Here is a 144,179-nt window from a genome sequence, read left to right on the forward strand (position 1 = left end):
GTCACCACCCTCTGGGTGAAAAGGTTTTTCCTCAAATCGCCCTGCCCTTCACCTGTGTACCCTGAAGATCCGAAGACCAATCCGAAGAAGAGCCATATCAGACTCGAAACATTAACTCTGTTTCTCTCTCCACAGCCGCTGCCTGACCTTCAGGGGGTTTCCGGCGCTTTCTGTTTCTCTTAAACCACTAATTGGAGCGGCTGCAGCTTTGACTGGACAGCAGCCCCTTCAGCAGAAGTGGGTACTGCAATTGCTGGATGGACTGCAAGCTGGGCGCCTCAAACTTCAGGGGTCCTCTAAAGAGGTGTTGACCTTAATAAAATAATCCCCGGTCTCTAGCTGTGGCCCATTGATGGCTGCAAGATCACTGAGATGGCGGGATGTGAGGGGACAGCTCTGGCTTGAGTGTCGGAGGGCTTCCAGGCTGATCCTCGGGCCAGCCATTAGCAAGTCACCTGGGCTTGGCCCTCAGTGGCATCCCCAATCTGCTCACAAAAGGTCAGTAAATGATTCAAATTAGCTCTCCGCTGCTGCGGATGGGTAGGTTACCATTTCTGGTGAAGATGTGTGTCAGACAAAATTCCCTGGCGCAGGATGGCATCGGACCACTGACCCAACATCAGGCTTGATGAATTTCCTCCCAGTCCCTTCTTCAAGCCAACCCCTGCTGGAACATTCTGCCTGAGAAGTGCTCATGTCCGCAGGTTGACAATTAGGTACGGCAGCCAGCTCCAGTACACTTGAGAAGGCCCGATGTTGCTAGGCTGCGTCAATTATTCTCCAGCCTGTTTTTAATGAACACCACTGATTAAGATTGTAAACCCTGATCACACTTTGTAGTTAAACCATTGGAATCCTGAGTAGAATTGCCAGCAAAAAGACAAGATAGGATGTTTTAGATATTCCATCAATAAAATTGACAGAAAGGAGTGGACCAAATGCCAGACCCCAGAGGACATGAGCAGGAATATCTCCTCACGATATACTGATAGCTTGCTTTAAGTGACAGATTACAGCCCCAGACTACAAAACCAACCTTAACTTTGACATTGGCAGTCCCCAAATGGTTTCATTATAAATGTTCACCTCTTCATGTCAGAAGAACAGACTTAATAATTTACCTGATGACTTATGCTTCTAAATATCGCTTACTCCAGTTGCAGGGATAGGGGCCACCAGTGCTAAATGTCATCCTGTTGCTAAGCAGTCTTCTGCGTATTTAATGTGTTGAATGGATTTAAATGAAGGCTAACAGGATTGTAAGCCCACTGAGGACAAGATTGGGCTTCGCAATCTTTGCTATTCTGGACTGGGCCTGAAGGACAATCTGTAGAAGGTGGAACATCATAATAGTCTGAGGCTTTTAAAGTTGTGTTTGTTTTTCTGCTTTTCAGCAAGCTTTCAGTTATTGATTTCTGTGGCACTTTTACAAAATACCTTTTCCATCCACGTATTTTAGAAAAATCATTTTGTGGAGAGTCTTGTTTTTGCATGCGATGCTCATGTGGAATCTTAAGTAGCTGCATATTGTTGTTTACTCACTGAAACCCCGGTGACTAGCAAGATAGGTGAGAGGTGGAAAAGGAATCAACTGGGCAAATGATGTTTGATGGGTCAGTGCTGCTGCCAGTAGTGAGTATAAAGGAATTTCCTGTATGAGGCACTTTAAGGTGGCCACCCCAGAGGACAGCAGTACATTAAGCCTGGTAGGAGCTGAAAGAATCATAGAATCATTGAGAATAAGTGAAAAGGTTGATGGGAGAGGTAACATCGATTCGGTCCATCAAGTCTGCATCGATCCACCAAAAGTGCTGTACTGTTCTATGTTCTATGTAAAAGATCAGCTCACCTGGGCCCATTGTCCCGCTTCATTCATGCAACCCCACCCAACCCTTCGACACCAAGGGTCAATTCAACTTGGCCAATCCACCTAACCTGCACCCACGCAGGCACAGAGAGAACACGCAAACTCCACACAGTCACCCAAGGCCAGAACCCAACCTGGGTCCTTGGCACTGTGAGGCAGCAGTGCTAACCACTGAGTTGATAATGAAGACGGAGAGGATGTGGAGGTTTAAGCTCATAGATGGGTTGATGGGTGAAGACTTTGCTCTGCGATCCTCCCCTTTGATCTAATCTTAGTTGCATTTTCGCTCCTGTGTTCAGATATCTTAAACCTTGTGTTGCTGGAGGTGCAGGGGGAGCACGTTCGGGCATTACTTTATGTAGAAAGATGCCACATTAATGCAGGTTGTTATTGTTATTTGGTGTGGAGTCCGGTATAGAAGTTGTACAGTCAAACCTCCAGCCATTATGTAAATTATTTAGATGCAAGTACAGACATAGAGAAGACGAAGAGCTCACATTTATATGCAATCTATTTCACTCTATTTACGTACAATTAATCTAGTCTAAACAGCATGTTATAAAAGACAAGGATAATAATTTTCCTGAATAAATGTGTAACCCTCAATAAGAATTGGTTTTATATTAAAGCCATATTCCCAGATGACCGCAGGTTGCTTCTCCCTTTGAGGGGGAGCGCTGACTGGTGGTGATTTAACCTGAGGATCACCACACCTCAGGCAAGGGGCAAGTTTGAGAAGGCGGGGCCTTCATGAATAACCTCAGCTAGTACGGGAATTGAACCTGCCTGTTGGCCTGACTCTGTATCACAAACCATCTGTCTACCACAGTTAGATATACCACTTGGGGCGAAGCAGAGCATAGGATATGGGAGAAAGCAGGATTAGGTTATTGAGTTAGATGAGAAGCCATGTTCATAATTAATGGCAGAGCAGGCCTGACGGGCTGAATGGCCTCCTCGTGATCTTATTTTCTCACGTCTGTGTTTCGGTGTCTAGCCAACTGACCTAAAGCACTTGCAAAAGTGCCAAACTGAATTAAAATTTAATGTAGTAGGAATCATCCAGTTCTATTTTGATTTGGAAACTGATGAAATTGGTATAGATTGGATCATTTTGGATTCAGAAGCAGCTGTCGCTTCGCTTGAACTGTCAAGGGAGACCAATTATCACCACGAAGATAAAAGTTGGAGTTCTGGGTTTATCACATTTTAGTGGATGGGGGAGAGCATCTGTGTCACTCCTGTGGTTCATGATGGGTGTGCAGGCCCTGGAAATCTTGGGAGAGTCATACCTCTATTCTAAATTTGTCTGTTAAGTAATATGTCTTTTAGTTTTTAGATTTGAAAGCTGACATTGACAGAAGCTGTGCAGTACCCTCGTTGTTAGCTACAGTCCAAAACAAAACCTGCTTAAAACTACCTGATTTCAGTGTCTGAAAAGAGGCACGTATTTTTTGTGGGTCAGAAGAGTTGCCTTGAGATTGATCATCTTAAATTTCACTTGAAGCTTGCCAGAAATTTAAAAAAAAAGGAAAAATAGCAAGGTAAGGCCGTTGGAGATTTTATACAACATGGGCCATAACACCTGAATTTCGTGGAGCAACAATTTGGCTGATTTGAACTCAGGAAAATTGGGGTTACAGATGAGACAACAGACTCAAAATGGCATCATTAGATTAGTCAGCCTGTTAATACTGACTCTCCAGACCCCACCATTTTTACCTTGCGTGTGTCCTCACCTCCCTGTGAGGGGCATCTACAATATCCTGGCCCTCTATCATGGCTGAAGTCCACCCATGCCCAGTGCCTAAACGCATGCCCCTTGATTCCCCCTTGTATGCTATCCTTTGAGTCACACACTACATATCTGAGGTGGTGGTTGTGAACTCAATTGATGGCATGTCTTTGTCATCACTATCTTTCCGGCCTTCCACCATTGCCAGACCAGGTCTCACTTCTTGGGCATCTTTTTTTTAATAAATGTTCTTATTGAGTTTTTGAATCTTCTTGGGCATCTTAATGACAAAGAAAACAGGGAAGGATTGTGGTGATCGAAGAGAAGAAAGTAACGTGTGTATACTTACACCACCGATAGCTTAGAGGTCAGAAGAGACTGTGGGGTGGGGGGATGTGGGATGTGAGAAGGACGTTGGATTTATGGCTGCAAGAGTTGAAAGATTTCAGTGATGACCCCACACGAATTTCCAACGTTAGCCATCACTGTAAATCAGGCAGGAGAACTGCACCATGAACACCCTGGAATGACGTGGCCTCCCGATGAAAGCCTTTCTCCCTGTCCAACACCCCCCATCTCTCCCCCACCCTTTCATAGTTTGCCTTGTTGTATTCCAGGGGAAAGTATACACCTGTCTGGGAGCAACTAGTTTGTGCAGATAAGCCTTGAAATCAGCAGGAAATACCTCAGCACCTGCCGCACCATTTGTTGTAGATGTTCAAACCTTCAGGCAACTATGCAAAGCACCAAAAATAGCTCCACTTGTAACAACAGCAAGAAGAAGTAAACTGGCAATTTAGCTGTAGTAGATGATAATCCTTTTAAATAACACTGATGAAGATTCCAATCTGCTGTTTAACATATATTAATCTGTGCAAGTTTAAGCTTGCATTCAACCATTAAGCTGAATGGGCAGCACAGTGGCGCAGTGGGTTAGCACAGTGGCCTCACGGTGCCGAAGTCCCAGGTTTGATCCCGGCTCTGGGTCACTGTCCGTGTGGAGTTTGCACATTCTCCCTGTGTTTGCGTGGATTTCACCCCCACAACCCAAAAATGTGCTGGGTAGGTGGATTGGCCACACTAAATTGCCCCTTAATTTGAAAAAATGAATTGGGTACTCTAAATTTAAAAAAAAAAATCATTAAGCTGAATGGTTGAATTGTGCTGCTCCAAAGTGGCTGCCTCTGTGCCAAATTAGCTTTGCACACTAATTGACAGCACGGCCTTGCATTATTTTGGACTTCGTCATCACGGCCATCTTAAGATTCTTCAAATGGACCCACAGAATTTATATCTTTGAGAAAAAAAACCCTTAAAGAGTATGACCTTCCAATTGACCTCATAAAAATCAAGGATCATAAAATCTAAATAATAGCTTTCTGAATATAAATATCCACTACCAATATATAATTAATAGCAATTCAGACTAACCTTCAATTACTGTCATTTACTTGGCCGATTTCTAGCATTTCTTTATTTTTTTCGGTTCCTAGGAGTATTCTTTCAGAATCTGGATTGGCATAATAAACTCTTCATATAATCTTGGATGATTTAAGGACACTTGACTGAAATAGCAGCTAAATGATCATTCAGATAAAGCTACTAAATTAACTGAGAGACCAATTATTAATAAATTATTCAAGTAATCTTGGCTCACAATTTGAGTGCAACCCAAGTTTCTGTATTGTGAATTGGTTTGCTTGGTACAATATCCGCGAAGAATGTGTTTGCAATCATATTGTGCAGCACTAACTTTTTTCAAAGTAATTTTATTGGAATTTCAACACTAAATATCGAAATTTACACAACACATAAAGAAATAGGAAAAAACAGAACATGAACACAACCACATCAACAATATATGTATCCCAGGTTGTTATCACATCTGTGACCCATAGTCTTCATAAACACATTTCCTTATTTACAATGGTGTACATAGTTACAAGGAGAGCATTTTATTTGCATTTATCATGACAGGGAGAGTCATGTCAAACCGTTGATTTTAGAGGATAAGTAGGATGTTTAGTTTCATGGCATTAAATCTTCCCCTGGGTGTTATGAAAGTGTGAATGTTGCCATAGTCATCAAGGAAAAATAGGCTGCTCTCCCTTTTTAAGAAAGAGCTGGCTGATGGTGATTTAACCCTGGCATTGTCAAACTCAGGGGCGCGACCTGCGGGTGGGTCGCAGGCGGGTGTCGGAGCCGTCAGTCACGGCGCTCCCGATCGCGCAAATCCACGCGCAACAGCCGCAGCCGGCTTTTAATAATGCCGGCTGCGATTGGTCTTCAAAATGGCCAAGAACAGATAAAAAAATTTGGCCGCCCTGCGCACGAGTGCCCGATCATCGCGTCACACCGATGATCAGGCATGCATGAGCAGTGCGGCCGCATTTTTCTTTATTTGGTCGCAGCCTTTATTTTTCAAGTTCGGGGGGCCAAAGGGACCAATGGGACAAAGGGGCCATTGGGCCCAAAACCATTTCCTCCAATTTTGTCAGCAACAATCAAGTTATGAGAAAATGGGAGGTCGTGCAGGTCGGCTGGCGTGGGCCACAAATGTCGGCCGGCGTGGGTCGCGAAGGTCGGCCGGCGTGGGTTGCGAAGGTCGGCCGGGTTGGGTCCCGAAGGTTGGCCGGTTGGTAAAAATGGGTCCCCAAAAAAAAAGTTTGAAAAACACTGATTTAACCTGAGGATCACCACACTTCAGGCAAGGGGCAAGATTGAGAAAGCAGGACCTTCATGGCCTCCGCCTCAGCAGCTGGTACAAGAATTGAACCCACGCAGTTAGCATCACTCTACAATACAAACCAACTGAACTAACAAACCCACCGAAGAAAATAGTAATTAGGAACAGAAGGAAGTGGAACCAGACTATGGATTACACAGACTACACAGCACGCAAGTGTGGATATCAAGTAAGCATAGCCTAAAGCTGGGCTCTGAGGCCACTGAATTGCCAACTTGGATTTATTGTCTCAGTTCACACTTCAAAAATGTTCAACTAGGCAATTTAGTGCATAGTTTGTCAAAGCCATTCGGAGAGGAGGTAGTGCAGGCAGAAGATTAAGCGACTAAAAGAAAAGAAAGAGAGCAAGAATTAAGGATAGAAAAAATATACTGTATTGCTACGTCATTTTGCATTTTGAACAGGATGGTTCCTGATTCACCCAGTAGTGAGTAATAGGTTTTTGAATTTATTCAGCTACGATTTATGAAGGACTGGAATTAGTTCTGTAGCAAAAAATTGAGCAGGATTCTCTGTTTCTGTGACTAAAGTGTTGACACCAAGGAGAGTCCGTGGACTTTTACGACAGGAAAAACAGCGTTGCATCTGGACTGATTCCATTTCCATTGAGGGGCTAACACCAATGCCACGTGGAACACACTTGATTCCACTGAGAAATAGTGTGGGATATGCCGGGACGCTGTTTGATACTCGGGAGGCTGACAAGCTGCAGCCGCACATGCATATTACACTCCCTACACACACTTATCGCAGCCAATAAGATGGCACTGCTTATCCTGGAGTGCACTTATACAGCTGATGGGTCGTCTGGAGCCAGAGGGCGCCCAGGGGATGCCCTGCAGGCACATCTATATGACCTGTGGCACCAGTTTCAAAGTGGGCTGTTAGCGGTGTGCGCAGCTGCATGACTGCCTTGCTGGCACTCTGAGCAGCACAGTAGCATTGTGGATAGCACAATTGCTTCACAGCTCCAGGGTCCCAGGTTCGATTCCCGGCTTGGGTCACTGCCTGTGCGGAGTCTGCACATCCTCCCCGTGTCTGCGTGGGTTTCCTCCGGGTGCTCCGGTTTCCTCCCACAGTCCAAAGATGTGCAGGTTAGGTGGTTTGGACATGATAAATTGCCCTTTGTGTCCAAAATTGCCCTTAGTGTTGGGTGGGCTTACTGGGTTATGGGGATAGGGTGGAGGTGTTGACCTTGGGTAGGGTGCTCTTTCCAAGAGCCGGTGCAGACTCGATGGGTCAAATGGCCTCCTTCTGCACTGTAAATCCTATGACCCTACAGCCCAACTTCTGGCCAACTCCCTCTACTACCTCCAGCCCTGACAGAAGACCCCCATCCAGCGGCACAACTGTCAGCACACTATGGCCATGTTGGACAGTTTCTGTACCTCCTCAATCTCCCTCAGCAGCCACCATGCCGGTTTCACTATTTTTAAAAGCACAAGTGAACCACGCCATCGGGTACCCGCCCATCAGAGGTGGAGAATAGCGGAGGCCGTGGAGAATACCGGAGGCCCTGGAGAATAACGGATCGGGCCCGCTAATGATATGCAAATGATGCCTATTGTACATGCGGAGTGAAATGCAGTGACACTGTTTTCAAGGAGATGGAGTCTTACGATTTGGTGTCAAATCAGCGCCTGCGGCGATTTTGGCGTCGGAAGCTATTCTCCACCAAATCGCATTTCCCAATTTCGGCGTCGGCTAATGGAGAATCGCGCCCAGAATTCTCAAATTAAAAGCTGTAATTTTGTTCTTCAACGAGCAAAAACCAATAGCTGAGCTTGTACATATAAATCAGATTACTATAAAGATGAATTTGTCATCCCTAATAGTATTAATGAAAAGAAAATCACTTATTGTCACGAGTAGGCTGCAATGAAGTTACTGTGAAAAGCCCCTAGTCGCCACATTCCGGCGCCTGTCCGGGGAGGCTGGTACGGGAATCGAACCATGCTGGCTAACCAATATGGCGGTCTGCTTTAAAAGCCAGCGATTTAGCCTGGTGATTTAGCCTGGTGAGCTAAACCAGCCCCTGAAACAGAAAGGATGATATCCATCAACTGTAACTGGACATAGATAGGCTAACAGAATGGGCAGACAAGTAACAGATGAAATTTGATACAGAGAAGTTTTGTAGTGATGCATTTTGCCAGAGGGGATATGGAGAGGCAATGTAAACTTAATGGCACAGTCCTAAAGACTGTGCTGGGTTACAGGGACTAGGGGGTCCATTTGCACAGATTGTAGAATCATAGAAGTGCAGAAGGATGCCATTTGATCCATCAAGTCTGCACCGACCCTCTGAAAGACCACCCTAACCAGAATCCTACCCTATCCCTGCAACCCGATAACCACACTTAGTTTATGTACCCTCAACACTAAGCGGCAATTTAGTACATTTAACCCACCTAACTGCACATCTTTGGACTGTCGGAAGAAACCGGAGCACCCAGAGGAAACCCTTGCAGACACGGGGAGAAAATGCAAGCTTAACACAGACAGTTGCCCAAGGTCGGAATTGAACCCAGGTCCCAGGGCTGTGAGGCAGCAGTGCTAACCACTATGTCACCATGCTCCAAGATGCCGCCCCAATCTTTGGTGGCAGGACGTAGTGAGGGTGTAATTAGCAAAGCATATGAGATCTTGGGCTTCATGAATGGAGATATTGAATACAAAAGCAGAGAGTTGGTGAATATCTACAGAACTCTGGTTAGGCAACAATTAGTGTATTGCATCTAGTTCTGGGCACCACAGTTTTAAAAAGGATGTGAAGTTCCTTGACATCGTCCAAAGGAGGTTTTCCAGAATGTTTCCAAGGATGAAGAATTTTAGATACAGGGTTCGAATGGAAAAGCTGGGGATTCGTTTTCTGGAGAAACGGAGATTGAGGGGAGATTTATTAAAAGTGAACAAGATTATTAAAGTGTCACATTCCAACATATTATGAACTTCTGATCGGTACTTTAAATGGTTGAACACACCATCTATTAAAATGGCTACTGCAAATCATGTGAGCTTTTGGCTTATGAGCTCCAGACGTTCTGAATGTCAAACAAATATCTAATTAAAATAGACTTTCATAACCTGGCAGAGAATTCACACATCCCTTTGTTTCAGGATGGACCAAAATCTATGGATTTGCAGACAAGTCATTCCATGTTTTAAAAGAGACATCAAAACTCAGTGTGTGTTAGACACATGTGAAATGGATCTTGTTGATGTTCCTTGCATTGTGGTGACTACTTGTCCAAATGCAAAGACTACCAGGTCTTGTTGCACATTTCTGTCTCCTAATTTATTGCCATTCACACAAACATCTGCCTTCCAGCTTTTGCTCCCTCACATTTATCCAAATTATCCTGCACCTGCCATGTATTTGCCCACTCACTCAACTTATCCAAATCACACTGAAGGATCCCTGCATCCTCCTCACAGCTCACCCGCCCACCTAATATTATGTCTTATGCTGCCTTCACTCAGTCTAATTTGCCAATGTACAAATGTGTTGGGCCTAATACCAGTAGCAGGCATGCTCTCTAATGTCCTAACCAATATTGCGGTCTGCACATTTCCAATAACACATGAGCATATCCCTGTAATCCAGTAACCCCACCCAACCGTTTTAGACACTAAGGGTAATTTAGCATGGCCAATCTAACTAACCTGCACATCTTTGGACTGTGGGAGGAAACCCAAGCAGATACGGGGCGAACATGCAGACTCGCACCGACAGTGACGCAAGCCGGGAATCGAACCTATGACGCTGGAGTTGTGAAGCAATGGTGCTAACCACTGTGCTATCGTGCCGCCCCTTTTATAATAATGTTTATTGTCACAAGTAAGCTTACATTAACACTGCGATGAGGTTACTGTGAAAAGCTCCTAGTCGCCACACTCTGGCGCCTGTTCGGGTACACAGAGGAACATTCAAAATGTCCAAATTACCTTCCAGCACGTCTTTCGGCTGAAGCGCTTTGGCCACCGCCATATTGCAAGGGGACTTCCACTAGTTGTCCTGGATGAATGCCCATTTCAGGCATTTTAATTTGCAAATCTTGTAACGTACGTCGGTCCTGACCATGATTCTGACAGTTCGCTGGATGGGCCAAGCACTATTTACGATATGCTCACTTATACCACGTGGCAGAATACAGACAGCAAAAGGTAAAAAAGGTAAATTTTAAATTGTTTTGGTGGGACCTAGAGGAGCTGGAGGTCTTTTCCACATTCCCCTGGAGGAACACAGACCAGAGCAGTTCTGGGTTCCCACTCACTCCTGAACCTATCTTCCTGCCAATGGAATTGATCTTTGGACTACTTGAGATTCCATTGGTACAAGGCGGCAAAATGAAATATGGTGTCCGGTGCCCATCGCGACTGGTAGCTTATGATAGCTTACTGGCATCCTGGCCCTCACGATAAATGAGGCTTCATGCCAAAAAGATTGGGCAGCCAGCCACACATTCCATCAATCAGCCAGCTGACAGTTAAAACCTACCCCAAGAGCATTAAAGGCTAAGTAACAGGTTTCAGAACATTTAACATTTAACATTTATCTGTCACCAGCCAATAGCAATGCAGTATAATATTTAATCGCCATGATTCCTCAGCAACATCCATCACTTGCTTATTGAAAAAAACAAAGTCATTCATATATTCTGACGGCGTCTGGACAGGCTAAAGTGGAAGTTGAAGGAGATCCAGAAAGTTATTGAATTTGCAATTTAACTTGAACAATTACTGCATAACAGCAATAGGGCAATAGGATGCTAGCCAGCTTGTCAGACTGGAGAAGGAGATGTTGTACATATTGAGGAATATTTTGGTCACCAAAGACAGAAAAGAAACAGTAATGTCTGAGGGGCACTGTAGAAGAGAGCAGCAACACCAAAATCCCCCAGCATCAGGTAATGAAAAATACAATAGAAACTTTCTTCAACCTCGCAAAGTGGGAAACCCACAGGTAGGCGTTCACTGCTGGTGGGAACAGAGGATCCCACCAGCCAGAGAATCCCAGCGGCCTGGCGGCATGGTGGCACAGTGGTTAGCCCCGAGTTCAATTCCTGTCTCGTGTGACTGCCTGTATGGAGTTTGCACTTTTCCCCCGTGTCTGCGCAGGTTTCCTCCGGGTGCTCTGGTTACCTCCCAAAGTTATGCAGGTTAGGTGGATTGGCCACGATTAATTGCCCCTTAGTGTCCGGGGATGTGCAGGTTCAGGGGTTCTTGAGAGAGGGCAGGGAAGTGGGCTTGGGCGGAGTGTTCATTCAGAGGGTTGGTGCAGACGCGATGGGCTGAATGGCTTCATTCTGCACTGTAGGGATTCTATGATTACAAATTCCAGCCATTATTTTATGTTGAATCATGATTACTGGAAAGGGTCAAATTTAAGACAAATACCAGGAAGCTTGCGTGATTACTAAATGAAGCGGAAACCTCAGACAGTTGCTGAAGCGCAAACTTGAGTACAATGAAACCATTTTGTGGTAGCATGCCCCTTTCAGGAAGCAAGTTCTCAGAGGTCATGTGACACATAGGGCCAATTGGGCTGGAGCACAAGAGACCTGGGGCTGAGCGCAGGTTTTACTGTTAGTTAGGAGTTTGGAGTCATGGAGTATGGTAGCCTTAATCTCACTCTCTGTAAATTATTATTTGCCTTAATAAACATACATATTCATTAATCTTCTTGGTGATCTTTCAAGACACTACATTTGGTGATGAGGATCAATCAGATTGCCTTCCTCCTGCTGGAGAAATTGGAAGAGCAGACCTCATGTGGAAGCCTTTCCTTTGAAACAAACTTTTTCAGTCGTCCGTGAGTGTCAAAAAGGAAACTTGAGCCATTCGATCCTAACACGGAGAAGTGGGTGTTGTATTTTGAATGCCTGCACTATTTCTTGAAGACCAATTGTCAAGTTTAAAGGGGTTTTGTTTTACTTCACAGTAGAAGGTAAACGATAACCAGATTGCTACACTGTCGGTTACTTAACCATTTGACAGAGTTTATTGAGAGGTGGTGCTTGCTCATAGCCCCAGGAGTAAAAAAGGGGAATCTCCCAAGTGACACTTGTGATGTCACTATGTATCACATGATATACTGTAAGAGAAGTATGAACATTTGCCCCCCTTTACTCCTGTAGTGTGACAACAATTTTAAAATATATCAATTTAAACTTTTACTCATGGTTAACAGTGATTATTTAATCAGGTATTATTATTATATAGAACACATATAGAACATACAGTGCGGATGGAGGCCAGTCGGCCTATTGAATACATCAGTATAATACATCAGTATGAGAGACTTTTCACCTTGATCCCAGCTTCTTGGTTTTGATGTCTGTTCATGGCGAGCAACTTGGTTTTGTTGTTGTAATGTTCTTGTCAGGTGGCCTGATTTATATTACAAAAACTCCTTGTAGCTATCGCTACAAAATGATTTATTAAGATTAACTGTGGGTAAACTGTATACAAAACAACAGGTGAATAACAGTAAGATCAAGCACAAGCAACCTCTCTCTTCAGCTTCCTCCAGCCAGTCATTCACTTATATACTAATGCAACTCCCAGTGGTCAGTCGGTGAATTGCAACTCAACCATGCTATTACTGCATCCTCTTTCCTTTGAAGGAATAAATTAATATATTATCATCAGTATATTTACATGTGATATCATGAGCCTGTGAGTCTAACAGTATTATTTTTATGTTTAAACTTGTTTAACAAATATACATATATATATATATATCCTACACAAGAACAGCAAGCACAGTGTGCACAAAAAGTCCAAATCCACAAATTGAGTCGATCAGGTTTTCTTCCGACTCTGGTTGATCTTCTCAAAGTTTGACCTTGCTGCTCAGAACTTGTAGATTTAATGTTCTCCATGACATCCTCAAGCTCAGGAACTGCTGATCTATCTGACACTGCAGCTTGCATTGATTCTGACGTAGCTCCATCATCCATCACGCTGTTGTGAAAGTCTTCTCTGGTTTGCAAGAGAGCACAACGATTTCTTCTTAAAACCAACCCATCCTTTGTCTGTACATTGTAGGAGCGAAGTGCTACTTCTTCAAGTACAATAGCTTTTCTCGACTAATTGTCTGAATCTTCTACTCTCAATATGTCATCACGACTCAGAGGTGGTAAAGTTCTGTGCACTCTATCATAGAAATGCTTTTGTCTTCCTTTAATTTTTTTGTATTTCCTGCAGTACCATTGCATTCTCCTCCTTCTTTGCCAAATATGGAAGTACACAACCATCTATTCATGAGTAACTCTGCTGGTGATCTATGCTGTGACAATGGTGACACTCTGTAACTCAGTAGTGCAAGATATGGATCACATTGGCTGTCCATTGCTTTCTTCAACTATTGCTTAACAGTATGTACACCTTTTCGGCTTTTCCATTGGCTTGAGGGTACAACAGACTTGTCGTGATGTGATTGAAATCATATGTGACTGCAAAGTGATGCCACTCTTTACACCTAAAATAGGGGCGGTTGTCATTCACAATGACTTGAGGAATTCTGTGTCTCGCAAAAACTGACTTGGTCTGCTTGCCTTTATGCTTGCCAGTAGAGCCATTTTGGGACAGTTTGAAAAATAGTCTATGATCATTAAATAATCCTTCCCTTGTAGGTGAAAGAGATCAATAGTTGCTTTCTGCCATGGCGACGTAGGTAAATCAGATAATAATAATAATAATCCTTATTATTGTCACAAGTAGGCTTATATTAACACTGCAATGATATTATTGTGAAAATCCCCTAGTCGCCACACTCCGGCGCTTGTTCGGGTACGCAAGGGAGAATTCAGAATGTCCAATTCGCATAACAAGCACGTCTTTCGGGATTTGTGGGAGGAAACCGGAGCACCCGGTGGAAACCCATGCAGCCATGGGAGAATGCACAGACTCTGCACAGTTACCGAAGCAGGAATCGAACGTGGGACCCTGCCGCTGTGAAGTAACAGTGCTAACCACTGTGCTACCATGCCGCCTTGCATAGGTTCTCTTATTTGCTTATAATGATGCGTCTTGCAAATGTCACAACAACTGACCATCCTGTCAATATCCTGGTTGATACCTTGCCAGTGAACAGAGTCACGGGCTCTTTGTTTACACTTTTCATTCCCTAGATGTCCTATGAGTATCCGCTTTCGTATGTCCTTGCGAAAAGATTCAGGTATGACTATAGTACTCAAATGAAGTACCACTTTATTAATGATATTGAGTTCAGATCTTATATTGTAGAGTTTCGTTCGAGTATTGCGGCCGGTCTGGGATGGACAGATGGGCTTGCTCTGGTCGCGTTGCTAAGTGTTGTGAAATGGAGTATCTGGATCTTAGACATGTGTTTTGAGCACCAGGGAGTGATGTCTGTCTGGTGAAATGGCAGCGTGAGGAATTGGTGGTGCGCTGAGCAGAAGATGTCTTGTCAAGGAGAATTCCCTAATGTTGCTGATACTGCATAAGGTCATGGGACTTCTTGTGGCACTGCCTCGTGGCAAGACTCTGACCTTCCTGGCTATCTGCTCCCATGGAGACTGCCCCTTGAGGGCTCCTTTGCCCCGTAGAATAATGGTATCTCTTCTCCTGCCCATCTGCATTACTAAGGCCTCCCGTGCAGCGTCTGTCATCTAGATGTAATGTGAGAATTATGATCGTGGACTACACGAAGGTTAACAAAACAATGCACCTTTATTTCACCAGCATCAAAATGACTTGAACTCTCAAAGAAAAGCCTAATTTCAGGAAGCAAAGGATATTCCCCTCTGATGCTCCAGATCACGGCCCTACTTCAATTTGTGGCTTGGGTCACTGTCTGTGCGGAGTCTGCACATTCTTCCCATGTCTGCGTTGGTTTCCTCTGGGTTCCTCCCACAGTCCAAAGATGTGCGGGTTAGGTGGATTGGCCATGCTAAATTGTCCTTAGTGTCCAAAAAGGTTAAGTTAAGTAAGTTTAGTGCGGTTACTGGGTTACGGGGATATGGTGCAGACGTGGGCTTGAGTAAGGTGCTCTTTCTTGATGGAGGTGCCCACAGAGGCTGACCAGTGTTCAGTGGTCAGTGAACACTGCTTGGTGTTCTCTCCAACTTTCCCACCTGCTGTTTTTGGCCCAGCTACACTGCAATTGTCTTGTCTGTTGATCTGTGAAAATAAATGTGTGCAGTGGTTCTGCTCGTAAACTGTTGAACTTAAATTTGAGTCCAATAGGATGTAATGTGCTCAGTCGAAAAATGAACTGTTGTTTCGTGAGCTTTCATTGATTTTCAATGGAGAACTGCCAAAGACTAAGGACAGAGAGACAAGATCGGGAGGAGGGTGGTAAATTAACCTGATGGGTGAAAACTAGAAGAACAACACCTCATCTTCCGATTCGGCATGTGTACAGCCTTCTGGACTCAACATTGAGTTCAGCAACTTTAGACTGAGAACTTTCCCTTCTATTTTGATCCTTCTTTTTGTAGTTTGTTGTTTTTCAGTTCCCTTCGCCTGCCACAACACAACCCCACCCTGCCCCCACATGGCCACCTGCCCCTTGTTGCTCCCATTAACACATTCTGCCATCTTACCTTTCGCCACTGTGAACACTCTTCACCCCTTAACACTATTAACACTCCGCTTTGTCTTATGTCTATGACACCTTTGTAAATCTCTCCTTTGCCCCAACCTTTCCCTGTTATTCTATTCTGCCCCACCTCCTCCATCCACCTTTCCTCCTACACAATTCACTACATAGATTACATAGATTACATAGAATTTACAGTGCAGAAGGAGGCCATTCGGCCCATCGAGTCTGCACCGGCTCCTGGAAAGAGTAAACGATAAGGTGGCAGCATTAGCAACAATCTTCAGCCACAAGTGCCGAGTGGATGATCCATCTTGGCCTCCTCCAGAGATCCCCAGAATCACAGATGCCAGTCTTCAGCCAATTTGATTTAGTAATACCAATAAATGGCTGAAGGCACTGGATACTCGGATGCTATTGGCCCTGACAATATTCTGACAATAAACTTGTGCTCCAGCACTTGCCACACCTTTAGCCAAGCTGTTCCTGTACATCTACTACACTGGCATCTACCTGGCCATTTGGAAAGTTGCCCATGTAGGTCATGGACACAAAGAAACAGGGCAAATCCAACCAAGGTAATTACTCCCCAGCAGTCTTCTCTCAGTAAACTGATGGAAGGGATCATCCTCAGTGGTATCAAGCAGTGCTTGCTTAGCAGTAACCTGCTCACTGATGCTCCGCCTGGGTATCTCAGCTCCTGACCTCATTGCAGCCTTCGTTCAAGTGTGGGCAAAAGAGCTGAATTGCAGAGGTGAGGTGAGAGCGACTGCCCGAAATATTGTGGCTGTATTTGAATGAGTATGGGATCAAGGTGCCCTAGCAAAACTGGAGTCAACAGAAATCAGAGGGGAAACCCTCTACTGGTTGGAGTTATTACTGGCACAAAGGAAGATGGTTCTGGTGGTTGGAAGTCAATCGTCTCAGTCTCAGGACACCACTGCAGGAGTTCCTCAAGGTAGTGTCCGAGGCCCAAACATCTTCAGCTGTTTTATCAATGACCTTCCTTCCCTCATAAGGTCAGAAGTGGGGATGCTCGCTGATGACTGCACAATGTTCAGCATTATTTGCAACTCATCAGATACTTAACAGATACTTAAGCAGTCCATGTCCAAATGCAGCAATACCTGGACAATAACACGCTTGGGCTGACAATTGGCAAGTAACATTCACGCCACACAAGTGCCAAGCAATCACCATTTCCAACAAGACAGGACCATTGCCGTGACATTCAGTGACATTATCATAACTGATTCCCCAATTTGAACATCCTGGGCATTATCATTGACCAGAAATTGAACTGGACCAGCCTTATACATACTGTGGCTACAAGAACAGCTCAAAGGCTGGGAATCCTTCAGCGAGTAACTCACCTTGCCTGGATGAGTGCAGCTCCAACAACTCTCAAGAAACTCAATACCATCCATGACAAAGCTTCCCACTTGATTGTTACCCCTTCGAAAAACATTCAGTCCTTTCACCATCAATGAACAGTGGCGGCCATATGTACCATCTACAGGATGCACTGCAGGATCTCACCTGAGGTCGCACCTTCCAAACCCACGACCAGGAAGAGGAGCACCGAGAGATCAACGATGAAGCCAATCAACTAGACCGGACTCCAGAAGAGGAGCACCAAGGAATCAAAGAGGGATCAACGTAACCAGAAATGACTGATGTCACCAAGATCACTGCAACATCAGATCATTCACTCATATCTCAAGTCGAAACGTGCAATGAACCATCAGATACCTCAAAGGACACTGACAACAATACCTTTGAGAATGACTCAAATTATCCACAGGGAACAGTCATTGAACACAACAAGAACAACAACAAAAACAACAACAACAAGAAGCGCAACAAAAACAACAAGAAGCACATGAGCAGAAACAAGAAGCATGACAAAAACAAGAACAACAACGAAAACAACAAAAACAAGAAGCGCAACAAAGACAACAACAATAAGAACAACAAGAAAACAACGAAAACAACAAAGATAGAAACAACAGAAACAACCAAACAACAACAATGAAACAATTACCTGTACAACATGGTACAACTCTGGCTCTATGACCAGCGCAAACAGCAGCGGCAACAGCGGGCACCCTTGCCTCGTACCCCTGTGTAAGTCAAAGCTTCGTGAGCTCATATCATTTATCCTCACCCTCGCTCTTGGCGCCACATACAGCAACCGCACACATGCCACAAATCTCGGCCCAAACCGAAACCTTCCCGAAACGTCAAACCAGTACCGCCACTCCACCCGGTCAAATGCTTTCTCCACGTCCATGGACATCACCGCCTCCGGTATCAGAGCTCTCGACGGATTCATCACCACATTCAACAGCCGTCTCATATTACTCGTGAGCTGCCTGCCCTTCACGAGGCCTGTTTGGTCTTCTGTAACCACCCCTGGGATACAATCCTCCATCCTCCCCGCCAACAACTTAGCCAATACTTTCACATCTATGTTCAATAGTGATATAGGTCTATACGAACCACATTCCACCGGATCCTTCCCTATTTTTGAGATTAGTGTGATTACCATCTGCTTCATTGTCTCCGACACCTCCACCTTCTCTAGTGCTACAATAAACGCCCCCAACAGATGTAGTGCCAGGTCCGCTGCAAATTCCTTATAAAATTCTGCCAGGTACCCATCTGGCCCTTCATACCCCTGATACTTTCCAGCAGCTCCCTCAGCCCCAGGGGCTCCTCCAACACCTGCCTCCTCTCAGGGGGTCAGCAGTGTGGCATGGGATAATGAGGGGACAGAGGGAGCATCGGGTGTCGGTCTATGCCGATGACCTCTTGCTGTATGTTTCGGATCCGTTGGAGAGTCTGGGAAGGACTTTGGGCCTGTTGGGGAGGCAGAGGCAGCAGGGGAAGCAGTTGAACCTGCTTCATTATTATTGGGCAGAGAATGTGGACAAGATGCGGCAGTAGTGGGAAGGAGAAGGGGTAGAGTGGGTTAGGATGGAGGAGGAATCTTGTGAGGGGTCTAGTTTGAGGGCTATGGTGACAGCAGCATTGCCAATGGCTCCGAGTAGGTATTCAGGGAGCCCAGTGGTGCAGTCCACGGTGAAGATATGGAATCAGCTGAGGAGGCATTTTAGGGTGGAAGGGATGTCGGTGCTAACGCCGCTGTCCGAGAATCATGGGTTTGAACCGGGGGATGGATAGTGTATACAGGAGGTGGAGGGAAGTGGGGCTGATCAATGTGAGGGATTTGTATTTGGAGGAAGGGTTCGCCAGTCTTGAGGAGCTAAGGGAGAGGGTAGAGCTACCGACAGGAGTTCAGGTACCTACAGGTTTGGGACTTTGCACAAAAGGTCTGGAAGACCTAGATTGCTGGGATAGACCCTGCTGGAGCAACTGCTGCTTCCGGATGTGGAAGGGGAGGGAAGAATTGGGGATATATACAAGTGGCTGGGGGAGCAGGGGGGAGAGTGGGTGGTGAAGATCAAGGAGAAATGGGAAGCGGAGTTGGGAATGGAGATCAATTGGGGAGTATGGAGTGAGGCACTGCGAAGGGTAAACGGGACCTCCTCTTGTGCAAGGATGAGCCTGATACAGTTTAAGGTGGTGCACAGGGTGCATATGACTCGGGCGAGAATGAGTGGGTTCTTTCAGGAGGTAACAGATGAGTGTGAGAAGTGTGGGCGGGGGCCAGCGAATCATGCGCACATGTTTTGGAGTTGTAAAAAATTGGGAAGATTCTGGGCGGGAGTGTTCGCGGTCTTAGCCATGATAGTGGAGGAGAAGGTGGACCCGGACCCTTTGGTGGCGATATTTGGGGTTTCAGAGAAGCTGGAGTTCATGGAGAGGAGGAAGGCCGATGTCTTGGCCTTCGTCTCCCTGATTGCATGGTGACGTATTTTGCTGGCGTGGCGGTCAGCATCGCCACCAGGGGTAGCAGCATGGTTGGGTAACCTGTACAGCTTCCTGCAGTTAGAGAAGATAAAGTATGAGTTAAGGGGCTCAGCAGGGGAGTTTGAGAAAAGGTGGGGGATGTTTGTGACCATGTTTGAGGAGCTGTTCGTCGCAGGGGAGTGTGGGGGGGGGGGGGGGGAGTTTGTGATGGGGAGAGGGGGGTGAAAAAGGAGGAAAATCTATACAAACTGATTAGTTGATTGTTGGGAAGAATGTTTCCCGGAGCGTCTATTTGCTGTAACTACTTTGATACAAGTTTGAATAAAATGCGTTAAATAAAAACATGGTACAACTGTGCACACGAAGGACAATGTAACAGCACAGTCCAAAACAATCGCAAGAGTACAAACATACCATTGCATGACAACAAGTCTCACAAATTCACATTTGCTCCACAACAATCAAGCAAACCAGTTTTCAAGGCAGCTGACATACAGAATCAATACCGCAAGTACAGAAAAAAGTCCAGGTCATCCAACAAAAGTGATTCGACCATTCAAACACCTCATGATGAATTGTTGGTTACTTAAACACAAGAACACTGATGAAGTTCACACAGACATTTAAATATCAACATCACTATTTCAAAAGAGCCGAATTGCAGAGGTGAGGTGAGAGTGACTGCCCGAGATATCAAGGCTGCATTTGAATGAGTATGGGATCAAGGTGCCCCAGCAAAACTGGAGTCAATAGAAATCAGAGGGGAAACCCTCTGCTGGTTGGAGTCATACCGGCACAAAGGAAGATGATTGTGGTGGTTAGAGGTCAACCATCCCAATCCCAGGGCATCAGAGCAGGAGTTCCTCAAGGTAGTGTCCTAGGCCCAAACATCTTCAGCTGTTTCATCAATGACATTCCTTCCCTCATAAGGTCAGAAGTAGGGATGCTCGTTGATGACTACATAATGTTCAGCGCCATTCGTGACTCCTCAGACATTGAAGCAGTCCATGTCCAAAAGCAGCAAAACCTGGACAATATCCAGACTTGAGCTAACAAGTCAGGAGTAACATTCACACCACACAAGTACCAGACCATCTACAACAAGAGAGGACCAACCACCACCCATTGACATTCAATCACATTACCATCGCTGAAGCCCGCATTTTAACATCCTGGAGGTTGCTGTTGACCAGAAGTTGAACTGTACACAGCCATACAAATACTATAGCTACCAGAGCAGGTAAAAGGCTAGAAATCCTACGGTGAGTAACTCATCTCCTGACTCCGTAAAACCTGTCCACCATCTACAAGGCACAAGTCAGGAGTATGATGGAATACACACCCCTTGCCTGGATGAGTGAAGCTCCAACACATTCTAGGAAAAAACAGCCCGCTTAATTGGTACCCTTTCCACAAATATTCAATCCCTCCACCACTGATGAGCAGTGGCAGCCATGTCTACCATACAGAAGATGCACTGCAAAACTTCACCAAGGCTCCTTAGGCAGAACCTGCCAAACCCATGAGCGCTACCATCTAGAAGGACAAGAGCAGCAGATACCTGAAGCACCACCACTTGGAGGCTTCCCTCCAAGTCACTCACTAACCTGATTTGGAAATATATTGTCATTCCTGCACTATCGCTGGGTCAAAATCCTGGAATTCCCTCCCTCACAGCACTGTAGATATACCTACACCTCAGGAACTGCAATGGTTCAAGAAGGCAGCTCACCATCACCTTCGCACGGACAACTCGGGATGGGCAATAAATGTTGGCCTCGCCAGTGATGCCCACATCTCATAAACGAAAATACCCTTACTCTGCAGAATCTGTCCCTTTGTTTCCAAGATGAAAAGCAGCAGCTCTAAAATTAGGGGTAGCTGATTACTATTTCAATTTGGATGCTCAACTAATGGGTTTCCTACCTTGGAGAAGGTGACAAGGAGAGCTATTTTAGTGTCATGTTACAAACTCCTCTAAACATCTAGGAATATCACAGAGGGAAGGTAAGATTTGGTTTGAGTTTGGATGATTTGCAGATAACCAAGAAGAGAGAAAAACAGAGATAAAAGTGTCGCTGTGAGCCACGCTGAACCTTACGTAGAGAAAATGCTGACGCCATCTTTCACAATGTGGGGTGTTGGTCAGAGCTCGCACCCAGTTTGAAAATCAAGTTCATGAGGGATAATGAATGTTTGCCTCGCTGAAGCTCGATGAAGGAGACAAGGAAAACTGTCACTGTTGAAGATTGCATTGGGAAAGTAAAAGAACAGAAGTAAAACTCATGCGTGCTGCAAAAACTGGTTCCAGGAGAAGTGAATGTCTACTTAAGAGATGGAACAACCTAATAAAATTGGAGTTTCTGGTTGTCAGTAAAAGTAGAAAGGTGCAAGCTCTGTTTGGATATTTTATTCCATAAGGTGCCTATGAAAGAAGAAGTAACGTTTTATCAATTGTATTTTGTCTTTAGCTGTTGGTAAAGTAAAAAGTCCTTTTAAAACTTGAAATCTTGACGCGTCATCCTATCAGCTAACAACTGGAAGCTCAAATTACTCTTTGAACTATTATTGGTCCCGACGGAGATTGTTGCAATGTATACTTACCTCAACTGATGGCGAAGTAAAAGATGACACTTGGATAATGGAGAAAAAATGTCCTTTCAAAGAGTGTTACTGTGATGTTCAATACGGTGTGTGTAAATATCTGATCCGAATGAAGTCTTCCTTATATTACTTCTTGTTTTTGGTTGTGTTTTGTGACTTGCAGTAAGACTACCGAGATACATTCATAAACAAAGAGGACGAACATTCTTATAAAATAATGACTCCAGAATGGTAGGCAATAAAATCATTTGTGCCTTGCTCAACCACAAATAAATCTCTTCTGTTTCACCACATTGATTCATTTCCAAAAAAATATCAGATGGAAAATGAAAGCTCATTTTTTTCCCCCCCACAAAATAGTTCATATAACTTCTTCATCACAGAAAGAATTATTGATTTCTGGCGCCTATTTATCCAGTGGCCTGTTGGACAAATTGTGTCCACAAAAGGGACTGTGACAAGGTTTGGATGACATGACTCATCAATCTGATTGATTATGCCTACAATTCAGCCAGGAACAGATTATAGCTGTCTGTGGATTGATTGATAAGGCTTGTTACAGAGCTTGGAAACAGATTAAAGTTACCCAATTGCTGCACAATGAGACAATAGTTTGGGCTGGCAATGCATTCTGTTGTGCAGTCATTGCGGAGAAGATCTCTTCTAAATAATATTGAAAAATCTTCACTCGCCTGAAACTTTTAATTGTTAGCAATTCCTAAGATTCCTAAAAAAAAACCACACTGTGATACATTAAAGCTTTGGTTAACAAAAATAATTAGCATTCAGTTCAAAAATTGTCAATAGCGCTATCATAGACTATTAATCACCATCTGACTGACTGTCTCGTCACAATTATTAATTAGCTTTAATTACTCCCTCACTTCAGATAATGAAAGATTTACCACAATTTTAAAGGACGGATTTTAATCAATTCCCTGTCAGTGCTGATTCGCTTTTCTTAATAGTCTTATCTGAAGCTCATCCAGAGATAGCTTACAATATATAACAAGAGCCTTTACTGTGAACATTCATTAAAACTTGGAATGAAACTATTGTGCTCAGTTCTGGAGTAATTCCTTTTAGAAAACTGCTACTCCCATTTATTTCCTTTACCATCGATTTCAGCGACTTTCTTGCTTCAGATTAAAAGAATCATTTAAGCATGTAGGTGAATTTATGTAATTGGAGATTCACATCTGTACAGTTACAAGTTGTCAAGTTGCAAACCATGTTATGTTGAGTGTGAGCAATTTAAGTTCAGGAAATCTCCAATGATGCAGATTATCAGTATTCATTTGGTGAAGATTAGTTTTACTGCATATACCCCAAATACTTTCAGCCATTCAAGGATTAAAGTGAGAATAAATGCAACAGCTGAGTTTATTGTCAAACCCAGACTCACAAGATATATGGGGCGGGATTCTCCCAGCCCTGGGCCAGTCCGGAGAATCGCTGTGACCGGGCCACGCCGCCCCGACGCCGGTACGCGATTCTCGTCGGCGTGGTGCTGGTCACAGGCCACTCTATGCGGGCCCCCCCGCGATTCTCCGGCCCGGATGGGCCTAGCGGCCGTAAAGGTTTTGCTTTTATTATCGTACATTCTCAATCCTCCTTCTAATGAGTGCATAAAGGTGCCCCAAACAGAATTGTCATATTCAATCAGAAAATACCACATGAACGTCAGCTCGAGAAGTTATTGGCTCCCTGCCACCTACTGGAGGGAAGTTAGTGATTGTGAAAAAAAAATGTTGGCTTTGCGAGCGCTTCCACCTCTCATATCAAATTTTAAAATGTCAAAAATCTAAAATAAACAGGGTGTGCAACAGCGACAGCATGAAATGTAAGCTGTTGGAGAACGGATTTATTATCTGAGGTCAGAGGTCAAGATAAATTACTTAAGCAGAATACATGGAGCTTAATTCTGCATTTATTAATGCAAACTTCCTCTAGCTAGAGTTTTGTGACCTGTGAAGAAGATATGTTAAATTTTCTGAAGCCAGAATCTCACAACACAATAAGCATGAGAATCTTAAGTTCTGACATTTTTAAACAGATATGTTTTCCAGGCTGTGATTGACATCAGATTTAACCCTGGATTGTAGCCAACTGCATGACATTCAACTCTTGGGAGCTGGTGTCACTAGCATGAGTTACGCACATCGTAATCGCAGCTGTAAAGTTCAAGTCAATGCCAGATATAAACATTAAATCCACATACATGCTTGTAAAGCAGGCTGAGGTTACCAAAGATCCTAATGTTCCTTTTTTAGGATTTAAGCATTGCTGCTGAATAAAAGTTGAAAGGAATAAAAGTTGAAAGGACAACCTTGATGGAAACAAGCGGAAGACCCAACAAATCTCAACCCTTTATACGAACCTTTGAAATGGTATCAAGTGGTTTATCTTCCAATTTCCAGTATGTACCTGGCTTGAGGTTTTGGAAGTGTCTGTCAAATGGGTATAAAAGAAAAGTTGAGTTAAGAACTTTAGTTTTAAATATCTATGTTCATTATATTTTTAGTACATTTAACATAACTGACTTTAAGACAGAAGCATATGCTTTGAATTTTGAGCAGTAAAATTACTGAGTTAAACCGTGAACCTTGGAGCTACATTCTCTTTTGAAGCATATGAAAACAATAAACACTTCATTTGTCTCTACGCAGTCTGTAACAAGAGGGCCTAGAAAGAATCTGCTTTCATCCTCCTGTCCCACGTATAAATCCTAATATTCATTGACTGGATCCCACCCAGAGCTATTTATCCATGAGTGCTATTTTATAGAACTGGGTAATATAGCAGACACCATAGCTATGCCTACTGTTTCAAAGTAGCTCAGGAATCGAACTGGATACTTGTATATTGCTTTACGCAAAATGTTTATTAGAGTGCTGGTCCCAGTGAAGTACATGGATTTTCCAATCTGATAGCAGCAAGTTTCTTGTTGACATTCGGAATCCCTCTGCGAGTTCACCCTGCATCTGTAATGACACCAAATAGGTTGTAGTCTGTACAGACTTGGGAGGTCAGGTGGAACTCCCTGTGACTTGAGGGAAAAAGTGAAGCCCTTGAATTTCTGCCATGGAAATTGGAAGGTAGATTGAATCATGAGGAATTGCTCCCAGCAACAGGACTTGAAAGCTTGGGCTGGAGTTGAGAAGAGCCTTGAGATCCACAAGACTTTCTACATTTACTGCTACAGGAGCTGAGTATATCTTCAAAGGGAAGAGAATTTAACTATCCCGTGTGTTCTTGTTAAAAGCAACTTGACTATACACAGCACGTCAACTCAATTTGGGATCTCAAATGAACTGTGGAGTGATGTCTGGGTATTCACATCTCCTGGAGTAACTTAGAATGAAAGAGCATAACAAATCAGAATGCTGATGATATGACAGTATGACTGTAGATTTTGCAGGACACAGCTTCATGTTTACAGGGACTTTATCAAAATGATTGAAAGAGAGGAAGTAGCTCAGTTAAATACCCTACATTCTCATCATGTCTTTAACTTCTTTATCAAGTGAGTGATGAGAATGTAGAACTCACTAGCACAAGGACGGTTGGGGGAATAGGGACATGGGAAATTGGAGCAGGCGAAGGCCATTCTGGCACTCAAGCCTGCTCTGCCATTCAACAAAATTATGGCTGCTCTCCTATCTCAATCCTGTTATATCAGGCTATCTCTATGCACCTTGATATGTTTCATAATTAGAAATCAATTGATCCATGTCCTGAGCCTTTAAAAAAAATTCATTCACAGGATCTGGCCTTCACTGGCTTGGCCGAAATGTATTGCCCATTAGTATTGAGAAGGTGGTGATGAGCTGCCTTCTTGAACCTCTGCAGTCGCTGAGGTCTAGGTGCACCCACAGTGCTGTTAGGGATGGAGTTCCAGGATTTTGGCCCAGTTTCAGTGTAAGATCAGTGATATATTTCCAAGCCAGGATGGTGACTGACTTGGAGGATAACCTCCAGGTGGTGGTGTTCCCAACTATCTGTTGGCCTTGTTCTTCTAGATGGCAGTGGTCGTGGGTTTGGAAGGTGCTGCCTCAGGTGAGTTCCTGCAGTGCATCCTTAGATGGTACACATGGCCGCCACTGTTCATTGATGGTGGAAGGACTGAATGTTTTTCGAAGGGGTAACAATCAAGTGGGAAGCTTTGTCATGGATGGTATTGAGCTTCTTGAGTGTTGTTGGAGCTGCACTCATCCAGGCAAGATGAGTTACTCGCTGAAGGATTCCCAGCCTTTGAGCTGTTCTTGTTGCCACAGTATTTATAAGGCTGGTCCAATTCAATTTCTGGTCAATGGTAATGCCCAGGATGTTCAAATTGGGGAATCAGTGATGATAATGTAATTGAATGTCATGGACAATGGTTAGATTCTCTCTTGTTGAAAATGGTGATTGCTTGGCACTTGTGTGGCATGCCTGTTACTTGTCAACTGTCAGCCCAAGCGTGTTATTGTCCAGGTCTTGCTGAATTTGGACATGGACTGCTTAAGTATCTGATGAGTCGCAAATAATGCCGAACATTGTGTAGTCATCAACGAGCATCCCCACTTCTGACTTTATGATGGAAGGGAGGTCATTGATGAAGCAGCTGAAGATGGTTGGGCCTGGGACACTATCCTGAGGAACTCCTGCAGTGGTGTCCTGTAGTTGAGATGATTGACCACCAACCATCACAACCATCTTCCTTTGTGCCAGGTATGACTCCAAGCTTTGGCGCTCTTTCCTCCTGATTGATTCAGTTTTGCTAGCGCTCCTTGATGCCACACTTGGTCAAATGTCTTGATGTCCAGGGCCGTCACTCTTACCTCAGCTCTGGAGTTCAGCTGTTCTGTGCATAACTATGCCTCCATAGCCTTCTTGGTAAGAAAGTTCTGAAGATTCACCACCTTATAATTGAGGAAATTTCTCCTCATGTGTACACATTTCCAACAGTATGTCCTGATCCACCCACGTTGAAGCTAGAACCATGAAAGCGCAACAGCGCCTATACCTCCTCAGGAAATTTGGCATGTCCACAGTTTCTACAAATACAACATAGAACGCATCCTATCTGGCTGCAGCACAGTCTGGTATGGCAATTGCTTGACCCAAGACCATAAGAAAATACAGAAAGTTGTGAATACAGCCCAGTCTATCACGCAAAACCGCCTCCCATCTATTAACCCTATCTACACCTTCTGTTGCCTTGGGAAAGTGAGCAGCATAATCACAGACTCCTCCTACCTGTGTTATTCTCGGATACGGGATACAAAAGTCTGGGAACACGCACTAACAAATTCAAAAACAGCTTCTTCCCCACTGTTACCAGACTCCTGAATGACCCTTTTATGGACTGAACTGATGTCCCTACGCATCTTCTCTACTGTGCAGCACTACTCTCCGTATGCTTAACCTGATTTCTATGTCGATGTATTTACATTGTGTATTTATCGTATGTCCTATGTTCGTCATGTATGGAATGATCTGCCTGGACTGTATGCAAAACAAAACTTTTCACTGTACCTCAGTACATGTGACAATAAATCTAAATTGAAATTTTTAATGGCCTTCCTCTTATTCTGAAACTAGGTGCCCTGATTCTTGACACCCCAATAAGGGAAACAAAATTCTTGTATCTACCCTTGTGAGCCATGTAAGAATTGTGAATGGTTCAATTAGATCGCTTCTCATTCTTAACTCCAGGAGATATAGGCACAGTCTTCTCAATCTCTTCTCATAGGACAATCCTTTTATCCCAGGAATCAGTCTGGTGAATCTTTGCTGCACCCTCTCTTTGGCAAGTATATCCTTCCTTAGCTAAGGAGACCAAGACTGTACAGAATACTCCAAGTATTTATTTTTTCTTAAATTTAGAGTACCCAATTCATTTTTTCCAATTAAAGGGCAAATATGCATGGTCAATCCACATAGCCTGCACATCTTTGGGTTGTGGGAGCAAAACCCACGCAAACACGGGGAGAATGTGCAAACTCCACACGGACAGTGACCAAGAGCCGGGTTCGAACCTGGGACCTCGGCGCCGTGAGGCAGCAGGGCTAACCCACTGCGCCACCATGCTGCCCTTCAATACTCCAAGTATGACCTTACTGAAGCTCTATAGAATTGCCGCAAGACATATTTTACTCCTGTATTCAAACCCTCTTTCAATAAAGCTCAACATGCCAGGAATATGAGAGAATCAAGGGGCTGGTGAGAATGGGGATTTAAAGAATTTAGTAAGTACTCGAGAAATGAGTGGAACAAAATGTTGTTAAACATAGAACATAGAACAGTACAGCACAGAACAGGCCCTTCGGCCCTCAATGTTGTGCCGAGCCATGATCACCCTACTCAAACCCACGTATCCACCCTATACCCGTAAACCAACAACCCCCCCTTAACCTTACTTTTATTAGGACACTACGGGCAATTTAGCATGGCCAATCCACCTAACCCGCACATCTTTGGACTGTGGGAGGAAACCGGAGCACCCGGAGGAAACCCACGCACACAGGGGGAGGACGTGCAGACTCCACACAGACAGTGACCCAGCCGGGAATCGAACCTGGGACCCTGGAGCTGTGAAGCATTTATGCTAACCACCATGCTACCCTGCTGCCCACAAATCCCACAGTGAACCATTGCTGTACTCCCCTATGGATGTAGCCATTGTGTTTAATGTCATAACTTTTCATGTAGTCCCAATCTACCAGACAATTTTCTCTTCATACCTTCATAGTTTCCTTTGTTTAGATTTAAGACACTAGTTCTGGATTGAACTATGTCACTTTCAAAGTTAATGCAAAAATTCCAACATATTATGGTCACTCTTCCCTAAAGGTTCCTTTCCAATAAGATATTAATTTGGACATTATTGGATCTAAACTGGATCGCTATATGTTCTCTGTTCTCAGCATGCTACTCAAGAAACCATTCCATATACTTTCCAGGAATTTGTCCTCCACAGCATTCATGTTAATTAGGTTTGTCCAGTCTATATGTAGATTGAATCCCCCATGATTGCTGCATGACACTTGTTGCATGCACCTCTAATTTCCTCATTTATGCTGTTCCCTATATTACCACTACTGTTCAGTAGCCTATTAATAACACCACCCAATATCTGTTGCCTTTGCTGATTCTTAGCTCCAACCAAACTGACTTTACATCTTGATTTTCTGATCTAAGATCCTCTCTCACAGATATAATCATCTTATCATATGTTAACAGCGCCACCCCACTTGCTTTCTCCTTTTGATTATCCTTCCTAAATATCAAATACCTTTGAATATTCAATCTCTATTCTTGGTCATCCTATAGCCTTGTCTTTGTAATGGAAATTAGACCACGCTCACTTAATTCTATTTGTGCTGTCAGTTAATCCACCTTGTTGTGAATGCTGTGTGTGTTTAGATAAAGTGGTTTAACTCTGGCTGGTTATTATTTTCACAATCTATAGCCTTATCTACTGCCACTCTTTTTTCAGTTTATATGCTCTGCCCCTTCCTGACACACTCAAATCATCAATTCCCTTATTGCTACCTTGCTGTCTTGCCTTATCCTCTTTCTTTAATTTATCACATCTTATCTCACTTGACCTCGCATCTCTACCATTTAGTTGAAAGCTCTCTCTACTGTAGCTATACAATTCACTAGAACACCAGTCCCAGATGAAGACTGTCCCAAAAGTACAGCTCCCACTTTCCCCAAAACTGGCGCCAAAAAAAAAATGAATCACTGCATTTAAGGGGAATTGAACAAGTACCCAAGGGCGAAAGAGATAGAAAGATAAACTGATAGGCATCGATGAAATAAGGATGGGAGGAGGCTTGTGTGGGGCATAAACACTGGTATAGACCAACTGGACTGAAAGGTTGGTTTCTTTGCTGTAAAGAGTATTTTTGTGGAGGGGGTGTCAATCAAGCCGGCTTATTTGTCTTGGATGGTGTCGGGTTTTTTCAATGTTATTGGGACTGCACCCATCCAGACAAGTGGGGAGTATTCCATCACACTCCAAGAGCAGTCACTCTCACTTCACTCAGCTCTGGAGTTCAAGTTTGAACCAAGGCTGTAATGAGGTCAGGAGCTGAGTGACCCTGGTGGAACACAGACTGAGTGACAGTGGGCAGGTTACTGCTAAGTAAGTGCCATTTGATAGCACTGTTGATGACCCCTTCCATCATTTTACTGATGATTGAGAGTAGACTGATAGGGCGGTAATTGACCGGGTTGGATTGTTCGTTTTTGTGTACAGGGCATATGTGGGCAATTTTCCACATTGCCCGGTAGATGCCAGTGTTGTATGTACTGGAACAGCTTGGCTACACCAATACAGCTATCGCATCAACCTGACAATGTGGAAAATTACCTAGGTCTGTCCAGGTATTGTCTAAGAAATGAAACAGCTCAAATGCTTATTGGTCCCACTGCTCTCTGATTCTTAGCTCCTGGAGACGATTGAATATATGAAGCGTTGGATTTACAGATCCACTTCAGTATTCAGAATCAGAAATGCTAATTGTCTATTTTTCATCTCAAATGAAGTTCCCTGTTATTGAGCAAGGTTTACTTAGAAACCTGGTCACCTGGACAAAATATTTGGTTTTGCACAAAAGATTGCACTCCACTGCCAGTTTAAGAGTCGCTGGAGGATGAAGTTGCCTTAATTGGACGTCTCATTTATATATCAGTAACATGAATTTTCATGTTAGTGAATGTTCCTTTCATCAAAAATAATTTTTTTACTCGTATGCCAAACAACAGCAAAATCAAATTCTGTGGATGTGGGGGAAGTTTGCTTCATGCTGCTTTGGCTTTGCGAAGCAGAACTGGCCTGTTCCAAGAGGACTGAAACTTGAGAGGTTATTCATGCTGAGAGACACAGTTCATTAATAAAAGAGAGAATTCATGTTGATACAGCATCTTTCATAACCTCAGGATGTCCCAAAGCACCTCGCAGCCAGTGGAGCTGTATCCACTGCTGTAAAGTAAGAAACACAGCAACTAATTTGCACACAGCAAGATCCCACAAATAACAATGTGTTTGTGACCAGATTACCTGTTGAGGAATAAATATTGACCAGGTAGCAGGAGAAAACTCCACTGCCCTTCTTTCAAATTATGTCTTGGGATCTTCTACACTTACTTGAGAATGTTACATGGGGTCTCAGTTTAATGTCACATCACTGAGAGACACAGTTGGATGTGGAAGAATGAGAGGAAATGCAAGAAATCAAGAGTTGTGTGTTTGTCCTGTGTGCAAGTGTGTATGTATGGCCTGTGTGTGTGGCCTGTGTATTTGTTTATGCGTCTGTGGTTTGTTTTTTGTGCACTTTGTATATGAGCGTGAGACAGTGTGTGTGTGTGTGTGTGTGTGTGTGTGCGCGTGGCCTGTATGTGTATATGTGTGTGTGCATGTGTGAGTGTGAGAGACTATGTGTGTATGAGTGTAAGAGATGTTTCTGTTGTGCACGTGTATGAGTGCAAGACTGTGTGCGTGCATGCATATATGTTTTGTAATTGGACATTATCAGTGGTTCTTTGCCTGTTGTACATGAGTAACAAATCTGTCCACTAATGTCGTTCTGTATTCCAGCAATGATTCATTTCCTGGCTTCGGGCTATATTTGCCGTGCTATCTAACCAGGTCCAGTCATTCCTTCTTTTATTAGGCATCTTGTTTTGTTGCAATTCTATACAAAAATGTTCCGCTGCCTCCAACCATGAATTCAATAGACACATTACAATCAACAGACTTTCATTTAAAGAGTGATGGAGGGGATTGGTTTAAGGTGCTGCCACTAAGTAACTCATCAAAAAAACCCTGCTCTTCATTTAATTTTTCATTAAAGGAAAGAACCACACACTCTGTTCAAATGACAGTCATCAATTCAGAGCGGATCTGAATTAGTGGTAAATTCAACATTGTTTTTGTAATGGCATTCTTAATGTGGCCCAAATCAGCTAGTGTGGACAGAATTGTGCAGCTCTTTTGACTGTATTAATTGGCCAAATTCCCTCTGGAAATAAATTTATCGTTAGTGAGGAGTCAGACACATGGCAGGACAAAGCAAAAGTGCTTGTGACTTAATTTATCCATTCCATAATTGAATCCGTTCTCGGCTGCCTGTTACCACTGGGCCTTTTTAATTGTTGTCTATTCTGTTCATTCCCAAAAATCAGTTGGTCAGGTCAAACCTTTGGTCCACACACGGTTGACATTTCCACGTCAGTGTTCTTAAATCTCTTCATCTTTAATCTTCTGCTGGTTAAATTGCTCAGATTAAATTGCGAAGATGTTTATTTATTTAAAAAAATAAATTTAGAGTATCCACTTCATTTTTCCCAATTAAGGGGCAATTTAGCGTGGCCAATCCACCTACCCTACACATCTTTTGGGTTGTGGGGGTGAAACCCACGCAAGCACGGGAAGAATGTGCAAACTCCACACGGACAGTGACCCAGGGCCAGGATCGAACCCGGGACCTCGGCGCTGTGAGGCAGCAGTGCTAATCGCTGCACCATCGTGCTGCCCCGCGGAGATGTTTATTAAAATAATGTTCTCCAGACCCAACTAACTGATTTTGCAGCAACACAGCATCAGTGAGCAATGTTAGTGTTTAACAGACAATAGCAATTTCAAAACACTTAATTGCAACCTGAAACATCCATATCCCTATTGTCTGATTTATGTATGTGTGTGGAGGTGTATACGTCTAGGTTTACCATGCTGAAATTATAGTGCCCTGATCAGCCCGTTCCTTTGTATTTGGCTCTGATCACCAAGGTCAGGGAACAGTGTACAGAGATGCTGCAACATTGATGGGAGGCCAAAGGGCTAAGTTAGTAGAAAAGGCCATGAAACCACAGGGCCTTCAGTATTGAAGAGAGAAGAATGAAAAATAGGTAAGGTAGAGAAAATAATTTTGGGCTTTTAATTAATCGCTGTAGAAGAAGCGACCGAAGACTGAAACTGGTAAAAGCTAGCTAAGGTATTTAGCACACTCAAAAGCCATCCACATAGTAATATTTTTTTAAAAAATAAATTTCGAGCACCCAATTATTTTTTTTTCCCAATTAAGGGGCGATTTAGCGTGGCCAATCCACCTAATCTGCACATCTTTGGGTTGTGGGGGTGAAACCCACGCAGACACGGGGAAATGTGCAAACTTCATACGGACAGTGACGCGGGGCCGGGATTCGAACCCCGGTCCTCAGCGCCGTAGTCCCAGTGCTAACCACTGCGTCACCGTGCTGCCCTCACATAAGAATAATAATCTTTATCAGTGTCACAAGTAGGCTTACATTGACACTGCAATGAAGTCACTGTGAAAAGCCCCTTGTCGCCACATTCCGGCGGCTGTTCAGGTACACAAAGGGAGAATTCAGAATGCCCAAATTACCTAACAGCACGTCTTTCGGGACTTGTGGGAGGAAACCGGAGCACCCAGAGGAAACCATGCAGACACAGGTAGAACATGCAGGCTCCACACAGACAGTGACCCAAGCCGGGAATCGAACCTGGGACCCTGGCGCTGTGAAGCAACAGTGTTAATCACTGTGCTACCTTGCCATACGTGCGTGAAGTTAAAATTAGATCCAGATTCAGGAAATGATTTCAAAGACACACACACACACAGTGATTAACACTTAAGGGGCTTCTGACATGGGAAAATATAGACCAGGTAACAACTTGGGAGTTATTAAGGAGACAGTTGAATGCTGTGGAGTGGTGGAGTGGATTTTTGTGATGGGGCTATTATATTGTAACTAGTGATGGGGAGATGGCAACTCTTATTTTTGTAATTGAAGGGTATGTGTGTGTACGTGGGGGTTAATGCAGGAGGATTTGGCACCAACTGGAATTGGTGCACGGTAATAACTTGAGGGAGGAGCAGGTTTGGTGCAGATAAACGTAACTTTCCTTAAGAACATGCATTGTGCTATTCACACCCTCATCGCCATCTTTCTACTGGAAGCCATGCCGCTGACACTGCCCTTGGTTGATTGACAGGAGGGAGAGATAACCAATCTAATTACTACATTTCCTCCTACTAAGTTCCTTGTACATTTCTTACAACATTGATGTGCAGTAAGTCAAAAAGAATCTTGAAAGTCAAGATTTGTAAATGCCTCCAGATAACTTCTTCATACCAGTTTTAAACTTCTGGATGGCTCCTTCAGTGAGGCCATTTGATGAAGGATGCCATCTTCATCAATGCCTGTGTTTGTGTGTCTGATGTCATTCAAGTCCGTGTACCTCTGAAATGCTGAGCTGATGAAAGCTGTTCCGTTGTCAGAGACAATGTTCTCAGGAAAACCATGTATACTAAAGGAGTGACAGAGCTTCTCAATAGTTGCAGTTGAAGTTGGTGTCTCTATCAAGCCATTTGGAATATGCATTGATGAGTAACAGGAATCTGTGCCTCGAAACGATTCCACATAGCCAATATGCCATCTGACCCAAGGACAGCCAAGTCATTCTCATGGGTGGAGAGGAGCTGAAGCAAGTAGTTGCTGGCGTTGTTGGCAAAGGGAACAGTGTTTAACTATGTTCTTGACATTACTGTCTAACCATGACCACCAGATATAACTACGTGCCAACATCCTCAACCTTGATGTGCCTGAGTGAGCACTTTGGAGCTCTGCCCTGTTCCACTACTCTGGAACAGCAAGATTCTGCCCTCGCAACAATGCTTCTGGAAAGAAAGGGCCAAAGGTCATCAGAAACAACTTTACCTGACCAGCCTCTTAAAATTTAATCTTTAACTGTTCACAGTACTGGGTCTCTGCTTGTCGAATTCTCTATCTGTTTAGTGCATATAGATGATCATAGAATAGTTTAGAATCCCTAGTGCAGAAGGAGGCCATTCAGCCTATCTAGTGTACACCTGCTGAAAGAGCATCCTACTCAGGCCCAGTCTCCTGCCCAATGCCTTCACCCAACCGTTGGACATGGATGGGCAAGTGATCATGGCCAATCCACCTAATGTGAACATCTTTGGACTGTGGGAGGAAACCCACGCAGACACGAGGAGAATGTGCAAACTCCACACAGTCACACAGTCACCCAAGGCCGGAATTTAACCCAGGACCCTAGCATTGTGAGGCAGCAGTGCTAACCATTTGCCACCATGCCGCCCATAAATCCAATAAACTATTTTAAAAATAAATTTAGAGTACCCAATTCTTTTTTTCCAATTAAGGGGCAATGTAAGTGGTCAATTAACCTACCCTGCACATCTTTGGGTTGTGGGGGTGAAACCCATGCAAACATGGGGAGAATGTGCAACCTCCACACAGACAGTGACCCAGAGCCGGGATCGAACCTGGGACCTCGGCGCCGTGAGGCTGCAGGGCTAACCCACTGCGCCCCAGTGCTGCCCTGAGCCAGAATTTCTCACAGGAATCAGGGGCGCAATTCTCCGCACTCACGACGGTGCGGAGAATAGCGGGGGTCGTAAATTTTTACGGCCACGCTAGTCCGACGCCCTCCCGCTATTCTCCCCCCCCCCCCCCCCCCACGCCCGACACAAATCGCTGCCCGCCGTTTTTTTACGGCCAGCAGCGATTCTCAGCTGGCCGATGGACTGAATTCCAAGCCCTTTACGGCCGTTTTTACGAACGGCAAACACACCTGGTCTGGCCGTTCGTAAAAACGGCCGTAAAGTCCTGATCTTGGCAACCATGGCACCGATTGGCACGGCAGTACCACGGCCGTGCCAAGGGTGCCATGGGCCCGCGATCGGTGCCCACCGATCGCGGGCAGCGGGTCCGATTCCCGCGCACTCTTTGTCCTTCCGCCGCCCCGCGAAGTGATACAGCGGGGCATCCCGGCCCGCGCATGCCCGGGTTTCGTGCAAATGCGCGATGACGTCATCCGCGCATGCGCGGGTTGGAGTCTTCCAATCCGCGCATGCGCGGCTGATGTCATGTGACGCGTCAGCCGGCGCAAACTCTGGCAAGCGGGTTTAACGAAATTCGTTAAGCCCGTGATGCCGGAGTTCACGGCCGCGGCATACTAGCCCCGACCGGGGACCAGATTTGACGCCAGCCTTACGATTTCTCCCTGTCTGGGAGAATCGCGCCCCAGATCTTTTCTGTAAAGCAGCGTCAAGAGATCTTGTTCTCAAGTAAAGCCAGTATTCCTCTGTACCATTCGTAGTTAAAGGCAGCAATGCTATCCACAGAGCCACTGTGATGCCCTCAGTCCAAGAAACTTGATGACAACACTAACTCTTGTGGAATGGTTCTGTTCCTAGGACTGCTGTATAACGGAAGACGACTAAGTGCATCTGCATTGGCTATATGCGAGCCAGGGTGCGACATGAATGTGCGCTTATATGTTGATAGCATCAGGGCCCAGCACTAGATTCTCGTTAACGATATAGGTAGAATTGCTTTGTCTTCACTGAACAAACCTATTCATGGCTTATGGTTGGACACAATTGCAAAACGTCGCAGTGCAGACAATGGTGAAATTTCTTGGCATGGTGGCACAGTGGTTAGCACAGCTGCCTCACAGCGCCAGGGACCCGGGTTCAATTCCAGCCTCAGATGACTGTGTGGAGTTTGCACTTTCTCCCTGTGTCAACATGGGTTTCCTCTGGGTGCTCCAGTTAAAAACATGTGCAGCCTAGGTGGATTGGCCATGCTAAATTGCCCCATTAGTGTCCAAAAGGTTAGGTGGGGTTACTGTGTTACAGGAATAAGGTTGGGGCATGGGCCTAGGTAGGGTACTCGTTCCCAGGATTGATGCAGACTCGATGGGCTGAATGTCCTTCTTTTGCACCGTGGAGAGCCTATGATTCAAACACAACTGACAGCCCTTCTTTCTCCAGTTGGCAGTAGCCCTTTTCAACCTGGGAGATTGTTCTCGAAACGTAACTGATGGTCTTTTCTGACTCATCCTCCATTCGATGTGACAATGAGGCTCCTATGGCCGAGGGACAAGCATTACATGCCAGCGCTAGCTCTTTAGCTGGGTCATAATGTGCCCTCAAGCATGATGACTGAAGACATTTCTTAGCTGCTGCAAAGGCTTTTCTTGCTGTGAACCCTGTGACCTGTGGTGGTTCTTCCTCAGCAACAGGTGGAGTCGTGCAAGCACGGTGGACAGATTAGGCAAGAAATGATTGTAGTAATTTATCATCCCCATCAGCGATTTAAGTTCTGTCAAATTACAGGATGATGGTGCATCTTGAATGGCTTGAACATTGTCTTCAGCAGGATGCAACCCCATAGCGTCCGCTTTGTAGCCCAGGTAGGTTACCTCACATGCCTGAAACTTTGAAGAGTGCATTTGTCTCTCTTCAAACACAAATCTGTTTCGTTAAATCTTTTCTTGAGGTAGGTAAAATGTTCAGTTTCAGTCAGTCCAATGACAAGGATGTCATCTAAGAACATGTTCACACATCAAAATCCCTGCAGGAGACTCTCCGTAATTCGCTGAGAAATGCCACATGTGGATGAAATGCCAAAAACATATGGCAACATAGTAGCATGGTGGTTAGCATAAATGCTTCACAGCTCCAGGGTCCCAGGTTTGATTCCCGGCTGGGTCACTGTCTGTGTGGAGTCTGCACGTCCTCCCCGTGTGTGCGTGGGTTTCCTCCGGGTGCTCTGGTTTCCTCCCACAATCCAAAGATGTGCGGGTTAGGTGGATTGGCCATGCTAAATTGCCCGTAGTGTCCTAAAAAGTAAGGTTAAGGGGGGGGGGTTATTGGGTTACGGGTATAGGGTGGATACGTGGGTTTGAGTAGGGTGATCATGGCTCGGCACAACATCGAGGGCCGAAGGGCCTGTTCTGTGCTGTACTGTTCTATGTTCTATGTAACTGGGTCTATTCATTGGGGCCTCTGAGCTCTGATTGTCGCGACACTCTTGATGTGCTATCCAATTCCCACTGCTGGTAGGCATGACTCATCCATCTTGCTGAATGACTTGCCTCCAACTAACTTGGCATACAAGTTATCAATTTTGGGAATGGGGTAGTTGTCTAAGTTTGCTGCTCTGTTGATTGTCAGTTTGCAGTCACCACACAGACATTTGGTCCAGTGTTGCTTGACAACTGGGATGATGGCCGCAGCCCACTCAGATTACTGAACAGACTGAGCGATTCCCAGGTTTTCCAACCTACACTACTCTGCTTCCACTTTTTCTCTTTCTGAGTAAGGCACTGGCCTGGTCTTAAAGGAGTGTGGTGTTGTTTGGGGATCGACGTGTATTTTAGTTAGCATGCCCTTCAGTTTTCCTGATTCATTTTGAAAAATAGTTCAAGAGCTGTGGAATTTCACTGGAATTCAATGGAATAGTTCTGAGCAGTTTGGTTCTATTTTTTGTAGTCAATCTTGGACCAGGAAGTTGGGCCCCGCCCCTTTTATGACAGACGCACAAGCTGGCGCTATCTGCTGTTAGCAGACTGGGACAGCAGCAATGCTTTTGGCATGAATATGCTCTCCAGTGCAGGCTCTCAGTTTGGTGCACGTGTACTCCAAAGTCAATGGCTTATTCCCCTCACTGAGGTACTTGACCGTGTGCAACCCCATCATCATAAGAGATTCTGTGGTCGCGAGCGAGACTCCCGGAAGGTATGTTGCCTCCCGGGTGCCAGGGCCAGGGATGTCTCGGATCGTGTCTTCAGGATCCTGAAGGGGGAGGGTGAGCAGCCAGAAGTCGTGGTGCACATTGGTACCAATGATGCAGGTAGGAAAAAAGGTGCGGAGGTAATAAACAAGTTTAGGGAGTTAGGCTGGAAGTTAAAGGCCAGGACAGACAGAGTTGTCATCTCTGGTTTGTTGTCGGTGCCACGTGATAGCGAGGCTAGGAATAGGGAGAGAGTGCAGTTGAACACGTGGCTGCAGGAATTGTGTAGGAGGGAGGGCTTCAGGTATTTGGATAATTGGAGCGCATTCTGGGGAAGGTGGGACCTGTACAAGCAGGACGGGTTGCATCTGAACCAGAGGGGCACCAATATCCTGGGAGGGAGGTTTTCTAGTACTCTTTGGGAAGGTTTAAACTAATTTGGCAGGGGAATGGGAACCTGATTTGTAGTCCAGCAACTAAGAAAGCTGATATTTAGGACGCCAAAGAGTGTAGTGACGCAGCGGGGAAGGTAGCACTGACAAAGGAGAGTACTTGCAGGCACAGAGATGGGTTGAAGTGTGTATACTTCAATGCAAGAAGCATCAGGATTAAGGTGGGTGAACTTAAGGCATGGTCGGTACTTGGGACTACGATGTGGTGGCCATCACGGAAACTTGGATAGAAGAGGGGCAGAAATGATTGTTGGAGGTCCCTGGTTATAGATGTTTCAACAAGATTAGGGAGGATGGTAAAAGAGGTGGGGGGGGGGGGGGGGGGTGGCATTATTAATTAGATAGTATAACAGCTGCAGAAAGGCAGTTCGAGGAGGATCTGCCTACTCAGGTAGTATGGGTTCAAGTCAGAAATAGGAAAGGAGCAGTCACCTTGTTGGGAGTTTTCTATAGGCCCCCAATAGCAGCAGAGATGTGGAGGAACAGATTGGGAAACAGATTTTGGAAAAGTGCAGCAGTCACAGGGTAGTAGTCATGGGTGACTTCAACTTCCCAAACATTGAGTGGAAACTCTTTAGATCAAATAGTTTGGATAGGTGGTGTTTGTGCAGTGTGTCCAGGAAGCTTTTCTAACACAGTATGTAGATTGTCCGACCAGAGGGGAGGCCATATTGGATTTGGCACTTGGTAATGAACCAGGGAAAGTGATAGATTTGTTAGTGGGGGAGCATTTTGGATGTAGTGACCACAATTCTGTGACTTTCACTTTAGTAATGGAGAGGGATAGGTGCATGCAACAGGGCAAGGTTTACAATTGGGGGAAGGGTAAATACAATGCTGTCAGACAAGAATTGAAGTGCATAAGTTGGAACATAGGCTGTCAGGGAAGGACACAAGTGAAATGTGGAACTTGTTCAAGGAATAGGTTCTCTGTGTCTTTGATATGTATGTCCCTGTCAGGCAGGGAAGAGATGGTCGAGTGAGGGAACCATGGTTGACAAGAGAGGTTGAATGTCTTGTTAAGAGGAAGAAGGAGACTTATGTAAGGCTGAGGAAACAAGGTTCAGACAGGGTGCTGGAGGGATACAAGATAGCCAGGAGGGAACTGAAGAAAGGGATTAGGAGAGTTAAGAGAGGGCATGAAAAATCTTTGGCGGGTAGGATAAAGGAAAACCCCAAGGCCTTTTACACATATGTGAGAAATATGAGAATGACTAGAGTGTGGGTAGGTCTGATCAAGGACAGTAGTGGGAGATTGTGTATTGAGTCAGAAGAGATAGGAGAGGTCTTGAACAAGTACTTTTCTTCAGTATTTACAAACGAGAGGGGCCATATTGTTGGAGAGGACAGTGTGAAACAGACTGGTAAGTTCGAGGAGATACTTGTTAGGAAGAAAGATGTGTTGGGCGTTTTGAAAAACTTGAGGATAGACAAGTCCCCCGGGCCTGACGGGATATATCTAAGGATTCTATGGGAAGCAAGAAATGAAATTGCAGAGCCGTTGGCAATGATCTTTTCGTCCTAGCTGTCAACAGGGGTGCTACCAGGGGATTGGAGAGTGGTGAATGTCGTGCCCCTGTTCAAAAAAGGGAATAGGGATAACCCTGGGAATTACAGGCCAATTAGTCTTACTTCGGTGGTAGGCAAAGTAATGGAAAGGGTACTGAGGGATAGGATTTCTGAGCATCTGGAAAGACACTGTTTGATAAGGGATAGTCAGCACGGATGTGTGAGGGGTAGGTCTTGTCTTACAAGACTTCTTTGAGGAGGTGACCAAGCATGTGGATGAAGGTAAAGCAGTGGATGTAGTGTACATGGATTTTAGTAAGGCATTTGATAAGGTTCCCCATGGTAGGCTTATGCAGAAAGTAAGGAGGCATGGGATAATGGGAAATTTGGCCAGTTGGATAACGAACTGGCTAACCGATAGAAGTCAGAGAGTGGTGGTGGATGGCAAATATTCAGCCTGGAGCCCAGTTACCAGTGGCGTACCGCAGGGATCAGTTCTGGGTCCACTGCTGTTTGTGATTTTCATTAACGACTTGGATGAGGGGCTTGAAGGGTGGGTCAGTAAATTTGCAGATGATACGAAGATTGGTGGAGTTGTGGATTGTGAGGAGAGCTGTTGTCAGCTGCAAAGAGACATAGATAGGATGCAGAGCTGGGCTGAGATGTGGCAGATGGTATTTAACCCTGACAAGTGTGAGGTTGTCCATTTTGGAAGGACAAATATGAATGCGGAATACAGGGTTAACGGTAGGGTTCTTGGCAATGTAGAGGAGCAGAGAGATCTTGGGGTCTATGTTCATAGATCTTTGAAAGTTGCCACTCAAGTTGATAGAGCTGTGAAGAAGGCCTATGGTGTGCTAGCGTTCATTAGCAGAGGGATTGAATTTAAGAGCTGTGAGGTAATGATGCAGCTGTATAAAACCTTGGTCAGGCCACATTTGGAGTACTGTGTGCAATTCTGGTCACCTCATTTTAGGAAGGATGTGGAAGGTTTGGAAAAGGTGCAAAGGAGATTTACCAAGATGTTGCCTGGAATGGAGAGTAGGTCTTATGAGGAAAGGTTGAGGGTGCTAGGCCTTTTCTCATTAGAACGGAGAAAGATGAGGGGTGACTTGATAGAGGTTTATAAGATGATCAGGGGAATAGATAGAGTAGACAGCCAGAGACTTTTTCCCCGGGTGGAACGAACCATTACAAGGGGACATAAATTTAAGGTAAATGGTGGAAGATATAGGGGGGATGTCAGAGGTAGGTTCTTTACCCAGAGAGTAGTGGGGGCATGGAATGCACTGCCTGTGGAAGTAGTTGAGTTGGAAACGTTAGGGACCTTCAAGCGGCTATTGGATAGGTACATGGATTAGGGTAGAATAATGGAGTGTAGATTAATTTGTTCTTAAGGGCAGCACAGTAGCATTGTGGATAGCACAATTGCTTCACAGCTCCAGGGTCCCAGATTCGATTTCGGCTTGGGTCACTGTCTGTGTGGAGTCTGCACATCCTCCCCGTGTGTGCGTGGGTTTCCTCCGGCTACTCCGGTTTCCTCCCACAGTCCAAAGATGAGCAGGTTGGGTGGATTGGCCATGATAAATTGTCCAAAATTCTATGATCTATGATTAACCTCGGACGAACGTTCGGCACAACATCGTGGGCCGAAGGGCCTGTTCTGTGCTGTATTTCTCTATCTATCTATCTATCAGTAGCTGAGACACCAGTGCCGACCTTCACCTGCAGTTGCTCGCCATTTGCTAGCACTGTCACTGAAATGGATTCAGATTTAAAAGCAAACAGCTGATACAGCGAGAATGCAGCAGTAGCATCAGCTTCTGCGTTGTCATTTGACTCAAGCAGATTCATTCTCTGCTGTTGATTTATTTTTCCTTCTGCACTGCCTAGCCTCCTTACATTTGCACGCATCTGCTCCATAATACCCTCCACATCCATAGCCAATGCATACCTTGTCAGCCAATGGATTGTATATAGAGTTCCTTACTCACCGTTTGTTAGACAGGGAACTGTGCTGAAAATCTTCTTTGCCACTCTTTGTGCTATGCTCAGTGACAGGCTTCAACCTAAGATGATGCTGTGCTCCATTGTTTACATGCTGCAAATTCTGAGAATATTTTGCAGCACTCGCCATAGGGAGAAACTCCAGAGCGTGTTTGAAATCAATATATGATTTAGCAAGCAAACAGAGCTGTATGGCATTGCCATTCACCCCGCATGCAAGTCTGTCCCGCAACACATCATTCAAACTCTCAGTGCTCGGTGAGCTGTTTCAGATTCGCCACAAAAGGAGTAAATAGATATCCTGGAACACAAACTCTTATGTTGAACTTCAAGGCTGCATAATTACAGATGGTTTTGGCTGAAAATGCGACTTCACAAGCTTCACTAACTTGTTGCACAACTTAGGTGTTATTCGGAGCAGTCAGGTTTCGGATAAGATTATACATTTTGCTTTCACACATCCTGTGGTGGTTGTCCCTTTAAGGGCAACAGAACAGAGTAAGGTTCAAATGGCCTGTGTGACTAATCAAGACTCACCCCGTGATGAGAGGGGCTCCTCAGCAGAGACATCGTGGGAGCTGGCTCCATCCATGCAGCTGCTGTACAATTCTTTTTAATAAATACCTTTTGTGTTCACGAACAAAGTCTGGGAGAGTACATCTTTACATCTGATGAGGATGAATCATCCTGACACTGTCGCTGGCTGACACCGGTGTATATCCTGTTTTAATCGAAATCTGCAAAAACAATTACTCCCTTTGGGCAAAGAGGTTCATTTGACTCCTCCACGGAGGACTCGACACAATATTTTGAACGCCTTGGGTATTACTTACAAGCAAACAAAATAGGGAAAGAGACAAAATGCAAAGCAATTCTCCTAACTGTTTGTGGAACTCATGCCTGTAACCTTATTCATAATCTTACACAAAGCTGGATATGAGTCACGAATTAGACGACACTTCCCAGGGAGTATGTCGTAATAAGCACACAGTGTCCTATTCCAAGTCTGCCTTCAGCATGTGCAATATTCCAAAGGACAATGGAGAATCTGGTACAGGGGCTATCGTGGGTTGTGGTACATCTTGATGATGTCCTTATAACTGGATCAACAGAGACCGAACTTCTAGCAAACTTAGAAGAAGTATTAAAGAGATTTCAAGAGGCTGGAGTTCGCCTCAAGGGAGAGAATTGCATCTTTCAAGTCACTGAGGTAACCTACCTGGGGCACCGTGTTGATGCACAAGGATTACACACATGGAAGATAAGGTCAAGGCGATAAAGAGGCACCTGCTGCCACATGTACAACTGAACTCAAATAAATTTTGGGGATGGTGAACTACTATGGATATGTTTTAACAAACATACCGACAGTATAGGCCCCTTTGTATATTCTACGAAGGCTCTCCGGGAGGAAGCTTTAAACAGAGTAAAGCAATTGCTGCGTTCCTCAAACCTGTTAGTGCATTTCAACCCATTTAAATAACTGAATTTGACCTGTGACACCTCTCAATGGTATGGTTTTCGGCAAGAATTCAACGATGGGCATTAATTCTGACAATTGATATACTTTCAATCGTCGACCTTGAACACAAAGCAAATGCAGGTTCTCTTAGATGCCTACCTTTGCAATAAAGTACCCTAGTGCCACAAGAAATAATCAGGCATTACACTTTCTAGACACATTGCCAGTCTCGACAATTGAGGTCAGGAACTGGACCAATCGAGTTCCACTTCTGTCCAAAGAGAAAGACAAAATCTTTAGAGAATGGGCCACTTTCTGAGGAAATGAAACCTTTCTTCACCCGCAAGAATGAATTGAATTGTCAGGCTTGCATCATACTCTGGGAGCAAGAGTTGTCATTCTTGTACCAGGTCGAGAGCTGCTCCTAACTGAATTACATATTGATCATCCTGGCGCCTCCAAGAAGAAGATACTTGCCAACAGTTATGTGTGGTGGCCTGGTGTTGATGCTGATATCAAGAAACTAGTCAAGGACTGTCAACAGTGCCAACTGCAACAAAGATCACCTGCTGCAGCCCTACTGCATCGTTGGGAAAGGCCTGGTCAGCCATGGGTATAAATCCATATCAATTATGTTGGCTCATTTCTGGACACAATGTTTTTGCTCGTGATTGATGCACAGTCTAAATGGATATACATTTTTGAGGTGAAGTCACCGACATTGCATGTTACCAGCAAAAGGTTATGCCAATGCTTTCAAGTTCACAGATTATAGGAACTCAAGGTATCAGACAATGGAACCAAATTCATAAGTGCCGAGTTCTAATTCACCACTCTCAATGGTATTAAAGACATTAAATCTGAGCCTTACCACCCGGCATCAACTGGACTAACCGAGAGCCGTTCAAAATTTTAAGTCTGGGCTAAAGGAACTTTCAGGAGGAACTTTGGAGACCAAAATCCCATGATTCCTCCTTAGCTATCATACAACTCCACATGCAACAACGAAAGTTCCACCCTCAGAACTGTGAATGAGATGTCGTCCAGAACGAGACTAAACCTAATGTTTCCAAATTTTCCAGGGAGGGTAAATGCCAGGTAAAGTAATCAGAAAGCAAGCCATGATTCACAAAGTATAGCACGATGATCAAGTCTCTGTGAGAAACTTCGGTAGTGGATCAAGTTGGATCCCCGGAATTATTATCCCCGGAATTATTACAATTGGAAATTTCATAGTTGCAACATGTTTAATAAACAAGCCCCTGGCTAGACAACTCCACTGATCATGATGTTTTACTGGTTAAACACTAATATCATATCTAATACAGGTGAAAAAAAAAGTATTTTCCACATACACAAGTCATAATGTTTTTCAATAAGTTTAGTATCAAAGACATACTGATAATTTTATTCTTATATCCTTTATATCAAAACATGCTGCACCAAAACATAAACCTTTTATACCAAGTGGATGTGGATGGACATGTGGACCATATGAGGAGTAGAGAGCTGCTCCAGCAGTCAGTGTTGCCATTAAGAAATATGTTTGAACACGTAAGCACCAAAGTACCTGATCGACCTTACCAACATAACTGATGTCCCCTTGGAAGCAAATAGTGATGAATCGGCTGTGCCAGAAAAGGTACCTGTTATTGCAGTTCCTGTCAATGCCGATCCTGTGGAAGCATGTCAGACAACAGAGTTAAGTCACTCTACAAGAAACATTAGCCTCTTCAAAAACCCTATTTATAATTCTCCAACTCACATATGTAATGTTTAATTAGAATTTGTAACTGAGTCATTTAGTTATTGAAGATTGTATAAAGGAGTTAGAGGGAAGAAATGTGATGATTGTCCCTTTATGGGCAACATAGCAGAATAAGGGTCACATGGCTTTTTTGATCATTCGGGACTCGGGGTGTGGAATCCCTGGGCTGGAGGCTGTAACATTATGGGAACTAGCTATAGCCATGCAGCTATGGTCCAATTCGTATTGTTAAATGCTTTTGGTGTTCACTAATGAAGTCTGTGAATGAGCATCTTTACACACACACAGCAACACAACTCTGCATTTAGCTTCATCAGAAATTTAATTCTCAATGAAATAGAAGCTGAGCCTCTCAACACACAGACTCTAATTTTCTGCATGTGCATCATACAGATTGAACCTCCCAAGCAAAGGCATGATCAGCAAGTCTTCTTTTCTTTTTACTTCAGTGGGTGCTGGCTATTTTCTTTTTCTTGCATTTGCTGCTTTAAAGGTGATTACCACTTTGAGACAGTGCCCTCTTTTTAACCTTTAGCCGATCAGCAACTTGTTAGTTCTGTCTTTGAGTTTTCCCCACTTTTTCGGTTTCGGCGGGCTCCCAGCGATTGTAGCCCAAAAGTTTTTAAAACTTTTAAAACTGCAGCAATCCTTGTCTGGGCAAGTCTTTTTTTTAACTTTGAAAGACATTGTTGTTTTTGAACTTTGTGGTACTGACAGCAAACAGGATGAAGTATGCAGCAGAAGTTTGATTTATCCTCATCGCCAGTGTAATAACTTGAGGAAGATAGGTTTGGTGCGGATAATAATTTTTATAGAGAACACATATTGCGATGCTTCCATGCTCATCACCATCTTTCTACTGGATGCTTCTCCCTTCGTGCCACCCACCCCTCCAGTTGATTGACAGGAGGGATTCACAATCAATCCAACTACTGCAATCACTGTCCCATGTAAAAGAAAAGCAAAAATGAAGCAATTATCAACCATAATGGAAAGTTAAAAACAGGAAGAAGTGTCAACTGGAAAAACAGGAGCAGCACTATCGTATCTAAAAGCAACCAGTTATCAGAGAAACATTAGATGTCATAGGATAAGATTTGTGCTTTTGTGTTTGATGTGGAGGGTATAAGAGTTCTTCCTGTTTATTTCCTTTGTTCCCATTTATTTAATTTTATTATTTTTGGTCCATTGACCCATAATTGAAATGTGCCTTTAGCAGAAGAGTGCCTGCCAGGACAGTGTGTTCCTAGATTCTGTATTTTGGAGAGGAGAAACCAGACTCATCGACGCCAAACTAATCTTAGGAGCAGGGTATGTGCAGGAAGTCGGTTCGATTGGCTACCTGGCGACTCGTGCGTTTGCCAGGGACAGTATTCTGCCTGACAACAGTCAGCGATTGGTTCCTGCTAGGTGTTTTTCTGGAGAATACCTGCTCGAAGCCTCTAGACCCTCAAAGGAAAAGGAGCTGTGTTTTCCCCTTCTCTCAGCTGCCAGTTTCCTGCTGTCTCTGTGAGTTGGCATTGAAGATCATTACAAGTTGAAGGAAAGGAAAATTCCAAGCTCAAGGCCTAACCTTGAGAAAGAAATTAACTGGAAGACATCCATCTGAATCAAAGATCCTTACACTTTTATTTTATGATATTTATTTACCTCTCAACCACCCTTCTCCTCTATTGTTTGTCAGTGTGTAGAAAGTGGGGGGAGTAAGAAGAGTGAGAGGGGGGATTGGGAAACAGATAATTAATAGATAGTTGTTTGATCTTACTTATTTAATCATAATTACTGTTAATAATAAAAGATTACTCGTGTTTACATTTTACAAACCTGGTTACTGTAGTCAATTTAGCTCAACAAAAGCCACGGGTATTAATATAAAATCGAATTTCACCTATGTTGTGACTCCGGATCAAGTGGGCTGAATTAACTGCGCATTCGCCCAGGGTGTCGTGCAAGGGTGATGTGTAATTGTTGAGGGAAAGCTAAGTAATAAAAATAGAATGGAGCTCCAAGTGTCACAAAGTTTGGTTTCAATCTATTTTTTTTCATTTCAGTATGATGCTACCACTTGTAACATGTTTGGTAAACACATTTAGAATACACATACACCATTGCACCAATTCAGAAAACTCATTGAAAGGTGAAATGAATTAAGTAAGTCTCTCTATCAAATAAAATGCTCCACTTCGCCCAAATACCCAATTAAGTCTCTCCCGAAACCCCTCTTCCTCCTCACCATGGCAACCTATCGCAGAAAGGAACATTGAATAAAATAATTTCCTTTACATGTCACTGTGCTGATTGGCAGCTCTTTAATCTTGCGCTGGAACACTCTCTCCGAATAAATTGCTGAAATGCTTCTGAAATTAGCATTCTCCAGCACCAACTAATTTATATTAACAGCAAACCCTTAGCAGTGACTTATATCAGTGGGCAACAGGCACTATCACAATGTTTAATTCTATTATTGTTTACATGGGAAATTCCAGTGTCTGAAAGCTTGAATTTCAGCATCAGCACTCCATTTATAAAAGAGATGGTGCGATAGAATGTGAAATTTCATTTTCTTCGCCTGAGGCAATGCTTTCTACTCTTAATGTTTAGGACTCTTGGACTATCTGGTCCCCACTAACAGAGAAAAAGCAGTGAGGAGCCTATCCAATGTTCCTGTACTTGGTGATGGTTTGTTATTGACTTGGCAGCACGGTAGCATGGTGGTTAGCATAAATGCTTCACAGCTCCAGGGTCCCAGGTTCGATTCCCGGCTGGGTCACTGTCTGTGTGGAGTCTGCACGTCCTCCCCGTATGTGCGTGGGTTTCCTCCGGGTGCTCCGGTTTCCTCCCACAGTCCAAAGATGTGCGGGTTAGGTGGATTGGCCATGCTAAATTGCCCGTAGTGTCCTAAAAAGTAAGGTTAAGGGGGGGCGGGGGGTTGTTGGGTTACGGGTATAGGGTGGATACGTGGGTTTGAGTAGGGTGATCATGGCTCGGCACAACATTGAGGGCCGAAGGGCCTGTACTGTTCTATGTTCTATGTTCTATGTTCACTCTCAGGGTAGACCCCAAGTCTGCCTGAGCTGGAAAGGGGATTGAACCCACACTGGTTTAGCTCAGTTGACTAGACAGCTGGTTTGTGATGCAGAACAAGGCCAGCAGCGCAAGTTCGCTTCCTCAGCCATCTGAGGTTATCCATGAAGGTTCAACCTTGTCCTGTGTCTGAGGTGTGATGACCCTCAGGTTAAAGCACTACCAGTCAACTTTCCTCCTCAAAGGACTATGGCGACTTTACCTTACCTATATCTATGGATGTAAATTTACTATCTTTACCCCTGATGCTCTGTGCTTCCCTTTCGAATTCCCAGTGACCCTATAATAATTTCTCCCGTTCTAGATTAATAGTTCTGCTCTTCCATTGGCTCTGCTTCAAATAATTCATTCCTGGCTCACACTGTGAGACCTATTTTTATTTTCCTCCTTACATACTTCCCGTAAGTGAGACTGAAAGCGGTCTTGGAGGTGAAACTGTTCTCCACGAGGCTCATCGTGAATAGACACTTATTTTACACTATACCCCATTTATTTCCCAAAGTTAATGAAAAATAACAATTGAACACAATGTGAAGCAAGTTGCCCAGTGGCCTTGACCCTGTTTCATGTTACTGCTGTTTGCCAGTTTCATGCAGCCCCTTTACTGTCACATCAATACATTTCTGCCATGAGCTTACTCACTGAACAGGGATGGGGGATAGAGAGAGTGGAGGGATGAGAGACAGTGAGGATGTGTAGGAAAAGTTTAAATTCGATACATTTAAAATAGCCTGGTAAATGGATAAAAAAGAGTAGTATGTGAATTGGGCAGAGGATTTAGCTGAGGTATGAGTTAGCTAAGAACGAAAAGCAAGAGTGCAAGTCGAAGTTGTATAATGTGAAAACGGTTCCCTTGTTAGAATGAGTGAGTCGGTTTATTACATATGATCTTGGACACTGCACCAACGTTACAACTTCAAACCAACAGTGAATGTTGTCACACATACTGTGATGTTCTCTTTGACATTAAGAGTGAGAAACAGTGAGAAGAGAGCAGTACCAAGCGAGTTAAAACAGCGAGGGAAGGGAGAGCTGTTTCAGAGTGAGAAACAGCATAGAGAGGAGTAGTTAAAACAGCGGGAAAACTGGGGGGAGTTTCAGAGAGAAAAGCAGCGTGGAGAGAGGCAGACATAGTGGACGGGATTCTCTGATCGCTGACGCTGAAATAGGTTCGGCGATCGGCTGGAGAATACCCATTTACGGCAGAATTAGAGGTGGCGCTGTGTTTGCGATGCTCCGCCCCCTCAAAAACAGCGTGCTCGGGGAGTATGCCGCATGCTGTATTGATTGCGTCAGGACATCACCTAAGGCCCTCCCCAATTCTCTGCCCCGATGGGCCGAGTCTACGACGGTGTGGGACACGTGCTCACAACGTTCAGGGACCTCGTGGCCACTGCAGATTGAGTCCAGCACCCGCCACAGTCGGGAGGGGAGGGGGAGCCATTCCACTGGCAGGGGCGCCTTCGTCAGGGACTGGGGGAACTGGTTGGGGGTGGTGAGGCTGGTCACAGGAGGCGGCAGTTTTTGGCAGGTCGGGTCTACGCACGGCCTGCACCATGTTACACGGTGCGGCCGCCGTCGTGCGCATACGCGGCCACGGACCCAGCCATTCTGCGGCCGTATTCGCAGGGAAAGCCAAGGGCTTTACGCTGCATGGCTGCTAGCCCTCCACCTGACAGAGGATTGGTGCTGGGGTGGCACCGGCTTTCTGGTTGTAAGACCAGGCGGCTCCTGCGGACATAGCTGTAGGATCGGAGAATCCAGCCCAGCGTGTTAAAAACATCGGGAAAAGAGAGAGGAGCTTAAGAGTGAGAAACAATGAGAGAGGGGGACATGGTGAGTTAAAACAGTGCGAAAAGGGGGAGGAACTTCAGAGTGGGGAAACAGCGTGGAGAGAGGTGGACACAGTGGGGGAGGGGGAGCTGTGGGAGTAGCTCACCATAATCAGGGTGGAAAAAAGTGACCTCACAGGAAAACTGTATGTTCATTGGTTGGTAAGTAACTGCTAATTTGAATTACCTATTCTAAATTGCTTTCAGATGAAAGGTAAATAGGATAAATATTTTACAGGTTAAAGGACTAAAACCCAGTTGGAAATTTGAAAAACAAATTAAAAACTAATGAAATAAAATGGAGACATGGGGGTCAGGTGATGTGCTACACCTAATAATAATAATCGCTTATTGTCACAAGTACGCTTCAATGAAGTTACTGTGAAAAGCCTCCAGCGAAAAGCCCTGCATGATGCGGGAGCTGGTGGACCCTACTGTGGTTCATAATAACCACATTTGTCTCAAGTGTTGGTTGTCCAATGAGCTCCGGCTGAGAGTTGAAGTCTGAGCTTCAGTCACTGCGACACATCATGGAGGGGGAGCGTTACCAGTATGCTGTGCTTCAGGAGGCAGTCATACCTCTTAGATTAATTACCTTGAATTTAGCCAATGAGGTAGAGGGATCCAGAAGTGGGATGCAGGAGCCTCAGCCTTTGTCCTTGTCCAACAGGTTTTAGATTCTTGTTCCCTGTGTGGGCAAGAGCAGGGATGGTAGGGAGGATGAGCATACTGACCACAGAACCATGGTACAAGGAGCCATTCAAATGGGGGAGAAAATAGAAATGTATTTGGAATAGTATAGTTAGTGGCATAGACACTGTTCTCTGTGACCGGGACCAAGAGTCCTGAAGATTGTATTGCCTACCTAGTACCAGGGTGTGGAATATCTCAGAGGAACCTGGAGTGGGAGGGTAAAGATCCAGTTCTCGTGGTTCACATCTATACCAACAATATAGGTAGAACAAGATAGAGGTTCTGCTGAGAGAATATGAGCAGTTAGGGGATAAAATAAAAAGCAAAACCAAATAGGTAATAATCTCCAGATTATTACCTGAATCATGATCTAACTGCAGAAGGTTAATAAGATTAAAGAGGAAAATATGTGGCTCAAAGGTTGGTATGGGAGAAATGGGTTTGATTCAATGGGGCCTTGGCACCAGTATTGAGGAAGGAGGGAGATGTTCTGATGGGACTGGCTCCAACTGAGGCATGGTGGGACCAGAGTCCTGCAAATCACATAACTGGGGCTGAAGAGAAGGTTTTAAACAAAATAGTGGGGAGGAGGGGTTGAGTTGAGAGAATGAGAAAATCTAAGTTAAAGGAGAAGTTAGGAGTGCAGGTTATCGATGAGGTGGATTTTTACCCGAAAAAAAGGAAGGATAAAATGTGTGAAAGAAATATTGCACCAAGAAATCAGACAAGAGTAGGGAAATTTGATAATAGAAAAAACTTAAAGCCTTTGTGTTTGAATGTATGAAGCATTCAGAATAAAATTAATGAGTTAACAGCGTAAATAGAGACAGAGTATGATTTGCTGGTGACTACTGAGACATGGTTGCAAAGAAACTAGGCCTGAGAATTGAATATCCATGCATAATAAGTATTGTGGAAGAATAGACAGGAAGGAAAAGGAGATGGTGTAACTTTGTTAGTAAAGGAAGAGATCAGTGCTATAGTGAGAAATGATATAAGCACTGGAGATCAAGACATAGAATCAGTCTGGGTAGAAATAATAAATAGCAAGGGAAAGAAGTACCTGGGTGGGGATAATCTATAGATCCCCAAACAAGCAGTTATGCAGTGGGGCACTGTATTAACCATGAAATACTGGGGAATTGTAGGAAAGGTATAGCAGTAGTCATCGGTATTTTTAATGTCCATATAGTCTGGATTAATCGAATTGGCCAGGATAGCCTTAAGGAAGAGTTCACTGAATGCATTAGAGATTGTTTCTTGGAGCAATATATTTGGAACTAACTGGGGAACAGGCTATTCTGGATTTGGTATTGTGAAACGAGGAGAGATTAATCAATGGCCTCATAGTTCAGGATCCTCTAGGGAAGAGTGTGATTAGCAAGCTAGAATTTCAAATTTGGTTTGAGGGTGAGAAACTGGAATCCCATGCGAGCATTCTGGAGTTTACTTAGGCATGAGGATGGATTTGGCCCTAGCGGACTGAACAGGAAGACTAAGTGATAGTTGATGAGCAGTGATAGATGTTTGAGGAGATATTCAGTTCCTTCAAACTAAATATAGTCCAAAGAGGAAGGAAGACTGTAAGCGGGGGAGGAAACATCCATGGCAAAGCAAGGATACAAAAGATAACAAAGACATAAACTAAGGTATACCATGTTGCAAAGGCCAGTGGCAGGCTGGAAGATTGGGGAACTTTTAAAGATCAACAAAGGGTTACGAAAAAATTACTAAAAAGACCTAAGGTAAATTACGAAGGAAAACTAGTGGAAAATATAAAAAAGCTTCTATAAGTATATTAAAGAGATGAGAGTAGCTAAAGTGAATGTTGATCCCTTGGAGGATGAGACTAGGGAGTTAATAGTGGGGAACACAGAAATGGCAGAGACACCAAATCTGCATTTTGCCTCTGTTTTCATGGTGGAGGATACGAGTTACATCATCCCAATAGTAACAGGTAATGCAGAGGTAACAGAAAGGAAGGATCTTAGAAAAATAATCATTCATAGGGGAAAAGAAATGAGCAAACTATTGAGATTGAAAGCAGACAGGTCCCCAGGGCCTAATGCCTAAATCCTAGGATCTTAAAGGAAGTGGCAGTGAAGTAATGGATCCATTCGTTACAATATTCCAAAATTCCCCGGGCGTGGGAAAAATTCCAGTGGATTGAAAAATTACTAATATTATTCAAAAAGGGAGGAAGACAGAAAGTAGGAAACTAGAACAGCTAGTTTAACATCTGTCATTGGGAAATTGTTAAAATCCATTATTAAGGAAGTCATAACATGACATTTGGAAAGTCAAAACACAACCCATCAGACTCAGGAAGGTTTTGTGGAAAGTACATCATGTTTGACTAATTTGCTGCTGTTCTTTGAAGATGTGACAAGCACAATGGATAATGGGGATTCTGTAGTATGTCTGGACTTCCCAGAGGCATTTGGGTGTCCTCGTGCATGGATCACAGAAAGTTATTATGAGGGTACAGCAGGGAATAAGGAAGGCAAATGGAATTTTGGCAGTCATAGCTAAAGGAATAGAGTATAAAAATAAAGAAGCATTGCTGCAAATGGACAAGGCATTAACGAATCCATATCTGGATCACTGTCACAGTTTTTGTCCCCTTACTTGAGGACGGGCGTAGTTGCATGGATACAGTTCAGAGGAGGTTCTCTAGTTTGACTCCAGAGATGAGGGGTTTGTCTTATGAAGACAGATTGAGCAGTTTAGGCCTATACTCTCGAGTTTAAAAGAATGAGAGGAGATCTAAGTGAGGTATACAAGATGATAAAGGGGATTAACGAAGTAGATGGAGAAAGGATGTTTCCTTAAGGGGGGGCAATCTAGATTGAGAGGTCATAGTTTAAGGAAAGGGGGTAGCAGATTTAACAACGAGATGAGAAGAAATTAGTTTTCTTAAGGATCGTGAATCTGTAAAATTCACAATCCCAGAGTGTGGTGAATGCCGAGACATTGGGTAAATTTAAGGACGTGAGTAACAGATTTTTAATTATTAATGGAGAATGGGCAAGAAAGTGGAATTGAGGCCGAGGTGAGATCAGCCATGACCATATTAAATGCCAGAGCAAGCTCGAGTGGCTGAATTGTCTAATCCTGTTCCTAGTTCTTTTGTTCTAAAATCCAACAGGTTAGATGAGACAAATTACTTGTGGAAACCCATAAAAAGACTCCAGCAGCTAGATTATATGTTGCCGTTGATGAAAATGGGAAGCTCTATAACAAAATAATTAAGTGAATTACTTTAAAAAAGACAATAATATATCACACTGGGATAATAGTTGCTCCACCTAATAGCACCACGACAGGGCAGCATGGTGGTGCAGTGGTTAGCACTGCTGCCTCATGGTGCCAAGAGTTTCAGGTTCGATCCCGGACCCGGTCACTGTGTGGAGTTTGCACATTCGCCCCGTGTCTGCGTGGGTTCTCACCCTCTCAACACAAAGATGTGCAGGGAGGGTAGGTGCATTGGCCATGCTAAATTGCTCCTTAATTGGAAAAAAATAATCGGGTACTCTCAATTTATTTTTTAAAATGAGTGGTCTGCCGTGGTCCTCATGAGGATTATCACTCTCACTAAAGTGTGGTTCGCCGAATTCGATGCAGCACCTCAACTGTAGACAAAACCAATGTTTTCCTGACCTTTTCTTTGGTTTTCACCAGATTGAAATTGAAGCACATCCAAGACTTTTTGGCAATATGCCAGAAGCTAATAAACCAGATGATCCTCCAGCAGTGCAGTCACCTGCCATATTGATTGGATAATTAAGGGACCTTCTCAAACTCTCCAACTGTTGTCAGGGTCAGCGAGAAGCAGTGGTCTTGGATATACACATTCCCATTTCCCTTTCATATTAATTTCCTCTCTGCAGATTTTGTGATCTGAAAGCTTTCCTTAATCAGGTAGCAGCCCAACAATATCAGTTAACTCATTATAGGGCCTACTGACGGTGGAAAAGTTTTTTTATTGTGAATCTGTACCTACTGAGCAGTTAATTCCAACTGCTAGCTTGAATGAACCTTGACTCTTCCAGATGTCTCATTAGCAGCCTTGAAGGCCTCCTCCTGCTTCTATTTTCTATGTGTGTTCTTCCTTTATTTGTTTCCCAATCTGTTAATTATTCAGGTAATCTGCACCCCCACCTTCACGTTACAATCCCTGATCTAAGAAGTGACGATTATCAGAAACCTCTAAAATATCTAACACCATCTCATTTTTTTCATTTCAAAATGTGTTGATTGTTCTACTCCAATACAATGTCACAAAATATGCCAGCATGGTTTAAACTGGTTGAGTCGGAGATAGGGGTATTTTTCTACACGTAAGAAAGAGATTTATTCCAGCAGTTTTTCACTGGGAGAGTTTTCGACATCGACTGGGCCACCAAAGTGAAGGGATGATGAGTCATTGCATTACAAAGAGTGAATGAAAATGGCAGGAGGGGTCATTCAGCTGTCTGAGGGACCCGTGGCAGAATACCATCCTCAGCCTTTCCAATGGGAAAAAGGTGCATCGTGGTGATGTACCATCAATTGGACTCGAGACACGATGAATATCCAAACTGTGGCTTTAATCAGCTAGTTGTTAGCCCGGTGGTCGACTACAGAGAAAGGCCGACCGCCGGGAACTCTGGGTACTTATACCCCGCCTCGGAGGCGGGGTCTACTTGCCTCTCAACCAATTGGTGAACAGTCACATGACTAGTCCCAGCCAATCAGACGAGAGGCACATGACCAGCCAGAGCCAATGGGAAACCAATGCTCTGCACCAATGGCAGTGCTCACATTCATACCACCACACGTGGCCAATGAAATAATGCCAAGAAAATAACATTAAGCATTCTGGTGAAGACGAGAGAAGTGCTGATGGAAAAGTGAGCGAAACTGATGTCACCAGCTCCAAACATTCAAACACTTTCATTCTACAGTAATCTGCTGGTTAAATGAAAATGAAATTAGGCTTTGTTCAATCTGATAATGGCACACAAAATTACATTAAATCAATAAACTCTGCCATATGTCAAACGCTTACCGTGCTTCCTTTTCTGTTACACTATCAGCTTTCACCTTTTCATAAGCAAATTGCTTCTGTCACATGTTCTTCTTGAAATAAAATTTCATCCTCATGAAACAACTGCCAGAGTGATGTCAAGGGAGCAATTGCTTCTAAAAGCCAAAGTGTGCATGTTACCTCTTTTCTTTGTTGCTTTGGGTAAGATGAGTTTGTTTTGTTTGCTTCCTTGATTAGATAGGGAGACATAAGCACAGATATTATATAAAAACTTGCAGTACTATACATCAGAGAGGATCACAGGCTCAAGTAATTTTATTCTAATTAAAATGTTCTAGGTGATATTGCAATAATTCGATCCCTGTTGGCTCTTATTAATACATTAAAGGGATTAGCGGTTCGCTTCCTAATCTCTTTCATTCCTCATCCGTATTGAAATCCCAAAGATAATTCAGTAAGGACCAGTAAACTTATAATAGCCAATTTCCTTTTTATGGGCCTTTCTGAGATTCCCCAAAAAATTGGATTCAAACCTGAATCATAGAATCATGGAATTTACAGTGCAAAAGAAGGCCATTTGGCCCATCAAGTCTGCACTGGCCCTTTGACAGAGCACCCTATTAAACCCCACGCCGCCACCCTATCCCTATCAACCAGTAACGCCACCAAACCTTTTGGACACGAAGGGGCAATTTAGAATGGCTAATCCACCTAACCTGCACATCTTTGAACTCTGGAGGAAACCAGAGCTCCCAGAGCAAACCCACGCAGACGCGGGGAGAAAGTGCAAACTCCACATGGACACCCAAGGCTGGAATTGAACCAGGGTCCCTGGAACTGTGAGACAGCAGTGCTAACCACTGTGCTACCGTGCCACCCCATTGCCACTTGAACAAAATAACTGCACTACACATGTTGAACAACATGGGGCTTAGTTCACACCTCTGTTGCCCCCGAGGGGAAAATGACACATCCATTCAAGGGAAACAAAACAGCAATTTGTAAATGGTCTCATGTCCCGAAGGAGATGAGCGGGATTCTCCGCCGATTGGATTCTCCGTTTTGGCAGCGCCCAGGGGTTTCCCGCCAGCATCGGGCTGCCCCACAATGGGAAACCCCATTGACCGGCCGGTGTAATGGAGAATCCTGCCAGCGGGTCAAGCCTGAAAACTGGCGCAGCGGGGCGGAGAATCCAGCCCATCATATGTTTTGAAAATTAAGTTATTCTCCTAGCTGCTAAAAACAAAAGATAGAGAAAGGCTACTGACTGGAGGTTTCTATTAGTGAAGGTCAACGGGCATTAGTGTTTGATTTATGAACTTTAGGAGCGGACAGTTCATTGTCTTGATTTTTATCAATCTCCTTCCTGGAATGAAGCATCTGCTCACCCAATTACCACCTCGCCCAAGCCGCGCAGCTGGGAAATAAAATTTGGCATATGTCGAATCACTGGCTTCTCCTTACCTCCAACCATCGATACGGAACAGATGATTTAGGAGCAGCAGTAGGTCACTTAGGTCACTTGAACCTTTCCATCTGCTCTGCCATCAATAAGGCTATGACTGATCTGACTGTAACCTCCCACCAGCTCTGGTGACCTTTCACCCCTCTCGTTTATCAAAACTCTATCAACCTCCACCTTGAAAATATTTGAAGGGTGGCATTTTCAGCCGCTGTTGTTTCACGGTCCTGCTGAAGTCAATGGACATTTGAATGGCTCACTGAATTTTATGTCCCAGCACATGCTACGATGTGGCTGTAATATTTCACACAAAGAATTTCCAATGATCCACGGCCCTCTGAAAGAAGATATTTCTTCTCTACTGTGCCTTCAAGGGGAGACCCCAATTTATAAACAGTGGCCCTTGGTTCCAGATTCTTACACAAGAGGCCACATCCTCTCCGCATCCGCCCCCTCAAACCCCCCCTCAGGATCTTAAAAGTTTCAATCAAGTCACCTCTTACCCTTTTAATCCCAGTAGATACAAGTGGGTGCAAGCCTATCCTGTCCAACCTTTCCTCATAAGACAACCCATCCATTCCTGGTAGTATTCGAGCACCAACTCCACTCTTCAACTGCCCACCAATTTGCCAATACTGCACTGTGAGCGAGCCATTCATACTCCAATCCTACCCTAGTGCTAGATCAATCCCGTTTTATGAGGTTGATGATTGGTACACTGCACTGTTGCAAACAAAAAGAGAAAGTGAGTGTGGCCAAAGAGGCATCTTGGCTGTTTTCTACTGGGCCACATTCTTTTCCTTCTCTATTCCTGTGTCAGTAGATTGGAAAAGTACCAAGTATACCAGAGGAAAGGTGCATACATGCAGATACATGACTGTCTAATCAAATAATGCTTGCTCAAACAAGGGCTGACTGTTGAGCGGGAACATTGCATTATGAATTTTATGATCATTTTGCAAAATTATTTGTCCTTTGCCCGCATGATCTATTCTCAGCCAAACAGAATCCTTTTACTGTTGTTACGTTCAAGTACACCTTTGAAGTTATTATAGGCAATTTATTTATCATTAATGGCACACACTGGATCCCACCTCTTTATCAGTAGAGAGATCAGCTCAGTAGTAACCTTGATATAGGACAATTATGCTGGCAGTGTAAGTGCTGCAATTTTTTTGATATTTACTAACTCCTGGGGTTTTCTTGTCATGCAGTGCATGTCGATAGTGGCAAATTTTCAAGCTCCCCTGTCCTTTAACAAATTGAGAAGAAACTATTGATGGCTGGAACTAAAGTCTTTCTATGAAATACAAAAGTGGCACCCATCATCTGATTTTTCCGGTTGTACGAATTGTTGCTTCCAGTGCCTTTTTCGTTTTGCTTAATTTCCAGACTTTTTACGGACTGTATCGCACTCCTCAACATTTATCTTCATATGTAAGTGTGATATATCACTTCTTTAACAACTAAAATCAAAGGGAATCAAGTTTTTGAAAAATCAGATGTTAAAGCTTAACCCAGGGTGAATTCAAAATACTACAGTCTTTTCAACAGCCATTGCACGTCCTGTGATTTTCTTTTCCCCCTCGTATCTCCGGAGGCAGGCAAGGAAATGAGTGAGGAGCCTGAAAGTTAATCGGCTGAGATTGTGCACTGTCTTCCGGTAACTTGCTAACCATACAGGTTTCGATTTTACAAATGATTGCAACCAGCCCACAGCTTTGCATCACCACATCAACAACCCGTGTTTTTGTGCCGCATATTTAATGTAATAAACTGGCAAACACGGCCAAATGTTTTTGGAACTCTGTGTCATTGAACCCATGGCAATCAAAACACTCAAAACATGCTCTCAGTCATAGAGTGTGGTTTATGAACCGGGTTTCCAATCAGTCTAATGTAATTGTGTAGATATTTAGTAATGATGGTCATTTATTTTGGCGATGTCACATGTCAGATATGCAACTAGAGCAATTTTCTTGCTTAAGGAATTGAAATTGATGATTTACCCAGAATTATATTAATCCATTTGCAGATTTTCTTTCCAATTTTCTTGGTGATGTAGATATTGATTTTATTGATTCCTCTTGCATGATAATGGTAAGGTGACCCAGCTCAGATTTAGTCCATTTATTTCCTGCAGTTCAATGTGTAGATCACCTGAATATGGGTCATCATTCCTGACCAGGCAATGGGCAGTGTAGAAATATTTATACTGGAATCCAATCCACAACATTTTCTCAATTTCATTTTATCTCATGCATAATTTATTTTGCTGAAGGCTTCTGTGTTTCAATGCATTCTTTGCCCCCTCATCGACCATAGTTTAGCCTCTCTGTCTGAAGTTGTCATCATTCACTTGATATTGATGCTTCTTGATATCTGAATACTCCAGCTGGTTCTGCATTGCAAGGTTCACATCCTAATTTCTTATTATGGCGTTTTTGTCAAGGTGGATACCTCACTTTGATTTTCACTTAAAGCTGTCTGTAGGTATGCCAGTACATTCTACTACTTCATCACTGCCAATGATTGATTTTCTCTTAACTCTGAAAATTAATGTTTGTTGGTTTCTCTTCTGCACTGCTTTCCCTGCCTCTTTGTTCAATAGCTTCATGCTACTTGGTACATTTGATGGACAACAATTGCCAGTGCTGCACAAAGAATACCAGCTCCAGAGCTACAGTTACAGTTTTTGGTTGTCAACGCACATGTGGACCTATGGAGGCAGCCAGTCAATATATTTTTTTAAAACGTCAAACACAGGTATGGGCATCACTAGCAAGGCCAACATTTGTTACCCAATTGCCATTGAGAAGATGGTGTGAAGCGACCATCTTGAATTGCTGCATGGGATGGTCTAGGTACTCCCATTGTGCTGTTAGGGATGGAGATCAAGAGTTTTGCTCAAGTGTCAAGAATTATAGAATTATAGAATTTACAGTGCAGAAGGAGGCCATTCGGCCCATCGAGTCTGCACCGGCTCTTGGAAAGAGCACCCTACCCAAGATCAACACCTCCACCCTATTCCCATAACCCAGTAACCCCACCCAACACTAAGGGCAATTTTGGACACTAAGGGCAATTTATCATGGCCAATCCACCTAACCTGCACATCTTTGGACTGTGGGAGGAAATCGGAGCACCTGGAGGAAACCCACGCACACACGGGGAGGATGTGCAGACTCCGCACAGACAGTGACCCAAGCCGGAATGGAACCAGGGACCCTGGAGCTGTGAAGCAATTGTGCTATCCACAATGCTACCGTGCTGCCCAAGAAAGGAACAGCAACATGTTTCCAAGTCAGCATGGTGTGGAACATGGTAAAGAACCTGCAGGCGGTGCGGTTCCTATTTGTCTGCTGCCATTCACAGGCCAAGAGGCAATGGTGCAGGAGGTTTTGTCAACGAAGCCTTGGCAATGCCATCCTGAGTCAAATTCTGCCTTAATGCCAAGAGTAATCAATCTCACCTCACTTCTCTAATTGAGCTCTTTGGCCATGTTTGGACCAAGATTGTAATGAGATCTAGAGCCATGTGATCCTGGTAGAAGATAAATTGAGCATCGGTCAGTAGATATTGGTGAGTGCACTCTGCTTAATATCAGGCAATGACACCTTCCATCTCTTTGTTGATGAATGAGAGTAGACTGATTGGGCGATAATTAGCCAGACTAGATTTTCTTGCTTTTTTGGACATGGCCTACCTGGGCATTTCCACTTTGTGGGGTGGATGCCTGTGTTGCAGCTGTACTGGAACAGATTGGCTAGGGATGTAGTAGTTCTGGAGAAAATGTCATCAAAACTGCTGCCCGAATGACCCCATAAAATTTGCTGTCTTCAGTGAACTCAATCGTTATCTTGATACTATGTGAACTGAATCAAATTGGCTGAAGAGTGGCATCTGTGATGCTGGGGACCTCAGGAGGAGACTGGGACCCATCAGCCACTTGATAGTTATGACTGAAATTGATTGAAAATGTTTCAGCCTTGCCTTAACTCTGAAGTGCTGGGCTCTCCCATTGTTGAGGGTGTGGATGTACAAAGAAATCTCTTTCGTTGTTTAACTGTTCACCACCATTCATGACTGAATGTGAAAGGACCGCAGAGCTTTGATCTGATCCAGAGGTTGTGACATCACTCTGTCTATGATATGTTGCTTCCACTGTTTAACATGTGTGTAGCTTCACCAGGTTGGCACCTCAGTTTGAGATATGCTGCTTCTGGCATGCGCATCCCCACTCCTCCCCTTATTTGAAGGGTCAGTCGTGTGGGACAAAACTTCAAGGTGGGGGACAGGTGATTTATGGACGATGTAAGAACATAACAAAATAAGAACTAGAAGCAGGAGTAGGCCATCTGGCCCCTCGAGCCTGCTCCACCATTCAATGAGATCATGGCTGATCTTTTGTGGACTCAGCTCCACTTTCCGGCCCAAACACCATAACCCTTAATCCCTTTATTCTTCAAAAAGCTATCTATCTTTACCTTAAAAACATTTAATGAAGGAGCCTCAAATGCTTCACTGGGCAAGGAATTCCATAGATTCACAACCCTTTGGGTGAAGAAGTTCCTCCTAAACTCAGTCCTAAATCTACTTCCCCTTATTTTGAGGCTATGCCTCCTAGTTCTGCTTTCACTTGCCAGTGGAAACAACCTGCCCGCATCTATCCTATCTATTCCCTTCATAATTTTATATGTTTCTATAAGATCCCCCCTCATCCTTCTAAATTCCAACAAGTACAGTCCCAGTCTACTCAACCTCTCCTCGTAATCCAACCCCTTCAGATCTGGGATTAACCTAGTGAATCTCCTCTGCACGCCCTCCAGTGCCAGTACGTCCTTTCTCAAGTAAGGAGGCCAAAACTGAACACAATACTCCAGGTGTGGCCTCACTAACACTTTATACAATTGCAGCATAATCTCCCTAGTCCTTAAACTCCATCCCTCTAGCAATGAAGGACACAATTCCATTTGCCTTCTTAATCACCTGTTGCACCTGTAAACCAACTTTTTGTGACTCATGCACTAGCACACCCAGGTCTCTCTGCACAGCAGCATGCTTTAATATTTTATCATTTAAATAATAATCCCGTTTGCTGTTATTCCTACCAAAATGGATAACCTCACATTTGTCAACATTGTATTCCATCTGCCAGACCCTAGCCCATTCACTTAACCTATCCAAATCCCTCTGCAGACTTCCAGTATCCTCTGCACTTTTCACTTTACCACTCATCTTAGTGTCATCTGCAAACTTGGACACATTGTCCTTGGTCCCCAACTCCAAATCATCTATGTAAATTGTTAACAAATGTGGGCCCAACACGGATCCCTGAGGGACACCACTAGCTACTGATTGCCAACCAGAGAAACACCCATTAATCCCCACTCTTTGCTTTCTATTAATTAACCAATCCTCTATCCATGCTACTACTTTACCCTTAATGCCATGCATCTTTATCTTATGCAGCAACCTTTTGTGTGGCACCTTGTCAAAGGCTTTCTGGAAATCCAGATATACCACATCCATTGGCTCCCCGTTATCTACTGCACTGGTAATGTCCTCAAAAAATTCCACTAAATTAGTTAGGCACGACCTGCCCTTTATGAACCCATGCTGCGTCTGCCCAATGGGACAATTTCTATCCAAATGCCTCGCTATTTCTTCCTTGATGATGGACACATTGCCCTTGGTTCCCAGCTCCAAATTATCTATGTAAATTGTGAGGAAAAACCTTTTTACCAGGGGGGTGGTGACAGTCTGGAATGCCATGCCTTGGAGGGTGGTAGATCCAGGTTGCCTCACATTCTTTAAAAAGTACCTGGATGAGCATTTGGCATGTCAAAACATTCAAGGCTTTGGACCCAAGTGCTGGTAAATGGGATTAGCCATTTAGTAGATAGGTAGGTCAGGTGTTTTTTGCGTGTTGGTGCAGACTTGATGTGCCAAAGGGCCTCTTCTGTCCTGGGTAATTATGTGATGCTGTGATCATTGAAACCAAAGTTGGTCTCTTCTCTTGGCTTCTAATGGTAGAGTGAAGGATATGCTGGGCTATGAGGTTACCAATTGTAGTTGAATAGAATTCTACTGGTATGATGGTTGTTTACGTCTGATCTGCTAATTCTGTTCTGAATCTGTCCCATTTAGCACCATGAGAATACCGATATGCATGGAGGGTGTCCACGGTGTGAGATAAGACTCCACAATCCACTAATTGGAGGCCATTCCCTCCAACTCTGCCGTGGGCGTTCATTGGTGAAAGGCAAAGTAAGTTTTATTCCCCTCATGTTGGTTCACTCACCGTCACTCTAGGGGCTAAACCATTCAGGACTCGGCTAGTACTAATGCTAATCAGACATTTTTGGTGGTGGACATTGAAAACCTCATATTCTGTGCCCTTGTTCCACTCAGCTTCTCTTCCAGCTGGTGTTCAACATGGAGGACAACTGATTCATTAGCTGAGGAAGGGTGGTTGAAAATTAGCAGGAAATTTGCTTACCTATGTCTGACTTAATGCTATGAGATTTCATCATAGCTTATAGCATTAATCCATACCTATGTCTGACTTAATGCTATGAGTCACTTGCCCGCTGACTGAACACCACAAAGCCCCTACATCTGGTGTGCCTTACCTTCTGGTGGGACAGGACACAATTTGCAATGATTAGGAATTTGCACCATTGTCTGAAATGATGGTCCTGTGAGCGTGACTGTGGCTGGGATATTCCAGCCCAGGAAGATTCCTTCTGACCGGAAGATCCCGCCCCATGTCAGGTTGTTGCTTGATTATCCTGGGACACAAATCCCAGGGTGTGCCTTTTCGTATATGAACCAATGCAGAGGTTGGTACCAGACAGTCCGACTGCATTTGGTCTTATCATACTTTTCTTCAGTGTTTTGATACAAGTGACTGACTTGCCAGGTCATTTCCTTGGGCAGTTAAGGGATGATCACAATTCTGTGGGTCTGGATTCACACATGGAACAGACCGAGTGAGGACAGCAGATTTCCTTCCATTAAAGAAGCAGACAAATTTGTAAGAGAATCTGGTTGTTTTATGGTCACCCTTAGTTTTCTTTTTAATCCCAGATTTATTTACTTAACTGTGATTTAAATTTCCCAATTTTCATGGTGGGTTTTGAACCCACATTTCACTCATTTGTCCGGGTTTCTACATCACCCATCCAGTAACATCATCGCCATGCTACTATCACATCATTGATATAGTAAAAGGTCTTACAACACCAGGTTAAAGTCCAACAGGTTTGTTTCGAATCACTAGCTTTCGGAGCACACCTGAGGAAGGAGCAGTGCTCCGAAAGCTAGTGATTCGAAACAAACCTGTTGGGCTTTAACCCGGTGTTGTAAGACTTCTTACTGTGCTCACCCCAGTCCAACGCCGGCATCTCCACATCATGGCAAACATTGATGTAGACATTGTAATTAATGGACTTAATAAAACCAAAGGAAAGGTAATGAGAAACTGACAGTTTGTGCTGATTAAGGAAGTCCTAGCTCAGGCTCCTTGTTTCTCGGCCCATTAGAGAACCTCAAAAGGAAGCTTTCAGCTTTGGTAAATCTTCTTGCTTTAAGGAAGTTAGGAAAAGTACTTTGACTTCAAAAGTACTTCTTCGACAGTAAAATTATTTGGGTTCTTTGGTCTATAAAAGCACAAATTGTTTCTCTTCTATCTTTGCAGACATTCAAAACAATATCAGATAAAACACAAACTCAGGAATGTTACACCATAATTTTTCTATATTCTTCTTGTGATTTATTAGATTTATTTGCAACTCTATTTTCAGTTCATTACTTCTCCATCAAACCAAAACAATGAGCAGCATTGATCACAACTACTGTCATCATTATGAATGAATAGCCATATGAAAACTGCAACCACAAGAGCAGGTCAGAAGCTGGGAATACTATGGTGAGTAACTCATCTCCTGACTCCTCAAAGACGTATCCACAATCTACAAGGCACAAGTTAGGAACACGGATGACTTTTCTCTTGCCAGGATGACTGCAGCTCCAACAACACTCAAGAAGCTCAACATCATCCAGGGCAAAGCAGCCCGCTTGATTGGCACCCCAACCAGAACCTGAAACATTCCACTGCCAATGTACAATGGCAACAGTGGGCGCAATTCTCCCAATGGGAGTCTAAGTGCCGATGCCGGAATGAAAACTGGACTGTATAAAACGGCGGCGCGTAAATGATGCGGCCAGCGCCGCATAAATTACGTCGCTCGCGCATGCGCGGTTGCCCTCCTCCCGAGTCCGCCCTGCAAGAAGGTGGCAGATGGATCTTGCGGGGCGGCGGAGGAAAGGAGGTCCTCCCTTAGAGAGGCTGGCCTGCCGATCAGTAGGCACTGATCGCGGGCTAGACCCCCCCCCCCCCTCCACAGGCCCCCCCCCCCCAGCGTTCCCACGCAGTTCCCGCCGGCAGCGACCAGGTGTGCATGGCGCCGGCGGGAACCTGTCGTGTTGGGGCGGCCGCTCGGCCAATCCAGGCCGGAGAATCACCGCTCGCCTTTTCCAAACGGCGAGCGGCGATTCTCCGAGCGGCCAGCTGTGATTCTTGCCGCACTGGTTTGGGGAGGTGGGGGGTGGGAGAATCGCGTGCGGGTGCCGGGGCTGCGTGGCGGGACCCATGCGGCACCGCGGCGATTCTCCCACCTGGCGTTGGGGGGGGGGGGGGGGGAGGGGAGAATTCCACCCAGTGTGTATCAGCTGCAAGATACAGTGCAGCAACTCACCTCAGGCTCCTTCGCTAGTGCTTTCCAAACCTGCCACCTCTGTAACCTAGAAAGACAAGGGCAGAAGATGCATGGGAACACTACCACGCTGCCAAGCCACATACCATCCCGTTCTGACTTGGATCTGTATCAGTGAACCTTTGAAGGCAAATGGAGCAGATGTAGCATAAACTTGGTACAACGTATGGGATGTTGGTGAGACAAGTTTGCTCAGCTGATTTAAAGAGGCATATACTTGCATTTGGAAGCTGTTCACTCAGCTGATTCCTGGGATAAAGGGATTTAGCTGATAAGGGGAAGGTTGGGCCTATACTGATTGGAGTTCAGAAGGAGAGGTAATCCTCTTGAAACATTGGATTCAGAGTGGGCTTGTAGATGCTGAGAGAATGTTTTCCTTTGTGAAGGATGAGGGGACACAGTTTCAGAATAAGACATCTCCCATTTAATGAGGAATATGAGGAGGAATTTCTTCTCTCAGAGGATAACAAATCTTTTGAATGCTGTACCGTAGAGATCAGTGGAGGCTGGATCATTGGATACATTCAAGGCCGAGTTGGCAGATTTTTGATTGACAAGCGTCATGGGGAGGAGCAGGCAGAATATTGGCAGCTGAGTCACAATCAGAGCAGCCGAGTTTATAGAATGACAGAGCAGTGTTGATGGGTTGAATGGCCTGCACCTGCTTCTATTTCTTGTGTGCCTGTGTTCAATTCCCACCCTGGCCTGTGTGATGGGATTACTTGCAACATTTTTTTAAAAGTCACTTAGCAGTTTTGTCATTCTCCATCTGAATTAATTTGAATTAAGGAACATTCTGCTGTCTATTAAGGTACTTCGCAGATGTCCCCAACACACCTGCAGATGACTGTTTGATGAATGTTTCTTGGCACAAAGTCTAATTGGACGGTGCTAATATTGAGTCAGGTTTTCCACTGTGAATTGTTTGCAGCCACTTAACATTAATACTGATGAAGAAAATCAGCAAATTTGGTGTTAAGTAAATTATGACTAAATATGAATTACCTTTTTCAAGCACCAGATATGTGTACAACCATATTGACCTGAAACAAACTTTAATTCTTCCTCTCTTTAAGATAAATATTTAGTCACATATTTGTTGGGTGGTGTTAGCGATCTTCATGTTCATGTGAGATTATTAATCTACTGCAAAATGTTACTTAGAATTCACAAAGAGAAAGAAATAAATCAGGACCATGAAAACAAAATAAACAGAAAATGCTAGAAAATCTCAGTAAGTCTGGCAGCATCTGTGGAGAGGGAACAGCGCTAACGTTTCGAGTCTGGATGACTCTTTGTCAGAGTTAGCGAGAACTGGAAATAGGATGAGTGTTATACTTTGGGTGGGTGGAGCAGTAGGGCTGGACAAAGGGCTAGCAATAATTGGAGGCTAGGGAGTAATTGACAAAGATGTTGTGCACAAAAAGACAAAGGGAATGTAAATGGTGGTGCTCATGACAAAGAAGGGTGCTGATAGTGGGACACTAAGAGATCAGAATGTGCTATGGCAGAATGAAGGTTAGTAGTGTGTCAAAAGACAACATGGAACAGGAAACAGATGGCCCTAGTAGGATGTGGTTCTGGGGTTGAGAGGGGGGTGGGGGAGACGGTGGTAAGGGAAAACCCAGGTGGAAAGCAGGATGAAAAGGGCGATGGAAAAATGAATAATTGGAGTTAATTACTTAATTAATTAATTGTTTTCGGGTTGAGGAAGGGATTGGTAAATATTAGTTAATATTTGGAATGCAATTTATGTTAAAGAAATATTTTGAAAAAACTAATACAAATCTGTATTACAAAAAAGAAATAAAAATGGAATGAAGGTGGAGGAGAAAGTTCACAATCTGAAGCTGTTGAACTCAATGTTAAGTCCAGAAAGCTGCAACATGCCTAATCTGAAGATGAGGTGCTATTCCTCCAGTTTGTGTTGGATTTTATGGGAACATTTCAGCAGGACAGATATGAGAGCAGGATAGCGAGTAGAAATGGCAAGCGACAGGAAGGTCTGGGCCTTGCTTACGGATGCACCAATGGTGTTCTGCAAAGTCCTCACCGAGTCTGCATTTAGTCTTTCCAAAGTAGAGTACACCATATTGGGAGCAGCGAACGCAATAGACCAAGTTGATGGAGGTACACGTGAAGTACTGCTTCACCTGAAAATAGACCACCCTTGGATGGTGATCAGGAAGGAGGTAAAGGGGCAGGTGTTGCACCTCCTGCGACTGCATGGAAGGTGCCGTGGGACAAGGGTGAGGTGTTGTGGGTGATGAAGGATTAGACCAAGGGATCTTGGGGGGAATGGTCCCTGTGGAATGCTGACAGAGGGAGTGAGAGGAAGATGTGTTTTTTGATGACACCATACTGGAGTTGGTCGAACGGGCAGAGGACGATTCTTTGAATGTGGAGGATGTGGGTGACAAGTGAGGTTGGTGGATGAAAAGTGAGGACAAGGGGGACCTTACCTTATTCTGGGAGGGAGGGGAAGGGGTAAGAACAGAGGTTCTCTCAGTGATGGGTCAGACACAGTTGAGAGCCCTGTCAACCACTACGAGTGGGAAGCTACAATTGGGGAAGAATTAAGACATGCCAGCAGCACCGTCTTGGAAAGTGGCATCATCGGAACAGATGGGATAGAGTCCTCACAGGATGTGATGTGTGAAAAGCTTTGGTTGAAGTCACTGTGGGAGTTGATGGACTCGTAATGGTTATTCGTGGACAATCTATCCCCAGGAAGGGAGATAGGGAGTTCAAGGAAGGGAAGTGTTAGAGATGGATAGAGGGGTGGAAATTGGAAGCAAAGCTGATAAGGTTTTCGAGAGGAGGACACGAAGTGGCACTGAAACAGTTTTCGATGTACCGGTAAAAGAGTTATGGGAGGGGGCAACAGTAGGACTGGAACAAAGAATGTTCCACATAACCCATCATCTTTTGTTTGGAGGAAGTAAGACAAGTTAAAGGAGAAACTGTTCAGTGAGAAGACAAGTTCAGCCAGATGAAGTAGAGTGGTGGAGAATGGGAATTGTTCAGGTCTCTGTTCAAGGAACAAACGGAGAGCCCTCAGACCATCCTGGCGGGTGGAATCGGTGATGGCATCCAAGATGGCGGCCCCCATGGGTCACACGTAGGGGCCGTAATTGAATATGGCGGCGAAGGTGGCGGCACCCACGGGTCACACATGGACGGAGGGTGGCGCGGCAGCTGGGGGCGGCCCCAACAGGCAGCAGGCAGCGCTGTTGGGCCTAGAGGTTTTAGAGGGTGATCGGGCCTGGCAGGCTTTGCCAAAGTGGCCCTTCTTCCCACAGCCGTTGCAAGTTACGCTCTGTGCCGGGCAGCGTTGTTTGGGGTGATTACTCTGGCCGCAAAAGTAGCACCTCGGGCCCCCGCGTTGGCGGGCTGCTGCGCAGCACAGGCTTGCTTCGCACCCGGGTCGGTTGATGGCTGCGCCCATGAGGCTCACGAGGGTGCCGCGCGGCCGGAGGTTTAGGCCCCCATGTTCTGGGAGGCCAGCTCCAGTGTGTTGGAGAGTTTCACTGTCTTTGGGAGGCCGAGTGTCCCCCCTTCTAGTAATTGCTCGCGGATATAGTTTGAGTTCATGCCCGCGACATAAGCGTCCCTGATCAGCAGCTCTGCGTGTTGGGTAGCCGATATCAGCCGGCAATCACAGTTCCAGCAGACTATATGCAAGGCATGCAGGAATTCTGCGAGCGATTCCCCAGGGCATTGTCGTCTCGTGGTAAGGAGGTGCCTAGCATACACCTCGTTAACGGACTTCACGTATTGTCCCTTCAGTAGCATTATTGAGTCCGCATAGAGGGGACTGTTCGGCTCACCCGTGCATGGAGGATCTGCTTCTTCTGGAGGTCTGTGAAGTCTTCGGTGAAGGATGTGAGTTACGCTCTGAAGCAGCTTAGCCAGTGCTCAAAAGTTTCTGTGGCGTTTGGCTGCTTCTGGGTCCACTTCAGGCAATCCGGCTTGAGTGATGAGTCCATCGTAAAGTTTAGTGTATTAAATTGATACGCCTTCAATAAGCACACGACGAGTGATAAATGTAACTGAGGCTTTAATACACTAAACAGCAAGCCTCCTGCCTCTGGACCCGAACTGGGTCGGAGGCGGAGACTTGCCATCTTTATACATAAGCCCGATAGGAGGAGCCACAGGAGGAGCCAGCCTGGACAAGCCCAGGCATGTACAACACAACACAATGCAATGCAATGCAATACCGTGGTTTACCACAATTACATTGCTATTGGTAGGAGATCTTATTTATTTTAATGGAGTTGGCAACTTCAGTCTAGTATGCAATACTGTAACCTTGACTTGAACATTGAGAAAGATGTTTCAAATTTGAGTGGCAAATTTTATCCGTGCTGCAGGAATGAGACCTGAGCAATTTTCAATGTCAAAACTGGCTGCCTGACATTGAGGCCTGTTGACAACAGCTCGGTCTCGGGATCAGCTTCTAAGGCTGTTTTGGTGATTGGAGACAGGGATAAGAGAGGGAAAGGATCGCTTGTACCTATTGCCTCTTACTTCCAGCAACTTCACCTGGCAGGAAGCCACCTTGTTGTGGCTTCTCCACATAGGCCAATAGTTAAAATTGCAGTTGAAGCATGATGACAACACATGAGTGTTCAACCGCCTTGGCTCCATTAAGGTAACACAACTGCTAGAAAATTACGTATACCCTCGGCACTCGCTGAGATTTTGCCTCAAAACCTTTGAGTACTCTTCAGGATCCAGTCAGGTTTTTAAATTGCAAGTTCCATTTGGAAATATCATGCCTCATTAAACATCTCTCTGCGACATTCTTTCACTGGAATGTTCAAATGTAAAGCGAGCAATCGACTGCTATCGGCCCTATCCTTGACCTGTGCCTCCTGCAAACTCAGTTCGCTATGGAGAGTGTGGGATCATTGATTTTACCACATAGAACTGGGTGATGCAATTGTTTTAATATAAATAGAATTAAAAGTTAATCTGCTCCGTAGCTTGATGAACAATTACAGATTATTGCTGTCCTCACAATAAAACTCCCTTTCTGTATATTTTTGGACTTTTCCCTTCCACAAGATATCATTAATTATTCTCCTGCTGTTATAACAGGCCACTGCAGTCAAATAAATGTGCTGCACACAATTCTCTCTCGGTGGGGTGCAGAGGAATTCAGTCCTTGGTATTATGTTGTTAGACAGAAGGTCAAATTTAAGATCACTGTTTCTAGTCATCATCACCACCCTGAACTGCTTTTAATAGATTAAAGGAAGTCAAGTGAAGAAACTTAACAGCATTAAGTTCAAAAGCACCACACTTTAATCTCCACCTCTTCAATTGTTGAAATTGATTTTATTCTGTGTGATTGAAAAATATTCTCAGACCCTGGTGAAGTGATAAGTCGTGCAAAGAAAGAATAATATAAAATAATAAATATGCACATCTGAACTCATGAGGGATGTCCCACCAAAATAATTTGATGGCTGCGTTGAAATGCCCAAATTTATTCACAGTCACCTTGCCGACCTTCCGTCACAGCAAGGGCAAAACCCAAACGTAAATAGACACAAACCAGTTTCTTTGGCGAGTAGGTCAATAACTAGAGATCACAAAATTACGATTATAGTCGAAATAACCAGAGATGACTTGAGGAAAAATGTTATTGCAGTGAGTCGCTGTAAACCACTGCCTGAAAGATTCAGTAATAACTTTCAAAAGGGAAACTTCAGCATGGCTGTGGGAAAAGAGGAGAGTGAGGCTAATTGGATGGGTCGTGCAAGGAACTGACACACAGGCACAGTCGACTGAATGGTTTCTTTCTGTGCTGTATTGTTCTGTGATTTGATTTTGTTTCGCTATTTCTCGCGCTACATTGTTGCACTGTCAGAATCTGCACCCCTGACTCTATTGATGCCCTTCATTTCCTCATTCTGTCTACTTTTACCAATGCTGTCGATTTTTAGGTGTGTTTTAACGACTTAACGATTCCCACCAATGGATTCCCTGCCATGTAAGAGAGGGCATGGGCTGGGCTGAAAACCGTGAGCGGTGCACCAGCTATGTGGCATTTCCCCCAGATTATGGAATTAGCCCCAAGGTCAGCGTCAGGGATAAACTTCATTATTTCAGTTCCCCCCCCCTCACTCCTGGACTCACTGGTTCCTCCAAATCAATTAGTTCAATAGGATCTCACTGTCAATTTGGAACTCAATCCCATTGTGTGAAGATGGAAGACTAACATTCGGAAGAATCCCTGCACCTGTCCCGTTTAGCCTTGGGCCAGAGGGACGGAGGGAGGGGAGGAAGACAACGATGTGCCATCTTTGGCATTCATAATGGAGCGCACAAAATGGTATGCCAGGAATGAACTTCAATTGGAATGGAACAAGTGAATTGGGAGATGATTAAACTATTTGGTGCTAAGGATTTATCATAGAATTTACAGTGCAGAAGGAGGACACTAGGCCCATCGAGTCTGCACTGGCTCTTGGAAAGAGCACCCTCCCCCTATCCCCATAACCCAGTAACCCCACCCAACACTAAGGGCAATTTTGGACACTAAGGGCAATTTATCATGGGCAATTCACCTAACCTGCACATCTTTGGACTGTGGGAGGAAACCGGAGCACCCGGAGGAAACCCATGCACACAGGGGGAGGATGTGCAGACTCCGCACAGACAGTGACCCAAGCCAGAATCGAACCTAGGACCCTGGAGCTGTGAAGCAATTGTGCTATCCACAATGCTACCATGCTGCCCCATGATAAAGGATTTCTTCAAAGAATTTATGTCATTGTGGGAATAGATCTGAAATTCCAGATTTAAAAAAAACATGGAATAATATAGACAGGAAAGAAAGGAGTGAGAGGAGATGCTGAGGGAGAGTGAGTGAGCAAGTGAAATAACGGTATAGAAACCTCAAGCGTTGTTAATAGGTCTTGTTTTACTGCTTTACACATTTTTATGACAGCTGTCAAGATAATAAAGACAGAAAATGTTGCATTATGATTTATACCCAGTGAAAAGTGAGTTCTCGTTAAATAATAACTACAATATGCAGAAAAAAAGAGACATTCTTTTGGTGCAACTCCAGCATTGCACTTTACATTAAATATGAATCTTGCTTTTGACAGACCTGTGGAAAGGAGGGAGACTGGATGATGGAAGCACAACATAATTATAAATTTTATCACTGGGATCAGAGAAACTGACATTTTTGACAAAATAAGTTATGTGGAAACGATATTAAGAATAGATTAAAGAATAAGGAAAAGACTGAAATCAAAGATAATGGGCAAAAAGAAGAAAAAAACATAAAGGAGCTAGAGGGAGATAAAAGCTACACATGCACACACACAGAAGTAGCAATCACTTTGGATAGGCACTATTACATGCTTCTGACCGTTCACCACAGCAGTGAAAATACAGATGAAAGGCTTTAGAAATAGCTGAGAAGAGGATAATGGGAATTATCAGGAACAAAACAGAAACTGGAAGAGGATTATAAGAAGAATAATGATGCAGTAAAAATAGAAAAGTGCAAGGAACATGAAGGGAAGAGGAATATAAAGCGACAATTGGAGATTTGTGATTGGTAATGGATCATGGCATGATCTGTTTTTGGGCAGATGGGTTTAATGTGGCTGATGGTGCATGGACACCCCCCACGGGAAATGCTCTGCCCACCATATTGGATCAGCCACCCACCTAGACATTAAGGAAGTGCGTCTGAAGTACTCAGAAAGATACTTATCGTATTGAAATAAGGGGAGGAATTCTCCGACCCCCCGCAGGGTCGGTGAATCGCCTGGGGCCGGCGTAAATACCGCCCCTGCCATGGCCGGAATTCTCCGCCACCCGGGAATCGGCGGAGGCGGGAATCACACCCCGCCGATCGGCATGCCCCCCGCGCCGATTGGCGGGCCCCCCGCGACGATTCTCCGGCCCGCGATGGACCGAAGTCCCGCCACTGACAGGCCAATCCCGCCGGAGCGGTTTAAACCACCTCTGTGCCGGTGGGATTGGCGGTGCAAGCGGGCCCCTGGGGTCCTGGGGGGGGGGGGCTATTGGACCCCAGGGGGTGCCCCCACGTGGCCTGGCCCGCGACACTTTTTCTTCCGCCGCCGCCACGGCCTCCACCATGGTGGAGGGGGAAGAGACCCCCTCCACCCCAGCGGCCGCTGACGCACTGGTGCAGTCTTTTCGGCCAGCCCCGACACTGGGCAGCGTAGCGCCAAAGGCCGTTGGCACCAGTTTTGCTGCCGGCCGGCAGAGCGGAAACCACTCCGGCGTGGGCCTAGCCCCTAAAGGTGCGTAGAATTCCGCACCTTTGGGGAGGCACGACGCCAGAGTGGTTGGCACCACTCTGCTACACCGGGACCCCCGCCCCGCCGGGTAGGGGAGAATTGCGCCCAAGGATCCTACACTAGTTGTAGCACTATCTTTGTGAAATAGTCTGCCCTGGTGCCTGGCCCATGACATGATAAACATATCAAGACCTTCACGACATAACAAGCACTAAAGGCACGGCAGCACACCATTTAAAGGACTCATTTCCACTCCCCCCTCCCCCCCCCACCCCGCACAGATGAGTTGCTGGTTTTCAACCTCTGAGACATTTTGCAAGTGGGCTATTTTCTCCCGTCCGCAACTAGCTTGTAAGTTTCCTTATCGCAACCTGACCAAATGAAAAGTGTAATATGCCAGTGTTTCAACAAGGTGCACAGTGATTCGTCAAATGAAGACTCTTCCTCTAGACTACCTTCTTAAAGTATGTTTACTGCAAGTCATTGTATGGCTAGTTTCAGGTGCAATTAAAATTCTAACGCACTTAAGTCAATGGAATGATGGAGAAAAGTGACTGAAGAAATAAGGTATTAGTGCAGTGTAAATATAACTGGATTAATGCTTCCAAAACCATTTATTTTGCTTTTTCTCACACTCAAAATCATTTCTCCACTCACCTGTCATTGTTTTACAACGACTAAGATTTTCTAAAATTTGTCTCACGGCACGGAGGACCTGGGTTTGATCCCAACCCCGGGTTACTGTGCATGTGGAGTTTGCACATTCTCCCCGTGTCTGTGTGTGTCTCTCCCCCACAACCCAAAGGTGTGCAGGGTAATTGACCATACTAATTTGCCCCTTAATTGGAATACAATAATTGGGTATTCTGAAATTTACAAACAAAAAACATATTTTCACTCAAGGCTCGTTAAGTATTTATTCCCTGGATCCTGCTCATGTTGAACTAGCTTGTCACGTATTAAAAACTGAATTATATTTCCAAAGCTTTCACAACCATGCCCAAATGCTCTGTTTAGCCGAATCCATTCATTCCAGTGACATGCTATAAAATAATTTTCATTTAGTCCAGTTGTATTACAATTATCAGTACATTTGCCGACAGAAACACTGACCCAAGGAAAATGCTAATTATATGGAACAAATGTAAGCAACCATTTCCTTTCTGGAACAAAATTCAAGGATGAAAATGAAGTGTATTGAGAATTGCATTGTGAACTTTGTCCACTTAAGGTTGTCATACACTTAAACCAGCAGAAGGAGAATGAAGGATCCTGGGCAGGATTCTTCATTATTAAGACGATGTCGCCAAGCCGGTGGAGTTTTACTCCTGAAACTCCTGGAAAAAAAGTGAAACAAATTCATAGCCCTGCAGGGGGCTATCAGGGACCCAGAGTGAATCCCGCACTTCCGGGTCAGAGGCCGCACATGCGCACGGCAGCGGCCTCCAGTGGCTCCATGGCTAACTCGGACCGTGGAGCCAGACCCAAGAAAGAGACCTCCCGATTGGCCACCCACCCAACCCTCAAACCCCACACATTAATTCCCTGGCCGCCTATAAGGCCCCCCATTGTCTCCAATCGGCCCGACCCCCGACCAGGGCAGCCGCAGACTGTGCCCGCAACCACCACAAGCGAGCATCCTTACCGGCAATAGTAGGTTAGCTCCACGCCATCGGGAACTTGGCCAGTCAGGGGCAGAGGATTGCTGAGCGGGCCTCTGGCAATGGCCCCCCCCCCGTGATGGGCATACTCCGAACGCCGATGTCGGTGCCCAGAGAATCGCCAAACCTGCGCCGGCCGCGATTCTGGCATCGGGGTGCTGAGAATCCAGCCCCCTATGTTCTAACAGCAGGTACAGCAATTCTTCTTCTTTTTGAATCTTAAGGCCTGAATTTTTGCTGATTCATAGGATTCTACTAAGCTAAAATAATGCTGGAACGTGAGATCCAAACAATATCCTGGCACCCACCGTTTTCACAGGGGGAAGCGGCGGGGAACAGCAGCAGGCATTTTTCTTATATCTATAGTTCATAGAGTCACCTGCATTGAAAGCTTCTTTCAAATAAGCAATTTTGGTCAGCAGATTTTCAGAAACATGGCGCGCGGCTTTGAAAGCATTGAGGAATAGATCTGAACTGAGCAGAGTTATTTGCAGAGGTAAGGTGCCAGTTTTGAGTAGGTAAGCTAAATTGTGGAAGAGGTCAGGTAACATTATGCAAAGGTCAAGTACTTTTGGTGATTGTTAAGAGTAGACATGAATGGATGTAAAAGGTGAATAATTTCTGTGGAACTTTCAAGCTGTTGGCCTTTAAACCTTTTAAACTTTGAAAAATAAATCAGTCAGCCTGCAATTTCACAAGGTGTTTGTTGAGATAATTCTGAGTATTTCCACAACTGATCATTGCCAGGGTGGAGGGTCTATAACAATTATTTTCTAACTTTTTTTACCCGAGACCCATTTTTACCAACCGGCCGTCCTTCGGGACCAATGCCAGGCGACCTTCACGACCCACACCGGCTAACCTTTGTGATCCACCATTTTCTCTTCCCTTTAATGCTTGGTTCTCACGATCTCACTCCAATCAGGTTCACAGGAAGAGAAGGCAATTTGCATGTCAGGTTCAGAGTTCAGCCTGTCCCTTTGTGCTGCCTTCACCTTTTTGATGGAAAATCCAATGTCACACGTGTGATGCGCTATCAATTGTACTAAAGACATGAATGGTACAAGAGAGGCTTTATTACAGTTAGATGTTTATCCTCCGACTGCAGCTGGTAGAATGGCTGCTCAGGTGAACTCATACATATTTATAAGGCTCCTTGTGGGCGGAGCTAGCTGGCAGGGGCTACCGGCGAACCTGTAGTTCAGGTACTGCTGTACATCCCCTAATACAAGCACACACACAATTACTCAGTGGATCACCACATTCACGCCCTGTTAAGAATGAGTCCGACGGGGGTGGCGTGGAACTATATACAAAATTTGTGAATTATTTACAGAGGGGAGGAGAAAAAAATGTGTCCATTTTGTAACCCGGTGCCCGTCAGCGGTTAAGTCTGTCCGGTGGTCGGACAGTTCGCTGGGAGCGACGTAACAGTGGTGGCGATGTCTGTACATGCAGCGTCGGCGTCGACAGCGTCAGTGCTGGCGGTGTTGGTGCTGGCGGTGTTGGTGCTGGCCAGTAGCTGGATGACTCCGGAAGCCTGCCGAAATCTTCCTCGTCCTGTAGCGTGGGCAGGGGAAGGAGGGATGGACCTGATGGGGCCGGTGCTTGGAGCATGGGTGGCGCGTGGGTGGGGAGGTGTGTGGGAGTGGGAATGGCACCCGAGGGAGCCAGGTCCCTGAGCGAGACAGTATCCTGGCGGCCGTCGGGGAACTCTACATAGGCATACTGGGGGCTTGCGTGGAGCAGGCGTACCCTGTCCACCAAGGGGTCCGCCTTGTTGAGTCGGACATGCCTACGCATTAGAACCGGCCCTGGAGCTGCAAGCCAAGTCGGGAGCGACACCCCGGATGTGGATTTCCTAGAGAAGGTAAAAACACATTCATGGGGTGTGTTATTCGGGCAGTGCACAGTAGAGACCGGATGGAGTACAATGCATCCGGGAGGACCTGCTGCCAGCGAGCGACTGGGAGGTTTCTGGACCATAGGGCCAGCTGGACGGCCCTCCAAACCGTCCCGTTCTCCCTCTCTACCTGCCCGTTTCCCCGGGGGTTGTAGCTGGTCGTTCTGCTGGAGGCGATACCCCTGCTGGGCAGGAACTGACACAGCTCATCGCTCATGAATGAGGATCCCCTGTCGCTGTGGATGTAGTCGGGGAAACCAAACAGAGCGAATATGGAATCAAGGGCCTTGACGACGGTGGCAGACGACATATCCGGGCATGGGATGGCCAATGGGAACCTAGAGAATTCATCGACCACACTAAGGATATATGCGTTGCGGTCGGTGGAGGGGAGGGGCCCTTTGAAATCCACACTAAGGCATTCAAAGGGGCGGGACGCTTTCACCAGGCGCGCGCGGTCTGGCCAGTAGCACTCCGCACAGACCTGGCAGTCTCTGGTGACTGTCCGTACTTCCTCGACGGAGTTCGGCAGATTGCGGGCTTTGACGAGGTGGTACAACCGAGTGACCCCTGGGTGGCAAAGGCTGGTCTACTTGTGGTCTACCGCTGGTCTACCATGACGAAGCTGGTCTACTTGTGCGCTGGCACATGTACCTCGGGAAAGGGCATCTGGGGGCTCGTTGAGCTTGCCGGGGTGATACAAGATCTCGTAATTATAGGTGGAGAGCTCGATTCTCCACCTCAAGATTTTATCATTTTTGATCTTGCCCCGCTGCGTGTTGTTGAACATGAAGGCTACTGACCGTTGGTCAGTGAGGAGAGTGAATCTCCTGCCGGCCAGGTAATGCCTCCAGTGCCGCACCGCCTCAACAATAGCCTGGGCCTCCTTTTCAACGGACGAATGTCGAATTTCGGAGGCATGGAGGGTGCGGGAAAAGAATGCCACGGGTCTGCCTGCCTGGTTTAGAGTGGCGGCAAGGGCGACATCTGAAGCGTCGCTCTCTACTTGAAAGGGCAGTGTCTCATCTACTGCATGCATCCCGCCTTGGCTATGTCTGATCTAATACGGGCGAAGGCCTGTTGTGCCTCGGCCGTGAGGGGAAATCGAGTCGACTGTATCAGTGGGCGGGCCTTGTCCGCATATTGTGGGACCCACTGGGCGTAGTAGGAGAAGAACCCCAGGCAGCGTTTGAGGGCCTTGGGGCAGTGGGGAAAGGGGAGCTCCACGAGGGGGCGCATGCGGTCGGGATCGGGCCCCAGGAGTCCGTTTTGGACTACGTAGCCGAGGATGGCAAGCGGTTAGTGCTGAACACGCACTTCTCCTTGTTGTAAGTGAGGTTGAGGAGAGATGCGGTGTGGAGAAATTTGGCAAGATTGGCGTCGTGGTCCTGCTGGTCATGGCCGCAGATGGTGACATTATCTAAGTACGGAAACGTGGCCCGCAGTCCGTACCGGTTAACCATTCGGTCCATTTCTCTTTGGAATACCAAGACCCCTTTGTGACGCCGAAGGGAACCCTAAGAAATTGATAGAGGCGACCGTCCGCCTCGAAGGCAGTGTATGGACGGTCCGATTTGCGGATGGGGAGCTGGTGGTATGCGGATTTAAGGTCAATCGTCGAGAAGACCCGGTACTGTGCAATCTGATTGACCATGTCAGATATGCGAGGGAGGGGTACGTGTCGAGCTGTGTGTACCGGTTGATGGTCTGGCTGTAGTCCACGACCATCCTGTGTTTCTCCCCAGTTTTAACCACTACCACTTGGGCTTTCCAGGAGCTATTGCTGGCCTCGATAATACCCTCCCGAAGCAGCTGCTGGACTTCGGACCTGATGAAGGTCTTATCCTGGGTGCTGTACCGTATGCTCCTAGTGGCGACGGTCTTGCAATCTGCAGTCAGATTGGCAAAGAGGGAGGGAGGGTCAACCTTGACGGTCGTGAGGCCGCAAACGCTGAGTGGGGGTAGGGGCCCGCCGAATTTGAGGGTGAGACTCTGGAGGTTACATTGGAAATCCAGGCCCAGTAATAGTGTGGCACAGAGATTGGGGAGAACGTACAGGCGGAAACCGCTGAATTCAACGCCTTGCACGGTGAGGTTGACCACACAGAATCCCGGATCGGGACAGAGTGGGATCCGGAGGCCAGGGAGATCCGGAGGCCAGGGAGGTCCGCGAGGGAGCAGCGCCTTACCGTGTCCGGGTGGATGAAGCTATCGGTGCTCCCAGAGTCTAGTAGGCAGGAGTTTGCGTGGCGGTTGTTTAGCACCGTCTTCGAAGCGGTAGCCAGGTTGTGAGGACGGGACTGGTCCAGCGTCACGGAGGCGAGCAGCAGGCAATCGTCCGAGGAGTCCGATGAGGAGTGGCAGCGACCCGGGTCCAACGGTCCAGTCCCGATGGGGGGGACAAAATGAAGGGCCTGTGGGGGAGAAGATGGCGGCGCCCATGCAGCGCACGTTGCGGGCGTGGGGCAAGATGGCGGCGCCCATGGTGTGCACATTGTGGGGGCGGGGTAGGACTGTAAATTACGAGAAGCGACCGTCATGGAGAGCGCTAAAGCTTTCATCGCCGTTAGGTCGAGCGCGGCCCCTTCCAGCAGTCGTTGCCGGATGGGGTCCGATGCAATACCCGTCACGAATGCATCACGCATGAGGAGATTGGAATGTTCCATGGCCGTGACGGCCTGGCAGCCGCAGTCCCGTATGAGAGGGATAAGGGCCCTCCAGAAGTCTTCAATCGACTCACCAGGTAGTTGTGTGCGAGTGGCGAGTACATGCCTTGCAAATACAGTGTTCGTCTTCTGGACGTAGTTTTCTTTGAGTTCCATGGTGCCTGCATAATTCAGTGCGTCCTGTATCAGCGGGAACACGCTGGAGCTCAACCTTGAGTAGAGAATCTGGATTTTCTGAGCTTCCGTCGGCTCAGGAGTCGCTGAGTTGATATAGGCCTCGAAGCAAGCCAGCCAGTGATTAAAGTCCTTTCTGGTGTTCAGCGATTGTGGATCCAGCTGCATGTGATCTGGTTTGATCCTGATGTCCATGATGCGAAAAATCTAACTGTAATACATTGATGCACTATTAATTGTACTAAAGACACAAATGGGTACAAGAGAGGCTTTATTACAGTTAGATGTTTATCCTCCGACTGCAGCTGGTAGAATGGCTGCTCGGGAGAACTCGTACATATTTATACGGCTCCTTGTGGGCAGAGCTAGCCAGCAGGGGCTACCGGCGAACCTGTAGTACAGGTACTGCTGTACATTCCCTAATACAAGCACACACACAATTACTCAGTGTATCACCACAACATGTAGGTCATTGTGAAGGGAAATAGCAACAAAATCCTTATTTTACTCAGCACTGGATACTCCTCTGAGGTGCTATTCCAGCATGCTGATAGCCGTATTGACTTTTGGCATGTTTCAAATTGCTGTCACAGATGAGGCGCAGAAGTTCAGTTTCTTCACTTGGAGTCAGTTGTAAGTTAATAATTGACTTTGGTGTCACCCCTCGCTTCTCTCTCTAAGTCTGAAACTTCTCTGGAAAGTAGCGACAAAAACTGTTGATCAGCGCACCCAGATGTGACTGAATAAGGCTTGCCAACCTATTGACCGTTCCGTTACTGATTGTTTTCTTCGATGTGTCATAGTAGTGTGGGGAAATAGCTTTGCTTTGTTCTCGCACTTGCCAAACTTTCAATGACATCTGGAAAGCATCATCACCCTTCCCTTGCCATTTGAGGTTCAGTTCATTTAGAATTGAAATGATCTCTGCAAGGAAAGGCATAGTTAGCGTCCAAGTTTCATCAGCAAATGAATCAGCCAGAGGGGATAATTTCTCAAGAAGGAAAGTGTGGATTTGATACCTCAGTTCATAACCTTTGACAAGCACCCGACCCTTGAAAGCCAACGTTCGTCTGTGTTGAACAATAAATGTGTGTGTTCAACCCCCAACTCGGAACACAGTGATTCAAAAAGCATGGGATTGCATTTAATGATATTCACAACTTTCACAATTTATTTCAACACCACTTCAAGATCCATCACCAATTCCTTTCGACGCCAATGCCTCACGGTGAATAAAATAATGATTCCAACTAATGTACTGCCTCCTTACTCCTGATTATAACTCCATTGTTTTTCCCCAACAGTCATGTTGGCTGCTCCATTACTTGTGATTCCTCTGCAATGCACCCAGTTGAGCCAGCACTTTCCAACCAAGTGACTATTCAATGCTTCAGAAATTTTGGACCAGTCATATTTGTTGGTAATGTCAGGCAGCACAGAAAATCCTCAACGAATTCATTTGTGCCAAACATACCTGACATAAACTAGCAAGATTGTACAATCTGAAACTTCTGTACTTTCATCCAGTTGTATTGAGAATCCCTGTGCAGATTTTAAATGACAAATAAGGTGAGCTTCTAAATTCTCAGCAGTGTCACAAATTCGGCTAGCCTCTGTGTATTTACTAACTGGGATGCATTTCACTTTTTCAATTAATCTCTCATCTAGGACTGTACAAACCATGCCTAATGCTGCAGGGAGAATTAATCTCTCTGCTACAGTCTGAGGCATTTTCTCTTTAGCTACACGTTAAGCTACCATGTAAGAGGCTAATTGTACGTTATCATTCAATGTAACATTTCTGGTGAGGACTTCAGCTGACGTTTTAAGTTCTCGCTGCATCCTTTGAACAAAATCAAGAGGTGCCGTGCTTAGTCTTCAAACGCCTTTTAAGATTTGATGGTTTTAAACTTTCATTTGCCAGTACTTCCCTGTGTCCTGTCATCCTGATTTGCAATGGCACAATTAATAAAGCCATACCATAAAAAATCATCTTTAAGCGGCTTTGTTACTGATTTGAGATTCTTCTTAATGGGTTGCTCACCAGAGGCCCTGGAGCTTCCACCCGCACTGCTTTGTCTTCTGTGGACTCTGCTGAATAGTTCTCTCCAGCAAGCTTAGTGAAATCCTGGCCCGCTCTTCCTTATTACAAAATGATCCATTTTTAATTCTTCCGTGCTGGCAGCTGCAAAATGGAAGAATCTCTGCTCGGTGATTTTGCTCACAGAACACATGACGTCAGCGTATGGGGTGCATGACCTGCTGTCTCCTGTCACTTCTGGTGGGAGGACTCTGTTGTTTGCTTAACAGAACTGGCCCAGGGACAGCACGCTGATGTCAGGAGGAGGCAGTCCGCCTACTCGGTTCTAGGCCTGCGCACTGCCAGATCTGGCTGAGGGGACACGCATGCTTGGGATGGCCAGCAATCTCGAAAGTACGTCGCAACCGGCATTTTTAAAAGCTGGTCGCGGCCATTGGCCATTCCTCGCGCGATCAGGAACGTCGCAACCGATCGCGCCACCATCCTCCCGACTCCCACTGCGACCCACTCGCGGGTTGTGACCCTGAGTTTGAAAACACCTGGTCTATAATGTCACAGTTTGATTGACAGATTGACAGCTTCAAGCGGTTCAAAGAGATTTTGACTTTTGACAGATATTTGGTTTATATGGGAGCATATACTTGAAGAAAATAGGCATTGAAGGGATTCCAATTTATTGAAAGGGCATTTATCAATGTGAGTATTAAAAATAGGTGAAGTCTGAAATCGATACTTAGAACATTAATTTATTTCCTCTCACCATGGCTCCAGAGAACTGGACATAAATGATACAAGGTAAGTTGGCATGTAGGATTTAAGGGCAATTGGTGGTGAGCAGGAGACAGGCGTTGGCACTAAGATAGTATGAGAGGTTGAGGGATTATAGAGATGGGGAGAGGGGCATAGTTTACCATGGGGTATGAGGACCATGGGGGTAAGTGGGGAGGCGGGATGTGTCCTGAATTGGCATGTATGGGGCTTGGGGAGTGAATAACAGGTGGAGGGATGTGAGGAGTGAGGGTTTGTGGGCTTTTTTTGGTTTTAGTGCTGTCTTTCCAACTGGGATGAAAGCAGCCTTTTAAACAGTCCACTTTGAAACCCAACAGTCCCCTTGGCTCCATCTGCACACTTTGTGGGGACAGTAAGCCCATTTTACAGTCAGAAACCACCACCACCCTCTTTCCCCATACCCCTCCCCTCCCTCTTGGTGGGAGAATTGCACCCCTTGTCTCTGAAATATAGGAGAGAACAACTGGACTCTGGTAACAAATGCACGCACCCAAATAGACAGACAGACACACACAAACATACCCCTCAAAGGAGTACTGCAACAAATGGATCTATTTATATTTCTGTTCAGCCTTAGTTGTACAAACAAGAAGAAGCAGATGGGAAATAAATAGACTGTTTTCCATCAGTGGGAGTGCAATAGGTATGGCCATGAATCATGCAGTCTCTCTGTTTCATTCCCCAACTTCATCTGATGTTCATCCATTACAATCCCTGACCATTTGAAAATTACAATGATAAACATTTCTTTTGGTTGAACTATAACACATAAAATAAGACAAAATATTTCACAATGTAGTGTTTTATGTCATTCTTATTTGATGGAAGTGTTAAGAGCACGGCGTGACAGTAAATGCAGAGCTGGTCCAATTCCCAGAAGGGAAATTGAAATAATTGCCTGACGTTTGTGTTTTTAGTTTGGATAGCCTGAAGAGAGGCTTTGAGATCCAGAAATGATGTCCCCGACTACTTGTGATGATTTTAGAATGATCTAAATGTTTATTGAGAAATAGGAAAAAACAATAAAATCAAATAGAATTACATTTAAATATGACAATGGCTTCACACAGTGACAAAACTTTAAAACCGTTCAAATCTTAATTTAACTACCATCAGAGCTAACCTTCCCCATCTGTTCAGCAACACCTTACAGATTTTAAGATCTATACAATTCCAATAACTTTTACCATGCATTCTCTGTTGGAGTGGCCTCTGAGGTTGCCAGCTGTTGGCTTTTCAGATCTGTCATCATTCTCACTGCTTGCTGGGAGTTTGGGCAACTATTCCTCCTGTCTGCTGAGACATAAAACAGCTCCCTTCATAGGATTCAGTATTGTCATCCCAAATAATGTTGCTACTGGACTGTAAGGCCCCAGAATGGAACCCTGGTTCAATAGACCGTCGGCATATTCCACTGCGGCAGAAACTACGTGCTGGCACTGGGATTGAATCAGTGGTGTTGTGCAACAGCAAAATTGGATCCATTCCTAGATCAATCTACCGACAGTTAAAGGGCTAGCACCGGCGCCACGTGGAACACGGCCGATTCCAATGAAAAATGGTGTCTGATTCACCGGATGCACAGTTGACACTTGAGAGGCTGACAAGCTGCAGCCGCATATAGGCAATCCAGTCCCCACACATACAGTCATCCCAGCCAATAAGACAAGCGGCACCACTACGTACTCACTGATGCAGAATTGGAGGCCCTGCTGGACGTAGTGGAGGAGAGGCGGGCTACCCTGTACCCTGGGGTGGGGAGGCGGTTGCCACCCATTGTCGTGCACAGGGCCTGGGCGCAGGCCAGAGAGACTGTGAGCACCATGGGCAAGAATGCTAGGACCGGCTAGCAGTGCAGAAAGAAATGTTTTAAAAAATAAATTTAGAGTACCCAATTCTTTTCTTCAAATTAAGAGGCAATTTAACGTGGCCAATTAACCTACCCTGCACATATTTGGGTTGTGGGGGTCAAACCCACGCAAACACGGGGAGAATGTGCAAACTCTACATGGACAGTGACCCAGAGCCGGGATAGAACCTGGGACCTCGGCGCCGTGAGGCTGCAATGCTAACCACTGCGCCACCGTGCTGCCCTCGTGCAGGAAGAAATTGCATGACATCCTCAAAACAGCCAGGGTGGGTAGGCAGCACTGTGCCCCTGGTAGTAACAACCATCCCACACACCCGTAACCCACCCACCCCCCCCTCGAGGACAGTGGCTGAACACCCACTCTGCACCACTTCCCAGCACCCATACTGGCCGCCATGGCAAGTAGATGGTGCCGGCCATGCGTGCCTCCCAGGCCAACATCGCACTGGTGGCATCCGCGGGGATGAAGGCAAGAAGGTTTCAGCCATGGGTCAAGATGTCCAAGGCCTGGGGCACTCTGTGCGGGTGGTAGCCGAGGCCCAGGACATGGCTGCCCTGTCATCTGGATATTGCAGTGGCGTTCTTGAGCTTGGCCCAATCACAGCGGGATATGGTTGAGGGCATCAGTGGCATTGCCCCGGTGCTGGCCGATGTGGCATAGACCCAGAGAGTGGTAGCTTAGTCACTGAGACTCCAGGATTGTATGTTGCCTCCCTGGTGCCAGGGTCAAAGATGTCTCCGAATGGGTAGTGGGCATCCTGAAGGGGGTGGGCAAACAGGCAGAGGTCGTTGTATATATTGGTATTAATGACAAAGGCAGGAAGGGGCATGAGGTCCTGCAGCAAGAGTTCAGGGAGCTGGGCAGAAAGTTAAAAGACAGGCCCTCTGGGTTGTAATCTCAGGATTACTCCCTGTGCCACATGCCAGTGAGGCTAGAAATAGAAAGATAGAGCAGCTAAACACATGGCTAAACAGCTGGTGTAGGAAGGAGGGTTTCCATTATCTGGACCACTGGGAGCTCTTCCGGGGCAGGTGTGACCTGTATAAGAAGGACGGGTTGCTGGACTGGAGAGGCATAAATATCCTGGCCGCGAGCTTTGCTAGTGTCACACGGGAGGGTTTAAACTAGTATGGTAGGGGGGTGGGTACCAGAGCAATAGGTCAGAAGGTGAAAACATTTAGGGAGAACTAGGAAATAGGGCCACTATAGCTCTGAGGAAGAGCAGACAGGGAGATGTTGCTGAAAACTGCGGGACTGGTGGCCTGAAGTGCATATGTTTTAATGCAAGAAGTATAACAGGTAAGGCAGATGAACTTAGAGCTTGGATTAGTACTTGGAACTATGATGTTGTTGCCATTACAGAGACCTGGTTGAGGGAAGGACAGGATTGGCAGCTAAACGTTCCCGGATTTAGATGCTTCAGGTGGGATAGAGGAGGATGTAAAAGGGGTGGCGGAGTTGCGCGACTGGTTAGGGAGAATATCACAGCTGTACTGCGGGAGGACACCTCAGAGGGCAGCAAGGCTATATGGGTAGAGATCAGGAATAAGAAGGGTGCAGTCACAATGTTGGAGGTTTACTACAGGCCACCCAACAGCCAGCAGGTGAGAGAGGAGCAGGTAGGTAGACAGATTTTGAAAAGGAGTAAAAGCAACAGGGTTTTTGTGATGGGAGATTTTAACTTCCCTAATATTGATAGGGCCTCACTTAATGGGCGAAATTCTCCGACCCCACGCAGGGTCGGAGAATTGGCGGGAAGCGGCGTTATTTCCGCTCCCGCAGGTTTTTGAATTCTCCCGCCGGTAAAAAACCGGCGTTGTGCAAATCCCGCCGGCAGCCTGTGAAAACAGCTGGCGCCAGCGGGATTTCATTTTTTTTGCACTGACCTTAAATCTCCGGCCCGGATGGGCCGAAGTCCCGCCGACGTGGCCACGGGTCACGTCGGCGAAAATCACAGTTGATTTAAAACGGCGTCAACCATTGATGATGGTTGACGCCGTTCAGTGTCGGGGGTGGTTTGCGGCATCGGGGGATGGGGAGTGGGTTGCGGCATCGGGGGAGTGGGTTGCGGCATCGGGGGGGTGGGTTGCGGCATCGGGGGGGCATCGGGGGAGTGGGTTGCGGCATCGGGGGGTGGGTTGTGGCATCGTGGGGGGGCGTGGGGGGGCATCGGGGGGTGGGTTGCGGCATCGTGGGGGGGCATGGGGGGCATCGGGGGAGTGGGTTGCGGCATCGGGGGGTGGGTTGTGGCATCGCGGGGGGCATGGGGGGGCATCGGGGGGTGGGTTGCGGCATCGTGGGGGGGCATGGGGGGCATCGGGGGAGTGGGTTGCGGCATCGGGGGGGTGGGTTGCGGCATCGGGGGGGGGTGGGTTGCGGCCATCGGGGGGGCATCGGGGGAGTGGGTTGCGGCATGGGGGAGTGGGTTGCGGCATCGTGGGGGGGCATGGGGGGCATCGGGGGAGTGGGTTGCGGCATCGGGGGGTGGGTTGCGGCATCGGGGGGGTGGGTTGCGGCCATCGGGGAGGCATCGGGGGAGTGGGTTGCGGCATGGGGGGGCATCGGGGGGGTGGGTTGCGGCATCGGGGGGGTTTGGGGGCAGCGGCATGCAGAGAGGGGGGGCGACGGATGCCCGGGGCCAACGCACCGTCGCCCCCCCCTCTGTACGCCGCTGCCCCCTACCCCAACCACCCCCCCCTCACCACCCCTACCTCCCTCCAACGCCCCTACCCCCCTCCCCACCACCCCTACTCCCCTCCAACGCCACCCCCCATCTCTCGCAACGCCGCAACTCCCTCCCCCTCAACGCCGGGTCCCCCCCTCAACGCCGGGTCCCCCCCCTCACCGCCGGGTCCCCCCCCTCAACGCCGCAACTCCCTCCCCCTCAACGCCGCAACTCCCTCCCCCTCAACGCCGGGTCCCCCCCTCAACGCCGGGTCCCCCCCTCAACGCCGGGTCCCCCCCCTCAACGCCGGGTCCCCCCCCCTCAACGCCGGGTCCCCCCCTCAACGCCGGGTCCCCCCCCTCAACGACGGGTCCCCCCCCCCTCAACGCCGGGTCCCCCCCCCCTCAACGCCGGGTCCTCCCCCCTCAACGCCGGGTCCCCCCCCTCCCCCCTCAACGCCGGGTCCCCCCCTCCCCCCTCAACGCCGGGTCCCCCCCTCAACGCCGGGTCCCCCCCCCTCCCCCCCTCAACGCCGGGTCCCCCCCTCCCCCCTCAACGCCGGGTCCCCCCCCTCCCCCCTCAACGCCGGGTCCCCCCCTCCCCCCTCAACGCCGGGTCCCCCCCCTCAACGCCGGTACCCACACCCCGTCCCCCTCCCTCTGAAGGCCGGTACCCACACCCCCCCTCTCCTATTTTCCCCCCTTCTTCCTCCTTCCCCTCCTTCCTTCCTCCGTCCCCCCCTTCCTTCCTCCCCCCTTCCTTCCTCCGTTAGTGGGGGGGGGGTGCGGCGTTAGTGGGGGGTGGGGGTTGGGGGGTGCGGCGTTGGAGGGGGGTAGGGGTGGTGAAGGGATTAGGGGTGGTGAGGGGAGGGGGTTGGGGTAGGGGCAGCGGCGTGCAGAGGAGGGGGGCGACTGATGCCCGGGGCCAACGCACCGTCGCCCCCCCTCTGCACGCAGCTGCCCCTACCCCAACCCCCTCCCTTCACCACCCCTACCCCCTTCACCACCCCTACCCCCCTCCAACGCCGCACCCCCACACCCCCACCCCCACCCCCCACTAACGCCGCACCCCCCCCCCACTAACGGAGGAAGGAAGGGGGGGAGGAGGGAGGGAGGGAGGGAGGGAGGGGGGGAGGAGGAGAGAGGGGGGGTGTGGGTACCGGCCTTCAGAGGGAGGGGGACGGGGTGTGGGTACCGGCGTTGAGGTGGTGTGGGTACCTGCGTTGAGGGGGGGGGGGACCCGGCGTTGAGGGGGGGGTGACCCGGCGTTGAGGGGGGGGGAACTGGCGTTGAGGGGGGGACCCGGCGTTGAGGGGGGGGGGACCTGGCGTTGAGGGGGGGGACCCGGCGTTGAGGGGGGGGGACCCGGCGTTGAGGGGGGGGGACCCGGCGTTGAGGGGGGGGGACCCGGCGTTGAGGGGGGGGGGACCCGGCGTTGGAGGGGGGTAGGTGTGGTGGGGAGGGAGGTAGGGGTGGTGGGGAGGGAGGTAGGGGTGGTGGGGAGGGAGGTGGGGTGGGGAGGGAGGTGGGGTGGTGAGGGGGGGGGGTTGAGGTAGGGGTGGTGAGGGGGGGGGGTTGAGGTAGGGGTGGTGAGGGGGGGGGTTGGGGTAGGGGCAGCGGCGTACAGAGGGGGGGGCGACGGTGCGTTGGCCCCGGGCATCCGTCGCCCCCCTCTCTGCCCGCCGCTGCCCCCAACCCCCCCCCCCCAAATACCGGAACACCCCCCCCCCCCCACAATGCCGGAACACCCCCCCCCACAATGCCGGAACACCCCCCCCCCCCCCACAATGCCGGAACACACCCCCCCCCCCCAATGCCGGAACACACCCCCCCCCCCCAATGCCGGAACACACCCCCCCCCCCCAATGCCGGAACACACCCCACCCCCCCCCCAAATGCCGGGTCTGTCTCTCTCCTCCTCCAAAATACGCCGGGTCTCACCACTTCCGCAGCTGGAGAAACTGACGCGTATAGCGTCAGTCAGCTGCTGGCCCCTCCGGGAACGGAGAATAGCGGCCTTAAAGAAGGCCCCGACGCCGGAGTGATTAACACCGATTTTTTTCGCAGGCAACCCGCGTTACGAAGGGCTACGGAGAATCCAGCCCAATGCTAGGGGCTTGGACGGGGCAGAGTTTGTAAGGAGCATCCAGCAGGGCTTCTTAAAACAATATGTAGATCGTCCAACTAGGGAAGGGGCTATACTGGACCTGGTATTGGGGAATGAACCAGGCTAGGTGGTAGAAGTTTCAGTAGGAGAGCATTTCGGGAACAGTGACCACAATTCAGTAAATTTTAAAGTGCTGATGAACAAGGATAAGAGTGAGTCTAGGGTGAATGAGCTAAATTGGGGGAAGGCTAATTATAACAATATTAGGCGGGAACTGAAGAATCTAGGGCGAGATTCTCTGCACTCCCGACGGTGCGGAGAATAGCGTGGCTCGTAAAATTTTACGGCCACGCTGTTCCGACGCCCTCCCGCTATTCTCCCCCCCCCCCACGCCCAACTCCCGACACGAATCGCTGCCGCCGTTATTTTACGGCCGGCAGCGATTCACAGCTGATAGATGGGCCGAGTTCCCAGCCCTTTACGGCTGTTTTTACGAACGGCAAACACACCTGGTCTGGCCGTTCGTAAAAACGGCCGTAAACACTCGCATTTTATAACCATGGCACCGATTGGCACGGCAGTACCACGGCCGTGCCAAGGGTGCCATGGGCCCGCGATCGGTGGGCACCGATCGCGGGCAGCGGGCCCGATGCCCGCGCACTATTTCTCCTTCCGCCGCCCCGCAGTATCCATTCGCGGGGCGGCTGAGGGGCAACCCGGCCTGCGCATGCGCGGGTTTCGCGCAAGTGCGCGATGACGTCATCCGTGCATGCGCGGGTTGGAGTCTTCCAATCCGTGCATGCGCGGCTGACGTCATATGACACGTCAGCCGGCGTTAACTCCGGCAAGCGGGCTTAACGAAATTCGTTAAGCCCATGATGCCGGAGCTTACGGCGTCGGGCTGCTAGCCCCGACCGGGGACCAGAATCGGTTCCCGGTCGGGAAGGGGGGGCCTGGCGTCAAACCCGCCCGGGTTTGACGCCAGCCTTACGATTTCTCCCCATATGGGAGAATCTCGCCCCTAGATTGGGGGAGGATGTTTGAGGGTAAATTAACATCTGACATGTGGGAGGCTTTCAAATGTCAGTTGAAAGGAATTCAGGACCGGCATGTTTCTGTGCAGAAGAAGGATAAATACGGCAAATTTTGGGAACCTTGGATAACGAGAGATATTGTAGACCTCGTCAAAAAGAAAAAGGAGGCATTTGTCAGGGCTAGAAGTCTGAGAACAGACGAAGCCTGTGTGGAATATAAGGAAAGTAGGAAGGAATTTAAGCAAGGAGTCAGGAGGGCTAAAAGGGGTCACGAAAAGTCATTGGCAAATAGTGTTAAGGAAAATCCCAAGGCTTTTTACACATTCATTAAAAGCAAGAGGGTAGCCAGGGAAAGGGTGGGCCCACTGAAGGACAAGTGAGGGAATCTATGTATGGAGCCAGAGGAAATGGGCGAGGTACTAAATGAATACTTTGCATCAGTATTCACCAAAGAGAAGGAATTGGTGGATGTTGAGTCTGGAGAAGGGTGTGTAGATAGCCTGGGTCACATTGAGATCCAAAAAGACGAGGTGCTGGGCGTCTTGAAAAATATTAAGGTAGATAAGTCCCCAGGGCCTGATGGGATCTACCTTCAGAATACTGATGGGCAGCCAGTAGCACAAGTGCTTAGCACTGTGGCTTCACAGTGCCAGGGTCCCAGGTTTGATACCTTGCTGGGTCACTGTCTGTGCTGAGTCTGCACGTCCTCCCCATGTCTGTGTGGGTTTCCTCCGGATGCTCCGGTTTCCTCCCACAGTCCAAAGACGTGCAGGTTAGGTGGATTGGCCATAATAAATGGCTAATAGTGACCAAAAAAGGTTTGGAGGGGTTATTGGTTCACGGGCATAGGGTAGAAGTGAGGGCTTAAGTGGGTAGGTGCAGACTCGATGGGCCGAATGGCCCCTTCTGCACTGTATGTTCTATGTTCCATGTTCTATGCTAGAGAGGAAATTGTTGAGGCCTTGACAGAAATCTTTGGATCCTCACTGTCTTCAGGTGATGTCCCGAAGGACTGGAGAATAGCCAATGTCATTCCTTTGTTTAAGAAGGGTAGCAAGGTTAATCCTGGGAACTACAGGCCGGTGAGCCTTCCATCAGTGGTACGGAAATTACTGGAGAGAATTCTTCGAGACAGAATCTACTCCAATTTGGAAGCAAATGGACGTCTTAGCGAGTGACGGCATGGTTTTGTGAACGGGAGGTCGTGTCTCACTAACTTGATAGTGTTTTTCAAGGAGGTCACAAAGATGATAGATGCAGGTAGGGGAATGGATGTTGTCTATATGGATTTCTGTAAGGCTTTTGACAAGATCACTCTTGGCAGGCTGGTACAGAAGGTGAAGTCACATGGGATCAGGGGTGAGCTGGCAAGATGGATACAGAACTGGCTAGGTCATAGAAGGCAGAGAGTAGCAATGGAAGGGTGCTTTTTTGATTGGAAGGCTGTGATGAGTGGTGTTCCACAGGGATCAGTACTGGGACCTTTGCTGTTCGTAGTATATATAAATGATTTGGAGGAAAATGTAACTGGTCTGATTAGTAAGTTTTTGCAGACAATATAGTGGGCAGCATGGTAGCATTGTTGTTAGCACAATTGCTTCACAGCTCCAGGGTCCCAGGTTTGATTCCCGGCTTAGGTCACTGTCTGTGCAGAGTCTGCACATTCTCCCCGTGTGCGTGTGGGTTTCCTCCGGGTGCTTCGGTTTCCTTCCACAGTCCAAAGATGTGCAGGTTAGGTGGATTAGCCATGCTAAATTGCCCTTAGTGTCCAAAATTGCCCTTAGTGTTGGGTGGGGTTACTGGGTTATGGGGATAGGGTGGAGGTGTGGACCTTGGGTAGGGTGCTCTTTCCAAGAGCCGATGCAGACTCGATGGGCTGAATGGCCTCCTTCTGCACTGTAAATTCTATGACAAATCTACCTATGACAAAGGTTGGTGGAATTGCGGATAGTGATGAGGACTGTCAGAGGATACAGCAGGATTTAGATAATTTAGAGACTTGGACGGAGAGATGGCAGATGGAGTTTAATCTGGACAAATGTGAGGTAATACATTTTGGAAGGTCTAATACAGGTAGGGAATATACAGTGAATGGTAGAACCCTCAACAGTATTGACGGTCAGAGAGATCTAAGTGTACAGGTCCACAGATCACTGAAAGGGGCAATAGAGGGATACGGAACCCGGAAGTGCAGAAGATTTTAGTTTAGACAGGCAGCATGGTCGACACAGGCTTGGAGGGCCTAAAGGCCTGTTCCTGTGCTGTACTTTTCTTTGTTCTTTGTTCACTGGCTAATGTGGCACAGACCCAGAAGGTGGTGGCATAGTTGCAGCATTATGTGGTGCAGTCCCAGAGCGAGGTGGTTCACTCCCTGTGCTACATGGCCACAAGTATCAAGACACTGGTTAGGGCAGATGTGGGCTGTTATATACCAGAAATGTAAGATAAATATTATTCATTTGTCTTGCCGAGTTGTATTTAACTTGATAAACAGTCGAAGTCTTCCAGTTGATGACAAATTATTTATTGAGTAATAAAATAATATACTTATGAGTTATTTCACTTTAATACATTGACTAGTAATATAATGAACTAAGATTAGATTAAGCTAACAATTATGATCATACACTGCACTCTGATCTGTCACGTCTTTACTTTAGCTGCACTGAACAGCCTCAGGGGATAGCTCCATCGCATCCCTGTCCCATGGAGTAGCCTGGGAGCCATCGGGCACCCAAGGGAGGAGGTGATAAGGCCCGTGCTGGTGAATCCTCGGGCAGGGGAGGTGCCAGTACAGCATAACACCTCGGAATCCTTCCCCCCTCCTGTCCCTGGCGCATCTGGTAGGCAGCGGGCAGAACAGCATGGCTCCGTGCCACCTGGGGCACCCGGGCTTGGTCCAAGGGCCACAGTTCAGACAGTGTTCACTGCTCCGGTGTTCTACCCCCCCCCCCAACCAACACCACCCCCACATCTGCCATCCCACCCAGGATTCGATGGGACCATGTCATGGAATCTGGCCAGCTCGCGTGCAGGAATCACCCACATGGTTGGAGGAAAGTGCTTCCGTGGGCAGGCGTCAGGCGTTGTCGAACGATACAGAGCACCAGAGCTCATCCAAGACTGAGCTGAAATCATGCTCCATCCCATGGGTCGGCCCTGCTGTCACTGCCAACCCAGAGCCCGCATCCTGCAGGCAGGTAGTATCGCAGAGGTATCATGTGTGTCACCACCCCGATCCCCACACTCTCACCACTAACCCACACCCGCAACAGGGTATGAGGGGGGTGGTTTGTGCAGGCAGGGGGTTCATGGGAGCGGTTGGCCTGCCATGGGGAGATGTCAATGCCGCTGGCCAGGTCCCCTAGTCAGTGAACCTGGAGGCTATTAAAGCCTCTTGTGCCTGCCCGGGCCCCATGTCTTGCCCATCCTCACCCTTACCTGCGTCTTCCTTGTCGGACAAAGACTGGCATTCATCTCCATCCTCCTGCACGTCACCCCTCTGCTGCATTATGTTGTGGAGGTTGCAGTATGCCACCAAGATGTGGGAGATCCTCTTAGCGCTATACTTAAGGTTCCTTCCAGAGTAGTCCATTCACCTGAAACTCATCTTCAGAATGCCGAAGTACCGCTCGATCACGTCCCTGGTTGCTGCAAGGGCATCATGTAGCGGGTTTTCGCCTCGATCTGTGGCTTCCGTATAGGTGTCATTAGCCATGACCGCAGTGGATACCCCTGTCGCCTCGGAGCCAACATCGGAGGGGGGGGGCACACAAAGGGCACACAGAAGGCACGGAAATATATAATTGCTGCAGATGCATGAAGAGTTTAGTCAGTCACTCTGAAGATGAGTAATGAGAGCTCATCAACGGATTGGCCACTGAGATGAACTCCGACTCGCAAGGCTACTAAGTATGTGCTGTTTCTTAGTGGCACAAATAAAGGTGCACCTCAATTAGTGGAGCAATATCCAAGTTGTTGTGTGCCATTGATCTTGAGTGGACAGCAACTTTCAGAGAGAGAGGGTTATAAAAGTTCAGGAGGTCCAAGAAGTTAAGTTAAACAATGTTTCATAAACTAGCACAAAATAAAGGCAGCAGCACAGCTTACGGTTCAAAGGTCAAAACCGGGACTACCGATCATGTCGGTCCCCATTCCGGGCCGGCTTTCATTAGGCGGATTTATGAGCCCCAGTTGGGCGTGCCACCACCCACTCGCAAGGGACCTCGTATTCCATGAGTCCCACAAGTAAATCCATTGAGGTGTCCCTATGGATCTCGTGAGGGTTGTTACAATGGTCTTGTGGTGAATCACAGTAGCGTAATTCACACTGTATTACATATGTTGTACTATGTCTGTGTAAGCTCGGCACACGAGCAGTTGCGCGGCTCTGCCCCTAGGGGGAAATGTACTGGGAGTGTACGGGAGTTTGTACTGGGCTCCACCCTTGGCTCCGCCCATGGCTCCTCCCACCAACTGGTTGTATAAAGCTTGGCAATCTGAGCCTGCCTGCCAGTTCATCTAGAGTTCATTTTGTCGCAGGCAGGCTCCGTTGTTAGATTATTAAAACCACCGTTCACTTCCAACCATGTGTCATGTGAATTGATGGTCACATCAGGTCTTACACACACAAGTGAAAATATTGCAAGGCCTTGTTGCCAGTTCATTCTTGACTTAAAATAACTGTACATCCAGAGAAACAGGTGCAGAGGGCGGCAGCTACAATTTTCATTCTTTCTGATTTTCTGATGTTTAGCAAGATTGGGGAATTTTGCAGACAGAAATTCACATCACATTCTCCAATCCATAATCCTTCAAGCAATGCCTCACACTGGGAGAAGACGCACATGAAATGTGCATTTTAATTCAGCGGAATATCCTGAATAAAGTTCACATGCAAGATTGAAAGTAAATCTCAAATTGAGAAATGGTGACAGAACATGGGCAGGATTCTCCCACAACCGGAGGGGGCGGTCCGTACCGGCGCCAAAGAGTGGCGTGAACCACTCCGGTGTTGGGCCGCCCGGAATTTGTGGAATCCTCCACATTTCCGGGGGCTAGGCCAGCGCTGGAATGGTTGGCGCCGTGCCAACCGGGGCCGAAGTGCCTCCGCTGACCGGCGCGAGTTGGCGCCGGTCAGAAGTGCCGGCGTGTTCTGGCGCATGCGCAGAACCGCTGGCGTGATTCCTGCGCATGCGTTGGGGGTTTCTTCTCCGCGCCGGCCATCGCGGAGCCTTACACAAGCCGGCGCGCAGGGAAAGAGTGTCCCCATGGCACAGGCCCGCCCGCAGGTTGGTGGACCCTGATCGTGGACCAGGCCCCCCCCCCCTGCCCCCCCCACCCCCCGGAGGCCAGATCCCCCCGTGCCCCCCTGAGGACTCTGCACGCCACCCTCAAAGCCAGGTCCCACCGGTATGGACCTTGGCTAATCCACACCGGCGGGACTGGCCGAAAACTGGTGTCCCCTCGTCCGATTGGGGAACGGAGAATCGCCGGCGGGCGCGCTGTCAACGGTCCGCGACCGGTGGAATGCAATACCCGCCCCGTCCAAAAACCGGCGCTGAAGAGTTCCGCAGCTAGCGTTGGAGCGGGGGGGGGGGGGTGGGATTCACGTCGCCCCCCGCCAATTCTTCGACCCGACGGGGGTGGGAGTACACAGGAGATAGCAGCACTCAGCATTGTGACAGAGCCCCCTGAAAGCAGAACACAAATAACAGTGTTACATATATGGCGTGGTTATATGTATGGCAGGGTGTGTCTAATGTTACTGCAAAAATGTTTCTCACCATAATATTAACTCACTGAGACACCCAATGAGAATATCTGCTCTGTCACACTGTGCTGCCATTTTCTAAATTGTCACAAGGGTCAACATTCTGAAAGTTGCTTTTGCGTGGTTCGACTGGCCATTTATACATTTTTCAAAATTCTTTTTATTTTCGTATATTTATGTATATATTTGTTGATAAGATCTGACATCACTGGCTTGACCAACATTTATTGCCCATGCCTAATCACTTTTGAGATTGAGGTAGTGAGCTGCCTTGTTAAGCCACCGCAGTGACTTTGGGGTAATCCCCTCACCTCCCTTCTCCCAAGACACGACTCTCTGCAATTCAGAAATCACATCCCAATGTTCTAGCTCTTGACACCCCCACTGTGTTGGGATGATGATCAAATCATCATAATGTTCTGGTCACTCTGATTGATCACATCCAATTTCTCAATCAGATCACCCCTCAATATTCCACATTTAAAGGCTGTAGAACTATTTCCCCATGCTAGATATGTTGCACACTATATGCACAGGACTTCAGCAAAAGTAGGACCAGCAGAATAAAACCATTAAACTTTTTATTGGTCAGCTTTGATAAGCCATTGAATTCTATTTGTTATCATTTTTAACATCACTCAGGAAGCTCGATACAATCATAGAACCATCATAGAATTTACCGTGCAGAAGGAGGTCATTCAGCCCGTCAAGTCTGCACCGGCCCTTGGAAAGAGCACCCCACCTAAGCCCTGGGCAAGACTGGAACCAATGTCCTCGGGGGTGCTTTTGCTAACACTGTTGGGGAGGTTTTAAACTAATGTGGCAGGGGGATGGGAACCAGATTAGGAAGTTAGAGGTCAGTAAAGAGGCAGCAACTAAAGCCAGTAAGGTACTGGATAATAAACTCAATGTGACTAAGGGGAAGAGTAGACAGGGAAGAGATGATGATCGCAAAGGGACAGGTGGTCTGAGGTGCATTTGTTTTAATGCGAGAAGTGTAGCAGGTAAGGCAGATGAATTTAGGGCTTGGATTAGTACCTGGGAATATGATGTTATTGGTATTACTGAGACTTGATTGAGGGATGGTCAAGACTGGCAACTAAATATCCCAGGGTTTAGATGCTTCAGGAAGGATAGAGAGGGAGGTAAAAGGGGTGGAGGAGTTGCATTACTGGTCAGAGATGATATCACAGCTGTGATTAAGGAGGGCACAATGGAGGATTCGAGCACTGAGGCAATATGGATAGAGCTAAGAAATAGGAAGGGTGCAGTAACATTGTTGGGACTTTACTATAGGCCTCCCAAAAGTGAGCGTGAAGTAGAGGTACAAATATGCAGACAGGTTATAGAACAATGTTGGAGCAATAGGGTGGTTGTGATGGGAGATTTTAACTTCCCCAACATTGAATGGAACTCATGTAGTGTTGGAGGCATATATGGAGCAGAATTTGTAAGGAGCATCCAGGAGAGTTTTTTAGAGCAGTATGTAAATAGTCCAACTCGGGAAGGGGTCATACTGGACCTGGTATTGGGGAATGATCCCGGCCAGGTTGTTGACGTGTCAGTCGGCGATTACTTTGGGAATAGCGATCACAATTCCATAAGTTTTAGAATACTCATGGACAAAGACGAGAGTGGTCCTAAAGGAAGAGTGCTAAATTGGGGAAAGGCAGAATATAACAAAATTCGGCAGGAGCTAGGGAATGTGGATTGGGAGCAGCTGTTTAAGGGTGAATCCACATTTGAAATGTGGGAGTCTTTTAAGGAAAGGTTGATTAGAGTGCAGGACAGACATGTTCCTGTAAAAATTAGAGATAGAAATGGCAAGATTAGGGAACCATGGATGACGGGTGGAATTGTGAGACTAGCTAAGATGAAAAAGGAAGCATATATAAGATTGAGGTGACTCAAAACTGATGAAGTTTTGGAGGAATATCGGGAAAGTAGGACAATTCTTAATCGCGCAATAAAGAGGGCTGAAAGGGGTCATGAAATATCTTTGGGTAACAGGGTTAAGGAAAATCCCAAAGCCTTTTATTCGTATATAAGGAGCAAGAGGGTAACTAGAGAAAGGATTGGCCCACTCAAAGACAAAAGAGGGAATTTATGCGTGGAATCAAAGGAAATGATGAGCTTCTTAATGAGTACTTTGCATCGGTATTCACCAAGGAGAGGGACATGATGGATGTTGAGGCTAGGGATGGGTGTTTAAATACTCTAGGTCATGTCGGCATAAGGAAGGGGGAGGTTTTGGGTATTCTAAAAGGCATTAAGGTGGACAAGTTCCTAGGACCGGATGGGATCTATCCCAAGTTGCTGAGGGAAGCGAGGGACAAAATAGTTGGGGCCTTAACAGATATCTTTGCAGCATCCTTGAGCACGGGTGAGGTCCCGGAGTACTGGAGAATTGCTAATGTTGTCCCTTTGTTTAAGAAGGGTAGCAGGGATAATCCAGGGAATTATAGACCTGTGAGCTTGATGTCAGGGGTAGGCAAACTGTTGGAGAAGATACTGAAGGATAGGATCTATTCACATTTGGAAGAAAATAGACTTATCAGTGATAGGCAGCATGGTTTTGTGCAGGGAAGGTCATGTCTTACAAACCTAATAGAATTCTTTGAGGAAGTGACAAAGTTAATTGATGAGGGAAGGGCCGTAGATGTCATATACATGGACTTCAGTAAAGCATTTGATAAAGTTTCCCATGGCAGGTTGATGGAAAAAGTGAAGTCGTATGGGGTTCAGGGTGTACTAGCTAGATGGATAAAGAACTGGCTGGGCGACAGGAGACAGAGAGTAGTGGTGGAAGGGAGTGTCTCAAAATGGAGAAAGGTGACTGGTGGTGTTGCAGAGGGATCCGTGCTCGGACCACTGTTGTTTGTGATATACATAAATGATCTGGACGAAGGTATAGGTGGTCTGATGAGCACGTTTGCAGATGATACTAAGATTGGTGGAGTTGCAGATAGCGAGGCGACTGTCAAAGAATACAACAAAATATAGATAAATTGGAGAGTTGGGCAGAGAAATGGCAGATGGAGTTTAATCCAGGCAAATGCGAGGTGATGCATTTTGGAAGGTCTAATTCAAGAGCAGACTATACGTCAATGGAAGAGTCTTGGGGAAAATTGATGTACAGAGAGATCTGGGAGCTCAGGTCCATTGTACCCTGAAGGTGACAACGCAGGTCGATAGAGTGGTCAAGAAGGCATACAGCATGCTTGCCTTCATCGGAAGCGGTATTAAGTACTCACTCCCTCCTCAAAAGGCCGGGACATGCTGAACTCTTCAGACTGAGATCGATTGACATTTGATGGATTGAAGTATCAAATAATGTGGAGCAAGATGTGAATAAATGGTGCGGTTTCCAACCACCATTGAGTGGCAGAACAAGCTCAAGGCGTTGAATGGCCTACTCCTGTTCCTAATGTTCCGAATAGACAAGTGCCCAACATTAAACATCAGTATTTCCATTACAGGAACTATTGGCCCGAAATGCAGCACAAGTTAAATCATTGAAATTGCTGGAAAATGATGTATCATTTGAAAAGTTGCCTGTGGTTAGTGCAGAACCGCATGTGTGCAATTTCAAGAATGGAAGGCGTTGGTTTCACAACACTCAGAAACTAAATCAGGGACTTCCAACACGAGCATGGAACTCTGTAGTCCCATCCCAGCTGTGTGCTGTGACACGTGCAATGTATTTCATTCAATGTCACCATGTTATGTACTTGAGTCAGCAGGCTCATCGAGCAATGAGAATTGGATTAACCCTACTGGTGGTTGCAAATCACCCAGCAGAAGACAAACTCTGATTCTCATCTCCAGACTACCTCAGGCCGCCGCACACTTCATTTCCTCAGTGATGTCCTGATTGGATAAGGAAAGGAGGGCTCGTCTCATTCTTTGAAGCGAGTGTAATTTCTGACACAAAAAAAGCCTGTTTTTATTCATTCGCTTCTGCCAGAGGCAGAGCAGTGCATTGCCTCACTAACCACAGTGTCAATCTCTTTTCACTTATTTACGAGGAGAAAGTAATAAAGAAAATTCATATTTGAAGTCGTAGAAACATACAGGAACATAGGAACAGAAGTAGGCCTTTCAGCACCTCGAGCCTGTTGTGCAATTCATAGAATCCCTACAGTGCAGAAGCAGGCCATTCAGCCCTTCAAAAGTGCATCCTATTTAATCTCTCAATGAGATCATGGCTGATCTGTAGCCAAACTGACCTTCCTTTGGCACATATTGTTGTGTTATGCTTCTTCATGTAGCATTAGCTGCTTCCTTGATGTATACTCTGACAAAGGAAGGTTCAGACTTGGAGAGAGGTTCAACACATTTATTGAACAGTTAACAATTCTCCTACTTGAGTTCGACTCTCCTGCTAATCTTGCTATAGTAACTCAGTCTAACTAACCAGTCTGCTCTAATGCACGTGTGGGTGTGATGCGTTCGATCTGCCCCTGTGTCACCTGTGGAAAGAGAAAGAGCATGTGTGCCCTGTCCTTATATATGGGTTGCCCCCTTGCGGTAGTGTCACCTCTGGGTGTCTTGACTGCCCATTGGTCGTGTCCTATTCTATGTGTTCATTAGCTGTATGTCTGCCTGTCATGATGTCTATGGTGCTCCCTCTAGTGTTTACCTAGTCTTAAGTGTATTCACATTAACCCCTTGTGTATTTACAGTGATGCATACCACCACACATCTCCCAATATCCTTGCTTGACAAATCTATCTCAGATTTAAGATTAACAACTGTTCTAGCTTCAACTTCTGTTTGTGGGAGAGAATTCCAAACCTTTACCACCATTCTATTTGTTATCATTAACAAATAGAAGAGCTTCCTAACATCTCTCCTGAATGGTCTGGGCCTAAATTTGTGAATGTGCCCCCTAGATTTAGAATCGCCAACCAGTGGAAATAGTTTATCGTTATCTTTCTTTCCCTGTTAATACCTTGAATACTTCGATCAGATCACTCTTTAACCTTCTAAATTCTAGCAAAACAGGCCTAATTTGTGTGATCTCTCCTCGTAACTTAACCCCAATAGTCCAGGTATCATTTTTGTAAACCTACATTGCACTCCCTCCAAGGCCAAAATATCCTTCCTCAGGTGGGGCTACAGAGTTGCCCAAAACTGCTTGTAGCACTCTAAGTGAGGGCTGTCCATGGTTTTGTATATCGTAAATATTTCAAATATTTAAAGTTGTTAAACTTTATTTAAGTAGCCTTAAAATATCACCAGTTGAGCAGCTTCATGCATGGTTCTGTTTTAAATTCCTGAAAGTTGTGCTCTATCCATAGAACAGAATCCCTACAGTGCAGTAGAAAACCATTCAGCCCATCGAATCAGCACCAAACCTCTGAAAGAGAACCCTAGCTAGCCCCCCACCCCCCCCCCCCACCCCCATCTCTGTAACCCCGGAGCCCCACCTAGCCTACATCTCTTTGGACCCTGAGGGGTAATTTAGCATGGCCAATCCACCTAACCTGCACGTATTTGGACTGTGGGAGGAAAGCTGAGCATCAGAGGAAACCCATGCAGACACAGGGAGAACTTGCAAACTCCACACAGTCGGCCAAGGCTGGATTTGAATCCAGGTCCTTGGCGTTGTGCGGCAGAAGTGCGAATCACTGTACCACAATACAGAGTAGTGATTAAAACTCAGATCTCAAAATTGGCTAACGCTATGCAGTGGGGTGTGGGATAGAACAGCACTTAATAGGCAACAATGTCAAGAAAGGCCACATTATTTCCTCCCTGTCAATTGCCTTTTGTGAGAATGTGTTACTTGTTGCTAATGGTTGTACGGCTGACAATTGATCTGAGTCCCTTCAGAGGAGTGTATCAATTATCTGCAAACAGAATGCTTAAAGATGGATGACAGTCGATGAACCAAACTGACGGTCAAATGCATCCAGTGTTTGGAACCTAATTAAATATCTATTGGACAGTTTGAAAAATCAGTGCCCTGTAATATCTTCAATAGTCCAGCATTCTGTGCCCTGACCCAGCACAATTTAAATGCTAATATCTTCAAAATGTGTTTATTTCACTTCATAATTGGTTCATTGTTTCATATGTTATTGTGAGAGAAAAATAGAAGATTTGCCTTTCTGAGACTTACCAATACCTTTGTATGAATCATTCCGCTATGTGGAACAAAATCACAGTTATCTTCAAATCCTCACACTGGAGAAGATATCCCCTTCCATCATTGCAAACTACTTGCCCAATACCTTTTGAGATTCAACCTAAATTTCAGGTTAATGCTTCTCTGTAATCAGAAACAAATGATTATAAAGCACAGAAATCGGACATTCAACTCATCGTAGATATATTGACTCTTTGTAAAGGCTACAGACTAATCCCATTACCCAGGTCTTTTCCCTTAGCTACGAATTTGCTTCCATTTCAATTGGATATTCAATTCATTTTTAAAAGTTGCTGATACGCCTGCTCCCGCCATCCTTTCAGACAGTGCATTCCAGGTCATAGCAACTCGCAGATGAAGAAGATTTTCCTCATATCCTCTCTGGTTCTTTTGCCATGTGTTAACTCGTTATTGACCCTCCTGCAAGTGGAAACAGGAGGCTGGATTCTCTGTTTTTGGGACTATGTCCCCACGTCATCATAAAATCTGTGGCCTTTCAGGCCAGAACAACTGGCGTGAAAGGGCCACATATTCACAGCCCTGCAGGGGGCTAGCAGTGAACCATCGTAAAACCAGTAGCTTTTCCTGCAGATACAGCTCCCGGCACTTCTGGATCAGAGGCCGCGCACACACACGCCGGTGGCCTCCAGCGGCCGCGCCATGCCCCATGGCGGACTCAGACCGCAGAGCTGGACCTTAAACATAGTGCCCCCAATCGGCTGCGCACCCAACCTGGACTGCCCGCCCAAAAATTGCCCGGTCGCATAAAAGGCCTCCCCTGCCCTCCGATCGACCTGGCCCCGACTAGGGCGCCCACAGACTGAGTCTGCAGCCGCCACGATAGTATTCCGACTGGCAGGATCATATTAGATCCACAGCGTTGGGACTCCGGCCGATTGGGGCCGGAGAATGGCAGATCGGGCCTCCAACAATGGCTGCAGGCAGGGGATACGCGGCGCGGCGTACCCTCTGAGTATACCCTTTTCGGGACCCGGAGAATCGGGGAACCGCCGCCGGTCCCGATTCCGTGCCGGGAAATGGATTCTCCGCCCCAGCGCCGGCCGCGATTTTGGCATCGGAGTATGGCGAATCCAGTCCAGTTTCTCCCAAACTTCTCCAGGGAAAAATGGTGGAGTAGTGGCAGTATCACTTGGCTCACAACCCAGAGGCCCAGGCTTCAAATCCAACCCCTGCCCCCTCCATACCAGCTGTTACCATTTAATTTCAATTATTTAATATGGAATTAAAACCTGGTCTCAGTGATGGTGATCATGAAACTATCGGAAATTCTTATTAAAAACCCATCTGATAGGGCAGCACAGTGGCGCAGTGGGTTAGCACTGCGGCCTCACGGCGCCGAGGTCCCAGGTTCGATCCTGGCTCTGGGTCACTGTCCGTGTGGAGTTTGCACATTCTCCCCGTGTTTGCGTGGGTTTCGCCCCCACAACCCAAAAAAAAATGTGCAAGCTAGGTGGATTGGCCACTCAAAATTGCTCCTTAATTGGAAAAATGATTGGGTACACTAAATTTATTAAAAAATTAAAAAAACAAAAACCCATCTGATTCGCTAATATCCTGGAGGGAAGGAAATCTGCCATCCTCACCTGGTCTGGCCTGCATGTGTCTCCAGACCCATAGCTATGTGGTTGTAGCTCATAATCCAAAGACCCAGGATAATGCTCTGGGGATTCAGGTTCAAATCCCACCACAGCAGATGGTGAAATATGAATTCAATTTTTAAAATCTGGAATTAAAAGTCTGATGATGTCGATTATTGTGAAAAGCCCATCTGGAACACCAATGTCTGAAGAAATGTCCTTACCTGGTCGGGCCTACATGTGACTTCAGATCCACAGCAATGTAGTTCATTCATAAATGTCCCCTGAAATGGCCGAGTAAACCATTCAGTTCAAGGGCAATTAGGGATGGGCTAGCCAAGACAACGATGCCCACATCCCATGAATGAGTAAAAAACAAAGATCGATAATAATGTGTGTTGACTGTTAACTGGCCTAGAAAGCCACTTAGTTCAAGGGCATTTAGCAACACCCACATCCCATCAAAGAATAAAAAAATCCTTCTGGTTCTAATGCCTCTGTTAAATCTCCCAATAAATTTATCTTGCTTTTCCATATAACGGAAGTTCTTAATGTCTGGTGCCATTCCTTTTCTGCACTTCCCTGAGATCTTTAAGAATTATGATTGCCAAAATTAAGCACAATACTCCTGCAGAGGTTAAAATCTAAATCTCGTCCCCAACATATATCTAACCTGATAGCTCCTGGTTTTAATAGAGGTGAGGATAGCCAGCAATCGATCCACTACCAGGAGGCAGATTGGTAATTTAAGTATTATAGTGAGTCTGCGTGCCTCATATCTACTTAATATTTCAAATATTATTCTGGACAGCCAGGTCTCCTCGGTCACAGAAAACACATGAGGCTACTGGATCCAGGAGGTCTTTCTACTTATCTTCTGGATCTAGTGTACCTGCCACACCAACCTCTGCAGATCAGGCACTCACTGACTTTAATTCCCTGAGGCCCTGACTCCCTCATCCCCCTCTCCACTGGGTCCTCTGATTCCCCCACTCATGACCTCTGATTCATCGCCCCACTCAAGGTTTCCGCTCTGAGGTTATGACTCAACATCTCAGATCAGACACTCGGCCACCCCAAGCTAAAGCCCTCCCATGAATAGGGCCTCAAACCTACCTGGTGACTCATTCTCCAGGCGCTCGTCACCAAATCAGTCAATCAGGCTGACTCCTGGACGAAGAAATGATTAGTAGCATTTGCATGCACACTGTGAAATTAAAATTCCAGACTGTGTGGAGGAACCTGAGTTTCCAGGTTTCCTGCATATTACCATGCCACTGGCTGGTCAAGCAATTCACACATGTCAATGATCCTGTATGCTTTTTATAGTCTTTTTGACTTGTCCTTCCAACTTCAAAGATGCCAGGCTTCATCATCGTTTTTAAAATTGAACCCATTAGTTAATATTACGGTGGCTGAGAGGACATTTGATGAGGACTCGAATACTGAGGTAGTATGGGCTGAGTTAAGAAACAGGAAAGGAGAGGTCACCCTGTTAGGGCTTTTCTATAGGCCTCTGAAAATTTCCAGAGATGTAGAAGAAAGGATTGCAAAGATGATTCTGGATAGGAGCGAAAGTAACGGGGTAGTTGTTATGGGGGACTTTAACTTTCCAAATATTGACTGGAAACACTGTAGTTCGAGTACTTAAGATGGGTCCGTTTTAGTCCAATGTGTGCAGGAGGGTTTCCTGATGCAGTATGTAGATAGGCCAACAAGAAAATGAAAAAATGAAAATCGCTTATTGTCATGAGTAGGCTTCAATGAAGTTACTGTGAAAAGCCCATAGTCGCCACATTCCGGCGCCTGTCCGGGGAGGCTGGTACGGTAATCGAACCATGCTGCTGGTCTGCTTGAAAAGCCAGTGATTTAGCCCTGTGAGCTAAACCAGCCCGAGGCCATGTTGGATTTGGTACTGGGTAATGAACCAGGACAGGTGTTAGATTTGGAGGTAGGTGAGCACTTTGGTGATAGTGACCACAATTTGATTATGTTTACTTTAGCGATGGAAAGGGATAAACCGCAGGGCAAGAGTTATAGCTGGGGGAAAGGCAATTATGATGCGATGAGGCAAGACTTAGGATGCATCGGCTGGAGAGGAAAACTGCAGGGGATGGACACAATGGAAATGTGGAGCATGTTCAACTGTGGAGCTGCTGCGTGTCCTTGATAAGTATGTACCTGTTAGACAGGGAGGAAGTGGTCGAGCGAGGGAACCATGGGTTACTAAAGCAGTTGAAACACTTGTCAAGAAGGAGGCTTATGTAAAGATGAGACGTGATGGTTCAGTTAGGGCGCTTGAGAGTTACAAGTTAGCTAGGAAGGCTCTAAAGAGAGAGCTAAGAAGAGCCAAGCGAGGACATGGGAAGCCTTTGGCAGGTAAGATCAAGGATAACCCTAAAGCTTTCTGTAGATATGTCAGGAATAAAAGAATGATGAAGGTAAGAGTAGGGCCAGTCAAGGACAGCAGTGGGAAGTTGTGCGTGGAGTCCGAGGAGATAGGAGAGGTGCTAAATGAGTATTTTTCGTCTGTATTCACATGGGAAAAAGACAAAGTTGTCGAAGAGAATACTGAGATACAGGCTACTAGACTAGAAGGGCTTGAGGTTCATAAGGAGGAGGTGTTAGCGATTCTGCAAAGTGTGAAAATAGATAAGTCCCCTGGGCCAGATGGGATTTATCCTAGGATTCTCTGGGCAGCTAGGGAGGAGATTGCTGAGCCTTTGGCTTTGAGCTTCAAGTCATCTTTGTCTACAGGAATAGTGCCAGAAGACTGGAGGATAGCAAATGTTGTCCCCTTGTTCAAGAAGGAGAGTAGAGATAACCCCGGTAACTATAGACCAGTGAGCCTTACTTCTGTTGTGGGGAAAGTCTTGGAAAGGCTTATAAGAGATAGGATGTATAATCATCTGGAAAGGAATAATTTGAGTAGAGATTGATGGAGATAGAGAAATACATCACAGAACAGGCCCTTCGGCCCACGATGTTGCGCCGAACTTTTGTCCTAGGTTAATCATAGAATTTTGGACAATTTTTCATGGCCAATCCACCCAACCTGCACATCTTTGGACTGTGGGAGGAAATCGGAGTACCCGGAGGAAACCCACGCAGTCACGGGGAGGATGTGCAGACTCCACACAGATAGCGACCCAAGTCGAAATCCAACTTGGGACCCTGGAGCTGTGAAGCAATTGTGCTATCCACAATGCTACCGTGCTGCCCTTAAGAAGTTAACCTACACTCCATTATTCTACCCTAATCCATGTACCTATCCAATAGCCGCTTGAAGGTCCCTAACTTTTCCGACTCAACTACTTCCACAGGCAGTGCATTCCATGCCCCCAGTACTCTCTGGGTAAAGAACCTACCTCTGACATCCCCTCTATATCTTCCACCATTTATCTTAAATTTATGTCCCCTTGTAATGGTGTGTTCCACCCAGGGTAAAAGTCTCTGACTGTCTACTCTATCTATTCCCCTAATCATCTTATAAACCTCTATCAAGTCGCCCCTCATCCTTCTCCGTTCTAATGAGAAAAGGCCTAGCACCCTCAACCTTTCCTCGTATGACCTACTCTCCATTCCAGGCAACATCCTGGTAAATCTCCTTTGCACCTTTTCCAAAACTTCCACATCCTTCCTAAAATGAGGTGACCAGAACTGCACACAGTACTCCAAATGTGGCCTGACCAAGGTTTTGTACAGCTGCATCATCACCTCACGACTCTTAAATTCAATCCCTCTGCTAATGAACGCTAGCACACCATAGGCCTTCTTCACAGCTCTAACCACTTGAGTGGCAACTTTCAAAGATCTATGAACATAGACCCCAAGATCTCTCTGCTCCTCCACATTGCCAAGAACCCTACCATTAACCCTATATTCCGCATTCATATTTGTCCTTCCAAAATGGACAACCTCACACTTGTCAGGGTTAAACTCCATCTGCCACTTCTCAGCCCAGCTCTGCATTCTATCTATGTCTCTTTGAAGCCGACAACAGCCCTCCTCACTATCCACAACTCCACGAATCTTCGTATCATCTGCAAATTTACTGACCCACCCTTCAACTCCCTCATCCAAGTCGCTAATGAAAATCACAAACAGCAGAGGACCCAGAACTGATCCCTGCAGTACGCCACTGATAACTGGGCTCCAGGCTGAATATTTGCCATCCACCACCACTCTCTGTCTTCTATCGGTTAGCCAGTTTGTTATCCAACTGGCCAAATTTCCCACTATCCCATGCCTCCTTACTTTCTGCATAAGCCTACCATGGGGAACCTTATCAAGTGCCTTACTAAAATCCATGTACACTACATCCATCACTTTACCTTCATCCATATGCTTGGTCACCTCCTCAAAGAATTCAATAAGACTTGTAAGGCAAGACCTACCCCTCACAAATCCGTGCTGACTATCCCTAATCAAGCAATGCCTTTCCAGATGCTCAGAAATCCTATCCCTCAGTACCCTTTCCATTACTTTGCCTACCACCGAAGTAAGACTAACTGGCCTGTAATTCCCAGGGTTATCCCTATTCCCTTTTTTGAACAGGGGCACGACATTCGCCACTCTCCAATCCTCTGGTACCACCCCTGTTGACAGCGAGGACGAAAAGATCATTGCCAACGGCTCTGCAATTTCATTTCTTGCTTCCCATAGAATCCTTGGATATATCCCGTCAGGCCCGGGGGCCTTGTCTATCCTCAAGTTTTTCAAAACGCGCAACACATCTTCCTTCCTGACAAGTATCTCCTCAAGCTTATCAGTCTGCTTCACGCTGTCCTCTCCAACAATATGGCCCCTCTCATTTGTAAATACTGAAGAAAAATACTTGTTCAAGACCTCTCCTATCTCTTCAGACTCAATACACAATCTCCCGCTACTGTCCTTAATCGGACCTACCCTCGCTCTAGTCATTCTCATATTTCTCACATATGTGTAAAAGGCCTTGGGATTTTCCTTGATCCTACCCGCCGAAGATTTTTCATGCCCTCTCTTAGCTCTCCTAATCCCTTTCTTCAGTTCCCTCCTGGCTATCTTGTATCCCTCCAGATACAATCTGAACCTTGTTTCTTCAGCCTTACATAAGTCTCCTTTTTCCTCTTAACAAGACATTCAACCTCTCTTGTCAACCATGGTTCCCTCACTCGACCATCTCTTCCCTGCCTGACAGGGACATACATATCAAAGACACGCAGTACCTGTTCCTTGAACAAGTTCCACATTTCACTTGTGTCCTTCCCTGACAGCCTATGTTCCCAACTTCTGCACTTCAATTCTTGTCTGACAGCATTGTATTTACCCTTCCCCCAATTATAAACCTTGCCCTGTTGCACGCACCTATCCCTCTCCATAACTAAAGTGCAAGTCACAGAATTGTGGTCACTACCTCCAAAATGCTCCCCTACTAACAAATCTATCACCTGCCCTGGTTCATTACCAAGTGCTAAATCCAATATGGCTTCCCCTCTGGTCGGACAATCTACATACTGTGTTAGAAAAGCTTCCTGGACACACTGCACAAATACTACCCCATCCAAACTATTTGATCTAAAGAGTTTCCACTCAATGTTTGGGAAGTTGAAGTCACCCATGACTACTACCCTGTGACTTCTGCACCTTTCCAAAATCTGTTTCCCAATCTGTTCCTCCACATCTCTGCTGCTATTGGGGGGCCTATAGAAAACTCCCAACAAGGTGACTGCTCCTTTCCTATTTCTGACTTCAACCCATATTACCTCAGTAGGCAGATCCCCCTCGAACTGCCTTTCTGCAGTTGTTATACTATCTCTAATTAACAATGCCACCCTCCCCCCCCCCCCCCCCCCCACCTCTTTTACCATCCTCCCTAATCTTGTTGAAACATCTATAACCAGGGACCTCCAACAACCATTTCTGCCCCTCTTCTATCCAAGTTTCCGTGATGGCCACCACATCGTAGTCCCAAGTACCGATCCATGCCTTAAGTTCACCCACCTTATTCCTGATGCTTCTTGCATTAAAGTATACACACTTCAACTCATCTCCTTGCCTGCAAGTACTCTCCTTTGTCATTGTTACCTTCCCCACTCCATCACTACGTGCTTTGGCGTCCTGACTATCGGCTTCCTTAGTTGCTGGACTACAGATCCGGTTCCCATTCCCCTGCCAAATTAGTTTAAACCCTCCCGAAGAGTACTAGAAAACCTCCCCCCCAGGATATTGGTGCCCCTCTGGTTCAGATGCAACCCGTCCTGCTTGTACAGGTCCCACCTTCCCCAGAATGCGCTCCAATTATCCAAATACCTGAAGCCCTCCCTCCTACACCATTCCTGCAGCCACGTGTTCAACTGCACTCTCTCCCTATTCCTAGCCTCGCTATCACGTGGCACCAGCAACAAACCAGAGATGACAACTCTGTCTGTCCTGGCCTTTAACTTCCAGCTTAACTCCCTAAACTTATTTATTACCTCCACACCCTTTTTCCTACCTACATCGTTGGTACCAATGTGCACCACGACTTCTGGCTGCTCACCCTCCCCCTTCAGGATCCTGAAGACACGATCCGAGACATCCCTGGCCCTGGCACCCGGGAGGCAACATACCTTTCGGGAGTCTCGCTCGCGACCACAGAATCTCCTATCTATTCCCCTAACCATTGAATCTCCTATTACTATTACTTTTCTATGCTCCCCCCTTCCCTTCTGAGCCCCAGGGCCAGACTCAGTGCCAGAGACCTGGCCACTGGGGCCTTCCCCCGGTAGGTCATCCCCCCCCAACAGCATCCAAAACGGTATACTTGTTTTGAAGCTGAACGGCCACGAGGGATCCCTGCACTGTCTGCCTGTTAGTTTTCTTTCCCCTGACTGTAACCCAGCTACTCTTGTCCAGTACCTTTGGTGTGGCTACCTCCTTGCAACTCTTCTCTATAACCCCCTCTGCATCCCGGATGATCCGAAGTTCATCCAGCTCCAGTACCTTAACACGGTCTCTGAGGAGCTGGAGTTGAGTGCCCTTCCCACAGGTATAGTCAGCGGGGACACCAGTGGTTTCACTCACCACCCACATCCTACAGGAGGAGCATGCAACTGCCCTAGACTCCATCCCCTCTTACTTTACAGAATTAGCTGCCCCTTGGACCAACTGGACCTCCGCCCTCCGACTCTACTTCCAGTCAGCTGTACTCTAAACTCCTGGCTCCCTTCACGCTCTTTGATAAATATAGGAAATGAAATGTAAGGAGCACCTTACCCCCTCCTCACCTAACTCCCTCAGTCACCAAACTCTCACTGTAGCACTCAAACGCCACAAGTTCAGCACTCCAGTGCAAACAAAATCTGCACTGTAACTAGCTCCTATTTCTACTGTGACTCTAGCTTCTGAAAACTGGCCTAATGCAATTAACTAATTAACAAGCTCCAGCTGCATGTAAGTCCAAGTAGAACCTTGTTTAAAGCTGATTCAAAATTCACCTTCTTATAGACCAAACAGCAACTTTTAAGTTAATTAACTAAATAAAAGAAATACTAGACTTTAAATAAAAATGAACCCTTATACTCCCTCAGGTCACCAAACTCTCACTGTAGCACTCAAATGCCACAAGTTCAGCACTCCAGTGCAAACATGGTTTTGTGAAGGGTAGGTCGTGCCTCACAAACCTCATTGAGTTCTTCGAGAAGGTGACCAAACAGGTGGATGAGGGTAAAGCAGTTGATGTGGTGTATCTGGATTTCAGTAAAGCGTTTGATAAGGTTCCCCACGGTAGGCTATTGCAGAAAATACAGAGGCATGGGATTCAGGGTGATTTAGCAGTTTGGATCAGAAATTGGCGAGCTGATAGAAGACAAAGGGCGGTGGTTGATGGGAAATGTTCTGACTGGTGTCCAGTTACTAGTAGTGTACCACAAGGATCTGTTTTGGGGCCGCTGCTGTTTGTCATTTTTATAAATGACCTGGAGGAGGGCGTAGAAGGATGGGTGAGTAAATTTGCAGATGACACTAAAGTCGATGGAGTTGTAGACAGTGCAGAAGGATGTTACAAGTTACAGAGGGACATAGATAAGCTGCAGAGCTGGGCTGACAGGTGGCAAATGGAGTTTAATGCAGAAAAGTGTGAGGTGATTCATTTTGAAAGGAATAATAGGAAGACAGAGTACTGAGCTAATGGTAAGATTCTTGGTAGTGTGGACAAGCAGAGAGATCTCGGTGTCCATGTCCATAGATCCCTGAAAGTTGCCACCCAGGTTGAGAGGGTTGTTAAGAAGGCGTACGGTGTGTTAGCTTTTATTGGTAGAGGAATTGAGTTTCGGAGCCATGAGGTCAAGTTGCAGTTGTACAAAATTCTGGTGTGGCCGCATTTGGAGTATCGCGTGCAGTTCTGGTCGCCACATTATAGGAAGGATGTGGAAGCATTGGAAAGGGTACAGAGGAGATTTACAAGGATGTTGCATGGTATGGAGGGAAGATCATATGAGGAAAGGCTGAAGGACTTGAGGCTGTTTTCGTTAGAGAGAAGAAGGTTAAGAGGTGACTGAATTGAGACATACAAGATGATCAGAGGATTAGATAGGTTGGACATTGAGAGCCTTTTTCCTCGGATGGTGATGTCCAGCACGAGGGGACATAGCTTTAAATTGAGGGGAGATAGACATAGGACAGATGTCAGAGGTAGGTTCTTTACTCAGAGAGTAGTAAGGGCGTGGAATGCCCTGCCTGCAACAGTAGTGGACTCGCCAACACTAAACGCATTCAAATGGTCATTGGATAGGCATATGAACGATAAGGGAATAGTGTAGAGGGACTTTAGAGGGGTTTCACAGGACGGCGCAACATCGAGGGCCGAAGGGCCTGTACTGCGCTGTAATGTTCTATGTTCTATGTTCTATTGAGTGAAATTCTCCTTTTGGGAGACTAAGTGAATTGCACTGTGTTGCATGTGGTGGCACCTCCTTTGGGGACGCTATTTCTGGAACAATTTGGGACATGTTAATGTGTGCTGGGTGGGGGGCTGTGGGAGGCTGATGGTGAGTGTTGGTGGGTGGAACAGGGCAGAGCCCCCAGGACAATTGAATGTTCTATCTGGGGTCACCATCAGAGGGGGCAGGAATGGGGCCAGAGATTTGAGGCTGCGTTATTGTACAGCTTACCCAGTGAGTATCACATCACTGCCCACCATCTCCATAACGACTGCCCCTCCCCCTCCCCCCACCACCCCAAAGAATATATGAACCTGTGAGATGAAATAGCCAGCACGAATGCAGGGATCATGTGGGCAGACAGTGGAAGGTGAGCCTGAAGGCAAGAGTCAGACTTTCTCAAACGCTGAGAAGCACCAGAGTTCATCTCACAGCGAGTCATCACCATCCTCCGTCCCGTGGCCAAGACCCGCTGATACTGCCTGTCCAGGGCAAACACCCTGTACTGCCTGCCCAGGGCCAACACCCTGTAGTGATGCTGATAGGACCCTCAAAGTGGGGGGAGGGGGAGCGTTGTGCTGTGATAGAGTGAAGGGAGGAGGGACAGGAGTGGTGCAGTGAAGGGAGGAGAGACAGTGGAGGATATGAGCGTCAATGGGGAAGGGGGAACTACTGGAAGTAGGTGGGATGGAGGGGCAGGTGGGTAGATAATGGAAAAGTGGAACAGAGAGGCGGAGCTGCCAGTGGTAAGGTTTCTTATTTGGCAAATCTGGAGGTGATGAGGTTGCCCCATGTGCGGCGGTTCTGGAGCACATTGGACTGCCTGCCGTGCCAGCCTGGGCTCCATGCTCAGTTTTTCCTGGCCATTCTCCTTGAATTGGCATTATGAGGATAGATCACATTGTGCTCAGCTCCTATTTCATGAATAAAGCACTCATATTATATCCCAAAGCACTTTACATACATTAAGTTGAAATACATTGTTCCTCAGGGGAACAACAACCATTTTGTGGAGGATTCCACAATAACATCCATGACTAGTTTATTCGTATTGAATTAATGGTTATAGAACATAGAACATAGAACAGTACAGCACAGAACAGGCCCTTCGGCCCTCAATGTTGTGCCGCGCCATGATCACCCTACTCAAACCCACGTATCCACCCTATACCCGTAACCCAACAACCCCCCCCTTAACCTTACTTTTTTTAGGACACTACGGGCAATTTAGCATGGCCAATCCACCTAACCCGCACATCTTTGGACTGTGGGAGGAAACCTGAGCACCCGGAGGAAACCCACGCACACAGGGGGAGGACGTGCAGACTCCACACAGACAGTGACCCAGCCGGGAATCGAACCTGGGACCCTGGAGCTGTGAAGCATTTATGCTAACCACCATGCTACCCTGCTACCTGCTACAGAGTTGACTGTAAACAACTCTGCTGATGTTAAATGCGAGAGTATCACTGATGAAGTAAGGGTTAAAAGCCTAGGTTAGAGTGTGTTTGACTGCTCAAATCATGGGCGGAATTCTCAGACCCCCCGCAGGGTCGGGGAATCGCCTGGGGCCGGCGTAAATCCCGCCCCTGCCGTGGCCGGAATTCTCCACCACCCAGGAATCGGCGGGAGCGGGAATTGCGCCCCGCCGATCGGCGTGACCCCCGCGGCGATTCTCCGGCCTGCGATAGGCCGAAGTCCCGCCGCTGTCAGGCCTCTCCCGCCGACGTGGTTTAAACCACCTCTGTGCCGGCGGGATTGGCGGCGCGAGCGGGCCCCCGGGGTCCTGGGGGGGGGGGGGGGGGGCGTGGGGCGATCGGACCCCGGGGGGTGCCCCCACGGTGGCCTGGCCCGCGATCGGGGCCCACCGATCGGCGGGCGGGCCAGTGCCGTGGGGGCACTCTTTTTCTTCCGCCGCTGCCGCGGCCTCCACCATGGCGGAGGCAGAAGAGACCCCTCCGCCGCGCATGCGCCGGTGGTGCTGTCACCAGCCGCTGACGCTCCGGCGCATGCACGGACTCACGCCGACCTGTGAAGGCCTTTGGGCCAGCCCCGACGCCGGGCGGCGTGGCGCCAAAGGCCATTGGCGGCAGTTTTGGCACCAGTCGGCGGAGCAGGAGCCACTCCAGCGCGGGCCTAGCCCCCAAAGGTGCAGAGAATTATGCAACTTTGGGGAGGCCCAACGCCGGAGTGGTTGGTGCCACTCTGCTACACGCGGGACCCCCGTCCCGCCAGGTAGGGGAGAATTTCGCCCCATGTTTTAAAATATTCTGAGGCTGAAATACAACAAAGATTTTGGAAGTCAGAGGTGCAATTAACCATTGTAAAAAGCTTAGGCTAATGCAATTTTGTTTTGATTAAGGGGATTCCCTGGAGAGTTAAGTCGTTTTCAGCTTGGTGAGATGATGTCAGTGCTGGGTTTTTTGGGAAAGCATTTTCAGTTCACTTCTGATCTAGCTGAAGATGCATGCATAGGGAAACCATTCAGCTCTCACTATAAGCTAGTTAAAAGTGAGTAACTGTATTTAAAGCTGTGCACACTTGTCCGAGGATAAGGAAGAGCTGAAACAAGCCTATCAAAACACCTTTTTAAGACATACAGCCAGAATTTCTTTTTTTTAAACATAAATTTAGAGAACCCAATTCATTTTTTCCAATTAAGGGGCAATTTAGCTTGCTTTCTTGTTTAAGTAGGAATAAAGATAACATAAGAATATAGAACATACAGTGCAGAAGGAGGCCATTCGGCCCATCGAGTCTGCACCGACCCACTTAAGCCCTCACTTACCCCGTAATCCAATAACCCCCTCCTACATTTTTTGTTGGTCACTAAGGGCAATTTAGCATGTCCAATCCACCTAACCTGCACGTCTTTGGACTGTGGGAGGAAACCGGAGCACCCGGAGGAAACCCACGCAGACACGGGAGAGCGTGCAGACGCCGCACAGGCAGTGACCCAGCGGGGAATCGAACCTGGGGCCCTGGCACTGTGAAGCCAGAGTGATATCCACTTGTGCTAACATATTAACAATTAAGGGTACTCTATTTAGTCATAGTTAACGGATAATTGTAAGCTATTTTCAGTTGTGATATTAAAGATTTTCATTCTGCGTTAGTAATAAAGTTAATTTTAGTGTACCATATCTCTATTTCTTTGTGCAATTATTTCTGGAGAAAAGTAGCCTTTCCGCACAATCTTACACAATTAAAATAAAATATTGGGGTTTCTGTCTAATATCCTAGCCGCTGTTGGGGTCTGGCCTGGAATCATAATACATGTGCATATTTTCAATTGGTATATTGTAAGAAAAATATGCGATCCAGGGAGGAATAGTCCAATCATTGTGTGAACAAGAACAATTAATAAAGAATATTTATTAACCTAAAAGAAGAAAACACATAAGAAGAATGATTATAATACACCACAACATGTCACGACACTGACAGCTATACACACACAGTATTACAGGAAATTACTCCTTAGTTCCAACCACATATGTTCCATGAAGTCTGAGACACCTCTTGGTTACCAAATAACATTTAATATTATACGAGCTAAATCCTGAAAATAATTACCACACACATATTATGTGGCCACGTTTGGGAAAACCATCTTCTGTTTCAACAAAGGCAAAGCGAAGTATCGTACACACCCCTGTCTGCATCAATGGTGCCGAGGTGGAAATGGTTGACAGCTTCAAATTCCTAGGTATGCACAGGGCCGGCCCAAGGTACCGGCAACTCGGGCAGTCGCCCGGGGCGCCATGTGTTAGGGGGCGCCAGAGACTCGGGTCCCGCGCATGCGCAGTTGGGCCGGTGCCAACCAGCGCATGCGCGGTGGCCGCCCTCCCCAGGGCGCCCTCCCCTCCGGCTCCGGCCCTCCCCTCCGTCCGCCCCCCCCCCCCCCTCCGTCCGCCCCCCCCGCCTCGCCCCCCCCCCCCCGCCGCCCCCCCCCCCCCCCCCGGCCTCGGCCCCGCACCGACCCCCGGCCTCAGCCCCGCCCCCCAAGGGCGCTGAAGTTCAGCTTGCCCAGGGCGCCAGCAACCCTACGGCCGGCGCTGGGTATGCACATCACCAACAATCTGGCCTGGTCCACCCAAATTGACGCTATGACCAAGAAAGCACAACAGCGCCTATACTTCCTCAGGACACTAAGGAAATTTGGCATGCCCACATTGACTCTCAGCAATTTTTACTGATGGACCATAGAAAGCATCCTATCAGTCTGCATCACTGATTGGTATGGCAACTGCTCGGCCCAAAACCGTAATAAACTACAGAGAGTCGTGAGCACAGCCCAGCCCATCATGCGAACCCACCTCCCATCCATTTTTTTGGAAAGCGGGTAGCAAAATCAAAGACCCCTCCCACCTGAGTTATTCTCTCTTCCAACCTCTTCCATCAGGAAGGAGATACAAACGTCTGAGAACACGCACTAACAGCTTCAAAAACAGCTTCTTCCCAGTTGTTACCAGATTCCTGAATGACCCTCTTATGGACTGAACTGATCTCTGATCTCTCCATGCATCTTCTCTTCTGAGTAGCACTACACTTCGTATGCTTCACCCAATGTCTTTGTCTATGTATTTACATTGTATATTTATCGTACATCCTGTTTTTCATGTATGGAATGATCTGCCTGTACTGTGTGCAGAACAATACTTTTCATTGTACCTTGGTACATGTGGCAATAAATCCAAATAAAATCAAATCAAATCTGCACGGTTCGCGTTTTGATCGTAACTGACCGCCTGTTCAGCAATAATGTTTTCTGTAGCTGGGTGTGGCTGATGGGAACTGTGTCTGTATTTTTTTTCCTTATCCCCCAGTCACTGTGCTATGGATATACCATTTCTTCCTTTGATGTTTTCCACCCTGTAAAGTCTGCTTTTTGCACATACATGTCAATTTCCATATCTCTGCACTTTGAAGTTATCTTTTCTTTCCCCCATTGTTTTCCTCTGGACACCGAGGTAAACATTTACTTTTCTCAGTGATAAGCCAATTCTCAAAATCTCTTCAGACATCTCTCTGTTTTATTTTCTTTCATCCCAATTTCATTTTTAAACCTTAATTTTCCCCAATTCTTAACAATGACTGGGAAATGTCCCAATTAAATTACGTTCTAGTATCTTTGAAGTTCATGTTGTGGAGATGCCGCCGTTGGACTGGGGTGAGCACAGTAAGAAGTCTCGCAACACCAGGTTGAAGTCCAACAAGTTTGTTTCAAACACTAGCTTTCGGAGCGCTGCTCCATTCACCTAGCTCCGAAAGCTAGTGTTTGAAACAAACCTGTTGGACTTTAACCTGGTGTTGTAACACTTCTTACTGAAGTTCATGTGACCGGGTCTCACTTTAGCACTGCCTTTCGTGTGATACAACATTTCCTCAGTATTACTTAAGGTCCTGACACTAGATAGATCAATTTAAACACTATATCCCACCATGGGTCAGTTCATAAATTATCACCAAGCATACAGCACACTCACAGAATGATCTTGTAAACCCATTAACTGGAACTGGCTATCGAGCTGTAGCAGCCCCAACAATTCAGCCATAAAAAAGAAACATTGAATAGTTTCCTCACCAGACAAGCAGCAATTGGACAAAGAAAAATCAAGCCAATATTCTTAAAATTTACGAAGGAGGTTGGCAGCCAAAGAAACTTAATCCTGGAAAAAAGTAGATCTGTAAGTACCTCCATTTGGTAGCGTGACTGCTTTAAGGGGGTGGGCGTGGCGGACCATGTGACTGGCTTGGGGCCAATCGTGTGGGAGTGCACCCAGCCTGGTCAGTAGCATGTTAGCATAGGGTCCTGAAAGCTGGAGCCTGGTCACTCAGGACACCGGAGCCGAATAGACAGAACTCATCCTATTGTGCTCTGTGCCTGTATACATACCAGCCTTTGCCTTTCATTAATAAACCCCTTTGTTACTACTGGAAGCCTCCAGAATGTTTCTCAAGTCACACACTCCACATCACTGAAACTGATTGAAACAGTCAACAACCTGGCCATTGATCCCAGACCATCCCATCAACATCCACTAACAAGTCTCTATCCAGTCCAGCAGGTTAATGTGACAATCTGATGGTATCCAAACATATTTAAGAGACTCAACTTCAAAGGTTGACATATTAGTTCTGAAGACAGGATCAATTAACTTATGAGGGCCCGCTTAATTTGAATTTTAATGCATGAGACCTACATTGTGATTCCATTCAGTGTTTGTCAATGTTCTAGTGTTTATTTACATTCATGAAGCACCAGTTTGCTAATGTTGGCAATTTTGGTGGACAAGCACATTGATTCGACGGTGTGCTATTTGAACATAGATTTTAATCCACCAAAACAGCAGATAAAATAATGTATTCTCCCCGTTTCGTGCTGAGGTTGTACTATGATATTACATTATTTTCTGATCTTGCAGACACCGCAGTAAAACAAACATCGCCACATAAAAGGTGACGTGAGTACTGGTGCATGGTAATATCATATTGATAGTGTTGCCTAGCTTTCTTGTTTACAAGGAAGACTGAAATTGTCTGCTTTGTTTAATCCTGCCTCAGAATTTGAAGTGTGCGTAACACAAATAGCATTTTCCCTGTTTCATTACCTTTTGTATCTTCTAAGAATCATTCCAGAGATTATAGTGCCTTAAACTATCTCTACAGCAATCACACCCTTACCAGCTGAGAAGTACATTATTCACAGCAATAAAAAACGTAACTCACTTTCACCTGGATCAAAATTTTTCCGCGGCCATTGATATCTCCTTTGACACATTTATATCAGTTGATATAACAACAAATGACAGGCATCAATGCGAGAGGTGAGAACAAACTGTACACTTTTCTCCTTGTTATCAGAAACAATAATGTCCATCACCCATCTGTCTACCAGGGTGGCAATCTGGATTTTATCAGTTCACACCACTCACCAAGTTAGAATATTGAAAGTGGTTTTCTCGAATAATAAAATATGATAAGGTTGGATTTGGGCCAAAGTTCACCTCATGGGTTTGATTATTATATACAACCCCCCCCCCCCCCACAGCTAGTGTTAAGACTAATTTGATTAGCTCAGGGTATTTCCAACAATTTAGGGGCACAAGACAGGGTTGTCCATCATCCCCACTTCTGTTCACATTAGCAATGAAATCTCTGGCTATCGCTCTCTGAGTTTTTCTGGAATGGTCAGGTATTGTTAGAGGGGATAGAGAACATGGAATTTCGATGTATATGGACAATTTATTATTATATGTATCTAACCCATTGAAAGCTATGTAAAGATTATGAATATATTGAAAGAATTTGGAACCTTCTCGGCTATAAATTGAACAGAACAAAAAGTGAAATACTTTCAATAAATAGCCTGGTCAAAGAAAGAGATTTAAGTACCAGACCGTACCAGCCTCCCCGAACAAGCCCCGGAATGTGGCGACTAGGGGCTTTTCACAGTAACTGCATTTGAAGCCTACTTGTGACAATAAGCGATTTTCATTTTCTTTTTTTGTTCAAAGAAGGTGGCAAATAAAAATCAATCACCCAGCAGGCAGGTTGACCAACCTTACTTTTGAGTTGTACTCCCGGATAAGGTTAAAAGCATCTTTATCTGTCAAACTATTGTGTTATAGTGTCAATGAAAGGAATTATTGAGCAAAGTATTTCAGTTCAGTTGATTTTAACCTCTTGTACCCTAAAGAGTGAAAAAAAAAGACTGTACCACCATTATTTATAGCCTATAGCAGATATCTGGGGTGGGGGGGGGGGGGGGGTGCTGCTGAGGGCACTAGTCTTCACCGCAGACACTTCACCGTGAGGCTGTCAGGGAGATATAATGAGTCCTCAGACACGTTTGACAGATCCGCCACTGGAACAGCATTCTGCCTTAGGCTGTCCAGACGACCATGGCCTTGGCTCCTTTCAATCAACAGCAATGACCAAACGCAGTATTTTGCAACTTGCTGCACAAAGCAAATTATCAATAATGGCCTATGTTTTACATACCTTTATTAAAGCAACAGCTTGAAAATGACTTCCAGCCACCACATCTGTGCAGTTAAATGCAAAAGTCTGACTGTTGCTGTCCGAGTTGTGGTGCTTTTCCGGAAGCTTCTCTGCAGAAAAAAACGTGTCGAGAGATTCAGCATTGAAACACTTGGAAAAGCATGAAGTTGTGGCACCTGCATGATAGATGCTATAACTTACACATCCCAGTTCAGAAACTGTGGGGATAATTTTAACTACAAAAACTAATGGCTGAAGAGTTTGTGTTGGACATTAAAATTGAAGTGATTCCAAACCCAATCCCAATCTGACATTTCTGGATTAAGGGGGGGTGGATAACCAATCCTGTCCAAGGAGGCAAGCTATCCATTTAAATGTTATGATTCTGTGTGCCTTATGTTTAACATGTCTTACAGATTTAACCCCGGCTGACACATAGCGAGTCATTTTGAAAGGGTGCCCGATCTCTCAAAAAGTTTGAATGTCCCCCACATTCCACACCCGCAGACAATACCACCTCCCCCAGCCACAGGCATGGGTATCACTCCTCCCCCCTCCTAAAGTGAGCACACCCCACTATAGGATCATTGTGGGGCCACCCCCACTCAGGGTCGGGGTAGGGGGATGATTGTGGGATTAGTCTTGGCATCCCGGGGTGGGGTCGCTCATAGGCCTTAGCGGCTCTTCATGTCTGCGAGCCTTTAGGTATAAAGGGGTCGGGTGGCTAGTTTGCAGGCAGCGCTTCACATGTCTTCCTTGCTGGGCTTGTGTTGATATAACCTCTGAAGGATTGCCCTTCCAGAGTGGCAGCTGGAAATTAGGTGGGAGCAGGTGAATCCCGAGGGTCAGCACAGGGGACAACTGTGAAATTCTTGGGTGACATCCCATTAGAGGCCAGGTTGCGTGGGCAGAGTGGGGGCTTCTGACAAGGGGTGTTTTTAAGCCTCCTGAGGCCTGAAGACCCTCGTACAGCAAGTAAGGTGACTGCAGTGAGAATGAACTCCATGCACAGGCAGTGCTGTGAAGCCAGAAGTTCAAAGTCAATGGTTGTGGAGGCCAAGCTGTCAGGATGGTTGGCTTTCAAATTGGAAGTCTCATTTAATTCACGGCCCATAAGAGCTGAAGTTTGAGGGTGCCCTCGAATGATGAAGTTTACATACTAATTGCGGTCATCATATGCATCAGGTCTGCCTTGTCTGCCACAATGGCAAGCCTTTCCTTGATGAGTCAATTGTGCCAATTTAGCCAGCACTGCAATGCATGAGTGTGCCACTGATTGGCACCCGATTTCTGAACATTTGGAAGCCTACCCCAAAGCCTTGAACTCCAAGGCTCAAACTAACATCTACATTTCAGAGCAGTGCAACAAATGTGGCAGTCAATTCAAGGTGTTATGGTGAAGTCGCTCATCAGTCACCCGATTCAAGTGATGACAGGGTCTTGATCCCCCAGAAGGCTAGAATGCAGGCCCATTGAATGTTCTCAACTGCCCTCACTCCTCACCTTTGGGGGAGTTACATAGCCCGATGAGGCTCTCAAGGATCGAACTCTTCATTCAGGTGGCGTTGAGAAGGACAACTGTGGGGAAATGACTTAATGGAAAGATGCTCACATAGGTTATTTTGGTTGTGATTGACCAGCCGCAGCAACATTGACATGCTGCTGCATGCGGCCAGGAACAATGCCCTGCACAGGAGGGGGAGGTAGGGCCGTTTCATCACACGGGAGCAGGGCCAAGAATTGAGGAGGAGATTCTACTGGCCATGGGCATTCCAGTGTGAAAATTCCTACCTCCAGATATCAGAGGTCCAGTGCAGCAAAACACTGTATCTGTCTCGAGGGACCACCTGTACCAGGTGATACAAGATTTGGAACCACATAGACTGGAGGTTCACCCATTGCCTGTGGCCTGAAAGTTACTGCCGCACTGAACATCTGTGCAAGTAACCCATTTCAGGGCTGCATGAGTGATTTGTGCTGCAGATCCCAGTCAGCAGTGCACAAATGCATAAGGGAGGTCACAGATGCGCTATTTGCGAGGGCCCACATCTACATCAGCTTGGACTGGTACCAGACGAACCAGAATGCCAGGGCCATGGACTTGGTTCGCATAGCAGTCTTGTCCCACGTGCAGAGTGTCATTCACTGCGCCCACATGACCCTGGGCTCCCTATGGCAGCATGGGGCACTAGTTGTGAACTGCAAGGGATTCCGCTCCCTCAATGCCTTGATTGTCTGTGACCACACAATGCAGGAAGCACCCATGATAGTTACACCTTGGGATGTTCACAGACCACAGCCATTTTTGAGGGAGAGCAGCGGCTGGAGGGATGATTCCTCAGGGACAAAAGGTATCCACTCAGGAGGTGGCTGGGGATGCCAGTGCAGAGGATACAAACACCCACTGAGACTTGCCTCAACTAGGCTCATGCATCAACGCATGTGCCTGGGTTGCTCAAGGTGCAGTACTGATGCCTGGACCGGTTGGGGGGAGGCCTCCAGTAAAGCCTCCAGAAAGTGTCCTGCATCATATTGGTCTGCTGCACTCTGCACAACCTGGCACTAAAGAAGGTGAGCTACTGCACCAGGTGGACATGGAGGAACACCATGATAGTTACATCTTGGGGATGAAGAGGATGTTGAGGAATGTGGCAATGGACAACCTGCAGTCAAGGAGGGGGAAGGACGTCGGGCGATGGCCAGAGCCTGTGTGGGCTGCAGGCTTGAGAGAAGCTCTCATTGACTCTCAATTTAATGATGTCCAGGACCTCTCCCAACATGAGATTTGACATCCACTCACTGCTGAGGCGCCAGTGTGAGGTCATTGTGATATTGTGATGGTGAGTACAATAATGGGCAATTCTGGAGTTGTGGGTGGGGATGTTTTTACCCCAATACATGCATGATGGGTGTGGGGAACCAGTGGATGGGGCGGGGGGGGGGGGGGGGGGGGGGGGGGGGGGAGGGGGGGGGGGGGAGACACCAGTGGGGGGGTGGCACCCCGATGCTTGTGGATGGTTGTGTCCGTGGGAGGAAGTTTATTTTCAGCTCAGATCAGGGCACCATCTTTAAAGATGGCACTCCTATCTCTGAGGACCCAGTCTTGCCTTAAAATATGCCACCTTGGTAAAAGGGTCGAAGACTGCATGAGACATAACCTTCAGGAGGCAGCTGAGTACCAAGTGCATTGTCTGCTGGAGTTCATTAAGGAGACTGCATATCATTTTGGCAGCTAACACTGATCCTAACAATGTATAGCTGTCCATTTGAAGTGCTATTTGAAGGAGTGCTCATGGTTTCATGTCCACTTGCAGCTGGACCTGTGAAGAGGATCTTGGAAGCTTACAACGAGACATTCTGGGACACTTTTTCAGGTCAAGCAATATTTGTTCAGGAAATTGATTGAACACTTAATTTCAGAAGAATAAGTGCAACTCTACCTGATAGAAGTCACGAGAAGAAAGGGCAAGGTTATGTGTATCTTTCTTCAGGTCCGTCTTTGCAGGAAGCAACATGTTTACTATTAAAGATCTTTGATGGCCAACATGAGAGATAAGGCTGTGGCAAATTTTCCTTAGAAAGAAAAATGTGGGAAACATTTCAGAAAGCTTAGTTAGAGAAGTAAATTGATCTGTGAAGTTAAATTCCAGAATTCCTCAGTTGAAGAGCATTATTGTTAGTTGAGTTATATAAAACATCGAAGTTGGAACAAGTGATTTTGAGTTATTTATTTTATGGTCACAGTTCCACTACAGATATATAGACTAGTACCTAATTTGGTTAATAATTTGTAAGTTTTTGTATGAATTTACTAATGATTTAATTTGGACAATGAAACTACATTAAATTACATACATTATTTGCACCTTAATTTCCAAATGTTATACCATTAGAATTTTGTTAAATTAGTGCACACACAGAATTACCTTGGTAATTTGTGTAATTGAAATTTTTCTACGGTATGCAGCAGCCTGTTACATAAAGTGTTTCTTTTACTGCCTGGAAGACGTCTGAATGATTTTGCTTCTGGTGTTTTATTTTCAATTACATAAGTAAGTTAAAGCAGTTTGGTGCAAGTAAGATATGAGGGGTGAATTTTACAGCCCCCCCTCTGGTGTATTTGAAGGTGGTGGGGGCATACAAACCAAAATATGAGACCAGCCCACTGCCTTTTCATCCTCCCCCAACCTATCAAGGAACAAGTGATGTGTCAGATAAAGTTTGGGAGTACGGAGTCACTGCAGCATTGGTGCCAATCGTTATAGGACTACCTCATAACCCAACACGAGGAGATATAGGACTACTTATACCCAGAGAAGGAACCAGTGGCACTAAACATCCAGCAACCATGCATCCTACTTCCTCACTTAGATGGAACACTAGGGGTGGGATTCTCCAGCCTCCCAGTCAGAAGTTTCTCAACAGCGGGAGGCGTCACGCCGTTCTCTGGCAGCGGGAGTCTCTGCTCCTGCTGCTGTCAATGGGAATTCCCATCGAAGCCACTCCAGGCCGCAGACAAACCCATAGATGGGGGTGCGCTGTCGACGGGGCCAGAGAATCCCACCGCCAGTGAACGGCCAGAGAACTCCAGCCTGGATTAGCTAATAGAGGACGTGGAACGTACTATTTCACAAAGCGGAAGCAAGGGAAAGTAACACAAAAGAACTGCATTTATATAGCACCTTTCACAACCTCAGCATCTTTTAAAGTGCTTCGCAAACAATGAAGCACTTTTGAAAGTGCCATGAAATAAATAACGCCTAATGGAGAATTTGTGGCAACCGAGATGTTTTGAAAAGTGTACTCACGGATACCCAAGTGTGGCGAACAGTCTGCTTCCCACATTCCCTGACAAGACTGTGTCAAATGTTTCCCATGATAATTGTGTTCCTTTTTAGGGAAATTATTCACAGCCTGTATTTCTCTCATGGTGGCCATTAAATTATTTTCATAGTAAACATACTGTTTACAGAAAATACAAAAAAGTATTTTTCACTTTATGATCCATTTAGCCATTACATCCAATGATAATGAAAATCAATAAACTTTAAAACTAAAAGCCTCAGCTAGTTGCTTTCCAGAAATACATCTACAATAAGCACAGCTTGTTTTAACCTCTATCATAATAAGACATCTGTCATCCTTCACAGAAGCATAATCAAATGGCAATGAACCAAAGACGGGTTATATAGGATTACATCAGATGTACTGAGCAATAGTATTGAGGACTTGTGCTCCAGAACTTGCCGCACCCGTAGCCAAGCTGTTCCAGTTCAGCTACAACACTGGCTGTACCTGGCAATGTGGAAAATTGCCCAGGTGTGTCCTGTACACAAGAAACAGGACAAATCCAACCCAGCCAATTACCGTTCTCTCAGTCTACTCTCCATCACCAACAAAGTGATGGAAGGAATCACAAAAAGTGCTATCAAGCGGTACTTACTCAATAATAACCTGCTCACAGATGCTCAGTGTGGGTTCCACCAGGTTCACTCAGTTCCTGACCTCATTACAGCCTTAGTTCAAACATGGACAAAAGAGCTGAATGCCAGAGGTGAGGTGAGAGTGACTGCCCTTGACATCAAGGCAGCATTTGACTGGGTATGGCATCATAGAACATAGAACAGTACAGCACAGAACAGGCCCTTCGGCCCTCAATGTTGTGCCGAGCCATGATCACCCTACTCAAACCCACATATCCACCCTATACCCGTAACCCAACAACCCCCCCTTAACGTTACTTTTATTAGGACACTACGGGCAATTTAGCATGGCCAATCCACCTAACCCGCACATCTTTGGACTGTGGGAGGAAACCGGAGCACCCGGAGGAAACCCACGCACACAGGGGGAGGACGTGCAGACTCCACACAGACAGTGACCCAGCCGGGAATCGAACCTGGGACCCTGGAGCTGTGAAGCATTTATGCTAACCACCATGCTACCCTGCTGCCCCATCAAGGAGCCCGAGCTAAACTGGAGTCAATGGGAATCAGCTGGAAAACTCTCCACTGGTTGGAGTCATACCTGGCACAAAGGAAGATGGCTGTGGTGCTTAGAGGAGTCAATCACCTCAGCTCCAGGACATCACTGCAGGAGTTCCTCAGGGTAGTGTCCGAGGCCCAACCATCTTCAGCTGCTTCATCAATGACCTACTTCCATCATAAGCTCTGAAGTGAGGATGTTCATAGCTGACTGCACAATGTTCAGCACCATTCACGACTCCTCAGATAATGAAGCAGTCCATATCCAAATGTGGCAAGACCTGGACAATATCCAGGCTTGGGCTGACAAGTGGCAAGTTACATTTGCACCACACAAGTGCCAGGCAATGTCCATCTCCTATAAAAGAGGATCTAACTACCACCCCTTGACATTCAATAGCATTACCATCGCTGAATTCTCCCACAATCAACATCCCGGTGGTTACCATTTATCAGAAACTGAACTGGACTAGCCACATTAATACTGTGGCTACCAGAGCAGGTCAAAGGCTAGGAATCCTATGGCGAGTAAAGCACCTTCTGAGCCCCAAAGCCTGTCCACCATGTACAAGGCACAAGTCAGGAGTGTAATGGAATACTCTCCACTTGCCTGGAGAGTGTAGTTCCAACAACATTCAGGAATCTCAACACCATCCATTATAAAGCAGCCTGCTTGATTGCTCTCCCTTCCACAAACATTCAAACCCCTCACCACCGACGAATAGTGGCAACCATGTGTACCATCTACAAGATGCACTGCAGTAACTCACCAAGGTTCCTTAGACAACACCTTTCAAACCCCTGACCTCTACTATCTAGAAAGACAAGAGGTTCCCCTCCAAGTCACTCCCCACCTCGACTTGAAATATAATACCTTGCCTTCACTGTCGCTGGGGCAACATCCTGGAACTCCCTTCCCAACAACATTCTAGGTGTACCTACACCTCAAGGACTGCAGCGCTTCAAGAAGGCAACTAACCACCATATTCTGAAGGGTAATTAGGGATGGGCAAAAATTTCTGGCCTCACCAATGATGCCCACATCCCGTAAATGAATTTATACAATACAGTAGTGAAACAGGCCAATCTTTCAAGAAGTCCTTGTCAGTGTTTATGCTCCACTCAAATATCCTCCCATCCTTCCTCAACTGTCTCTATAAGCATAACCGTCTATTCCTTTCTCCCTAATGTACTTATCTAGCCTCCCTTTAAATTTGTCAATTATTTGCTCCAAACACCCCTTGTTCTCACTGCTCTCAAAGAGGTTTCTGTGGAATTCTCTACTGATGCCTTCACTGATGTGCCAAAGATGTGCAGGTTAGGTGGATTGGCCATGATAAATTGCCCTTAGTGTTGGGTGGGGTTGCTGGGTTATGGGGATGGGGTGGAGGTGTTGACCTTGGGTAGGGTGCTCTTTCCAAGAGCCAGTGCAGACTCGATGGGCCGAATGGCCTCCTTCTGCACTGTAAATTCTATGAAATCGAGGAAATCTATGATATCTGGGTGACTATATTACATTGATGCCCTCTGGTTTTTGCACAAGTGGAAATATTTTCTCACTTTCCATCACAACGTTTCAGTCAGGTCACAGCTCAGTCATCTCTCTTCAAGATAAAAGAAACTCAGCCTGTGCATCTTCTCCTGATGGGAATGCCTCTAGAATTATCCTTGTAAACCTTTTCCACACTATCTCCAGTGCCTCCAAATCAGGTAAAATGGCGATCAGAGCTGCATGCTGTCCACAAAGGACAGAAGGCCCCACAGGGCCGCAGAACCATGAAAATTGACAATGACTTTGGCAGGACCAGCAGATCCCACTGGTGGCCGATAGCTCACCAGCTCTACGGTTGGAAAACCCACTGTGGGAAATGCCAGAAATGTGGTCAAACCAAGGTTCAATACAATGCCATGAAGACATGCTCATATCAAATAATAATTTTGAATCCATTAGCTGGAAACCTGAATTAAACTTTTAAAGATATAGAGCGGAATTCTCCGTTTCAGAGACTAAGTGCGGACGCCCGGACTGAATCGGTGGTGTCTACAATCCCGATAGTGGTGCCTGTCACAGAGCAATTCAGTACATGTTAATAAGCTTGCACGGATGCCAAGTGGAACTAGTGTGAATCCAATGCATGCCAGTGTGTGACACGACAGGGTCGGGATCGGCACTGGCGAGCCTGACAAGCAGGAGTTGCATAAAAGCACTCCATGCTACACACACCCCCATCCCAGCCAAGAAGATGGCACTGGACATGCTGGAGCTCGCCCATCCCGTTGATGAGTCAACTGGAGCCAGAGGGTACCTTGGGGGTGGCTTAGGGAGGCACCCATATCACCCCTAATGCTACGTTCACAGTGGGCAGTAAGCGGCGTGCGGAGCTGCATGGGAGATAGTCAACAGTATCTGCTTCCCTGAATGACTACCATTTACCAGTAATCTCTGCTTTCTGTCTGAGACCAGCTGCTTATCATTTTGCTGCTTTTTCCCCAACTCCTCAATTCTCTGACCTCATTGATTGGTGTATTATGTGGCTGCTTCTTTTCTCTTGTAAGGATTCTATTAATTATTTCAATCTCGTTAAGCTAGCTGGCCTCTAGATTCATCTCTCTTCTTAAATGTGCGTACAATAGGTCCCAACCAGTCTTCTTGCATTAATCCAGTCCCTAATGAATGATTACAATGTGTAAAATGCCTCTGATGTCCTTCCAATACGGCGACCAGAATTGTACGTACGTATTCCTTGTGTGATCAAACCAAGGCTCGATGCAAGTTTAGCATCACTTCTTTATTTTTCAATTCTATCCCTTTTGGAATAAACCCCGGTGTCATGTTTAGTATGCAGCAATTCACATTGATCAGACATTAGGACAGTGACCTGGTCAAAGAATGTTAAGTATTTTTAAAGTTTTAAGCAACTTTTTAAAGGCGCTATGATCCATTTAGGGACGAGTAATGTTTTGTTTAAAATAGACAAAATTAAAAATTACCAGGTATTTAATAAGATCATAAAGTCACAAGATTCCATACTTTCTAAACAAACAAACAAATCTTTTGTCTCACTAAACAAGAATCAACAAAGTAAACAGCCATACTGGGGACATTCTCTGGCCTCCCCGCCGCGTGTTTATCAGTGACGGTAGGTTGCCCCCCCTGTTGGCTACCACATGATCTTTTGGTCGCACTGCAGTCAATTTAATTGTGGCCAAACACATACTACAAACTGCACATTAACTGGCATTCACAACCAAGACAGATCCCACAAATTTTGCAGCAACCCACTCAGACATCAGGGATCACAATAAGTCACAAAAAACTGTATAAAACTCTGTCCTCATCAAAAGGGATTTCATCTCCTCTCCATCAATGATATAGCTTCTGATTTCCCTCAGCAGCTTCTCTACTGTCACAATGACTTCTCAGCTCCCAGTTACTCATTGACTTCAGGAAGCAAAGTACTGTACACACCCTGTCAGCATCAATGGGGCCGAGGTGGAGATGGTTAGCAGCTTCAAATTTCTAGCCTTGGTTCAAACATGGACATCTCCAAAAATCTGTCCTAGTCCACCCACGTCAACGCAACATCCAAGAAAGCACAACAGCGCCTATACTTCCTCAGGAAACTAAGGAAACTCGGCATGTCCACATTAACGCTTACGAATTTTTTCAGATGCACTACAGAGAGCATCCTATCTGGCTGCATCACAGCCTGGTATGGCAACTGCTCGGCCCAAGACGGCACAAAACTTCAGAGAGTCGTGAACACCGCCCAGTCCATCACACGAACCTGCCTCCCATCCATTGACTCCATCTACACCTCCCGCTGCCTGGGGAAAGCGCAGCATAATCAAAGACCCCTCCCACCCCACCCAATCAAAAATAAATGTAATTTCTGAAAGGAATGGCTTATTATACTTACTGAGGATGAAACAGGACCAATAGCACAAAAATAACCTCGCAGCGAATTGACATTGAAGGCAATGGAAAAAAATTCAAACTCAAACTGCCAATTCGGAGTTGTTTTACACAACAGATGTAGACCAGCTTTTTACCTCTGTCAGTTCTGAATAGCCAAAAAGTTTTCTCTAATTACCCGACTATGTAACTTCACACAACAGTCAGGCGACTGGCTTTAAACGCGACACCAGAAAGCAATGGAAATAACTTTACTCAATCTTTGCATTTTCAGTGTTTGAGAGGGAGGAAATATGAGAGAAATACTCAACTTGAATGAATAGATCAATGGTGCTTTCACCTCAAAATCCACCATTGCTATGATCTGATAAGTTGAGCCCAAATACTCTGCCCAGAGATATCCACACAAAATCATTGCAGGCTGATATCCCTGCTGACACAACAGCATCAGCAGAGTTATTGAACCTCGCCAGCGTCAACGCACAGAAATATTTTATACTCGAGGTGTCTTATAAATAGAGTGGGTTGATTTCTTGTGGGGCATGTTGCGCACTTTCATCACTTTAGACTGAAATCGTAGGATAAGACAGAGCCAGTGGCCCAATTTTTCATTTGTATTTTAACATCTGAGCGTTCGATGAGGGAGCGTAGCTGCCTAACTAGATGTTCTGCACTTGAGCATGAAGGGAAACATTAACGTTCGTCGCTATGGCTGTGGAAGTGGATTACATTTATTGTCTTGTTTTAACCTTGCTGTCTGTACGTAATATTAAGGTTCTGAAATATATCTGTGATCATCAAGTAAAAGGATGTTAAAGGGTTGAGGGAATGGAATGAGAACAGATCTCTGTATCTGTTAGTGCAGAGACAGCAAAGATGAGTGTGTAAAACCTTGTCAACTGAGACAATGGGCATTGGAATGTGAAAGAGCTGACTCAGGAGCATGAGAGGGAAGGAGATAAGGAGGTTGGACCTGATGGACGGATAGGATAAGAAAACCGTTAGCAGCAGCAGTATTAGTGAACCGTGCTAATGATTATGTCATAGTAACCACCCTACCTCGAGGATAATAATTCCATATAAGTACATGTTCTGGATCCTTGCCAAATCATTGGTGTATCTAGGAATTTAAGGGGACCACCCCTAAGCTGTGATTGTATAAAGGGACAGTCCGTACTCTGGGACTTTGGCACTTCTCGAAGGTGGTTCCCCGACTGCTTAGAGATTTGTCCCGGCCGTGAATAAACGAATATTCGTTACCAACGTGTTCGAGTGTTTTACTTCTGGACTGACGAAAGGTTATGTGAAAGCGCAATTCACAACCCAAGCCGTAATCAAACCTGGGACCCTGGAGCTGTGAAGCAATTGTACTATCCACAATGCTACCGTGCTGCACCTAAGCTGCCTTGTAGGGCTTCCTCTCCGAATTGATGATGACTGGGAAAATGGAGAGAGGTCAGGCAGAGCAGGGTGAGCTGTTGGTAGAAGGAGGAGGTGGAGGGATCTCCATAGGTGATCATATTTCTCAGGGTCTTTAGGGAGAAATTCTCTTCCCAGAACTTCAGCAGGGGTGAATGTACGAGACAGCCCCACTTCACAAAAGAGGTTCTGATTGAAATCTGCCAACTGCTACAGTCACAACTCTAACATCAAAGCAGGCTCGGTGCAGCATTGCTTCGGGCTGTCAAAGTAACCAAGGCAATTAACTTATGTTTCTGGCACCTTCCAGGCTGCATTGAGAAATATAGCCAGGACCTCACAGTTTTCAGTGCATCGGTGCAACGGTCAGGTCACCTATGTGCTCTACAGAAAGAGAAACAGTTTAATCTCTTTGACTCTTGTCAGACAAGCAGCTGGAGTGAGCTCGAGGGCTTGCATGAATTACAGACTTCCTAATAGTGCAGGGTGTCATTGACTGCAGACACATTCCATTGCAGGGGTCTCATGTGAATGCAACCACTTTCATGAAGTGTAGGTGATCCCACTTCCTCGACGTGTGGATCCTGTCTGGCCACGGACAATGCTGATATTGATCTATATATTGATTGAGATTGACATTCATATTTATTGTCATATGTACCGAAGTACAGTGAAAAGTATTTTTCTGCGGCCAAAGGAAGTACATAGTACGTACACAGTCGACAGAAGAATAATCATTGACAATGGTATATCAACAAATAGTGATTGGTTACAGTGTGAAACAAGGGCCAAACAAGAGCAGCATAGGGCGCCATGAATAGCGTTCTCACAGGGAACAGACCAGCCTAAGGGAGAGTCATTGAGAAGTCTAGTAGCTGTGGGGAAGAAGCTGTTCCTATGTCTGGATGTGCGGGTCTTCAGACTTCTGTACCTTCTACCTAATGGAAGGGTCTGGAAGCAGGCAAAGCCTGGGTGTGATGGGTCTCTGACAATGCTGTTTGCCTTCCTGAGGCAGCGGGAGGTGTAGACAGAATCAATGGGAGGACGGCAAGCTGGTGTGATGCGTTGGTCTGATTTCACCGCACTCTGCAGTTTCTTGCGATCTTGGGCCGAGCAGTTGCCATACCAAGCTGTGATGCAGCCGGATAGGATGCTCTCTATGCCACATCTGTAGATGTTTGTGAGAGTCGATGCAGACATGCCGAATTTCTTTAGCTTCTGTAGGAAGTAAAGGCGTTGTTGGGCTTTCTTGACTGTTGCATCAACATGAGTGGACCAGGACAAACTTTGGGTGATGGTGAACCCCAGGAACTTAAAGCTATCGACCATCTCTACTTCGGAGCCATTTATGTAGATGGGGAGGGGGGGGGGGGGGGGGGGGGGGGGGTGTTGTGCTATGCCTCCTGAAGTCGATGATAAGTTCCTTGGTCTTTCCAGCATTTAGGGAGAGGTTATTTTCGGTACAACATGCAACCAAGTGATTTATCTCCCTTCTGTAGTCTGATTCATTGTTGTTGGAGATACGGCCCACCACAGTCATGTCATCGTCAAACTTATAGATTGAATTGAAGTTAAATCTTGCCACACAAGAATTCAGAATGTCCAATCCACCTAACAAGCACGTCTTTCGGGAGGAAACCGGAGCACCTGGAGGAAACCCACGCAGACAAGTGGAGAATGTGCAGACTCCGCACAGACAGTGACCCAAACTGGGAATCGAACCTGGTATCCTGGAGCTGTGAAGCAACAGTGCTAACCACTGGGCTCAATTTAACTAATGCTCAAAACTGATTCAGGAGGTTGAACGGATGTTCATATTTGAAAAAACATGAAAATATAAAGCAAGTTACAAATTTTCCATTGACTGAAGTTGTTTTAATTTCCTGCAAATTGAATGATACAAATATTTTTTTCAAATAAATTTAGAGTACCCAATTATATTTTTTCCACTTCAGGGGAAATTTCGCATGACCAATCCACCTAACCTGCACATAGAACATAGAACATAGAACAGTACAGCACAGAACAGGCCCTTCGGCCCTCAATGTTGTGCCGAGCCATGATCACCCTACTCAACCCACGTATCCACCCTATACCCGTAACCCAACAACCCCCCCCTTAACCTTACTTTTATTAGGACACTACGGGAAATTTAGCATGGCCAATCCACCTAACCCGCACATCTTTGGACTGTGGGAGGAAACCGGAGCACCCGGAGGAAACCCACGCACGCACATAGAGCCATAGAGTCATAGATGTTTACAGTATGGAAACAGGCCCAGCTGACTAGCTGGTCCATGCAGCCCAGTTTCTATCAAAGAACAAAGAACAATCCAGCACAGGAACAGGCCCATCGGTTCTCCGAGCCTGTACTGGTCATGGTACCAACCTTGGCCCAAACCCTCAGCACTTCCTTGTGCTGTATCCCTCTATACCCACCCGATCCATGTGTTTGTCAAGATGCCTTTTGAACCCCGTTAACATTTCTGCTTCCACAACCTCCCCTGCCAAAGCGTTCCAGGCACTCACCACCCTCTGCGTAAAACACCTGCCTCGTACAGCTCCTCTAAACTTTGCCCCACGGACCTTAAACCTAATGCCCCCTGGTGACTGACACCTCCATCCTGGGAAAGGGTGGCTGCTCATCCACTTTATCCATGCCCCTCATAATCTTGTAGACCTCTAGCAGGTCACCCTTCAACCTCCGTCTTTCTAATGAAAACAGTCCGAGTCTATTCAGCCTCTCCATATAGCTAACAGACCAGGCAACATCCTGGTAAACCTCCTCTGCACCCTCTCCAAAGCCACCACATCCTTCCGGTGTGTGGCGAGGAGAATTGTGTGCAATATTCCAAGTGTGGCCTTACCAAGATTCTATACAACTGTAGTATGACTTGCCAATTTTTATACTCGATGCCCCCATCCAATGAAGGCAAGCATTCCTTATATGTTTTTCATTCACCTGAGAAAGGAGCTGTGCTCCAAAAGCTAGTGTTTGAAACAAACCTGTTGGACTTTAACCTGGTGTAAGACTTCTTACTGTGCTCACCCCAGTCCAACGCTGGCATCTCCACATCATATGTTTTCTTGACTACCTTGTCCACTTGTGTTGCCTCCTTTAAAGATCTGTGGATCTGCACGCCCAGATCTCTCTGACTTTCTATATGCCTAAGAGTTTTACCATTTACGGTATATTTCCCCTCCATGTTAGACGTACCAAAATGCATAACCTTACATTTGTCCAGATTAAACTCCATTTGCCATTTCTCTGCCCGAGTCTCCAACCGATCTATGTCCTGCTGTATCTTCTGACAATCCTCAACACTATCTGCTACTCCACCAATCTTGGTGTTTTCTTACTAATCAGACCGGCTACATTTTCCTCCAAATCGTTTATGTACACCACAAACACCAAAGCGCAAGCACAGATCCCTGTGGAACATCACTAGTCAGAACCTTCCATTCAGAAAAATACTCTTCTACTGCTACCCTTTACCTTCTGTGACCAAGCCAGTTCTGTATCCATCTTACCACCTCACCTCTGATCCCGTGTGACTTCAACTTTTGTACCAGCCTGCCATGAGGCACTTTGTCAAAGGCTTTACTGAAGTCCATGTAAACAACATCCTCCACCCTCCCCTCATCAATCATCATTGTTACCTCCTCAAAAAACTCGATCAAGTTAGTGAGGCATGACCTCCCCTTCACAAAACCATGCTGTCTATCGATTATGAGTCAATTTATTTCCTATCACTAAGCTAGTCCCACATGCCTGCATTTGGCCCATATCCCTCTGTACCCACTCTGCCCATGTAACTGTCTACCTGCTTTTTAAAGGACAAAATTGTACCCGCCTCTACCATTCCCTCTGTGTGAAGAATGTTCCAGATGCTCACCACCCTCTGTGTGAAGAAATTTCCCCTCTTGTCTCTTTTGTATCTCTCTCCTCTCATCGTACACCTATGCCCTCTAGTTCTAGACTCCTCTACCTTTGGGAAAAGATGTTGACTATCGACCTTATCGATGATCCTCATTATTTTATGGACCTTGTTGAAGTCAGATTTAGAAAGAAGATTCTAAATAAAGGTACTGTTAGTGGGAGAGGATCTCCAAGAAATCACTCAACGCCCAGGGCTACTGGTCCTCACATCAAACGGTTTATTTTGCCGGAGGGGAGATGGCGTCTGTGAAAGTCTCAGACCGCCTCTCCACCGAACAAAGGAAAACATTCGTTCTTATACATTTTTCAAAACAGCTACACAGCCCATTTAGGCTGGTCCTTGTCCAATAATATTGGTTGTACATTCCATATATTAGTTATATATCCAATTAAATTTGACATTACGTAAAGTGGGTTGGTATCTTACGAGCCCCTAACTTCATGAAGAAGTCACTCATACTAACTGTTAAAAGTATTTTTCCTGCCTGCACCTGGAGACGTTGGGCTGGCGAGGATACATAATGCTCTTTGTCCTGTGGAGCTGTTATCACTCACTGGTGAAAAACTCCCATGTCTCCCACGTCTGTTCAATCATTCTTGCCCGCCTGATTAACTCTGCTGTCTGTAATTAAATGATGTTATTTATACCAGTTTGCAACGTAACCCAGCTAATGGTTGTTTAGGAGTGTGGGTAGTTCGGCTAACAGCCATTTTGTGTCCTTTCAGGTATTAGTAATTCTTAGGTTATAAACTCACAAGCATTGTTTATACACTATCTATTCCTATAAATTACCTCTTATAGAGGCATCTAAGCCAGGATACCTTTATCTAAAACCTTCTTTCTAAATCTGACGTCAACAGACTTCTATAAGATCACCCCGAAGCCTCCTACGCGCCAAGGAAAAATGTCGCAGCCTATCCAACCTCTCCTTAAACTCAGACCATCAACTCCTGGTAGCATCCTCGTAAATTTCTTCTGCACTCTTTCCAGTCTAACAATATCCTTCCTATAATAGGGTGACCAGGACTGAACGCAGTATTCCATGTGTGGTCTTACCAAAGTCTTGTACAACTTCAACAAGATGTCCCAACTCCTGCATTCAATATTCTGACCAATAAAACCTAGCATTCTGAATGCCTTCTTCACCACCCTGTCCACCAGTGACTCCACCTTCTAAGAGCTATGAACCTGTATTCCTAGATCTTTTTGTTCTGTAACTGTCCCCAACTCCTTACCAATAACTGAATAGGTCCTGCCCAGATTTGATCTACCAAAATGTACCATCTCACATTTGTCCAAATTAAACACCATCTGTTATTCATTGGCCCACTGGCCCAATTGGTAAAGATCCTGTTGCAATCTTATATAACCTTCTTCACTATCGACTATGCCACCAATCATGGTGTCACCTGCAAACTTACATCTTTGGGTTATGGGGGTGAAACCCACGCAAATTAGAGGAGAATGTGCAAACTCCACACGGACAGTGACCCAGGGCCGGGATTCAAACCCGGGTCCTCAGCACATAACAAATATTAACAGAAATGAGAGAGGATAATACTAAATTCTTCTTGTTAAACCCTAGATGGGAAATTTGCAGGGGTACGTGTGTGCACTAATAAAATCAGCCTGAGAGAGGACAGTAGGTTCATATTCCATTGCTCCTAGCTGGAGATGGTTGGACCCAGAACACTGCACTGGGAAACACCTGTAGCATTGTTGTGAGGCTTAGATGATTGACTCCCAACAACGGTAACCATCTTATATCGTGCTAGGTATGACTCTAGCCAGTGGAGAATGTTCTCCTGATTCCTATTAACTTCAATTTTACTATAGGGCTTCCTTGATGCCAAACATGGTCAAATTTTTCATTGAGCTAGGCAAGAACAGTCCTCACTTCTGGAATTAATTCAGCTTCTTTGTCCATGTTATGACCAAGTCTGCAATGGAGTCCAATGGTGGAACCCAAACTGAACACTGATGAGAAGGTGAGAGATTAATAAGTGCAGCTCAATAGCACTGTCCATGACACCTATAGTAAAGTTGCTGCTGATGAAGAATAGACTGACGGGACAGTATTTTTCCAAAATGGATTTGCCCTGAGCAATATTTCATATTGTTGGGTAAATGCCAGTATTGCATATGAATTGGCAAGCTGAGTACTTATTGATAGAGATTGTTGCTGGGTGGGTATTGGGATGTCGTGAATTGAGCAGTTGACGCAATTGGTAGGTTATGCCATTTGAAAAGAAAGTCTCTCACCTTGATACCTTGTGTCAGATTATTAAACTTCTTCCTGCACTGCATCATACTTTTTAAGCAATACACCCAGGATTGACCTCCCTCACTATTTCTTGCCATTGACTCTTAAGGATATGTCTGAAGAGCTTATATTCCGTTGTCATGTCTTTTTCCAAGACTCCCAGTGCTTTGCCAGAAAAACCTTTGTGCTCGCTGTTTTCTGCAATCAGTTATTCCTCAACGTACCTCAGCCTGGATTCACTTTTCAAAAAGCTCCCGGCGCATTTTGCACCCACAGTGCACTAGCCCTTCAAGAGGTACACCCTGCCTTTAAATGGTGCTGGCCAGCCGTGATATTGCAAAGGTTAGAAAATAATGTTGGAAATAGTAGGTTATCTACATTTTGTTTGCACGTTCAACGTATAGACTACAGCAGCTCATGAAGAAGGCCCGCCACTACTTTCTCAAGCGCACTTAGCAATGGGTGATACACACCAGCCTTGCCAGTAACACCCAAAGAAAGAACCAAACAAAATCCAAAGAGCTGAGGAGTTCAATGACTAATATTATTTAATGCTGAGACACCTGAAATTACAGTGTGGCTCAAAACTGACTTCTTTTGGGCTTCGTAATAAGGGATCTGGCTATTGTATGATTAAATGTTGTTTCAAGGATATAAGCTGCTTACATGTGTCAACTTATCTTCAAGTTTAATAAAATAATAAAATGCATAAACACAAAGTGGCATCATTTACTTTTTATGTAGTATTGTGGACACAATCCTCAGATGGTCTGCTGTGCTGAAGCAGGTTTAATCCATTACAGCTCAATTGAAAGGCAATACACAGAAGTGTGTGCATTGTAGCGTATGACCTGAATTCCTGACCGTTCCTTCCTGTAAGAAGGAACTTCAGTGATTAGGTGTAGATGCATTACAGCTATGCAAATAAATGTGGCAACCTCAAGAGTATTGGGTTCTATTTGTGACTTGCAGCATCTGAACCAAGAGTTCATCGTCAGGTGATCCTCAATCTTGCATAAAACCTGGTAATCAGAGGTTATCAAACAATATATCTATTAACATGGCTTATTGAATATTATACAACAACCATGATAATTCTAGACAAAGATATATTTATCAAGTATTTTGTGACTGCTTTGATTCTCCTTTAGTTGTCCAATTTGCTACACTTGCAACTATTTAAATACAGGATTCTATATTAGGATGAGTATTTCTTTATTTTCCTCACTCACAGTGGAAACCATTGTTGAATCTTAAAGAGAACTGCTTGATTTAATTCCCTAAGTGGGTTGATTGTATTCAGCTTAACACATTCACATCTTCTTATTTCGGCATCAAGTGTACAAAACTTCAATATATTCCCGTTGACAGGTTAGTAACCCTAATCCTGTTGTAGACAAAATACGGCTCATTTTTCAGCTGAATAATTTGCTTCCTCAAACGCGGCATTGCCAACAGTGGCAACCTTTCTGCACTTCCCCCAATATTTGTTTGAAGCACCCCCCGCACACAGGAATTGTTACATGATGTTACAAGTTACTTGATCTGGGCCCCATTCAGATACCTGATTCAGCAATTTAATGAACCTACACTCGCAGCCTGAAACCATGAAACAAAACTTTGGAGAATGTATCCTCGGTTAAGGCCTCCCTCTGCTTATTATGTAAAAGCCATGAATGGGAGGAATTGGCTTTTTCATCCCACCTGCGACTTGTGAAGCCATTTCCTTTCTGTGTTGTTCCTCATGTCTTAATAAAGCTCGTAGTCTCAAAGGTGGAGAAGATGCTTTATTGTAAATTCGTCCTGTCTTCAGAGCTTAACTTACGGCTACCTCAAATGCTGCCTGCTTGTCCTGCTCCCAGTTCTCCCTTCTGTGAAGTGTCCCCTCACTTCCTGTCCCTGTGTATTTATAGCTCTCCCATGCTTCCTCGAGTGCTTGCTCAGTTGTATTGCATCTCCACTGATACACAATCACTACATCCCCCTTTTTTCTTTACACACACTTTCAACTAGTCTAATTTTTGCTCAACATTAGTGAAGAGCAGGGACGTTCTCTGTGGTGGCTTGGCTGATATATATCCCAAAACTAACATCACTAAAACATATGCTGTTTCTCAAATTGCTTGCTATTTTCCCTAAATTACGACATTATAAACAAGTACTTCTTTGACTGTAAAGCACTTTGAGGCATACTAAGATTGTGAAAGATGCTTTTAGAGTTTGTTTCTTTTAATAAATATTTTGAGTACCTTTTACTTTTCTTTTACATACATTACATTGCACAAGTCAGTTTCTTTCCCTTGCTTCCCACATCTCTCTCACTTTCTCGGTCAAATGAGGGGAACATCAGCGATCTTTGAATTTTGCAATCAATATTGATTTATGTTCACTGGTCATCGACATAATCTGAGCATTTTAATTGAGATCAAGACCTAATAATCTCTTCATTATTCTGGTGCAGAAAGATTGCACATCTAAATATGCTGAGAGTGATCCAGGGCCCTCATGTAAACTGTTACACAGTGCTTTACATATGATCAACTCTTCTTTCAAATGTTACTCAACACATACTCGGCATTCAACTCCCCTGGGCCCACTGTAGTTAACCACACTTAGGAAAGCACTCCTCACCTAAAAAGAAGGTAATAGGATGATGGATTAAAACTCATTACTACTCATCGCTTACTTTGTGAATATAAATTCCACTTCAATTTGCCTTTTGTTCATAAATGGAAAAAAAAAATCAATATCGATGGTCTGCAAAATAATTTTTTAAAAAGCAGATTTAATGCGGGGGAATCATACGTAAACTTTGAGTTAGCTCCTGAGGATTTGAATTAATAATGACGCTTTTTCAACTTGCATGCAGCCCCGAAACACTATTTACAAGAGGCCAGTTTGTTCATGTATCAAATGGAACGAGCATGGCCATATCCTTAAACGGAAAATGATAAATGAACGCAATATTGTACACATTTGGCTTTCGCAACTGGAGCAGGCTGAGGGACAATTATTGCCGAATTGTTAATTTACAAAATAAGTGTTAGTATTTTTTATCACTGAGTGAGTTAGCCCAGAAGACGCTTTTTAAAATTTATTTCATAGAATGTGGGCATCATTGGCAAGGCCAGCGTTTATTGCCTTTCCCGACTTGCCTTCGAGAAGGTGGTGGTGAGCTATCTTCTTGAGTCGCTGCAGCCTATCTGTTGCAGGGATACACCCACAGTGTTAGTAGGAAGGGAGTTCCGGGGTTTTAATTCAGTGACAGTGAAGGAACAGGAGGACTGCAATGGTGATCACATAAAAGAATAAAACAAAACTGTCTTCTGAGGAGCTCATTATTTGCCATAAAAATACTCACATTTGTTTTGTTTTTCTCAAATGGTAACACTCCACTGCTACTTAAGTATGCTTCAAAATATGTAGTCCCACCAAAATGGTGTCCCTCACCAAAATGATGTCTGGTATGGCTTGTGCCTGCGTGCATTACAATGAAAAATGCTCATCAAGGCAAGGGTTAACATGGGCCTGGGGAGTGACACCGCCCACAGTGTGATGTATGCATTCACATGGTCATAAAATAATATAGAATAACACTCCACAAGAAGCTGACCTGCATCAAGAAAAATATCATGCAGGACCTTAATTGGAACTGTACAGAGTGAAAAGCGAACAATAAAGGTGCTTATGTTTAAACATACAAGCCTCATGATTTAATCCTTGAGCCCTCATCACTGCAACATAAAGAACCCATATTACGTACATAATGTTGAGGGGAAATTATACAGCTATTTGACTACAGTGTACTTCACCTCACTCTCCCGAGAGACCAGACGAAGACTCTTGCAGATGTGAACAAGGCCTTTATTACAGCTATCACTGGGCTGATGACATTCCAAGCTGGTATGCCAAAGAGCCCTGGTTCAAGGATTGCACAGATATTCTTTAGGTTTGGT

At 46.1% G+C, this 144,179-nt stretch overlaps 1 long non-coding RNA gene across 1 annotated transcript; it reads right to left on the reverse strand.

Annotated features, from left to right (window-relative positions):
- Positions 1 to 5,474: 5,474 nt before the first annotated feature.
- LOC119954256 lies at positions 5,475 to 77,152 on the reverse strand. Its single transcript, XR_005458200.1, has 5 exons — positions 77,004 to 77,152; positions 56,838 to 57,044; positions 45,995 to 46,086; positions 24,780 to 24,849; positions 5,475 to 6,673 (listed from the first exon to the last, which is right to left on the reverse strand). It is a non-coding gene; the product is annotated as an uncharacterized LOC119954256 (long non-coding RNA).
- Between the last annotated feature and the right edge of the window lie 67,027 nt (positions 77,153 to 144,179).

This window comes from Scyliorhinus canicula, chromosome 19, assembly GCF_902713615.1.
Source record: "Scyliorhinus canicula chromosome 19, sScyCan1.1, whole genome shotgun sequence".
In the NCBI taxonomy this organism is placed as follows: domain Eukaryota; kingdom Metazoa; phylum Chordata; class Chondrichthyes; order Carcharhiniformes; family Scyliorhinidae; genus Scyliorhinus; species Scyliorhinus canicula.